Below are 144,179 nucleotides of genomic sequence, written 5' to 3'. Positions count from 1 at the left end.
AAAATGTGCTCTAAAAGAGTTCTTAAAGTTACTGAGTCTCTTCCTTACCTGTTGCCATGCATTAGTTGAACACCTGCCTATAAGCTTTGTTATAACCAGTGGCTTTCTCCAATTCTTTGGCTATATATAGTTCCCTACCAATGCCTATGGTGTTTCTTTTTCTAAACCTGTTAATGAGCCAGTCCTGGCCATAGAAATGATACCCTTCATGACAAAGAGGCTCAGCTTGACATTCAGTCTGAGGACAGAGTAGTCTCACTATTCCTCATCCAACTCGAAGCTGCTAGTCTAGGTCATAGAAAAGTGAGACGGCAGAAGTTGTTGCTCCTTGTTGAAGCAATGTAGACTATCTATCCAAGGTACCAGTGGGTTGATTCTGCAGAACTGATGGCATGGGCAAAGATGGAGGGAATAGGAAAGCTCCCCTTTGGCATTCTATGCCACTGCTTTAAATGAGGATCATACAGATAACATTTCAGAAGCTGAGTATCCCAGTTTTCAGCATATCAAAATTAGCAACAGCCAGACAATCTACATCCATCTCACTTACTGGCCACATGTCTTTGACCATGAACGTCTCTTTGAACCTCTGTTATTTCATCAGTAAGATGGTGGAAGTAATTCTACCTTCTCATATTGTTGTAGTAAAGAACAAATTAGATAGTGCATGCCAGACACTTAACATAGTAAATGCAAATGGAAAGTTTTCCATAGAGTATACGATTTAGTGTATATAAGGAAAGTATTAACATTTTATAAATAGGTGAAAGTGTGTGATGAGACTTACAGGGTTCCGAAAGTTTGTCTGTAGCTCAAGGCAAATTTTTCAGTCAAAAATTTTGACATTGGCCAGGCGCATTTGCTCAAGCCTGTAATCCCAGCACTTTGGGAGGCTGAGGTAGGTGGATCGCTTGAGGCCAGGAGTTTGAGACCAGCCTAGGCAACATGGTGAAACTCCGTCTCTACTAAAAATATAAAAAGTAGCCAGGTATGGTGGTGCGTGCCTGTCGTCCCAGCTACTCTGGAGGCTGAGGCATGAGAATCACTTGAATCCAGGAGGTGGAGGTTGCAGTGAGTCAAGATCATGCCACTGCACTCCAGCCTGGGTTACAGAGTGACACTCTATCTCAAAAAAAAATAAAAACAAATAAAAAATTTGACATTTATCCCAAGTTACAGGAACAGTCACCTACAAATTTTCCTCTAATCCTAAAGCTTAAAGACTCTATGGCAACCTATCTTATGCGGTAAAGAAAGAAAAGAAAGTCAGCACTATGTAGCTAGTTGATTTTGGGTGATCTTGTCAAGAATTTTCCAGTTTCATAGCTACGATTTTGGGTGATCTTGTCAAGAGCTTCCAGTTTCATAGCTAAGGAACTGTTTATTCGTGAGAGCTTCTAACTGAGGACTTGAACAACCTCTATTAAAAGCATTGTAGGGCAACCAAAAGAAGGTAGAATGGGTAGCTGAAAGGCCTGAGCCTTAGTTTTAGGCTTGTCAAAAACTTACTTTCTAAAAGTGGATTTACCTCTCTTAGCCTTAGAGTCCTCATGTGTGATATGAGGGCTGGGCCAGATCAATGATTTAAACAGAGCCCAACAGACTGTCCTGGGGAGAGTGAGTAGGGGGAGGGCTTCACCCACCTTCCTTGTTTCAACCTCTTACTACTGTAGAGAGGAACAAATGAGATCATGCATGCAAAACACCTAACAGAGTACACGGCGTTTATTACACAGACAAGCATTGTTTTATTCTGCTTTATATGTTGGGCGTCTGTGTAAAGTTTTGTCTGAAGGGAGATTTTTGCCACTAAAGCACATTTGAAAATCCACTGAGCTAGAAGAACTCTTTCTTTCAGCTTGAAACTTCTATGAGTCTGTTACTAAGCGCCCAGGAGATGGGCACATGGAACAGAAGATAACATGCATATAGAAATCGATGGAAGGGTTGACACATATTCTTCTATTCACAGGTAGGAGCAATCGTTACTTTCTCCTGGGAGCCTGGAAGCTGCCTTGCCCCCACACTTCCCCTGTGTACTCCTCTTCACTTCTCACTGTGAAAAGGCAAAATAAAATGGAGAAGGAAAAGTGGATGAGTGGAAGGTAAAAGGTAAAACGCCAGTGTAATCAAGACCAAAACTTGATTTTTGGAGGCTGGGAAACTGTACCTTGGGGGCTTTCCAGAAGTTTGTGCCTTCTAGGGGGAGACAGGAATTTGCCTTTCTGACAGACATACTGTTTATAATGGAAGGGGCTACTTTGATGAGACCTTTGAGTTAACCTTTTGATCTGTGGAGAAGCCTCAGTTCTACAAAGGAGATATTAAGCTCCCTGACTAGTAATGAAAATCAGGGGGCTTGGTAAAGCTGAGTCTCAGCAGAAGCCCAAGTGGATCACCACTTCTATAACAGCTGCGGATTCTAGATTGGTATCACCATTTCCATCCCCATCCCTCACCCCGGGGTCTTGGTAAGGGGCTTGCAAATGCCTGGTCAAGTCTCAAAGGTGATATGAGGGATTATGGAAAGCGGTATGCATGCCTTCCCAGAGTCCAGGGAAGACAGCCATTGTGCCCAAGGAACTTTGATGGTAAGGGTCATCAGCAGAGCATAGGGGTCAGAAGCAGAGAGAAGGGGCTGCCATGTTGACGGTTGCATGTTTAGCTCTCAAAGGTCTCAGAGAGCATGAACTGACTGCCTGCATGCCAGGAGTTGGAAAAGCTTTGGCAACAAAAGGAGGTGGCAGAGTGGACTTGTCACATGGCATGGTGAGTCAGTAACCCAGAAGCGTGCGGAAGGAACTGAGGGACAAGTGGAGGGGAGTTAATGCAGGTGGACTTGTGTGATACCACATTGAGCACAAAAGGAGAGCAATTGTATTTCCTAGTCACAGGTGGATATACAGTTATTATAGGAGATTAACTGAGGAAAGATTCAACCCCGGATGCAAAGCTCCAAAAGGGTCCAACAAAGAGATCTCCAAATGGACAATTTAACTAACTACTCTTGGGTTTAGTGCTCCATAGCACATTCTAGTCTTGGACAGAAGGAAAAGGTTCTAGAAGTGATATTTTGCTGGTTTAACTCCGTCCTGGTTTGACATTTTCTTTGTATTCCATCAATGGTTCTCTCACTTGAAAGCCAACCCAATGCCTCAAAATAAGTCTTTTTATTGATGGAGAAAGCAACTCTTTTTCTTGCTTCTCTTCTTTCTGCTCTTCTTTTTTGATCTTCAACCCCAACAATATCCTTCATAGACTCCAAAACAACAATTAGATAATTATTTGGACATCAGTAAGGGAAAGAGACATGTCATCTGTTGGCTTGGTTCAATATCTGACCCATACTAACCACTCCATAACTGGGAATTGTTATTTTTACTATTCTTGTTTATGTTATGGTTATTATTGTTGTTAATATCTGTCTTCCTCTAATCCAAATTCTAGATCAGTACTGTCCAGTGGAACTTTCTATGATGATGAGGATGTTCTACATCTGTATTCTCCCATGTGTAGTCACTAGCCACTCTGTATGCTCCATAGACAGCCAGTTGGCATGTGGCTATTGAGTTGTCAAAATGTGGCCAGTTCACCTAAGGAACTAAGTCTTTAATTTTATTTAATTTAAATGAATGGCTATTAAAATAGCTACAGGACATTGCAGGTCTAGGCCTATTTTTCTCAGGTGAGGGTTGGGGCATTCTTACTCCTTAAACCTGTGGTTATGGAACTGGCTTCAGGACAACCTGGAGGACTTGTCAAAACACAGATTCCTGGGCCTCAATCCTGGAGTTTCTGATTTCCTATGTCTAGGTGGTGGCCTAAGAATGTGCATTTTAACAAGGGGTACTATTATTAGTGGTCCTGGGACCAGACTTTGAGAGCCACTGCTTTAGATCTATCCATGTTTCCAAATTCCAGAGGCACATTATAATCACCTGAGGAAGTGATGCCCAAGATATTTCCCAGCAAAAAAAATTAAACCAGAATTTTTAGAGTTCCAGATTATTTCTTTGCACAGGCAAGAATTCAATAAAATTGTTAAATCAGAAGGCATGTTAAATTAGGTCAGTGCTTTTCAAACTGTAATGTGCTTATAAATCACCTGGGGATCTTGAGAAAAAACAGACAGTAATTTACTAGGTTTGCAAGGGTCCTAGGAATCAGCATTTCCAACGAGCTCCGAGGTTAGGCCAATGCTGCAGGTCTAAGGACCATGGTTTGAATAGCAAGACATTAGATGATCCCTGAGGTTGATTCTAATCTTTAAATTATATGATTCTAGAACTGGGCGGGATGTCTGCAGCCTGGCATGCTCACAATAGTCTAGTGCTGCGGGAGGAAAAAGTGCAGCGGAGTGATGAGAAATTTGGCACGTCCCAGGGAGAAGGAAAGACAAGTGGCCCACTCAGGGCAGCTGGGTCCTTGCCTGAGGCTGCCAACTGAGTTATGCAGGTGACCTCCTTTCTTGAAGGGTTGGGAGGAGCGGGGAGCAGATAGAATCAGGCACTCTGCTATCAATAACCTATAAAGCCCCATGTAGAGTTCAAAGTGTATTAACAGCTGTACTGATGGCCATCCATGGGAAGAGGGAGCTGGAGATCAGACGGCCCTACTGTTAAACAGGGCAGTTCCAGGCTCAGAACTGTGAAGCTGTCCAGTGTTAGGATCCTTTAAATTAAGAAAGAAAACCAAACATTGAAGGTTCTATTACATGATTGGATAATAACCAAGGGGCATTACAGTACTTGTAATGTCAAATATAAAGAAGGCTTAATGGTTCTTTTTCTCATTTCAGGTCAAAGGTGAGTTACAATTGAGTCTTCAGAGTTCAGCAGTTAGTGAAGTAAAGAGAAAAAGAGAATGTACCAGTCCACCACAGAAGACCCCAGGAAACCCACAGCAGCCTTTGGGTACTTCCTCAGGGGAGGGGGCAAGCATAAGAATAACAGGGAGTTTAAAATCCTGCTAAACTATTTCTTCGCAAAGCTGTATTTACTTTCTGAAGTGCCTGCTATCAGTGCCCTATAATCATAGAATCAAAAAGGAAGAAAAATGTTTATTTTCATGCAGTTGCTGCCTATTACCATGAATGGAAATATATTTAATACCGATGTTTTCCTGGTGGTCCATATAACTTTTATTTCTTCTACCGAAAGAAGAATAAAAATTAAGCCATCCAAAGCAAAGCACCTTTTCTGAATTTCAAGTAGACAGCTAGGCAGCACCAGAAGCTGTTATAAATGGGTACTCCACAGGAATTCAGATAAACCAAGATGGATTTCCTCAAACATGTTTGCTTACAAAACCCTTTAATTCTTAATTCTTTCTCTCCTTCTCTCTCCTTTACACACACACACACACACACACACACATGTACACACACACACACAGCATGTGCTCTGTTACCTATAGAGTTGATATTATAACAAACCAGGATGTCAAACACAGGGGAAAGTGCATACAAAGAGTGTTTTAAAGACAAAACTTCACCAGGGTCTTCAGCAATCTTGTTTTCTGCTGAATTTGAGATTTCAGAAGAGAACATTTCTCTCTTGTCTCCCATAAGAATGACTCTATTTGTTCTTTTTCAGGGTCCCCCTCAAGGGTCCTGTCCCAGAACAAAATGAAAAATGACGCTTTATTTTTCACAGTATCTTTTCTCAAGAAGTTCACGACGCTTTAGGAAACTGGTCTCATAAATCTTCAAGACACTCTTGAGAGGTAGAAAGCAATGGTTTCACCCCCATTATACAGGTGAGGAAACTGAGGTATAGCAGCAGAGGAAGAGTAACTTGCCAGGGCCTTTAATAACAGTCTGAAAAACAGCAGATTTTCTCTTTTCCAAGTCAGTTCCCCAAGTTTATGCCTGCATCCTATTTGCCAATAACCACAGGGATAAAGTACTAATTTCAAGAGATCCAGAAAATGCTTCCACTTTTAAAAAAATACATTAACTACAATGTGTTTATCTAAATACTAAGCTAATAATGTACATGGCCTTAAATAAATGCATGTGAAAGTCCATGTGTGCTTGCTGGCTGCATATGTATACTGAACATGATTTTAGGTTGTGGAACTTAACTTGAACACATTTTTAAATGTGTTTTGCAAAGACAAGAACCTTCTGAGATCTCCAGACTGAGCTGAATTCCCTCTTTGTCCGGGTCTCTCTTAATACCATGAGACAACAAACGGCATATGTTGGCATGTTCAGAGCCATCCAGGGATTGATTCGGGGCTTCAATGACTAATCAGTGGCTCTCTGTCCTTGCATTTGTACCCTTTACTCCAACTCAAACTCCGGCAGCATTCAAACGAACACTAGAGGGAGGGGCAAAGCTCACCGAGGAGCAGGGGCTCTCAGCAGTAATGCCATGTGCATGTTCGCCTTGATGCTGGATCTATAAATAGCAGGAAACTTAACACGGACTTGGACTCCTCATGATTAGGCTCAAAATGTGGTGGTTTTTATTTTATTTTTTTGAGAGAGTCTCACTCTGTCGCACAGGCTGGAGTGCGGGGGCACGATCTCGGCTCACTGCAACCTCCGCCTCCTTGGTTCAAGCAATTCTCCTGCCTCAGCCTCCCAAGTAGCTGGGATTACAGGTGCCTGCCCCCACGCTTGGCTAATTTTTTTGTATTTTTAGTAGAGACGGGGTTTCGCCATGTTGGCCAGGCTGGTCTGGAATTCCTGACCTCAGGTGATCCAACCGCCTTGGCTCCCAAAGTGCTGTGATTACAGGCGTGAGCCACTGCGCCCAGGTGATTATTTTAAACATTAAAGTAAATGATAAGCTTATGACATGCCACAAGTCAACCTGTTCAGGATCTTAAAGCAATGCAAACAATGACACTCTTCTTCCTGATGGGGTTGAGGGTGGCTTACTTGTCAGGAGACAGGTAGCTTAGGATGTTTTAGGCTAGGGACACTGCAGATCACTAGAAAGAATTTGAAGGCAGTCACTGGAAAAATAGAGGTGAATTTATCTGGTATAGATTTCATAGATGATTGAGCATTTAAAGACTCATCTCTTCTCTTAGATCCAGTGCTAAAACAGAAGATACCCACCTGTGATGGTTAATATTAAGTGTCAACTTGATAGGAATGAAGGATTCAAAGTATTGTTCCTGGGTGTGTCTGTGAGGGTGTTGCCTAAGAGATTAACATTTGAGTCAGTGGGCTGGGAGAGGCAGACCCACCTTCAATCTGAGTGGGCACCATCTAATCAGTTGCCAGCACTGCTAGAATAAAGCAGGCAGAAGAAGGTAGGTGAAGCCAACTTGCTGAGTCTTCTCACCTCCATCTTTCTCCCGTGCTGGATGCTTCCTGCCCTTGAACATCAGACTCCAAGTTCTTCAGCTTTTGGACTCTGGGACTTAACCAGTGGTTTGCAAGGGGCTCTCAGGCCTTCGGCCACAGACTGAAGCCTGCACTGTGGCCTACTCTACTTTTGAGGTTTTGGGACTCGGACTGGCTTCCTTGCTCCTCAGCTTGCTGATGGCCTATTGTGGGACTTCATCTTGAGATGGTGTGAGTCAATTCTCCTTAATAAACTTTCCCTAATATATACATCTATCCTGTTAGCTCTGTCCCTGTAGAGAACCCTTACTAATACACCACCCATCGACCGGTAAAATATTATTTAGTCCTTACGAATCTATTTTCCCCTTTGATCAGTTTTGGTTCTATCTAATCAATATCAACCTTACTTTTGCACAGTTCCTTATTCTTGGCCTATACAAAGCAGGAAGCTTGCCAGTCTCTTTTCCCTCTAAGTTTGGCAGTCCCTAACCAGAGGGTTAATATTGCTAGTGCTGAACTTCACTGCTTCATAAGGAATCCCACTCCAGCTTCAGCGGCTGGAATTCTTTTCTTATTTGGAGACAAAATATTCCTCCCTGCTCATTCCACTCATTTGCCCAGTTTAGTCCACTGAAGCTATAGAAATCTCTTCTAACTTCCAAGTATTTTAAAGCAGCAATAATCCCGCCCCACTTCCCATATCTCTTTTCAAATGTTTCAACTGTCATCCATTCACTTTTTCTTAAGTCAATTCTGCGGTATGTTAAGCATTAATATAAGAAAAATAAAGGGCAGCCTTTTAAAATTAAATATAGAGTTAACTCACCAACTTAGACTCACACACTATTCCTCAGGAAGATCACAGAAGAATAACATAGCTATTGGAAAAGGACATCTAAGCTCTTTATAGCTAAAGAAGATGAAAGGAGTATTTCCAGCAGGGTGGGGGCCGGAGGTGGCTCAGGCTTAAAAGGACATGAGGTAACTGAGACTGAATTTAAACAAAACTGGAGAATAAAACGACTGGGGGAAAAAAAAGATAATTATGTCTTACAACAATTACCCTGGCTATGAAGCAAAATTAGCATAGTCCTTTCTAATTTAAATGTGTTGAAAGTGGCTGAGCATGACAGCAGAAAATTACAAGGTTTAGGACATAGGCTTTGGTTAAAGTGATGGCAATTGGATTATCTTGGCATTTTCTGCTGATAGCAATGATTATAAACTTACCTATAAATATTAACTGTTTAATGCTAGGTGAGGTTTTATTTTGCCGGAAAGTACAGAGTCACTCTGTACTTGAAGTTGGTTTTGTGTATTTTTTTCTTATTTAGTTTAATTTTGGTTTGTATTATTACTCATAGGTTCGGTTACTTTTTAATACCAGATAATTGTTTCTTCCTTCTTTCCCTCCCTTCCTTCCTTTCTTCTTTCTGTCATTCCTTCCTCCCTCCCTCCTTCGTTTCTTTCCTTCCTTCCTTCCCTTTTTTTGTTTCTCTTTTCCATCATTGGATCGAAGGGGAAAATGAGGAAGTCTTATAGATGGGGTTTCTTACAAGAACTTTTTTCAGCTTCACTCACTTTCCCATAGAGGAGCTATTACTCCAATATGCCAATTTCCAATTCAACTATAGCTTCATTTCCAATCAAAAGTTTTCTAAGCTGCATAATCATCTTTAGTTCACTCTGCAACACGGTTTTCTCAACTGTTGGGTTCGTGTACCATTGATCCATTTAAATTATTTGGCGCTTTGCTGTGTTTCCTCATATCACTATTTTTATGTAAGAGAATTCATCTGCCAGTACTTTGCCTGTTATCCCCACCCCCCATCTAATCACCCAAAGTAAAATATACCTTTATTTAGTAAACATTATTTCATGATTTGAGGAGAAAAATCTACATTTTCCATGTAGACAAAGTCAACAAAGACTTACAATTAACAAAAAATTAAAAGTTAATGGTTAAATGAACTGTGTAGGCAACAAATAAGTTGCCACGAGATTTCACCCAGGGTTTCTAAATCCCGGCACTAGTAACATTTTGGTTCAGAGGATTTTTTTTGTGGTAGGGCTCTGTCCTATGCACTGTAAGACATTAGTAGCATGTCTGGTTAGAGACCCATTCGATGACAGTTGTGATAACCACACATCTCCAGACATTGCCAGGTATCCTGGGGGGCTGGGGGCATATTACTCCCAGTTGAAAACCACTGATTGAACCCAAGCAGAAAAGGTCTTTAACAGTGGGGGAAATAAATAATACACTATTACATACTATCCTTTTTTTTTTTTTTAAGTTCCAGGGTACCTGTGCAGGTTTGTTACGTAAGTAAACATGTGCCATGGTTGTTTGCTGCACCTATCAACCCATCACCTACGTATTGAGCCCAGCATGCACTAGCTATTTTTCCTGATGCTCTCCTTGCCCTGCTCCACAGGCCCTAGTGTGTGTTGTTGTGCTCCCTGTGTCCATGTGTTCTCATGGTTCAGCTCACACTTATGAGTGAGGACATATGGTATTTGGTTTTCTGTTCTTGCATTAGTTCGCTGAGAATAATGGCTTTCAACTTCATCCACGTCCCTGCAAAGGACATGATCTCATTGCTTCTTATGGCTGCATAATATTCCATGGTTATATGTATCACATTTTCTTTATCCAGTCTATCATTGATGGGCATTTGGGTTGATTCCATGTCTTTGCTATTGTGAACGGTATAACACACTATTCTTACTTGGATTAATTTATCTGCCACACATATCTAGTTATTGGCAATAGAAACTTACAGTGGTCTGAATGAACTAGAAGAATTGGTGGTGAGCTACTGGTAACAGAGACAGAAAATAGTAGTAGTTTAAATAAGAGAGAAGCTTATTTGTCTATTATTCTAGAGAAGTCTGGAAAGAGGCCCTTCCCTGTTGGTTGGGGGCTCTCTGGTACTGTCAGGGTCCTGTGACTCGTCTTTTTGTTTCATCATCCATAGAACTTGGCTTTCATATCCAGCTCCCGGGTATCTGTGGAGTGCCAGGTAGGTTGCTAAATCATCAAACTGGAAGCAAGAACCAGGACTGGCAGGGCAAAAAGGAGCAAAGGGAAGATTCCCAGAAGCTCCTCAACCAACTAGAAGCTAGAAGAAAGGCTAGGAAATGTATTTCCAGTGAACTACTGTGCAAGATTTCAATAGCAAAGAAAAAAGGGAGAACATATATTGTGTTTGCAACCAGCAGTCTCCCATTCACTTATTCTTCTTCTAATTCAGGCAACTACTTTTGAAATATTTACTATGTGCTAGACACTGCTAGGACTGGAGATAAGGATAGAATGAAGTTTGCTATCTGGGAGCATATAACCTACAGAGATGGGCAAGTATGACATGATTAATTAAGCAATTAATGCATAAATGGCAAGTTTTATGAATGGCGCAAAAACACAGAACATGCTTTAAGTCTCTTGGAGGCAAAATGAATTTTTCTATTTTTTCAATACCTATAAGTCAGGGGTCCCAAACCCCTGGGCCATTGATCAGTACCAAAGACCAATAGGAACCAGGCCGCGCAGCAGGAGGTGAGCAGCGTGCCAGCGGGCATTACCACCCGAGCTCCGCCTCCTGTCCGATCAGCAGCAGCGCATTGGATTCTCATAGAACCCTATTGTGAACTGCACATGCCAGGGATCTAGGCTGCCTGCTCCATCGACTGCCTGATGATCTAAGGTGGAAGAGTTTCATCCAGAAAACCTTTTCCCCTCCTCGTCCATGGAAAAATTGTCTTCCATGAAACCATTCCTGGTGCCAAAAAGGTTAGGGACGGCTGCTGTAAGTGGTTTGCTGTATAGTGTGTGTTCAGTAAATCTGTGGGGTTAGATGCACGGTTTGCTCTGGGACCCATCAGGCTGCTTCAAGCACTTACATAAATTAGTCTTCATATGAATTTCTGAAATCAAAATAATAGCATAGCTATGCCAGTCAAAGCCAGTCAGTTTCCACTGCCTTTTAGTTTTACAGATGATTACTTTAAGCTCAGATTGCAAACCAATACAATCTTAAGCAAAGTCTTGCAGAAATTCGACTCCCATATTAAGTGAATTCAACTCCATCGATATACAGATTAGCATTAGAAAGGCTAACTGCTTGAATACTTTTATATATTAAATTATTTCTCCAATAAATTAATGTAAATTTTACTCAACAACTTTCAGCAAAATTTGAGAGGTTCAAAAAACAAAACTGACCTCAATTCTTCCTTCAGATTCTTATTTTTGTAATCCTCTTTTTTTTTTTTTTTTCATTTATATCCGGCTTCCTCTGTAAATAAGCTCTGTAATGGGTGAACAATTTAGTCATTTTACAGGAATCTAGAAATCAATGCAACTGGGGAGTAAACAAATTCATTTCAACCATATTAACCTTAAATGTTACTCTGACTTGTGCAGTACCTACACTTACCCACACTCATACACAAACTCAGAGACACATAAATAAGACACTGTCAAAAATATCACCATTATTATCTGGCATCACCCAGTCAGTTCAGAAAACAATAACAATTGAAATATGTCTCTACTAGAAGACACCTTCCTTTTATTGCCTTAAAAGATATTTCTCTGTGGTTTTCTTTTGCTACAAAAGAGCAATGGGCAAACTCAGGAATTTTCTATTTCTTTTGTGAACCTCCTACCCAGCTCTCTTACAGACATTGTCCAAGTAAACTCCTATTCTGAGATTTTGAATTTCTACTGTTACTCAAATGCCATTAAGATAAAGGTCTTAAAGACCTCAAGTTTTGTAACATCATGGTTATATGTGCTTTAATTTCTGTATGTTAATTTGGCAAGGAACCTCATCCCCTTCCAAAAAAAATCAAAAACAGCCAAATGCATTTTTAGGTCTGAAAACTAAAGGTAACCGAAAGGACCATTATATCCACTACAATTTAGAGTTAGAAGTAAATTTGTCTTAGGGACATTAGCATTTATTCACATTTGACAACTCGTGAGAAAAAGCTACCTGAAGATATTTAGAAAATGTGGAGTCCATAGAAAATATACACTTAGTAATTAAGCAAGTATAACAATTGGAAGCACAACTCAAATTAATGAAATGAGAAATAATTTGTTGAAATTTGTCATGAAAGTTATGTATACCCATAAATGTGTAAAGCATTGAGATAGGCCAGGTGCGGTGGCTTATGCCTATAATCCCAGCACTTTGGGAGGCCAAGGCAGGCAGATCACCTGAGGACAGAAGTTCGAGACCAGACTGACCAACGTGGTGAAACCCCATCTCTACTAAGAATACAAATATTAGCCAGGCATGGTGGCAGGTGCCCGTAATCCCAGCTACTCAGGAGGTTGAGTCAGAAGAATCCCTTGAGCCTAGGAGGTGGAGGTTGCAGTGAGCTGAGATCGTGCCATTGCACTCCAACCTGGGCAACAAGAGCAAGATTTCATCTCAAAAAATAAATAAAATAAAATAAAATAAAATAAAGCATTGAGATATTAATGTCCTCTAAATCTAAAGTGCTTTTACCTGTACTACTTTGATAATTGAGATCCCTTCTTATGTTTATTGGCATGTTTCTGCATTATCTATATGGTCTCCTGGCATTATGTATTTTGTACTATTAGTGCCAACGTTTAAAAGGCCGCATTTAACGGGAATGTTTGTGCAATATTAACTCCTTCTGCATTTCCTAGGTCTAGCCTTTTGGACTGAAGCCCCATGGAGGTAAAACTTCAGGTTCAAACCCAGAGTGGAGTGGAGGAGGGAAACTCAATTCATGGGAGCCCGGTGAGAGTGGATTGTATTAGCTGGAATCAACATTTCTGAGGAAACACATTGTTTGGAGCTTGAGTCCGTTTATCGATGAAGAGATTTATGATTTGATATTTTTAAAAGCTTTGCTTTATTTCCTCCTTTGAAATCTCAGGATAGCTCTTCAACCCTCCATTTTTATTTCAAGGAACCTAATAATTTGTTTCCTTCCAATGCAATGTGAATATTTATGTATTTTGAAAGTACTGGAAATATAAGCATGTGATGTGATTTGAATTCATTTTTCAGGATATTAAACTAGATTTCACTTAATAATTGTTTGATTTCCTAACAGTTTTAGACTTACAGAATTAAGAACTACTGCATAAAGTTCCCATGCATTTCATTCCCAGTTTCCCTATTATTATCGTCTTATATGAATGACTATGTATATAAGTACATCTGTCATAGTCAATGAACCAACACTGAGACATTATTATTAACTAAAGTCTGTACTTTATTCAGGTTTCCCCAGTTTTTTCCTAATGTTCTTGTTGTGTTCTAGGGTTCCACTTACACTTAACCATCATTTTTCCACGGGCTCCTTTGAATTAGGCCAACTTCTCCGCTTCCCTTGCTTTTGATGACCCTGACAGTTTTTAGGAATACTGGTCAAATATTTTGTAGAATTATCCTCAGTTGGGATTTTTCTAATGTTTTGTTTTGGGTTCTTTTTCTCATCATTAAAGTGGGGTTGTGTGAATTTGGTAGGAAGAACACAGATGTAAATTGCCATCCTCATCATATTGTATCAAGGATATGTACTGTCAATATAACTTAGCACTGCTAATGTTAACCTTGTTCACAGGGCTACAGTTTGTCAAGCTTCTTCACTGTAAAGTTGCTGATTTTCCACCATGTTTATACTACACTTATGAAAGGAAGTTGCTATGCACACATACGCGTACGCTCCCCCTCCTGAGGGTGATGTATCTACATACATTCTTCTTCATGGGAGATTGGTCTATTCTCTCCTATTGGTTTATTTATATCAGTAGAGTCATGGGTATTTATCTTATGCTTTGAGTTCTAATCCAGTGTTACTTTATTTCATTTCACAAATTATTTCAGCTTTGGCTGTTGGTCTCTCTATCAGTTGGCTTCTGTGCCCCTTTCACGTGCCTCCATCAATGTGGGTTGTATTTCCTTTCTTTCTAGCACTACAGGCTGATCTTGTGTGTGCCCTAGTCCTTGAAATAGCCATTTCTCCAAGGAAACCTGATTCTTTTTATTGGAGAATGATATTAAAAACCAAGATCTGGGTGCTAGGTTCTAGAGGTTTAAAAATATTTCCTTGTTTATTACCACAGAATAAATGGTTAATGAAGCTTAACCATAGCACCTATTCTTAAAAGGAAATAATTATGATTAATGATTGCCCCATGTGTCTTATTCTAATATTTGTTCAAAGCAACTGTTTTATAAAACTGCAGTAAATTTTCTAGAGAAAAGACTTTGTTTTAGCTATCATTTTTATCTTAGTTTCCAAAATACCTTCACTTTCATAAAAACAGTGGGAGGAGGTGGAGCAGGAGTGAATTAAACATTGCAGGATTGAAGCAGAATAATGAAAACAGGTTCATATTAATAGCAAGACGAGGGTTTCCTCACAAGGTCCTTATTCAGCTTTTATGATAAACTCTTCAGAGGGTATGTTCTAGTGTCTCACATTGATTGCATTCTAAAATGGGAAAATAACTACATTTTAAGAGGCATATAGAAATGGTATGACATATTTATCCTAAGAACACACACATATTCATTTACAAACTGTGAATTATTATATTCAGCAAATATTGACGTACCTCCTCTGGATAATTTACAGTGTATGGGTATGTGTGTTTGTGTGTGTAAGCACACACCTATAGGCACACACACACAGTCTGAAGAATCACAAGTCCATGATTTTTGTTCCCCTTACTGTTCATTTTGTCACTGATTTTTATGCATGTGCTCATTTACGTTGCTTGGGGGGGATAGAGCTATACATAAAAACAGATTATCTTTTAGAGCACTCCAGGGTTAGTTTCATTTTCCCCTCTTCTTTTAATGAAGAAAACGATAGGAAACATAAACCGCCGCCCTTAAAGAAGAAAATGCATGAAATGAAACAAGTAAGCTTTCAAAACTACGCAAAACATGACAGGCAGACCTCCAGCCTGGTGGGAGGGCTGGGGGTAAAATATGCACGGTGCACATGCGCCCAGTATACCCTCAGCACTTAAAGAAAGATAAAAGTGGTCTTGAAAGTGAATGAAGTTGACTCTCAAAAAGTGGGTTATAGATGTTGAATATTTAATTCACTGATAAAAGAGACCTGATTTCCTGCACACGGCTGCCATAAATAAGGAAAAAAAAAAACACATCTTAAAAGAGAAGCAATGAGCAGAAACTGACCTTTCTGTGAGCAAGCAGATGAGAGAAGGTATTTGGCTAATCCCAGCTGTCTGTGATTGGCCAGACAGCACCGTGTTGAAAATGTCTCCATCTGGGCTAATCTGCTCTCAGTTGGATGAGCTGAGGCCTTCAGAGTTAACCTGACATTTAACAATAATTACCCTTTCGAATGACCCTGGCCCAATCGCCTGCTCTCTTAGAAATCTCTTTTTTTGTGCATGCTCCCAAACCCCTTGACTTTTGTGTTAGAGATAGGGGGAAAAAAAGATGAGATGATATCACTCGTGTGTGTAAACACACAGAAGTGTGTGGTTGTGTGTATGTGAGTATGTGCATACATACATGTATGTGTGTGTATATATATATATATATATATATATATATATATATATACACACACACACATATATACACATACTTGTATAACATAACATAGATAAGAACTGGGGATCTCCAACTGGTAATGAGCCTGATTTAATGGCTCCATTTTCCTGTCCCGAATTCTGCAGTTTATCAACCTCCTGTGGTGTTGGAAAAAAATATATAGAGGAATAACATCACCAATTAAAGAGGGACAGAATTTGTTTACTGGTTATTTTATGAAAGTCAAAGTTCCAGTCTGGCCTTGCTCAAGCACTTGAGTGTCCCTTATCAGACACCAGGAGAAATGGTGCATGAAAAGAGGTTCAGATAGAAAAACCAAGTTCAGAGGTCACGGAGGCTAACTGTAGATGAAATGTGGCCATTTCTTTTTACCTGAGGCTGGCTTCATCTTTTCTTAGAAAGGTCATTGTGATAAAACAAAAACACATCTTGGAAAGAAAATCCATTCTGGGGTTTTATTTACTTAAAAAAAATAATCAAAAGCTTTTCCCAGTTTAGACTGGCATTTTTCCAGAGCTGCTCTATCAAATGCCACCATAAGACATTGCAGTTTCTAACACTAATATTTAGTAAGGCACTTCCATGAGGCTGAAGTTTCGGTGTGAATAACCACCCCAAAGTTCAAGTACTTTAGCTTGGTCCAAAATATCAGGCTTAATTAGCTTAGCAAAGTGATCTGAAACTCCCACAAGCACCATTTCTCTTGAACTTTGTGGTATTTGCTAGGTTTTTGTCCACTTTAAAATGCCAAGAGAATAAATAATTTTGAATATTTCTTCCCATCTTTTCTATAACTAATACAGAAAAAATAACATAAGAATACATGTAGGCATAAAACACTTATGTAAAAGAAAGTGATGTTCTTGAAAATAAATGTGAAAATATTTTATGTTTCTCTATTTTCTCACCTGTCTTCCTAATTTACATTTTTAGAAAAATAAATTTTACATCATAGTTATATTTTCATATTTTATCATCATCTTTTTCAGTAGCCAATTAGAACCATGGATGCCAAGGAATGTGTGTGAATATGTGTACATGTACATATATATATACACATATATAGATGTAGGTACGTTTCTCCTGGGAACTAATTGCAGATTTCAAATCAATTATTGCTTCTCTTTTTGCTCTACACCAATTTGGTGTTTTCTCATGATCCAACTTTCTTGTTGGTCGATAAAAAATGTTGATGAGAAGTAATAAAATATTAAAATAAAACTTCATGAAAAAATTGTTTTTGTTATTCTAAAATTGAAATTTAGGAAAACTAACAGCACATACTTCTATTCTCTTTGCACAGACCCATTTGTTGTAGGGGTATGAATATATGCTTGTGTGTATGTCTTTAAAAATGTAATGTTTAATACACTAACATTTCCGCCGGGCGTGGTGACCCACACCTGTAATCCTAGCACTTTGGGAGGCCGAGGTGGGCAGATAGCCTGAGCTCAGCAGTTCAAGACCAGCCTGGGCAACATGGCGAAACCCCATGTCTACTAACAATTAGCCGGGCATGGTGGCAGGCACCTGTAATTCCAGCTACTCAGGAGGTGGAGACATGAGAATTGCTTGAACCCAGGAGGCAGAGGTTGCAGTGAGCCGAGATCGTGCCACTGCACTCCAGCCTCTGTCTCCAAAAATAAATAAATAATTAAATAAAAACATCAATATTTAATGTATTGTGTCGGCTTATTCTTTAATGTCCCTAACAGATTTATTTAACATTAAGCAAAAGAAAGTAACTGCTATGTGCCGGGCGCTGTAATATTTGCTAGGAATACAAAGGTAAACAGGACAAGCTTCATGAACCAACATTTTAGTGAGAATGAGAGTGTACATGCCTAAAGTTGATTATAAATGAGGGAGTAATTATTATGTAGTAAACGTATATTAGAAATATACAAAGATACTCTATAGATTAATTTAAATTGTTACCTAAGATATTCTTGTAAAAAGATATTATAATATTTCTTACATGATAACCCTCACCTTCGAGTTCTTATTTTACTAATGAGATATTTGTTTATTAAGCCCCTATCAGAAAACTATATCAGTATTCTGATTAGCCATAGTGATATGGTTAGATCTAATGAGGTCAACATCTCAATTCTGATCCCTAAGAGGCTAATTTTGAACATTCACTCCTATGTGGAATCATCCACCCTAAAAAAGTGTCACGGCATCTGTGCCTTATTGGCTATATGATCTATTCTTTTGATATTCTGAGAAAGCCACAGATGGATGTAGAGTATGTAGGGTGGAAGAATCATTTACCGGGTTTACCAGATATCTCCAGCCTTGTCTCTTGGGCACACAGCAATATTGCCCTTCCTGGCATTAGCTTAAAGGATTCATATGGTCAGTTTGAGCCAATGAGTTGTGAGTGAAACTGATTCATGGAAGTTCCATACTGGAGCTTTCAGTTGCCAATGCAAGACCCAACAGTGCCTGCTTTTCTCTCATTCACAGCAACTGACAATGTTTAAGATGGTGGGTGCTTCATCTACTGGGGTTCCTGATTGACTAAGATGAGCAGAGCCCAGCTGTAAGCCTGCTAAGTACATGCTGCTTACATAAGAAATATGCCTTCGTTATTTTAAGGTATGAGATTCTGGACTTGTTTCTTATGCAACATAACATGAAGCTGTTTTCTTCCTCAAACAGCAGTTTATACATTTGATTGACAGGAGTGAGATTGGAGGCAGCAGATCACTTAGGAGATTACTATGGATGCACAAGAGAAGAGTATAGAAGATAAAAAGCAGAAAAAAATACAGAGAAGAAGGCAGACTTGATAAATAATTATGGAAAGAACAAACACTACTTCTTTGTGGAGACTGAAAAAGAGAACAGGCTGGGTGCGGTGGCTCATGCCTGTAATTCCCCAGCACGTTGGGAGGCCGAGGCAGGCGAATCACGAGGTCAGGAGTTCGAGACCAACCTGGCCAACATAGTGAAACCCCTTCTCTACTAAAAATACAAAGATTAGCCAGGTATGGTGGTGAGTGCCTGTAATCCCAGCTGCTGGGGAGGCTGAGGCAAGAGAATCACTTCAACCCGTGAGGTGGAGGTTGCAGTGAGTCCAGATGGTGCCGCTCCAGCCTGGGCAACAGAGAGAGACTCTGTCTCAAAAAAATAAAAATAAAAAAAAGAGAGAGAGAGAGAAGACCTAGAGATGTTTTAGAAAAACCATAGCACAGAGAATTAGAGAATGATGGTTAGCAGGTATTGGCAAGTAAAGGAAAGTATGGCCTTAAAGAGTAAAATCCCTAGGTACAAATTAGAAATATGGAACAACCAGGACTATAGATATAGATTGGGTGTCTCATCATATAAATCAAATGTTACATAAATTGCCAAGACACAACAATAAAAGTTATAGAAAGTCAAAATGACACAATCAAGAATTTCCACCAAAGGACATAGAGAGGTAATTCTACCAGGTAATTGAACAATAGAACGGTGGTCTACTATGAAATTCTGATGAAAAATATAATGAGGCAGGGTATAGGCAATAGTGTGGTATATTACTGAGAAATCAGAGGGGGTGAGGACTGAGGAAAGGCCACTGGCTTTGGCAATCTTCCTTTTGATTTTTATCTGGTAAGAGTTTAAATCTATGCTAAGGAAGAGGAAGCCTTTGGTACATGTGGCGAATCTGAGGATAAAATTAAGATGGCAGCTTCAAAAGCAGACTGAGTGAATGATTAGAAGGCTTGATTTTTTTTCCCTCAATATAGTTGTTACTTAGAAATATTTGCAAACATAGGGGATAAAATAATGAAAAAAAGATACATAGAAGGTATGCACAATTTTGTAGGAATTGAGGAGAAAGAGAAGAGAGAGAGAGGAGAGTCTGGTCTAGTGCACACTTGCTTATTTCTTATACCTGCCAAACAAGCCCATGGGTTTATATTTGAGTCATTCTTTCCTTGAGATAATTCTCAGACCTTTCTGTCACTCTGCCTACCTGTTTTCCAGGGCTTGCACTGACTTATCAGAGGTGTTATTTCATAGCCCAAATCCTAGGCACAGCTGCTTCCCAATGACCTCATGGAGCTTCAGCAACAGCACAGCAACTGGGCAAGTGGAGGTTGCTGAGGGCCGAATGGGCCCCCTGAATTCATGTGTTGAAACTTAATTGGCATTGTGATCATATTAAGAGATGAGGCCTTTGAGAGGTGATTAAGTCATGAGGCTCTGGGATTAGTGACCTTATAAAACAGGTTAAAGGGAGCTCCCTAGGCCATTTTCACTCTTTCACCTGTCAGCATTTAAGGTTCTAGCTTGGAAGTAGAGAGTGACCCCTCACCAGACATGGAACCTCCTAGCACATAGATTTTGGACATCCCAGCCTTCAGAACTGTGAGAATTCAGTTTCTATTACTTACAAATTGCCCAGTGTGTGGTAATGTATTATAGGAGCAGAAATGGACTATGACAGCGGCTGCTATGGTTTGGCTGTGTCCCCACCCAAATCTCATCTTGAATTCCCACGTGTTGTGGAAGGGACCTGGTGGGAGGTAATTGAATAATGGGGCAGGTCTTTCCCATGCTATTCTCCTAATAGTGAATAAGTCTCACAAGATCTGATGGTTTTAAAAATGGGAGTGTTCCTGCACAAGCCCTCTCTCTCTTTGCTTCTTGCCATCCATGAAACATGTGACTTACTCCTCCTTGCCTTCTACCATGATTGTGAGGCCTCCCCAGCCATGTAGAACTGTAAGTCCACTAAACCTCTTTCTTTTGTAAATTGTGCCATCTTTCGTATGTCTTTATAAGCAGCATGAACATAGACTAATACAGTAAATTGGTACCAGTTGAGTGGGGTGTTGCTGAAAAAATACCTGAAAATGTGGAAGCAACTTTGGAACAGGGTAAAAGGCAGAGGTTGGAACTGTTTGGAGGGCTCAGAAGAAGACAGGAAAATGTAGGAACATTTGGAACTTCCTGAAGAGTTATTAAGTGGCTTTCATAAAAATACTGATAGTGATATGAACAATAAGGTCCAGGCTGAGGTGGTCTCAGATGAGATGAGGAGCTTATTGGAAACTGGAGCAAAGATGACTCTTGTTATGTTTTAGCAAAGACTGGCAGCATTTTGCCCCTGCCCTAGAGATTTGTGGAACTTTGAACTTGAGAGAGATGATTTAGGGTATCTGGCAGAAGAAATTTCTAAGCAGCAAAGCATTCAAGAGGTGACTTGGGTGCTGTTAAAGGCACTCAGTTTTAAAAGAGAGACAGAGCATAAAAGTTCAGAAAATGTACAGCCTGACAATGCAATAGAAAAAAGAAAATTCCATTTTCTGAGGAGAAATTCAAGCTGGTTGTAGGAATTTGCATAAGTCAAAAAGACCCCAATGTTAATCCCAATGACAATGGGGAAAATGTCTCCAGGGCATGTCAGAGGTCTTCATGGCAGTCCCTCCCATCACAGGCCTGGAGGCCCAAGAGGAAAAACTGGTTAAGTGGGTTGGGTCCAAGGTCCCTGTTCAATGTGCAGCCTAGAGACTTGGTATCTTGCATCCAAGCCACTCCAGCCATGACTAAAAGGGGGAAGGTACAGCTCAGACTGTGGCTTCAGTGGATGGAAGCCCTAAGCCTTGGCAGCTTCCATCTGTTAAGCCTATGAGTGCACAGAAGTCAAAAATTGGAGGTTTGGGAACCTCCGCCTAGATTTCAGAAGATGTACAGAAACACCTGATGTCCAGGCAGAAGTTTGTTGCAGGGGCAGGGCTCTCATGGAGAACCTCCTCTAGGGCAGTGGAGAAGGGAAATGTGGGGTCAGAGTCCCCACACAGTGTCCCTACTGGAGCACAGCCTAATGGAGCTGTGAGAAGAGGGCCACCGTTCTCCAGACACCAGAATGGTAGATCCACTGACAGCTTGCACCATGTGCCTGTAAAAGCCACAGGCACTCAATGTCAGCCCATGAAAGCACCTGGGAGGGAGGCTGTACCCTGCAAAGCCACAGGGTAGAGCTGCTCAAGACCATGAGAACCCCCCTCTTACATCAGCATGACCTGGATATGAGACATGGTGTCAAAGGAAATTATTCTGGAGCTTTAAGATTTGACTGCCCTGCTGGATTTCAGCCTTGTGTGGGGCCGGAAGTCCTTTTTTTGGCCAGTTTCTCCCATTTGGAATGCCTGTATTTATCCAATGCCTGTACCCCCATTGCGTCTAGGAAGTAACTAATTGCTTTTGATTTTTAGGCTTATAGGTGGAAGCAACTTGCCTTGTCTCCAATGAGACTTTGGACTGTGGACTTCTGAGTTAATGCTGAAATGAGTTAAGACTTTGGGGGACTGTTGAGAATGCATGATTGGTTTTGAAATGTGAGGACATGAGATTTGAAAGGGGCCAGAGGCATAATGACATGGTTTGGCTCTGTCCCCACCCAAATCTCATCTTGAATTTCCATATGTTGTGGGAGGGACCCAGTGGAAGGTAATTGAATCTTGGGGCAGGCCTTTCCTATGCTGTTCATGATAGTGAATAAGTCTCACAAGATCTGATGGTTTTTAAAATGGGAGTTTTCCTGCACAAGCTCTCTCTCTCTTTGCCTGCTGCCATCCATGAAACATATGACTTACTCCTCCTTGCCTTCCACCATGATTGTGAGGCCTCCCCAGCCATGTAGAACTGTAAGTCCATTAAACATCTTTCTTTTGTAAATTGCACAGTCTTGGGTATGCCTTTATCAGCAGTGTGAAAACGGACTAATACAGAGGCTTATGTTTATATTTCATTTTTTTTTTAGATGGAGTTTCACTCTTGTTGGTCAGGCTGGAGTGCAATGGCATGATCTCTGCTCACTGCAACCTCTGCCTCCCAGGTTCAAGCGATTCTCCTGCCTCAGCCTCCCGAGTAGCAAGGATTACAGGATGTTCCACCACCCCCAGCTAATTTTTTGTTTTTAGTAGAGACAGGGTTTCTCCACGTTGGTTAAGATGGCCTCGAACTCCTGACCTCAGGTGATCCGCCCACCTCAGCCTCCCAAAATGCTGGGATTGAAGGCATGAGCCACCATGCCCAACCTATATTGCATTCTTAGTAACAATTAGACTCTGTGGCATCGAAGTTAATCCTTCAAAGATTTTTTTTTTCCTTTCTGTTGAGAAGAAGAACAAAACAAGAAGTAGAAGCAGAAGCAGAAGCAGAAGCAGAAGAAGAAGAAGAAGAAGAAGAAGAAGAAGAAGAAGGCAAAAAGGAGGAGGAGGAGAAGGAGGAGGAGGAAGAGGAGGAAAACGTAAAGAAGCAGCAGCCGCAGCCCTATTTTACTTTCGCTTCAGGACAGGCCCCTAGGCCATTGTAAGCCCTCAATGAAATGACCATTACTTTTTTTGGAACTATTAACCAATTGCTATTCTCAGAATAAGGATAATCTTTCATAAAACGGTGCCTCAAAGTAGCTGTTTGTCATGCCCAGACCCTTCATTCTCTCAAAGTTTAACTCAAAAATCAATAATTTTAGTTGGGTTTGGGGTGCTAGCAGTCTTCACTGGGTATGTTGTGACATCTGAATAATTTCCAAATGAAAATAAAAACCACTAAGTTTGCCTTATTTTATGACACCTCAAATATACCACCCTGTTAGTAAAAAGAAAAATTAAATTGTATTTATTAACTTCAAAACAGTGTTTTTAAAAAAATAACATTTTAAATATTTTTCCTTTATACAATTCATCATGTTCATTGGAGAAATTTGGGAAAGCATTAAAAAATTGAAAGAAGGCTAAAAGTAACTTAGCTGCTGCCATTCGTTTTCCTATTTCTAAAAATGGTAATAAGTACTAATAGATAAATGATATTAACCAACGATCGGGCACAGTGGCTCACGCCTGTAATCCCAGCACTTTCGGAGGCTGAAACGGGTGAATCACCTGAGTTCAGGAGTTTGAGACCAGCCTGGGCAACATGGTGAAACCCCGTCTCTACTAAAAATACAAAAAATTAGCCGGGTGTGGTGGTGGGTGCTTGTAATCCCAGCTACTCAGGAGGCTGAGGCAGGAGAATTGCTTGAACCTGGGAGGCAGAGGTTGCAGTGAGCCGAGATCACGCCATTGCACTTAAGCCTGGGTGACAGAGTGAGACTTCATCTCAAAAAAAAAAAAAAAAAAAAAATTAAATAACTTAGGGAATTGACTAAAAGCCAAACTAGGTTTCCTATATGAATGATGCCACTGAGTTCCTCATCAATTGTATTCTGTAGGTTTTGCTATTTTCGATGTTTAGATTAGAAAAAAAATCCTTTATTTAGAGGAGTTACAGAATTTGTTTAAGGCTCAGCACTGCTGCTATTTTGGCTAAGTAATTCCGTGTTGTGGGGAGTGTCCTGTGCATTGTAAGAAATTTAGCAAGACCTCTAGCCCATTAAATGCCAGTGGCACTCCCACCTTAGTTGTGACCATCAAGAATGTCTTTAGACATTTTCAACTGTCCCCTGTGCAGCAAAATCAAGCCCCAGTTGTGAACCATTGGTTCTAAGTCACACTCCTGGTTAGTGATAGGGGCAGGAATCCAAGCCTATTCCATCTTTCTTGATAGTTGTGATCTTATTCCAAATACATTTTACATCTTGTCTTCTCCATTTCACTCGTGGTATAATTGGCTTAAACATTCTTCTTCTTCCTCTTTTTTTTTTTTTTTTGAGACAGGGTCTTGATCTGTCATTCAGGCTGGAGTGCAGTGGCACAATCACAGCTCACTGCAGTCTTGACCTCTAGGCTCAAGTGATCCTCCCATCTCAGCCTCCTGAGTAGCTGTGACCACGGGTGTGCAACACCACACCAGGCTAATTATTATTATTATTATTATTATTATTATTATTATTATTTGTAGAGATGGAGTCTCCATATGTTGTCCAGGCTGGTTTCAAACTCCTGGGCTCAAGTGATCAAGATGGTTAAAAATGTCCCTTGAGAAATAAAAGCACATGTGTTACCACTAATGTCATTAGTGTAATAAGTTTTAAGTACAATACAACAATTAACCCCAGCTATATTTAGCCTACTAATAATTACTGGGGATCCATGACCTTTGGATTCCCGTGGCCACTCTCAGTTTTCCAGGGAAAGCTCTGGCCAAGGAAATAATTTTTATTAATACTTGTGAAATGAGTCATCATCTTCTGAATTGTGTACCAATCCACTAGTATTGGTTCTTTTCACAGAACTTTGTTTCTTCCCCAAGACCTAGACACCGGCAGTTCCATCAAGGAGGTGATCATAATGGACGCTTAGTGTATTATGCACTTACTAGGATTAGAGTGCCAGGCTTTATGTAAGTTATCTCATTTAATCTACATGGAAAGCATTACTTGCATTTTGCAGGTGAGTACACTGAGATTTGCTAAGTATAAATTATTTATTCAAGTTCAGAAGTGAGAAAATGACAACACTGACATTTTTTACCAAACCTATACAGTTTCAACTTGCATCACATTAATGGACCTCAAAGATATTTCCTCTGACAAGAGCCTTAAAATTTGCAGATCCTGCAAAGATTGTTCTACTACCATCAGCTTTGATCACACCTGAGAAGTTGCTACAAATACAGATGCAAGACTCTGAGAGTAGGTTATAGCAATTCCCTTTACAAATCCTTCAGTGATTCTGAGGTATGCTTAAGACTGAGAACCACTGGTCTCCCAAAAAACTTCCTCCACTTCACCTCCCTCGACCTCAGTCAGTAATGTGCGCACTTGTGTTCATTTTGAGTAACGGCAGTGTTTTTGTCATTTTTTTCATGTGTGTGTCAAATGTAAGGTTTTCTTGCTTCTAACCTGACTTTAGAGAATATCTATTTTTAAGAATTTCTCCAATTTCCCCTTATTTCTTCTTTTTTAAAATAATGTTTTTATTTGAGATGTAACTTACATGACATATAATTTACCCACTTAAGGTGTACAACACCATGGTTTTTAAGATATTCACACAATTGTAAAATAATCAGTTTTAGTACATTTCTGTCACCTGCGAAGAAACCCTATAATTATTGGCACTCACTCCCTTGTTCATTGACTTCTGACGTCTTATACCTCTTTCTATATTTCTTCATATTGTTAGGCTTGATTTGTACAAGACTCTTACCTGACAGAGGCTGAAGAGAATGGTGTATTATGGTGTGCATAATACACTAAGCTTCCTTTATGATCACCTCCTTGATGGAACTGCAGGTGTCTAGGTCTTGGGGAAGAAACAAAGTTCTATGGAAAGGCTAATTCCATCTTTATCATACATTTCAAAACAGCTTTCCTAACCATTCATCACATTTGTTCAAACAGTACAGGTTTCGTCAAAAATGTCAGTGTTGCCATTTTCTCACTTCTGAATTTGAATAAATAATTTATACTTAGCAAACCTCAGAATTAATCCTAATTCTGATTCGTTTTTGATTCATTCGATGCTTACGTTGAAATTATAGTCATCGATTGTGGTGACTAGTTGTTTCCTTTACAAGTTTTCTTACATTGTTTCAGATACATCATATGAATAACACTGTCGAGCTTGTTTCACTCTAGTTGACTACCTTCCCCAAACTGCACTGAAGTTTCCAAAAAGAGATCTCTTCACACTATTTTGTTTTCCCCTTTCACAGTCAATTAGTAATGGCTGCCAATGTGGGGCAAGGCAGAAGAGTTGGAGCACTGCCCTTGAGAAAATGCCATGATGAGATATTGCCATAGAAGCATGTGTCATCAAAGGTCATAAGACAACTGAGGCGTCCGTATTTAGGCAAAAGCACAGGCTCAAAGATAAGAAAATTGCTTAGGCATACATATCTTTACCATGGCCTTTTAGCAACTGGGCTAATGAAAAGGAAATAAACAATAAAACCTGGAAATATTTGAGATTAGAAAATTAATCCGGCACAGTCCACAAAGTCAGTATTCATAGGTTAATTCCATCTTTATCATACATTTCAAAACGGCTTTCCTAATCATTCATCACAAACCATCTAGAAAGTTCTTTGACAGGTCAGAAGTGTGGCCTTCCTTTCAGAATAATTTAAGGTCTTACCTCACTCATGGGGGCTACTTGGAAAGCCCCAGTAGACCAATAAACACGTCTTTCTGCACAATGCCCTGCCACTGTCTATACCACAAAAACATGTGCATTAGTGACTCATCTCCACCATGCTATTTTCTCCATGGCATAATAAAAGTAGTTAATTAGATCACACTAGAATGCCTATCAGTAAACTGCAGAAGTACAAATGGCCCCTTTTAAAGCTATGGAGCAAATAAAAGGCTCCTTGTGAAATTCTTCTGAAATGAACATGAAAGTACTGGGAAGAAACTTACCTGCATTCTTTCTTTTTACCTGCACACCCCTCCCTGCTGCTTTGTTTTTTAAGTCACCCAGACTTTGTCTTTTCAGTAATGTCATAATCAGCAGGCTGAAAGCAAGGTTGCTGATACTTGTTCTTTATGTTGCTCTTTGTTTAGTATCTGATTCAATACATCTGTATAGACACCATTTCATCACCTTCTTAGTAACAGAGGTGAAAAAAATCGATGGCAATCAGATTACCTTGTTAACAGAAAGGCTAGAGGGTCAGTGTGTTAAGTTCACAGTGCATCACCTTTCATTTAAAACATTTCACTTTTTTTATTATTTATCTTTATTATTATTTATAGCACCGAGCCCAGAGCGTTTCCTAACACAGAGTGCGGCCTTGCATTTGTCTTCGGCAGAGCCAAGCGTTTCTGCCACATCACGGATAGGTCGGAGACCTCCGGTGCAGGCCGGATTAAAAGCCTGCAGACAGCCCACCGCTGCCATTTCTCACAAAGTGGTTTGGACCAGTCCCGAAGGACTCTGGTTGCAAGACCAATTTTGTGATCTGAGTTGTCACATGATATTGTATCTATTGTTGTGTTTGTTATTTACTGTTGGTCCTTATTAAGATCACTGTTATTGTCCACAGAAGCAATGTGCCCCAAGCTATGTAAGAGGTATTATAATGTGTCCAAACAACAAAAGCTCTCAATGGGGAACTTCCGGATGAAAGACATAGGACTGCACAGACCAAAACAATGGGGACGGATGCAGGGCAGTCATACACAGAGGGTTAGGCGATTACTGCAAGAGGAAGTGCTTTGAAGAACAGGTGGGTATGAGGAGGTTTTTGAAAGTGGAGAAGGATGTTATGTTATTGCAAACATGTTATTGTTTGAGCTTAGTGGATAATTCAACAACATTTAAAAAAATAGAAAGGCACGATTGGACCTAAAACTCTAAGACGAGCTGGAAGACACGGAAAGCACGTAGGAGAGACACCGGTTTCATTGCAGTTGGTTTCAATATCAAACGGTAAGGAAAGACTTGGCCAGTGCTTATCTTTGATTGTAATGCGTGGGTCAAATGTCAGTTCGCCTCTGCTCAATTAGTGGCCCTGCCAGTGTCCATGTGGGATCCTTGAGCTTCAGCTCAGGCCTCTGCATCATTGGAGTATTCTAGGACCCTCGAGAGGCCCCTAGAAACAGAAATATTAGCTGAGTTTCTGGAGATAAGGCCCTGGAATGAGCTGAGGTGGCCCTGTAGCTTGGTATAAGTGAGTTAATTTTTCTGGACTATTTCTGGGCTATGTTTTGGAAACAGGAATCGAACTTAGATGATGACCTGAGATCATGCCAAATATTCAGATTTCATACCAAATTCAGCAGGCCATGCCCACCACAGCCCCAGGTTGGCTGCCAGGTAGACGCACCAGTTGCTTTCAGAGAGCCATGAGATTTAGAAACTTCATTCCATTGACGCTTCATAATATTCTCAACAAAGTATGTACTAGGATCTCCTCTTCACACACAGAAATTGGAAAGCCAAATTATGTAAGTTGTAAGAGGCAGAATAAGGATTTGAGCTCAGGCTCATTTGATTTAGAGGCTCTGTTTGTTCCTCTCCATTGTTGTTTCTTAGACTGTGATCCCCAGACCACAGCACTGGCATTTCCTGGGATCTTGTTAGAAATGCCAATTCTTGCATGGAAGGCTTTGCACAAGTGAGTACAAACGGCTGGACCATCACTTCAGGGATCTATACTCTCCCCAGCAAGCTTTCTAGGTCATCACAGATCTACTGAATCAGAATCCTTGGGCATGGGATCCAACAATTTGTGTTTTCATAAGACCCTTGGCTTATTCTGGTACATACTAATTTACACACATTATCAGAGGCCAGCGCTGCATGTCCTATAGTCCTCAGAATCACTCTGGAATCCCGGTGTTTCGGCTAGCAGCACAGCACAGAGTGGGACACCTGGAACGATCTCAACACCAGGACTACTGTCCCTGTCTCCAATGCCACTAGGACAAGGTCAGAGCAATTTGGGTTCCTTAGGAGATGACATTTTGATGTCATGCATTTAGGCATAATTATTCATTATAAGATGCAACATCATAAAGCCATATGCAGATTAGGTTAAATGGCAGAGCAGTCTAAATAGACAACCAATGATGTTTATCTCAGAGCAATAAAAAACTCTTGTTTTACCAAAGAGCTATTGCCTGGACCTGCATTTTCAAATTTCTAAAGTGACTTTTGTACACTAAATTCTAAATTCCCTAGAGAATTCTTAATCAACATTTTTTAAATTTTAAAAATAAGTCATGCAACCATCGATTAGGACTCTTCAAAATTATCAGAGGTTACAAGGATACGTGAGTGGTCCTGGATTAGATCTTGGTCCAGGGAAGGACAGAACAACCACTTTGTACTTCTTTTATTAATTTGCAAATTGTCTTTGGCCTCTTCAGGACAAATCCTTGAGTTCTTTTGATAGAATCACTACTGTGATTCTATTATCTTTGATAATTTCCTTGCTTTTCACTGTATCTTTTTTTGTTTGTTTTATTGTGTCTTCTTGCACCTATAACTCTTTCCTTTTCTTCTCTATCTTTGCTACTTATTGTGATTTAGCTTTTAATAATGGTTTGAATTTTAATTTGAAGGAGATTATGCTGTAAAACATCTGTACTATAAGTAAATAAACACATACATATGTATACATTATAAACCAACAACTCTTTTTAGGTATCATTTTGGCAGCACATATTTAAAACATTTGTAGAATATTTATACCCTTTGGCAAAGCAGATACATTTCTGAGGGTCTATCCTGAAGAAATACCCATGAATTTGGATAGAAACTGTAAAACAAGACATTATGATTTTCAAAACCAAAAAAGTGATAAAAACAAAAACTATAGCCTACAATCCTAAACTTAGCAAAATGAAAAGAATTAACTGAGCACCATACAGCTGTTTAAATATGTAATTATGAAAACACTTTAGTATCTTGTAAAAGTACTTTCATATAATTAAATGTGAAAAAAGCATAATATGAAATTGTCGATACAGTATGATTACAATTATAAAATACATATGCCTATGATAAGAAAATATGAGGTAATAAACACAAATGAATAATAAGTGTGTTGGTAGGTTAATTGTATAATGAACAATTTTTCTTGATTTCTCTTAAAGTTTCTGTAACACTGTTATATTAACTTATAATTTTAATAAAATTATTTAAACCATTCCAATTGTTGCTAGTATCAGAATGGATGGGTGAAATATATTGATCATCTTCTTTTCATTATATTTATTCACTTTATTATGTATAATCCATGAAGATTATTTGGATTAAAGGAGAAATTAAAAAAAAAAACCCACTCAGAACTTTTAGAGGCATCTGGCTGCTCTTCCAGGTTTTCCAGGTATCTTGTTGCCAGTTCCCTTCCACAGTGTCGCTCCTTCTGAGCAGCTCAGACACTGAATGGTACTAACACTGCCTGCAACGTGTACCTTGCTTTGACTCCATTTGTGCAGGAGGACTTTGGGGAAAGCTGCCACTACTAAAGGCTTTAGCTTCTGTTCAGTTGTCTAATAAAACTGCATAGTAGAGACTGAATAAAATGGGACACAGCTGTACTGTCCACTGAGCATTATGAAATACATACAGGTAGATGTATACACATAGATAAGATCCAAAACTCAGTGATACAATCAATGTTTATATCCAGATTATCATTCTAGGCAACCAAATCTATGTCTCAAATCAAGATCATACTAATTATCTATATTCAATCAATGATATAAATCTTAATACTTAAATCCAGCATATCTTTTATTTTGCATCTCAAATGTGGATTGAACTAAACGTTAATAAAAGTATAACCACTAAATCTTGGAAATCTACAGCTGCCACTGTCCAATCAAGTGTCTCCAATTGCATCTACTGGTATGATGGAAAAATAATGCGTTCGTAGCAGGAAGATTTGAGTGTGAAGCCTATTTAGCTATACGTGTACAAAACCGGGTAGCCTTGGTCAAACCTCAACTACTCTATTTCTTCATGTTAAGAAAAAGATCATTAAGCCTCACCTATTTTGCATGTTCACTGGAGATCATAGTGGAAAATGTAAGAAGTCACTTTTCTTATTGAATTCAAGAATATAGAACTTTGTTTTGTCTACACTGCTCTTTTCCCCATTACTGTCATTCCCCATTACATTATTAAGGGTTTACATCCATCTTCATGTACTTGTTATAACTGCTTTCATTGATTGAGCAAAATGACAAAATCTCACCAGAGATTTTATTTGTGCTGCCACTGCCAAATCTTACTTATTTGTCCTATCTATAACTGCAGGCTTCATATATACCTCAGTCACAGAACTAACCTATCATCTTGTGCTGAAACAATCTGCTGATTTACCTCTCCATTACTTTACTTTTTAAGTTCCTTGAAGTTGAGGACATTTTTCCCACCTAGAGTATACAATTCCAGGACTCAGCATGGTTTCTAGATGATTTTAGGCACTTGTGGAATATTTGTGTGAAGTCTTTTGAGGAGACAGTTAATCAAATTGATTGGAATGAGAAGTGTTGGGTATAAATTAAAGATTGAAAAAGATGAGAGAAAACCTTAAATGATGGTTAAATTCACCAGACTTTATCCCAAAGCACTAAATGTTTATTGAGGATGAAGTGAGCGAAGTTTTAGGAAGATTAATCAGGGGGAAAGCAGTGGAAGTCCTGAAGGAGAAGGAAGCCAGGAGACTAGCATAAGTTAACAGGTGCCTCAACCACAGCTATGGATGAGGGAATAAAAATTCAAGAGGCGATGGATGAGAACTTACCAAAGATATATCAAAATACTACTGTGGTATTGCCTCCATCTTTAAATACTAGTCACTTCTTTTCAGATGCTGTGGTAGATTTCAAAGGCTAAAGCTACCTCGTTAACTTTTGTTGCACTAGATCTTGTCTAAGTTCTAGAGGTGCTGATGATCTAGATCATCAGGAGCTAGATACAAATGGGTTTATTCTTTAGTGAACTGCACTACTTAAGCAAGAATCTCGTATCAGTGATATGGTTGCTCCTCTCAATAGCCACATTTATCAGACTAGCGTGATATTGTTCTAAATGATGTCATTTTGATGAAATAAACTGGAAGGGCACTTTAGAATTTTTTAACTGAAAAATTATCTCAGCCGGGAGTGGTGGCTCATGCCTGTAATACCAGCACTTTGGGAGATCGAGGTGGGCAGATCACAAGGTCAAGAGATTGAGACGATCCTGGTCAACATGGTGAAACCCTGTCTCTACGAAAAGTACAAAAATTAGCTGGGTGTGGTGGTGGGTGCCTGTAGTACCAGCTACTCAGGAGGCTGAGGCAGGGGGATTGCTTGAACCTGGGAGGCGGAGGTTACAGTGAGCCGAGATCACGCCACTGCCCTCCAGCCTGGTGACAGAGCAAGACTCCGTCTCAAAAAAAAAAAAAAAGAATTATCTTAGGACAAAAATTCATCAACATTTGACACCTTCTTTAAATGTACTTAACAAATGTATTTTTAAAGTTTTATTTAGGAGAGAAAATTGTCAAATCCCAAAGGAAGAAACGAGATACAGGAGACAAAGGGGCCAATGACTGAGTGAATTCAACAAGGTTTTCATTTTTTATTCATTGATGTGTGTTTAAGCATCTTTCAGATTTAACTGAATTTCAGGTTGAATACATGTAACTATGAGGAACCTCTTCACCACAGAATCCCACGGCTGGAGTCATTTTAATTAATTAAGGGTTACAGACGTTAGTAACGAGTTTAGGCTGCAGAATGAAATTGTCTCATGAAGTGGCAAGTTCCTCCTGTGTTCTCACTTCCTTCATCTGGATTAGGGCAGGCGGAAGTGGAATCTTGTCAATAGATTTTTAAAAGCCTTGTCCCTAGGATGACTTCACACCTAAGTCTAATGACTCGTATAGAAAAGTAAGGAAAAATAAGTATTTATAACTAATATTATAAGTAAAAAAATATTCACATAGAAGCAAAAGTAATTCACTCCCATTTGGGAGGTTCTTGCAAGTTTCTGAAATGTGGCAAGTTTCCGAAAAGTTTAGAAAAGGAATCAGTAGAAATTTTTCCATCTCTACAAAGCTTACAGAATATGGAAGAAAATCCTGTTTCTTGTTGGATTTTTCTTAATACCTAATGTAAAATAATTTAAGGACAAAATAAGAAAAAGTTCTCCAAATAATTTCTCTCTCTCTCTCTCTCTCTCTCTCTCTCTCTCTCTACATATATATAGATATAGATATAGATACACATATACATATAGATAGATAGATAGATAGATATAGAGATAGATATAGTGTGTGTGTGTAGATATATTTAATCTCTTTGTGAAGTTCAGTACTACACTAATTAAAATCAAGAATAGTAAGAATACTATGACCCTGTCCTCCAGTAGTTTATAATCTTGCTAGTTACTTAAGATGTATACATAAGAAACACTTAAAAATAAAGGCATCATGTAATAAAGCAACAATATATAGAGTAGAAGGAAAGAGATATAAAAGAGATGAAAATGACCAAAATTAAATGATGCTTACTTAGTGGCAGATTCTGTGCTAGGCAATTTTAACTTAAAAATATTTTTAATTACAAAATAAAAAATAATTTTCTCACATTTCTTAAAATTGAGAAAACACATGAGAATAAAGGAAATGCAATCTGTGAATTCGCTATCGAGAGTTAAACATCAGCCAACATTAACATTGAACATGTGGCATTTCTTTCAGAATTTCTTGTGCTAGTGGCATATCACTACATATTAATTACATCATATAAACAATTCGATTGAATTTTTGCTTCACACATCATGAATACTTCTCCATGTCATGAAATTTTTTTCTGTAATATCATTTTTAATCTCAGAAATATCCCCCTTTATGGATGTGCCATTATTTATTTGATTAATCTACTAGGTACTCTTCTTATCTCCTTTAATTCCAGCAATTTTCCACTTTAAAAGTAACTTTCCCACTTCATGCATCTAAGTAGTTACTATAGTAGTGACAAAAAAATTATATTTTATCATAGCTATTATGTTTGATTCTAAGCTCCTTGTTTGATTCTAAGTTCCTAGAAAATGGTATCTATATGCTAGCCATCCTCTGGACTAATGTAATGTACAGAGTAGAATCAGTAGTATTGATGGCTGATCACCTAACTTCGAATTGAGTACAAACATATTTATCTTAGTTTGTGTATACACACAGGGAATAAAGGAGAAGGGGATTGCCTTAACTGATGTATTAACTTGCCAGTTGGGTAAGTAATAAGAAAAGTGGAGAATTAGAGTTAGACAAGTAAAAAATAATTTTAAATTAAATAAAATTTAAATTTAAATAAATGTATTAAAAATAAATTAAAATTATTAAAAAATAATTTTATTCTATAAGTTAAAGAGACAAATGGAGGAGAAAAAAGTAAATCGGTTCAAACACATGGAAATTAAAGACAGACTATTGTATTTGATGGGATTTTATAAAAGAAGGTTATGACATAATTAAAGCCAAGGAAAGAAAATAAATTGGGTAATAATATTTAAATAGAAATATTGTTATGAGTTATGTTAGAAGGAAGGTAAGAGAGAGTAACAGGAAACAGATTTACCTTCTTGCTTGGAAAAGAAATTCAGAAAAATTAGATAAAATAAGCAAAAACAATGTTTTTTACGCTATCGGATGTGAGACAATGAAGCACCGTAATTAGTAAGAGACAAGCAACAAAGAGGGTAAGTCCTGTGACTGCCTCACTTTACTTTCTTGAGAGAATTTCTTGGCTGTGGCACAGTGGGCATAAGCCAGGCCGACCATGGCCAACTTCCTGAGCTGAGACAGAGATGAACGTCCAGAGAGAGTAATTTGGCAAGAGCCGTAGAGAGCTGAAGCAAGAGGGAATGCCAGAGATCTACAGAGGACTCTTCTTCAGTGCATGTGTGTGAGGAAGCCACTCAAATCCAGGACAGGAACTACCAAAAAGGACCAGAAGAAACAGTACCCGGTGTTTGAATAGGATTGAGAAGAGTGTCTGTCCCTTATTGCCAGGTTGGAAAATTTCATAATTTAGAAATTGTTGGCCAGACGTGGTAGCTCACACCTGTAATCCCAGCACTTTGGGAGGCCCAGGAGGACGGATCATGAGGTCAGGAGATCGAGACCATCCTGGCTAACACAATGAAACCCCATCTCTACTAAAAATACAAAAAATTAGCCAGGCATGGTGGCAGGCGCCTGTAGTCCCAGCTACTCAGGAGGCTGAGGCAGGAGAATGGTGTGAACCCAGGAGGCGGAGCTTGCAGTGAGCTGAGATCAAGCCACTGCACTCCAGCCTGGGTGACAGAGCGAGACTCCGTCTCAAAAAAAAAAAAAAAAAGAAATTGTTGAATAGAGTATTTAAAGGGGGCATTAGTGGGGGATAATTGGCTCTAGACACTGCTCTAGCCTTGCCTGACTAATATTAAAAGCAAGACACCCACACACACACACACACACACACACACACACACAAAACAAAAAAAACTATTTCTGAGTAACTTAACTGCATCCCAAAATGGAGCTCAAGAATATTTATAGTGACACAAAATGACTCAACACCCAACAAGGTAAAATTCACAATGTCTGGCATCTAATCAAAAATTACCAGGAATGCAAAGAAGCAGAAAAACATAAACTATCATCATGAGAAAAAGCAATCAATTAAAACCAGCCAAAAACTAACACAGATTTTAGAATTGGCAGACATAGACATTAAAACAATTATACTGTATTCCATATGTTCAGATGGTAAGTAGAAACATGGAGATATAAAAATGAATCAAATCTAAATTCTAAGGAACAATTTTACAATGTCTAAGATAAAATATACACTGGGTGGGTATATTAGTCAGTGCAGTCTACTATAACAAATTACCATAGACTGGGAGACTTAAACAACAAACATTTGTTTCTCACAGTTCTAGAGACTGAGAATCTAGAGACTGAGAAGCCAAAAGATTTGGTATCTAGTGAAGGATCTCCCTGGTTTGCAGACATCTATCATCTTGCTGTATCCTCACATGGAAGAGAGAAGGAGCTAACCCTCTGGTCTTTTCTTATAAGGCCACTAATCCCATCCTGAGGACTCTACCTTTGTGACTTGAAACCTAATTACCTCCCAAAGGCCCTACCTTTAAATACCATCTTATTGGATTAGAAAGAACACATTAAAGGTTATGGTTTCAACATACAATTTTGAGGGGAAAGAAAAATATTCAGCCCATAGCAGTGGGATTGACAGCAGAATAGATATCGTAGAGAAAACAATTAATGGATTTTAAGATATAGCAATAGAAACACTCCAGAATTAACTCACAGGGGTAAGCACTAGTGTTTGTCAGGAGGCAGAAAAGCCATAGGCCACAGTCTTACGGTATATTCTGCAGGAAAGGCAGGGCATGGCAGAGTAAACAGTTTAAGATTGGCCAGCTTGAATAATTCTAGTAGGCTTTGGGAACTACGGGTTGCCCCAGGTTGTCTGGTACCTGACCCTGGGTTGATATAGGGTAGGAGAACTATTGGCCTGATGTGCGAGAGTTAGAGGAAGAAGGTGACTGTGGTATTGATTCTGGATTCTGTAGTTTGTATATAAAAGGCAGGCTCACTGACAGGTTGTTTCCCTTCTCTAGGAATCTGCTAGCCCTGGGTGGTACATTCTCTCCCCAGCCAGCAAGGACCCCTGAGGATGTCAAAACAACATAAAATATAGAAAATAAAAAACATGAATAATACAGTTGGTCCTCTGAAATTCTGACAACAGATTAAAGGAATACAAGTAGAAGTACAAAGAGTCCTTGTCGTTCAGCCCATAGCTAAGTTTCCCATTTTTACAGCATTATCCAGGAAAATAGAGCTGAAATTTTGGGGAGTCTCTAAAAATATTTTGATGGAGCTGTAAAACGTGTTAGAAATATGCTAAGATCAAGGTGACAGGCCCATCAGTTATGTTGTTGGAGGGTATGAACTCCTAATTTAATAAAGATTAGCGACATTTGTGTGCAATCCAAGGGAATGAATGGTAAATGGCTGGCGACGCAAGGCGGGAGTTCACAATGGAGGAGTGTAGTCGGAGAAGGCACTACTCCTCTCCTTAAGGGTCAAGAAATTGACTGATATAAGGCAAGTAACTTCTGGGGAAAGCAATAATCTATGTTATTTTTTAGAATGGCACAGATAGTAGTAACCTCTACCAGATTTCTCTTTAGGCATGGGAGTGTAGTGTGTATGCTTGGCAGAGAGCAAGCAGTATGCCAGGATCATAGACTGAGCAGACAGCAAGTTCAGAAACATAATAGAATGTCTAAGTTAAAGGAAGAAAAGCAGAACTCTCCTATGTCCAGTTGGTGCCTTTCAAGAGGCAGTTGACTGGTATCACAGAGGTGGAGATTTTACCGTTGAGGTGAAGTCATCTCTGGTGCAGGAAGTGAAGCCATCTCCATTGGTAGGGTTGTTGGTTGGGGCCGTGTAATCTGACATTACGGCATCTCTAGCAGTGAGCTTCTGGATCAGGGTGACGCCATCTGGAATGTAGAGCTTGAGATACCCTTTCTCAAGTGGATACCCACTCAGGTTGAGGTGAGTCTCAGCATTTTCTGTGCTTGGTTGAAACAATGGCTTATTTGGAGGATTTGGGCCTCCCAGTTGTAAACAAATTAAGGCACTCAGAACAGTTGTAATAAGACAAACAGTCAACAGAATGGGGTGCAGCTGCACTTCATATGGCTTTGGTTTTTGTTTATTGGTGGAAGTTTAATTTGAAATTGGTCTCATATCAGATGAGTGGCTATCTGGCCTATGGGACAATCTATAATTAATGGGTCCCAAGACAGCATGTACCTCAATGTGGCCTCTAGCCCTTATGGGATGGTGGTAAGAGTGAACACTTACAAAGCCAAGTTAAGGCTTGGGGCAGCATAGAGGTTCATTTGGTAATTGATCTATCAGACAGTAATTTGAAAAGGAGGTTGTGAGGAGACCATGATATCTCTCAGATAAATGGGCTGTGTGGGAAATATTAGGGACATGAAAGTTCTATTGAATGCTTCCTCCAAGAACCCAGCTTAAGTATTTTGAAAAATAAAATGTGTCTTGTTTATTATGAGTAATGTTTTTAACTCCAAAAAGGATAAAGTGTGCTGATAAGAACTTTTACTATGACCATAGTATATACGCAGACATGCTTTTGAGTTATATTTTGGGTATCCGTGAGGCAAGAAATTTCCAGATTTTTTACCTGAATGGGACTATTTCTACATAATGGCCCAATAGTTTCTAATCAATGTGAAGATGAGATCATTTGTTGGCCAGGGCATCCAGGGCTAAGATGACTGCCTGAAGCTTGGCCAAGTCTGTTCCTTGGGCCCTGTCCTTTACCAGGGATATCCTGGCTAAGGGATGAAAAACAGCAACGTGTCACTGAGCTCTACCATGTAGGATGGTCAGCAGTGCCATCCACACAGTCTACGAACTCCCATTACTGTTCACTTGGGGAATCCCAAGGGCTTCCAGGTAGCCAAGGGCTCTGTAAGAGCGGTGACCTGGACACTCTGGCATGTACCACAAGTCTGAGGATAGACAAAGCTACCCATTCCTGCAGGCAGAATATGCCAGGGGTCCTGAGTTTGGCTCCATCCTGTCTTAGGGAAGACTGTAGCTGTGCTGAGCTTGTGGAGTGCAGTTTTCATGACTAAAAGCATGGTGGGAAACTTGGAATACAGTCACAGGCTTGGAGACTGTGAGAGCCTCTGTTTTCAGGAAAGCCCAATAAGTAGGCAGCAACTGTTGTTTTAATGGAATACTGCATGAGGTCAAGAGGGGAAATTTTTTGTATCAGAAACTCTGGGGCAAGTAATGTTCCTAAGTAGGCCAGAGATGCCAGGAGGCATTAGAAAAGAGAGGAGAGGGGAGGAGGAGGGGGAAGAGGCAGAGGAGAGGAGAAGAAGGAGAGGAGAGGAGAGGACAGATCTGTAGCCAGTGTATTTTGAAGAACACATGTTTTAAGTTAAAATTTTTTTTCATTTAAAGATCATGATTTTTTTTTTATTATTCCTTAGAAATCTTCAAGGCCACAAAGATTTCTCTCTCTTTCTCTCTCCCTTTCTCAGATTGGAAAAAGAATACTGGCAAAACAAAGGACTTGCATCTAGACTGTATGAAGGGTTTTCAATCTTCATAAGAATGTAACTCATTAAAAATGTGCAAAAGAGTTTAACAAATACTTCAAAAAAGTATACAGATAGCAAATAAACGGATAAGTATATTTGATTAGTCATTAGGGAAATGACATTTAAATCACAATAAAATACCATTTAATACCTATTCAAATGTCTGAAATGAGGTGAGACAGGGAGAAGGTGGGGAAACTGACCATACAATATGTCTGTGAGTATGTAGAGGAACTGGAATTCTCATATATTCCTGGTGGGAATATAAAATGGTGCAATTACTTTGAAAAACAGTTTGGCATTCTCTTAAAAATTTAAATATTTACGTACCATGTGATACACCCATCCCACTTCTAGGTATTTACCCAAAAGAAATAAAGGAATATACTCATAAAAAGACTTGCACAAAAATGTTCATAGCAGCTTTATTTGTAACAGCCCAAACCTGGAAACAACCCAAATGCCTATTAATATGGGATTGCATTAATACATTTCTCTGTATCCATAAAATGGATTAGTACTGAGCAACAAAAAAATAAACTATTGACACATGCAAAAACATGGCTAAATCTCAAATTGTACCGGGTGAACAGAAAAAGAGCATACACGTCGAATGATTTTATTTATATACATTTCTGAAAAATTCAAATTAACTGATAGTGACAGAAAGCAAATCAGTGATTGCTTAAGGATTGGGGATAGGCAGGGGGTGAGGAGTGGGGAGAAAGTTCAAAGGAGTGCAAGTAAACCTTGGCGGTAATGGATAGATCTACTATCCTGATTGTGGTGATGATTTCATGGGTGTATATATGTGTCAAGATGTATCAAAATGTGCACTTTAAACTTCAGAAAAGCAGTTTTTCAAATGGCAATTTAGGAGAGATACATGGAACAATTATTATATTGAAGACATAATAAAATCCAAAGCCTGAAAATCAGACCTCCTCAATCAAAAGAGTGGACAGAGTATCACTTACGTTTTTGTTTTTGTTTCTTTTGAGATGGAGTCTTGCTCTGTCGCCCAGGCTGGAGTGCAGTGGCATGATCTCGGCTCACTGCAAGCTCCGCCTCCCGGGTTCTCCCCATTCTCCTGCCTCAGTCTCCCGAGTAGCTGGGACTACAGGCGCCCTCCACCACGCCTGGTTAATTTTTTTTTTTTTTTGTATTTTTAGTAGAGACGGGGTTTCACCATGTTAGCCAGGATGGTCTCCATCTCCTGACCTCGTGATCCGCCCGCCTAGGCCTCCCAAAGTGCTGGGATTACAGGCGTGAGCCATCCTCCCGGCCCACTTAAATATTTTTAAAGTCAGGAAGAAAATGTGTTGCTTTTGATAGATAGTAGGAAGATGGATTGACAGATGATAAATGATAGATGAATAGATGATAGATGATAGAGATAGATGGATAGTTGATAGGTAGGTAGATAGATTAATTGATAGGGATAGAGAGATTGATTGAAATATTGATAGACAGAAGATAGCTGATAGATGAATAGATGATAGATAAATGTTAGATAGATATAGACAGATATAGATAGATAGATGGATAGATAGATAGGGATAGACAGATTGATAGATTGATTGATAGATTGATGGGATAGATAGATAGATAGACAGGAAACTGCATAGTTAAAACAAATGAGATGTCCTTCTTCTCAGCTATTTAGTTGTCACAATAAACTCCATAATATAGGAGGATCCTCATTTTACAGCGTAGGAAAAGCCAGGTAGAGGGGGTCAATGCCTGGGGCCGCAAAGATCCAGGAAGTCAATGTCTGAGCCCCTTTGCATTATGTCTCCTGTCTGTGATACAGCTGGAAAGGGCTGGAAGGCTGAGAAGAAATCCCTCCTCTCCCATCCCTTATGGCCAGAGCTTTGTCACTCTCAGAAGACACTTAACAGCAGGCTCATATTTCTCATTTAACCCCTGTACAGATTTAACCATGGCTACCCAGGATCGTAACATGAATTTGTTGAAAGTTCCGAATGTTCTCAGCATATGATACAGCAACTCTGCAGGGAGATTTTAGTTCATTTTGTGGCACTTCGGCTGCTCTAACAAGATATACAATAGCACTGAACTACTCATCGGATGATTTCCAGGAACAAAGCACTTTGCGGATCTATTAGGAAGCCACAGGGTCAATGCCTAATGCTTCTTCTGCACTCCAGGATTTGAACCTTGCAGTTTTCCATTTTGGCCAGGCTCTAAGTGAAAGAGTAAGGCTTTTAGTTTGGGAAATAAGTACAAAGAAACAGTTATAAAATTTCATAATGGGAGATAGTGTTTCTCTTATTAAGCCCCCACAACTTTTACCACTGAACATCACTCTTGGCTTCGAAGAGCAAGACTAAAAAAAATTTGGTGTTTCTTTTTTAAAGTTAAAGATTAAACGAAGAAAAAAAAAGTTGCAGAACGGAAGGAAAGCCTCCAATTGCACTGTGTAATACTAATGTCTCCCTAGGAAAAGAAAGAGCAAAAGTTTGAGTTAATTGCATTAGTTTGGTGTGTCGGAATAGTTAGCTAACTCTAAAAAATTGTCAGGCTGCTCAAGAATTTTTGTTCCTTAGTTTTTCTACCTGTGCCTGCCCCACCCCAGTGAGACCCTGGGACCTTATGCATGCCTAAAGTAATAGAGAAAGGGGGAGTCTAATATGGAATTCTGGAGGATTTGTGTGTGCAACAATGAAAAATTAGTATTATATTTATATATATATATTTTTTTTGAGATGGAATCTTGCTCTGTTGCCCAGGCTGGAGTGCAGTGGCACGACCTTGGCTCACTGCAACCTCTGCCTCCTGAGTTCAAGCAATTCTCCTGCCTCAGCCTCCTGAGTAGCTGGGATTACAGACACATGCCACCACACCTGGCAAATTTTTGTATATTTTAGTAGAGAGGCTGTTTCACCATGTTGGTTAGGCTGGTCTCAAACTCCTGACCTTGTGATCTGCCCACCTTGGCCTCCCAAAGTGTTGGGATTACAGGTGTGAGCCACTGCACCTGGCCTGTATTTGATATTTTACAAGTAGGATAGCACTTACATTATCAAAAAGCTGAAAATACCACAAATTTGACTCTGACACTCCTACTATTCTTAAATTATCAAGTTAAACATCAGACAGAGAAAAATATTACCATCCATTTATAAGAGAGTTTTGAAGACATCTAACATTCTACGAGTTGTACAGAGGTGGGGACCAGGAGGATGTTTTCACTTATAAATGGATTATGTACCCATCCAATTCACATTTTGATTAGTAAATCTTTCTACAGTAACTGAGGTACTTTTGTCTTATCAATCAGGCTTCAAATTCATTGTCCACTTCAGGTTGTACCATCATGAGGAACTTTCTCAGGGACTCTAGTAAGTTCTGTGATTATATCATGAAAATCTATAAATATAGCCCATATATCCTTGACTCCAGTTAAAAAAAAAAAAGAGGAGGAGCTACCATTATCTATGATTTTATCTAAATCCTCTGGAATATTTATGTGTTCATTATCTTGTACCATTACTATAGTCCCTAGGGTTCAAAAACATGCACTTGGTTATAAATGATTAAACTAATATGGTATGTTCTATAATTCAGGATTTCATTTAATTCTCACAATAACTGTGTGTGGTAAGTACTATTATTGCTTTTTTTTTAACAGCTAAATCTGAGGCATTGACAAGATAAGTAAATTTAATCAAAGCTAGTTGAAGCTAGAATTATGGTATGAATTCAGAAATTATTATTTTAATAGCCTCCATGCTTAATCACTGCACTGTGTTTCAGAGATAGTCATTCTCTCCTGGTTTATAAGATTTACAAAAAGGTTGTACATTGATCTTATATATCATCATGAAAAAAACTTTACTGTAAATAATTAAAACTGATTCCAGACTTGGTTCCACCCTAAATGTATTAATTTTTAGGCATGAATCTATCTTGTTTTTTAAAAAATCCATATACATAATATAATAAATTATTATTACCATGTGATTTTATTTAGAACTGTCATAAATGTTAATTATAATAATTTATTTAAAAAATAAAATAAATTTTAATTGATTTCTGATGAACACTGTAGGAGAGACTTTATGCTACTTTGACCTTCCTTGGGCTTTAAATTCCAAACTTTAAACAGAGCAAATTTAAATATAACTCTGTAGTTGAAACTAACAGACGCAGAAAAAAAAAAGAAAATGTCATTGGATATAGTAACTTTGTTGACAAAGATGTTGCTATATCAATAAAAAAGACTGTCTTTGTCTCCAGGCCTCACCTTTGCTTGTTACACAATGATATCCTACCACTGGCGGGAAGACTAAAAACCAGCAATGATGTGTGTGGTTCAACAGCTCCTAAAGCTGTTTACTTGAAGTAACAATACTTTCCACTGTGCATTGTAAGTGAAGAACTGAAATGAATGTACTACCAGTGCACTTAATTGGAAGATTTAGTCAGGCAGGCAAGAAAATCCCCTAACCAGAAATAGCGACATGTGGGCTAGTAGTGTTCTAGCCACTAGTAATTGCTTAATGGTACAGAGAATCCTGGTGAAAAGCCCATGAGATATTCTTACTATTAGTGTAAACTGAATTCAAAGCTTTGGTTTGCTTGCTTAGGTATTATGTGCACTTATGAGATTAGATTAATAATAACCCAAACGGGTTCTGTTATGGCAAGTACAATCTTAATGTCTCATGGCTTTAACCATATTATTTCAGCAAGTCCTAGGTCTTAAATGAACCTCATTATTACAATCTAAGTGAGTTTGAACGAATTCAATCTCATACCAGAAAAATGTCTAAACCTCCCCTTCCAAGTCCCCCATTTTTCTATGGTTCTATAACCTTAACCCCATATTTAGAACTTTGAGGGATCTTGTAATCTATACTTCACTGTAAAGACCTTGACTCACTCAATTTTCAGTACATTCACAGCTCTCTTCATTCATATAGACTCTTTTCTATCTTTGTCCACAGGTATTGACTTGTGGTAAGCCCAGTCATCTTTCTCTGGACGGAGATTAGAAGTCTGCTGCCAGGCATCTGGGGTGCCAGACCTGGGCTCCCTCTAGTTTCTTCAATTGCAATGGTCATATTTATTTTCCTTGGATGCTGAAAATGTTTAAGAGACTCACCTGCCTCTTACACCAAATTGTAACTCAACTTATCTGAATAATTGGTGACTTCACATTTGTCATTAAATGCTTTCTTAACTTCTCTTACCCTTCTCATTTATCCCTATTTGTTAAGATCATCTTGCAGCACTAACACTTAGGAGTCCCATTAGTTCTTTTCCTTCATGCCCTGTGCTTTAGGACCAATCCAGCCAATCACAGATCCCACCTCCTGTTATTTTAATTTGCAATTTAAAAAATTCTGAGTAAAACTGAGAATCTAAATATATTTATTGGCCATTTGTATCTACTTCTTTGTAAATTGCTAGTTTTCTTTTTTATTGATTTGTTTGAGCTTTTATTAGTTAAAATAATAGAACTTTGTGAAAAGATGAATTATTTTTTCCCTGGATTGACTCTCCTTAGACTTCTAAACATTACAGTGTGTACTTGTTATCCAGAATATTTTTAGTCACATATATCTAACATTTTCTAGTATGTGAATTTTGTGTTTATTAGGAAGATCTACTCACAGCTCTCACTGTCTTTTTATGCCTACGGTGTTCACTTCACTTCAAGCCCATGCCACTGTATGCCTATATAACTACTCATTTCTGGAATGGCCCTGCAAACTCGTATCTCTTCTCCTCTTTGCGCATGGTTGCCAGTCCAAACTGCCTTAAGACAAACAAACAAACAAACAAAAATCCAACTAATGATTTAATGCATTCAGGTTTCAAAGCATGTTCTTCCATTATTTTTATAATGCAGCTTTTCCTACCTGAATGTATACTCAAGAGATTCAGAATGTCCCAAGTGGAGGAGGTTTCTTTGGGAAGCCAAAGGTAGTGTATGGACTGTAACTGGGGGCCTGTGATTGAATTGCCTCTTTCAGTTCCACCATATGGCCACCACCATCTCATAATTTCCCTTCTCAGAAAAGGTACAGCTTCATTAGGATGGCAATATATACATAAGGTGTCATTAAAGAGCCTATACAAGTCACAGCTAAAAATATGTATGAGAAAAAATAAAGTTCAAAATGATTGCCCAACAAGCATGAACTGTTCAAATAAGTTATATTGCATCACTGAATCATATGTGTTATGCTTTCAAAGATAATGTATTGCCATAAAGAAATGCTCATGACACAATGTCTCAAAAATGATATAATTGTAGTAGTCATATTAGTTCTGAGCCTTCATTGAATGCTATTTACCTAATTTCCTTTTTTAAATGTTCACTGCAAAAGCAAGATATAAAACTGTTCAAACTGGGAATTTTTTGACTTGTCTGCATTTTTTCTAAGTTTAGTAAATGAGCCCTATATTAGTTTATTAGTCAGAAAATATTATTTCAAGAAGCTAAATATTAATTCAAGTCCAAACACAATGAGGCATTTCATTTATATCTTGTCATAGAAATCTCTTAAGTGCCCTTAAAGGATCATTAAACACACCTTTTATTATTGTTTGTACACTTCACTGGAATATACATACCCCTTACTGAAATGTAAGTTTCTTGGGGGAAGAGCCATGTTTATGTTTTAATACGCTGCTCGACACAATAGGCCTTCACAGAACATCCATCGACACAAATTATCTCTGTTCATCCGGATAGGAAAAGCCTGTTTTCCAAATTTTCTACAATCACATAGGGAGCAAGAAAAAAACATTTTAAAAGTAATTTTGCTTGTTTCTAGTGAAAAATATCAAGAGGAAAACAGTCAAATAAGCAAAATGTGCCCAGAAACTGAGTCCTCTTATTAACAATGTGGATATTAATTTATAGTATAAAATAATACATATGCATAACTTAAAAACTCAGAATATCCAAAGTAAAAAGTAACATCCTTTTTTTATAACAACCCCCACCAAACTCTAAATGCAACTAGCATACATAATTTCTTATGATTTATTCCAGAGGCCCTAAACATTCATGAATGTATTAGATTATGCAAAACACATGGAGATATAGATATATTTGTTTATATTATTTATAATAGTGGAAATAAATATATATGAAAAATTTGTGTATATATGAAAAAATGTGTGTATATATCTAAATATATACATAATGAAAAATATTACATACACATCAGAAAACAATCCTGTTGCACTTGATTTTTTTTAATTTAACATATCTAGCAAACTTTCTTTTCAGAAAAGCACATCATTGTGCACTTTATTTTTTTATTTAATGTATCTAGCAATCTTTCTATTCAGTGGACTTTATTATAACACCCCTTTATCGACAGATACTTTGGTTATTGCCAAAATTATGTTTAATGCTTTTGTAAAATATATATATATATATAATTTATGTGTGTCTTATATATATAAAGTTGATATGAATATAATATATATAACACATATATAAATTATATATGAAAGTTAAATATATGTATATGTATATATATGCATAGCTGTGTGTTTCTGTTTGTGTAACTTACAGCACTCCTAGTAAAGTACTCTTTTTAAATATGGGGATGCATCAGTAAATTGCTACCCAGAAAGTTTATAGGAAGTGGCAGCCTGGCTCCACCCACTTCAGCACTGGGGAGAAACCAACCTTAGCATTCGTTTCATCAGAGAGATAAAAAATGGTAACCTGCTGTTATTTTAATTTGCAATTTAAAAAATTCTGAGTAAAACTGAGAATCTAAATAGATTTATTGGCCATTTGTATCTACTTCTTTGTAAGTTGCTAGTTTTCTATCTTTTTTATTGATTTGTTTGAGCTTTTATTAGTTAAAATAATAGACCTTTGTGAAAAGATGAATTATTTTTTCCCTGGATTGACTCTCCTTAGACTTCTAAACATTACAGTGTGTACTTGTTATCCAGAATATTTTTAGTCACATATATCTAACATTTTCTAGTATGTGAATTTTGTGTTTATTAGGAAGATCTACTCACCCCTGATGATTAAAACAACCCATGATTTGTTTTCTAAACTGTTTATAGATTGACTGATTGATCTGGATTTTTGTTTTGTTTTGTTTTTCCATGTAATCAGTTACTTTCCTTTCTCCCCTCCTATGTCCCCTTCTAGGAGCCACACTTGAGAAATGAATTTTCTGTAGCCTGAGGATTTGATGCAACCTCAGTGACTGAAACTAGTATCTGCCCTTTCCTCTTGTTAAATGTCTAATGTCAAGATTGGCTTCTCAGGAACCTACTTGACTCTAGTAGGAGGTATAGTGTGGGCCCCTGGAAACTTTGTACCATCGATAGCATTGATTGTTTACTTTCCTCTTCATTTTCACTTCTATTAACTCAAGTGGCAAAAGACTTTTGGCTTCTCCCCTGATTGTGCAAAAGGCTGGGAGGAACTGCATGTGGGTCTGTCTACACTACACGCCTCTCTGCCCACCTCAGCTGACCCTAAGGCTTTGCAGCATCTCCTGGCTCGGCGCTTCCTACAATATCTCCTGCCATCTTTGCTTGGTGATGTGGATGATTGGAAGCTTCTGGCCACCAGCCCTTTCCACAGTTTGAGTACTGCTGATGTAGTTTTGTTATTGCTTGTTTGTTTTCATTATTCTCTTGTAGGGATGTCAGGGGGTGGGAGTGGGAAGCATTTGAGATCTGGCTTTACTCCTCTATCTTCAATAACAGGAAGTTCAAACTATTGTAATCATTTTTAAATCATCCACTGCCATGGGAAAATGGCTAAAATAAATAGCCCACAGCAATCACTTCTATAAAGAAAATTGTGTCTCTTGAGAAAAGATATTAAAATCCAAGGAAAATTTCAAAAGGAAATTTCAATGTTATTAATTGGTCCATATTAATATAGATCTATTTCTTATTCAAATCTTCTTTGGAAGTAACAATCCTTATCAAATTCTTCAAAGAATATCTAAACCTGAAAGTATATAATATTAATTCTTTTTGTTCCTGCTTTCCATCATCACAGAATCTGGCAGAAACAACATAAAAAAGTTATGAACCAAGAATACTAACATAGCAATGGAATACATGAATTTTTTTCCCATGGCAATTCCACAGCTGTTCTGTGGGGATCAAATACCTCTACCATTAAACAATACAGGAAATTAATAATTTCAAGCACAACTTAGATCACTGCTTTACTTATGAGTTTTCAGGCCCAAATCAGATTTTAAGTGTATGTGAGCAGGTTTTAAATAAATGTTAAACAATTGTATTGCTCTAGGAATAATTTGACAACATTGAATATGTAAGCATTAACATTTTTGTATTAAAGTCAGATTCAAATGATCATCATTGGAAGTCTATTCTTTACCTATTTTTCAAAATTCTTGATTTCTCTTCCCATTTAGAACAGTTGCATTTTCACAAAGCTGTTTGATGTGGTTTTTTTTTTTTTTTTTTTTTTTACAGATAGATAAATCTGAGTTCAGTGTTTAGTTTCTGACTCTATATAAGCTTCATGTTTCTCACTTATACAAGGCTGTGGAAGATGCCCTCCGGGACAAATTTTCTTCTGTACCTTCAAAGATGAAAGACTTCTACCAAAGGGATAAAATTTGCCTCAAGCTTTCAAAAATGTGATATCCAAGTTCATTACTTGTGCTCCATTCCAGTCAACTGGAGTCAAATCCACATAGCAGAATCACCACCCGAGACCTTGTCTGCCATTTAGAAAATAACTTCCCAAACCACAGGGGGTTAATTTGGAGCCCACCTCTCTATACATGGATTTGTTTTTCTCTCTGAAGAGTCCAAGCCAGTGAAAACCAGGGCAATATCTTGTCGGACACTGATATTTCTGCTGTCAAAAAAACAAGAACAAAACTAAAAATGGATAACTTTTTTGTTGTTGTTGTTCCTAAACCTCCCATACAAGGTCCCAAACTACTGCCCTGGGCCTATGGGTTCCTCGCAAGCTACCAGATTGTGCAATGTACTATCACAGAATGTCGTATTAGAGCCCTGTTCCAGTCGCGTCCAATAAGTAATCTGGCATGAAGAAAAGTTAACTGAATTAGTGGCCAGTTGGGACACTTTGTGACCTACTCTTTAGGAACCAAGTCCTCTGAACTTTTCCATTCCACTTTGCCTTCATACTTCAATAGGGACCGAATCTCCATTAACAATTGAACGGCGACAATAAGTGCCATCAGGAAAAGGAAATTCAATTTTCGTGGGGGATGACAGCCTTACCTTTTCGCGCTTAATTGGCCGTATTGTCTCCAAAAGTTAATTGGTTACTTAGTCCAGGTAGTTAGTAAAATGTTTAGCTGCGTCAAAAAGCCCAGGCTCCCACTGTTAATGGGGCATGAAATGGAATGTTTGATACTGCAAATAAAATCAGTGATATTCAAGGATGTTATGGTAGGTAATGCGTTGAAACTACCATTTAATGGGTCCTGGAAGATTAGGGTAGTGTCAGCCGGAACCGCCCGGTCTCTTTTCTGACATTGTTAGTTGCCTCTTCATTTACTTAACGGCTGTCTGCACTGATTACATAGGCATAAAACTCCCTACAAAAAAACAACAGAGACACGCTCTATTAGCAGTCCAATTAGAACTATTTGCATATTACAGTTCATTTCTGCTTAAGTGAATCCCTAATACAACTTTAGGAAAAAAAAATTCTATTGTGTCATTTGAAAGAAAGAGAAAAGAAAAGCCTTAAAGGTGATCTCTCCTTCTTTCTTTTTCTCACTTCATTTCTCTCTCTCACTCTCCCTCATTTCAAATATTATCTACTTTGAGTTGAAAGAGAGAAAATAACAACTTTGAACTTGAGACGATGTTGTTGAGATGTGTGAAGACTAGAGCATTCTTAGGATAACAGTCCTTCTGCAAACATCCAGACCAGTGTCACACGCTACTGCTATGCTTCACTTAGAGAAAGTGTCTACTTCTGAGATATGTTTATAGTTTGTTTTAGATCCACATTGCTCTGAATTTTCCAGCAAAGATGCTAATCTCTGTAACAATGTCCCAGGCAGGGCAGAGTCCTTTTTGTGGTGTCCCTTACCTGCACAATTGCAGACAGCAGAAAATGCGGTTCTGCATCTGTCTCTGTGCCACTAAAGGTTCTGACTATGTACACGTGGGGCATTGTCAACTGTGCATAGTATCAACACACATGAAATCAATTCCTTTTCACATAGGTAAGGACAGTGACAAGTAGGGTTAAAAGCAAAACTGGAGACTTCACTTTACCAGACATTTCTCTGATTTTCCAAATCTTAGTCCTTAGAAATGTCATCATTTGATGGCTACTTATAAAGGCATTAGGGACACTTTATTTGCATTATTATTAATATTAATAATGATGATCATATAGAAATCAGAGGGCTTTTTATTGAGGTTGGAAAGGAATCTTTCCCTAGCATAGGCCCTGATAAATACTACTGAATTCAAAGCAGCACACTTTCTTAAACTGATGCTTGAAGTGTGTAGAGAGTGTTTTAAGATAGCAAGCACAGTTTGCCATGAATGTTTTCAAGATGCTCCATGGACATTGACATTATTCCCCAATCTCACTGAGTCCTGTGAGTTTATGGGAGACTGGGAGATTACTGGAATAATTATTAAATGGAAAAGGAGAGTGTTGGAAAGGAGAAATGGATCAACTGCACTGAGTCTCTGGTAGATCCTGCAGGTGACAGGAAGAGGACGATGATGGCGCACTGGATACCACTGAGAGTTTCAGTGGATGGTCGGGCAGGAGGGTAGCCTGGACTGTAGGAGAATGAGGATGCCAGTATAGGATGTTTCAAAGCACCTGGCATCTCATGGCAGTCACTACTGCTGACTGCAGTGGTTATAATGATGGTTTTTCAATCTAATGTTGAACATTTTATTTGGGATGCACACATAACTCCTTCAATTAAAAACAGTACAGAAAGCACGAGATGGGAAATCACCCTCCAACACATCTGGACTGGACAGCAGAAGAGTAAGAAGCGTGAGAGGGAAAGGAGTTTGTTATTTTGGGGATTATCGTGATATCAGCAACTCATGTTGCTGGCAAGTTTCCCTTTAGACAAAGCCCTGGCTCCCACCGCGAGCTTACAGCCATGCCCTTGAATTTTCTCAGGCCTGGGACCAGTGAAAACCCTCATGTCTGATGAATGATCCTCTTGCCCTGAACGGACTCTAAGATGAGATATGCCAATGGGGATGCATTAGAGCCATTTGATTGGTCCTCGGAGTAGTTACCTAGAAGAGCCATACGACACCTTTGATGTTCACACACTTACACTGATACCCACAGAGTTTTTCCAACACTCACGTCACCCACTTTTCTTTTGTCCTGCAAACCTAGTTTCACAGGTCAGCCCACCCTCTACGATTCTCTGAATTTGCCAGTCACTGGAGGAGTTCAGGTGCTGACCATGACAAATGGGAGAGGAAAGATGGGGATTATTAAAAGTGACAAATAAACTATTCAAGAAACATGAGCAATTCCTAACTGGCCCTTTTTCTTGTTCATCTCTAAGCCACCATTTTAAGTGTAACAAGTACACAATTGTAAGGAAAAAGCAGAGAGGAAAGACAGCAACAACAATAGCAGCCACCCAACCCCAAAGCGGTGTAAACAAACCAAACAAAAAAGCCTATCAGAGGGGAAGGCAAAATCCTCGATCTGTCATTTTCAATTCTGTTCACCACGGGAGCAGAGGCGCAGTGTGAAACGCGCTGGCTCTGCCTGCCATAGGTATTGTTTGGACGCCCCGGTGGGTCCTCTATGCCCTGCCTCCTGCTTTCCTCCAGCTCTCATTAACACTACCTCCAGATGAGCACCGTCAGAGGCAGAGGCGGACACGCCGGCCCATTGCCTGGGTGCAGCGGCCCTGCCAGGGGTGGCAAGCCAGTGAGTGCCAGGGAGAGTGAGCCAGACAGCTTCGAGACACATACTTTTGCCCCTGAAAGCAGTCGTTGCACCCCGCCAGGAAAACAGCTCTCTGGAAAAGCACTGCCTGCTAGTAAAATGGACTAAATCAGTAAACAGTGATTAAGGCGCTGGCTCCGCGACTGCTGTTGCCACCTCAGACACATGGCTTCTCCTCCCTGCACACACGCACACACAGGAAAGAAAAAAAAAAAAAAGAAGGAAAGAAAAACCAAGCAATAGAGCCAAAGTTGAGATCCAGAGGGAGCTGGCTGAAGAGTTAAGGAGAGAGAACAATTCATGTTCCTTGAAGGGGAGATGCTGTTTTCCCGAGAAAATGAAATGAATATTTTTGGATATTCATTTCTCTCACTTTTTTTTTGGACTTTCAGTGAGAATTGCCTTTCTAAATAAAACATCAAGCAATGAATGTAAGCAGTAAGTTGTTCAATTCAACATCTACTCCTTATTTGTCTGATTCAGTAATGTGCAGAATATAATCTAAATCCTTCCAGTAGGTGGGATAAACAGAAGCAGCATAACGTGTCTTGATGTGTGCTGTTTAGCAGAAACATGTCACTTCATCAAATTGCTTTCCTGAGTCAGAAGAATAAATCCCACATGCACAAGTATACATACATATGTACCCTTGGATCTTCCTATGTATAGATATAGACAGATTTCATATGTAAATACAATTACATAATTTCATGCTTTTAATGTTTTTATAATGCTATAACCATAATAATTTAAAATATGTTGTAGCTTTCACCATGAAAATGTGTTTACATGGAGAGTACTCATTGTGGACTCATTGTGGCTGTGCTTTGAACCCAGCAGAGAAGGCTGACCGGAACTCTAGAATACAGGAGTATAATTCAAAAAGACTCAGACAAACTTGGAGAAATGGTCAGAAACAAGAGAATGAGGTCTTCTGAGTGCAGGGTCACACATCAGGGAAGGAAAAAAACCAATGAACTCCACAGATGGGGATCTAGGGCTGGCAGCAACTCCCAGGCTGACTGTGAATCAGAAGTATGGACTGTGTGGGCTAGCGGACTCCTGAGCAGCACCCTGTCAGGCCCCGGGACAAAACTACATGTAGCCTTAGCCCACCCAGCTCGGTCCTGGTTCAAAATGGAATGATTCAAAGTGAATGAAGAGGAGTCCAAGCAGGACATTTTAATCAAAAGGAAAAAACACCAACCCTCAAAGACTTAATGTCCACACATACATAGATGGTAGTCCTCAGAGGAACTCCCCAAATATTGTATGGATTATTTCCCAAACATCTCTAAAAACAGCAGCTAGTAAAAAACAACTCAATTTATCCTTGGAGAAACTCAAAATCCGTGCCCCTGCCAAATCTCCTGTTGAAATGTAATCCCCTCTGTTGGAGGTGGGGCCTGAGGGAAGTGTTTGGATCATGGGGGCAGGTCTCTCATGAATGGCTTAAGGAGCCAGCCTCTTGATGAGGAGTGAGTTCACGGGAGATCTGGTTGTTTAAAAGTGTGTGACATATGCCCCCTTCACTCATGCTCCTGGTCTGGCCATGTGGGATGTCTGTTCCTCGCTTCCCTCCTGCCATGGCTGTTAAGTTTCCTGAGGCTTCACCAGAAACCAAGAGGATTCCAGCACCATGCTTCCTGTATAGCCTGGAGAACTGTGAGCCAATTAAATATCTTTCCTTTATAAATTACACAGCTTCAGGTATTTCTTTATAGCAATGAAGAATGGCCTAACACAGGGGCACAGGGCATCTTCACCAAGTGTGGTCCCTGCAGCAATGCTACAGAGTGTTCATAGATGACACTGGGTGCTGGAAACTAGACATGGCAAAGGGAAGAGGAAATAAAGACTTGGGGGAAAAGCCCAAGATGAAGAAGAAAGAGAAAAGGAAGAGTGTAAGTGTAGTTATGGATATACAACCATACTCAGGGGTCACGTGGGCAGTGGGGACAGAAATTAATCCATGGACCCTCATTTTTTTTCAAATGCAGAATGTAATAATAGTAGTAGAAATGACAGTAATAAATAATATTCACAGAGGTATCAAAAACTCTGATGGCCATTAAGAATCTCCGCTTTGGTCACCTCCCACACAGGGGATTACATTTCAACAGGAGATTTCGTGGGGGCACAGATTTTGACAGTTTCTCCAACGATAAATTGAGTTGTTTTTCACTAGCTGCTGTTTTTAGGAAACTGAGCCCTGGAAAGGTGTTTAACTTATTTGCCAGCTCACTATCTCCAGGGATTTTGACTAGCATTTAATTGTTTCCCTCTTAACAACGAATGTATTAAGAAAATTCTGTAAACGTAGGCAAATCACTAACCCATTATAAGGTTTATTATTTCTCAGTCTAAATTGTGTTTGCATTTGTTATGGGAGTGGTGGTAAGAGCATTCAAAATTATTGAAGTGTCTTGAGGTGGTGATTCTGGTTAATGTTTGACAGTGGTCATCGTGATGAGCCTTTGTGTGAGTGTGTCTGGGCAGGACTGGCTACTTAATTTGCAGGGCCCAGTGAAAAATTAAAATGTGGGACTTCGACAAGGACCCAGACACCCCCTACCCAAGGGCTGAACTCTAACACAGGGAGAGCAGCCCACTCCCTACAGATTGCAACCTCCCTTTCAGGATGTGCTAGGTATCTGAATTGGCACCTGCCAATTTGCATTCTGAGTGCACCCTAATGCTGCAGGAATGAGGCAGGGCTGGTATCCACCTTGCCCTGCCCCAAGACAGCACAGCACACATACCTATCCTGACCGTCCCCAAGCCTGCACCTAGGACTTGCAGGTGGCCAAGAACTATACTGAACAGAAACTTGCTCTGGTTGTGCCTCATATAGAACAGTAACCTTTCTAGGGAATTTTAAAAAGTATTTTCAAATTCAATTAAGATAAACCTTGCAAGATTGTCCCAAACAAATGCTATTTTGAAAATTATCCCCCTTATGAGGCCATGAACAATTTCCAACAACACAGAATAATTCATGGCTGCCCTTTTAATTTTTATTTGTTTATTTATTGTTTTTTAGAAATGTGGTCTCACTATGTTGACCAACCTGGAATGCTGTGGCTATTTACAGACACAATCATAGAACTTACAGCCTCAAAAATCTTGTGCTCAGTGGATCATCCTGCCTCAGCCTCCCTAGTAGCTGGTGCTACTGTGCCAAGCTAATTCATGGCTCTCTTTTTTATCCAAATCTGGGAACCAGTTTATAGTCTCATCACTGAGAGTCGTCACTTTCCCTTACATCCAATTATAGTATGTAGCTAGCTATCTGTTATTTTATATATTATATAGTATTAGATATATATAAATAAGCATGTATATGTGTATTTTTTTTCAGTTAGAGAAGTGAGTTTATGTCAATGCTAAGTTCTAATTTCCAACAAACTCCCTTTCAAGGAAGTGGCATTTTCATTAGCCTTTATATTCACAGACAAACCCAATACACAGCTATTATTAGGGAAAATGTGTCCCATTATGAATCTGTTTGAGAAATGACAAATAATATTGAAACTATCCTAATGTGGTAATTTGATGGAATAAAATAGTTTCAAACACCTCTTTACTCCCATTTAATTTCACCTTTACTCATGGGTAATCACTGATGTAACTCATTGTTCATAAGCTTTTCTAAAAATTGAGGAATCATTTTGCTATGAGACGTTCATTTGGAGATCTAGAAAGTCATCTCAAATTTAGAGGAGACTTCTTTCATACATATCTTTACACTAATTTTGTTTACAGCCAAGAAGGATCGTGTCAGTCCTGCAACTTGTCAGTGGAATTAAATTTCAGGTAACTCTTGCTTTTTTGCCAGCCTTCTTCCTCTCTCATCAGATGGGTATGATCAGAAGTGGGGGTTGGGGCAGTACTTTAAACTCTGCCATATAATCTGCACGGGTCCCCAACCCTAGTAAAAGTGTGGTGTTGGCTATATAGACATAGTTTTAAACAAGGTTTCTTCCAATGATTGCTACCTTAATCCCCTTCTATATAAGCATTGGAGCTGCCGCTGCTCTTCAACCCCAGGAAAGTACTTGCGGTGTTAAGAGAGTCAAAGTCACCTATACAGAATTTAAAGGACACCAAGTCACTTACTAAGCTTTCTAATTCCCCTTTCACCATCTCCCTCAAGTATCAGACATCAGTCAGGAGAACTGTGATTATCCCTTCCCTAAACTCCTCCTTACCCTAAAAATCAATCTTACACATCTGCCAAGGTGATGGCCATTTAAATTAGCCTATCTGATCACCAAAATTAAACCAATCTAGGCTCCTCCTTTACATTAAGAAGTCAGCTTCAAAAAAAAAATGCCTGATCACTGTCAATGTCATTAAGTAGGCAGCATGTTATAGTGGGAAGGGCATGGACATTAAAATGATTCAAATTTTGATTCTGCTTTTATTAGCTTTGTGAACTCAGAGAGGTAGCTTGATCTCCCGGAGCCTGAGTCTTTAACCAAATGTAGACCTCAGAGTCTTTAACCAAATGTAGTCTTTAACCAAACGTCACCATAAATGGGACAACCTATGGGTCCCTGCCTTGTGGATAGCAAGGTTACCTATAAGTTTTATTATTACTTATTGATATATATGTAACATAAAATGAAATAATCTTTTCATTTTTTTGTGTGCAATCAAGGTCTTAAGGAACTGCGGAAGAAGGCATATATATATATATATATACACACAAACACACACACACGTGTATATACATATATAAACATACGTACACATAATATATATGTGTATATATAAGCTTTCTATATATATATATCTATATACATATAAGTTTTCTCTCTCTCTCTCTCTGTCTCTCTCTCTCTATATATATATATATATCTCCAGGCTGGCATTTAGTAGTGTGATCTCGGCTCACTGCAACCTGCACCTCCAGGGTTCAAGTGATTCTCCTGCCTTAGCCTCCCTAGTAACTGGGATTACAGGTGCCCACCACCACACCTGGCTAATTTTTGTATTTTTAATAGAGATGGAGTTTCACCATGTTGGCCAGGCTGGTCTCGAACTCCTGACCTCAAGTGATCCTCCCACTTTGGCCTCCAAAGTGCTGGGATTACAGGCATGAGCCACCAAGCCCGGCCAAACATATTATATTTTCATAACTTTAATGTAGAAAAGGCGATTCACAGAAAGAGAAAGGTAAGTTCCAAGTGTGCCTCCCTGTTTAAGTTGTGGATACTTGGGATGTAATCCAAAGGGCTCTTACAGCCTGGGGAAGACAGACAGTAAATGAACATGGAAATAGGAAAGAAAAATTGGCTTACCTTTCAATTGGTCTAACGCTAGTTTCATTCACACTCCCACGTTCTCCCACTACACAGGTTGCTATAGGGGGATACATTGTTCCTGAATGTGCAAAGTTAGTGCTTCTTTGCACATACTGAATTAGCTCCAAAAGGGAAAAGTGACCAGAAATGATTTCATTTTCTCTATGCATCTCTGTTAATAAGAAGGTGTAATTCCTTAGAGAAAACACTGGGGAAAGAGAGCTCTGCTGGTGTGTTTGTGGCCCCCAATCAGGATAACAATTGGAAACCGAAGCAGATAGTCTTAGAGTGAAATGCAAATCAAACACATGAATATACCCACATATATTCCCATACTATTTTCATCATTGATTAACCAGCCACATGACCTTTTCAGTAAGAGAAATAATTGGCAGTTTTAACAGACGAAAAATTGATCCCATTACTCAGGATAGAATTTTCCACCTTTTTCAAAAGAGATGCTTATTAAAGAGGTCAGGTTTTTTTCCCCCTCAGGATCATGCATATGTAAGTAAGCATAGCTATTATGTGCCATCTATGAGAATGGACGGGTGAGCCATAAACACAAACATTCACATACAGCCAGGTCTCCAGCGTTCCTGTTCACCAATTACAGTAATGCTGATGACATATCTAGTTTAATGCATATGGCATTAAAGTAGTCCCCCCTCTTCTAGGAAAATCTAATTACACCAAACCCAAGCACTCAATCAAACCTGTTATTCTGTGGCTAAACAGCCTGGCGTTAATGCAATTTGAGGAGATACAGGCCGTGACTAGAGACGTCATGTATTAACAATATCTAATGGGAGCTCCTGTAGGTAAATGAATATGCTAACAAGCAAGATCACTGCTAAATCTAATATCTTTAAGCTGTTTAATTCCAAACAGTCCCTTAATAAATCAATTGACCGGGAGAGCTGATGCCCCTATCAATTATTCAAGAGGGCAAATAAATATTTCAGACGATTTGATAGGCAGGCTGGTGCTGGTCTTATAGAAAGCTTTGCATTTCATTAGCCTCTTGCTAAAAGTTTTATAATGAGCAGAACACAGGTGGCATCCCCACTGCAGAAATGGAAAAGGGGGAAATAAGCGATTGGAGATCAAGACTTCCTTCATCTCTGCATTATTCCATTATCCAAACTTTTCTTTTGTAATGTGAAAATTGGAGTCAAGTCCCCCAAAGAATTATCATTCTCTGCAATCACAAAGGAAATTAAAATGATCAAAAGTATGTCATATTGCAAGAGTCTTAATTGTAATTCCTATTGGAAATGCAATTATCAGATACCAATATCATGAATATAATTTATGCGGTTCCACATCCAAATAGCCCTTCACCAAATATTTAATATTATCAATTCCATTTTCCAGAAGAAAAAACTGAGTTCCCCTAGTCATTTAGAAAGTGCTCACTAGGTCACCTGTGTTTGAAAGCAGGCACTTTTTTTATTCTTTAGAGACCATTATTCATATTGAAAGCATACATTCCTGTTTAACATGATATCTGTCTTATGAATAATCCACATTTAGGTTGTGATCCTTTGTACCAAGAAATAAAAGAAACGGAAAAGCATGAAAGTGATTGACATCATTTTTCTTAATGTGCATGTGAATGTTTGTGTGTTTCACATGGACTTAGTAGAGAAAGATTCAAGAGGCAAAAATGAACGCAACTAAGTCACTTATCCCGGGAATCGTGGACACAAACAGTAACACTATTGCTTCTTGTTTCATACTGTGGAGGTGGTGACCCACAGGCTATTGGAAATGCTTGAAAACTACTGATGCCTTCAATAAGCATTTCCATATTATCTGTGAAAGAAAAGTATTTGTCTATTTTTTTCTTAAGCTCAGGTATTGATCAAACAACCACTTTATCAAATTTTGAGATTGCAGGCTGTGAAACAAAAACAGCGTGTCATCTCTTAACAGCATTTTACAGTTTACAAATGTAAAATCTCTCTTAAATTACTGTAAGCATTATTGTTATGAGAAGTACCGTAGAAGATAAAAATAATTTAGATTATCTGAAAAATAAAACTTAATTTTCAGAATGTTTGAATGTAAAAGCAGTTGACAACTATTTTTCTAAATAAAAAGATCCATATAAAAATCAGTGAATGAGTATTTTCTGTGCAGGCAGTTATACTCTACAAAATACTCAATGAGCTATGAAAAAGAGGTCTCAGCTACAGAAAATCATAATTTAAATGTTAGGTTTGTTCATTTTCAGCTTCATGAATCAATAGAGTAAATCCTTTATATTATTCTGTATGTAAAATCTGGTCATGTTTAAAATCAGATTTTGGGACTTCTACTCATCAGAAGTACCTTTTCATGGAGCCATTTAATTAAGTGTTTATTTCTTTAATAGTCTCAACCCCACAGAAACCATCAAGAATTTAAACAAGATGACAGATGTAACATATCTGGCAATGTCCTCCTCGTCCCCTGCCTCAAATACCTAGTGATTACAGCAATTTATTGTTAAACTTATTTTACCTGAGAAAAAAGAAATTCATATTGAATCAGAAATTTAAAATATATACCTTAAAGATGGAAGGCATGTTAAATTGGACTTAAGAAGGGGACAAGAGCCAGAAATCTATCAGGAGAGAACTTTTATGGAAGGTAGAATTATGTCCTGGGGTGCTCCAAAGAGAGATAGCAGAAAGGGTACTCTATGGGATGACACTTCGGATGCCATATCTGGAGGGTCTAGGCCACCAAGCCCTTTACAACTCTAAACTTTCTGAAGGGATCAGGAAACAGTACGGTAACACCCAGGCTGGAAATAAAGCTTTCATACTTAAAAGGTATTTTCTCTTCATCACTGAGGAAGGCCTCTGTAATTAGATGCATAAACTAGTGCATATGAACAAGAAACACACACAATTGGACAAAGACAAGAAAGATACCTATCTCCACAACTTTGGGAAACAGAGCAAACAGATCAATATATTAAAATAAGCACAGTTGGCCAGGTGCAGTGGCTCACGCCTGTAATCCCAGCACTTTGGGAGGCTGAGGCCAGTTGATCACCTGAGGTCAGGCATGTGAGACCAGCCGGGGCAACATGGTGAAACCCTGTCTCTACTAAAATGCAAAAATAACCCGGGGCGTGGTGGCGCACGCCTGTAGTCCCAGCTACTCAGGAGGCTGAGGCAGGAGAATTGCTTGAACTGAGGAGGCGGAGGTTTCAGTGACCCGAGATCACACCACTGCACTCCAGCCTGGGCGACTGAGAGAGACTCTGTCTCATAAATAAATACATAAATAAATACCACAGTTAAAACCCTAAAAGAGATGTAAGAAGCTAGGCAGTCCACTACAAAGGCAATTAAAGAGTTCAGAAATAAAATTATGATTATAAAAATAGTATTGATTATAATACTGATAAAAATAGTAATAAAATTTCAATCCCGTGAATGAATAGTGCAGGAAGCACAACTGAAGAATGCATTTAGTGAGCTGGAAGACTATCTAACATTTGTAGACTCCTGTCTGAATATTCAACGAGAAATTTATCTTACATTCATTCCTGCCAAAGACCGGCTAAAGACAGAAAATATTTCAGCGTGGTGGATGGAGGCACAAATTAGTCATCTCTCCTCCCCTCTAAGAACCCAAAGTTTTATCTTCAGATTAAAGTAAATCATCAAACCACAACTACCAGGGCAATAAAATCTTAATTTTTCAAAGCAATGTCTTCTTTGAGTTGAGATTTAACATTATATTCTCAGCCTTCATAGGAAGGTATTACAAGACCTTTCGAAGAATGTTCTGTATTTTCAGAAGGTCAGAGTTGAAGACATTGCCCATCATATCACTTAATGTCCCATAGATGAAGATCTATATGACACTGTTTGTGCTAGAAGTTTAGTACCAGAAAAATTATTTTTTCCCAGGAGATTTCCTTTATATGATATAAAATCTATATTTCAATGTGTATCCCTTTTGCTTTGTTTGCCAGGAAGCCCCTAGCTAAATATATTAATTAATTAAATGATTCCAGATATGTGAAACATATATTTGTATATTCTTTATGCTGTTTTAAACCTGTCTTATTTTTTACATTTGACCTTAGGCTTTTATAGAAATAGGCAATTAAAATAAATAAAATTGACAGTTTAAACTGCCTAAAGTGTTTTATAAGCATCTGAGTTTATGTAATAAATAAATAATAAAACATAAATTGAGTAGGGTCCCACAGTTCATCTAGGAGAATGGCCTCTAAATAATGTTTGGAAACCTAAAGCACATTAGATTGAGTTCTGGCTTACTAAAATCAAAACAACAGCTTCTAAACTCCAATTACCATCAAAACTAGCCAAATCTTACCTTCAAACTTAACAACTCTTGAAGACTTTTCCCTCTTTCCTCTAACACATACAACACTTTAACTTCCTTCTCATCTAAAGTAGATGACATCATATCCTCCTTCTCAGAACAGTAAGCTTCACAAATAAATGTTATCTTTGCCCCACTGCCAATCCTGCAAATCCACATACATCTTCCATCCCTAGTCTTTCAAGAATTGAGTTTGAAAGAATGGGGATCTGGCAGGGGATGTGGAATTAAATTGAATTTTTATTTTATTGTATTTTATACTAGTGATGCATAACAGAAAAGAGAACTTGAACAACACTATAAACAAATTAGATTTAACAGACAAATATAGAACACTCTACCCAACAAGAGCAGAATACATATTTTTCTCAAGTACATATGGAATAGTCCCCAGTGTAGAGCATATCTTAGGCTACAAAACAAGTGTTAATCAATTTTAAAAGACTGAAATTATACAACATTTTTTTAATCACTATGGAATGAAGCTAAAAATAACAGAAGGAGAACTGGAAAATTCACACATATGTGATGAGAGAGAGCATTTCCCCATGATAACGGGAAGAACAAGGGATGGATAAGGATGAAAACGTAGGTAGATTTACATGATCGGCAGTAGGGAAGAGGACAGTTATTGAAAGTGAAGTATAGAAGTCTCCAGCTATTGTTGTAGAACTATTTCTCCTTACAGTTCTACCAATGTTTGCCTGATAGATGTTGGGGCTCTGTTATTTGGTGCATATATATTTACAATTGGTGTCTTCATATTACCTTATCATTTTATCAGTATATGATTTTCTTCTTTGTCTCTTAGAATAGTTTCTGACTTAAAATCTATTTTATCTGATAGTATCGCCCCCTCGGCTCTCCTCTGGTTACTATTTATGTGAAGTGTGTTTTTTCATTCTTCCAATTTTATCCTATTTATCCCTTTAGGTCTAAAGTGAGTATTTTGTAGGCAGCATAGAGTTGGATAACGGTTTGTTTAATTGTGTTGTTATCCATTTTACCTATCTCTGCCTTTTGATTGGATAGTTTAACCCATTTATATTTAAGGTAATTCCTAATAATGGAAGATTTTTGCCTTTTCGTTATTTGCCATAATTTCCTCCATTACTGGCTTATTTTGTGTTCCGTTGAAATTTTGTGTGTGTAATGACATGTTTTGCTTCTCTTCTCATTTTCTTTTGCATATAGACTATAGATATTTCATTTGCAGTTACCCTGGGGATTATATATAACATCTTAAAATTATTACACTCTCATTTCAACTAATGCCAAATTAACTATTATTGCAAGTAGTAACTCTACAACTTTACTCTTTCTGCTCTCTTTTATGTTTCTGATGTCACAAAGTATATCTTTATGCATTATGTGACCAATAACATTGATTTATAATAATTAACATATTTGTCTTTTAAATCTTATAGTAAATACAAAGTACAATTACAAATGAAAATTACTATAACAGTGGCTCCTTTTTCTGTTTCTCCACACGTTATATTTACATTTATTGGAGATCACTCTATGTTCATGAAGCTTTGAGTTACTGTGTAGCTTTTTAAAATTTCAACCTTAAAGACTCCCTTTGGCATTTCTTGTAGGGCAGGTCTAGTAGCAGTAAACTCTCACAGATTTAGCATATTATGGAATATCTTGATTTCTCCCCAAATCTTGAAGGACAGATTTTCTGGATCTGGTATGTGGAGGAGTCACATCTCTCTTGCTGCTTTCAAGATTCTTTGTCTTTTACAAGTTTGATTATAATGTATCTCTATGTGGGCTTATGAAGTTTAGCTACTTGGAGTTTATTGAAATCCTTAGATTTGTAGATTCATTAATTTTATAAAGTTTGAGAAATATTCAGCCATTATTTCTTCAAATAATCTTTTTTTTTGTTCTTTTATTTCTCTCTTCCCCTTCTCAGAATCCCAAAATGCACATGTTGATCAGCTTGTGGGTGTCTTACAAGTCCATTAAGTTCTGTTTACTTTTCTTGATTTCTTTGTCTTTCTGCTCCTAAGACACAATAATTTTAGTTTTTCTCTTTTCAGACTCACAAGTTCTTTCTCTTCCTGTTCAAATCTGCTATTGTACTTCTGTAGTAAATTTTTAAATTTCAACTATTGAAATGTTCAGCTCCAGATTTTTTGTTTCTTTAAAACAATATGTTCTATCTTTTTGTTGACATTCTCATTTTGTTCATATTCCCTTTTTTAAATTTATTTTATTACCCTTGCCCATGCCTTCCTTTAACTCTTTGAACATATTGTAGACAATTGTTTTAAACATTTGTCTAGTAATTTCAGTGTCTGGACTTCCTAGAAGATGATTTCTGTCAGTTAATTTTGCTTCTTGGAATGGGCCAAGTTTTTGTATTTCTTTGTATATCTTATGAATTTTGTTGTTGAAAATTAGAAATTTGATTATTATACTGTGGTAACTCTATGACAAAATCTCCTTCTCCTCAGGATTTTCCCTGCTTTGTTTATTTGTTTTTAATGGTTGAAAGCTATAATGGTCTATTTGTTTTGAGAATTTTCCAAATTATTTTTGCAAAGGGTATTCCTTGTGGCATGTGATGATGGAAGTCTCTGCTCTTTTGGCTTGTGTTCAGCTTATATTTTGATAAAATTTTCTTCAATTTCAGGAGCTTTCCCAGTCTTTGCAAACTGGTTCTGTTCTGGAAGAGCCAACACTTTAACAAAGGCCTATTCTGAGCCTAGACATCAGCCTGAGGTGAAAGAGTAAGGTTTTCACAGGATTTTTTTGAGCATGCATCTACCTGAACAGGTCCTTGGCCTTCTAAACGTCCCTGTAAATGTGGCTGCTTCTGAATGTCCTAATTTTCCAAAGAGCCTCAGCCTGGTTTCTTCTCCAGAGTTTAGTTGGTCTATTGTATGTTCTACCTATAAACTCTTGGCCCAGGTGGCTGCAGGTCTGTAGTCACCTTGCACATTTTATGAGCAGTATCTGCCACTTTTCCACCTGAGTTGTGAATTAGACAAAACAAAGATGAGCACTTTGTGTCAATCCTTCGTGCATTTACCAGGCAGGTTAAAAGAGATGGGCACAGTAATTTTCAGATAAGGTCTGCTCTGCTTCCTCTAATTGAAGGGAAGGAACTGGAAACCAGGCTGCTGCTATCTCAAACTGAAGACCACTGTCATGCCCGGGAGAGGCAGGAGGAGGGTGATTTCGAATGCCACAAAATTTTTCTATTCTTTTAAGATGGGTTTTTCTTGATTGAGTGTTCACTTATTTGCTATAAACATTTTATTGTTTTCCAGAGCTCTGAAAATGTTGGTTTAGTTTCCGCATTTTTTAAAAATAATTCTTTTTGAAGAATAAAAGTTTGGCAAGCCTTAGTCTACCATTTTGTTCTTTATATGCATTTTCAGATTGCCAGATTGCTGAAAATCTTAGAAATATTGGTGGAATAGCCAACACATTAAATCAAATAAAACAAAAACAAGTTATAATAGTTTGAAAGGGTGTTCAGATTTGAAAATGAAATCAATAGATTTTACTCAGGCTCAGTCTAAGCAATTTGAGACTGACAGGCTTTCCTGTTGATGTGCCTCCACGTTTTTATTAAAGGGAATGTCTATATTTCTGTAATAAAAGATATTAGGGATAAAACAGACATGAGCAACTAAGGGTACATGAAGTTGATGGGAAGGTAAAGGCTTACTCATTTTTGTTTTTTAAATGATTTCTAAGACTGTATGCAGCAACTTTTGCTTAGAGATTGTTTTCAGTAGATATTAGAGGCAGATTATGTGAAAGATAGCTGAAAGTTATCCATTTCAGGAAGTTAGATTTATCTTCAGAAAAGACAAGGTGAACTTAATGCCAGCTGATGTCACAGCAGAAGTTAGAGGTAATATCAGTATCCACTAATGGTGCTGGTTATCAACATGTCATGGCAATAAGAGAAAGTTCCTAGTACATCTAAATACACTACAATAAACAGACAGCTGTTTGATGCCATAGCCCAATCTGAGAGTCTTTAAATTATGCTGCAGATCCAGTGCTCAATCTCTCCCCACTTCCTCCTGGAATATTTCTGTCTCTTTTTTCTCTCTCTCTGACCTATGACTGGCTAGTTTATATTTAATAGAAGCCCACCTGCAGCTTTATCCCATTGACCTTTACAGGCCTTCATGTTTAGGATGGTGTTCATCTGCCTTTCCCTTGAGTCTTCTCCAAGGCTGAGGGTAAATATGATATATTCCATGGTGGGCAGATGTAAAGGAGGAATAAAATAATCTGTAACAAATGCTTAACACAGATCTGATACATAATTAATAGTGATTGTTACTAATGTTCTCCTTCCTCTTTTCTAATGTTCTAGTTTATCTCTCTTCCTACCAAAAACTGGTACTCAGAGCTGTACAAGATATTTCCAGTTTTGCCTAATCACTTTGTAGTCCAGTGGGAGTATTTCAGATATAATCCTTTGTTGAGTCCTGAAAAAATGGTACCATTTGTATAATTTCATCTGTCTGAAGACTTAAATTTTTACTTTTAATTTAACTCATAAGGCATTTTTCTCTTTTACCTATAGAAAAAATGATAGATAGACATATAGATATACTTACTATTGCTAAACCATATTTTTCCCAACCTATTTTTCAGAATTTGGATTTCAAAAATCCAACTACAAGGCCTTACACTTTGAAATTTCCTCTTCTTAGACTTCATTCATTTTGGATATCAATTCAGCTATTGAATTTTTAATATCATTTAACTTCATGCATCGGCAAACTCAATGTGTTCTTTATCTTCCTATGTTATCGATAAAAATATTAACAGAGATAACTGTGTCTAGAGAGTCCTGTGGCATGCCAAAAATACTCCCCCAGCTAGAATCTGCCATTTAACATGTATTTACACAACATCGTGACATGGGAACAAAAGCTACATTTGAGACATTGTATAGTTCAGTTTACAAACATTAACTCTTTCAAGCATTACAGAGATCTTGAAAATTGAATATCATCATCCCTATTTGTCTCCTAAGGAAACTGAGTCACAGAGAGGTCCACAAATGTTCCCATGATCACTCAGATATCTCCCTTTTCTCTAACCCAGTGGGATTTGTTGCTAGGACCAAAATATCACTAAGCATCACATGATAAATAAAACAACCAAATGAGGATGCCCTTAAGAGAATCACTTTCCATTTCTTACTCTCCACATGTTCAGTCTGGCATCATATTTTGAAAATTATAAAAAATTCAAAGCAGTTTAATAGAATATTCTAACATCAAAGTATAAATAATATCCTCATCTAATTAGAAGTACCTATTGCCATGTGTTCAGTTTTTCACCATTTACCAAGATGACTTTCTGAGATTGTGTGATTTGCACAGTGGGTTTTGGAAACACCATCAAAGTTATTGGGTTTCCTCATTGATACATCAATGTAGGTGCATCGGAAGCATACCACACTCCATTCAACTTAAAACCCAATGACAATTTTACACATAATAGGGTGAGAGGTCTCATACAGATATTATTTTTATCAATATTTAGTATTTTAGAAATAATTTCTAAATGATATTTGAGGGAGTCCGGGAAGGAGATGTGAGAAATTTAATATATTTTAACTCATGTCTTAGTTCAGACATTGAGCCTCTTAGGAGATGAGTTAGTTATTTATCTACACATGCTTTTCTTCTCTTTTCATTAATTTAATTTAATTCCATTTATATGTAACCTGAGAGTACCATTCCCCTGCAGTATGCCCACTCCATTTGTACACTGAATTGAAGTCATCATGCCTGCTTTAATGGCTGTGAAGGACTTAGAAATTAATAGCTCTCTCTTGAATTAGTAAATTATATTTTTCCAAAGAGAGAAAAGTGCCTCATAAAAATAAGTGACTAGAGTCACTTTTATTTTATTTTTATAACAAGTCTTTTTATGCTGTCGTTTTAAACCCCCTTTAACAATAACATCTTACATTTATATCATACTTTATACTTTTCAAAGCACTAGCATGCACATTATCCTATTTTTATTTCCACAACAACCTTCAGACTGAAGTAGAGAAGACGTCAGAGAAGGCCCTTGCTATAAACTGAAGAAGCAACACATTAAATGACTATTCATAAGTGAGTTCATGGGCCAACGCTAGGCCTCCTGGCTGCTAGTACCGGAATACTCAGTGTTACTCTAGGCAGATAGAAAAAGGGCTAATGGAGAAAGAGTTTCTTTTGCTTTTTACCAGATAATTTATTTTTTATTCATGCCAGAATCTACAAGTCTACAAAGTCTAAGTTTCCCCAAATATATGATTATTCAATTCACCCACAAGTCTTTTTTCCATTTTTTCAAAAATACAATAATATTATTATTAGCTATAGTCACCATGTTGCACAATAGCTCTCTTGAACTTATTCCTTCTGTGTAATGAAAAAGTTGTATCTTTTGATTAATATCTCTTTAACAAGAAAGACTTTCTTGCTGGGATGTTTATACACTGATTAAAAATAACAATAATATGCTGCCAAATGTAGAGGGTTCAGAATAATAAAATAAGAATTGGAGGTAAATTTGTAAAAACATTTTTGGCTGAACTGAAGAAAATAATGTATACTTCACATTTTAAAATCTTTGTATGCATGCACACATACAAATATATATATATTTCTTAATAGTATGAATAATGAAACAATCTTCCAATTTGAATAAGTAAGTCTAATTCAAAAAGTTAATTTTTTCAGACTCTATGTTTTTAATTTTTTAGTTTTATTAGAAAAAGAGCAGAAAACCCTAATCTGTCTTATTGTTATCAGAAAACTTTTTAAAAATGTATCCCTCCATTTTCAATAAATACTATATTTGCTGATTATGTTGAACACCATATGCCATATATAGTTCTTAACATATATATGCTACTTCAAAATAGCATACTTCATTTATATAGAGAGTTCACAAAATCTCACATACACATAAATGAACTCCCAGTGATACTGCTGAGTTCTGTCATACAGAAACATATTTTGATGTTTTTGAGCACTTATTATGTCCCAGACACCAACCTAAGTAATCGGGTTAAAAGGACAAATAGTACACAGACTGCCCAGTCTCTGACCTTGGGAGGGAAACAATTTAACCACTAACAAAAACATAATATAGTATAAGGCAATATATAAAATGCAGTGTGAGTACAAATAAGAAAATTATCAATTCCTCCTGAATGATTTGGAAGACGTTGCAGAGGAGGGACTATTGAGTTTGAACTTGAGTAGGAGACTAACTGGAAGCTCTGGGAGCAGGCAATGTAGGTGTTTGAAAGAGCTGAGCAAAGGCAGAGATGCTGGAGCCCAAAAAGGAGGGTGAGAGAGGACTTGGGGTTGGTGTGTTCTTGAGCTGGGGAATAATGGATCTGAAAGAAGAGTCGAGAAAATGCTAGGGTTTTGCAATGTTTGTTAGAAAGTTATCAAACAAGAAAAAAAAAAGCACCAAAGTTAAATTAAAATAGCAAAGTATTACCAATATGTTTTAAGACATTTCATTTGTATAAAGAATAGAAACTAACTTAAATTGACATAAATCTCATGACCTTTCTTCAAACACACACACGCATACACACATATATCCAGGTCACAAATTTTTCCTATGGACCAAGAGCGTAAAGCTGTCAGGAAAACTCACAAACATCGAGGGAGAAAGCCTGGGAGGCTCTCAGGAACTGGGAGATTCCTGTTCCTTTCTCTCTTAGCAGCCTTTCGGATCTCTGTTTTTGAATTTATCTCCATCTGCCTTGTTCACTTTCTTCACAGATTGTCTCTTTGACCACAGCAGATGATGAGTGCTCCACATTCCTGAGTTTGAACGTCCTCTCCATTTGAGTTCTGTGCAATCCAATTTTGTGATGAGACAATGTGACAGAACCAGGCTGGAACTGCCGAATAAAATAGTGACACAAGGCAGGGCCATCGTACCAGGTTGTCTTCTGAAAGCTCTTTAAGGGGCCTTAATGGGCCCAGCATGTGCTAGATTCTGTTGGTTAAGGGCACAGATGTTAAATCTAAATTGTCTATGTTCAAATCCCAGCTTCAAGTTGTTTGTTACGTGGTCTTGGGCCATTTACTTAACCAGACATTAAATACCACATCACCACCACTTTGCTTGGATAAGACCACCGAGGCACAGAGAAACTCAACCAGTTCAGTGCATACATGAGTCAGAGCATGGGTTTGCAGTCTGACCCTTGAACACAGGCTCTTAATTGCTAAGCTATTTTAATTGTAAGGAAACACATTTAGATACTTTATTTTCTTTGCTAAGACATTTAAAAATATTTCTTTGCTATGCAACAGGGACTTCTGCTCAGGCCAGAAATTATTAATGATAGAGCAGTGAAGAGAGAAAAAAAAGAGTTGGAAAAGAAAGTACTTTGTGTTTATTTACCTACGAAAATATAATTTCTTTGAAAGGAAATGGTATAATAAAATTTTAGTGCATCACTTTACATTTATTTAAAACATTTTTTCCAATATATATATTTGTTGTTCCAGATGGATCTTTCTGTGAAAAATAACCTTTAATATATTTTGGTAAACAATTTGGATAGCAAATTCTTCCTAATTCTTTTACTCTCCTCAACTCCAGAAGACTAGCTCATTGTCAAATTCTGGATCACTCTGAAAATATCTAGGCTGGTTTTATAATATTATTTATCTTTATTGCTGAAAACACAGCAGGTGAAGAAAAATGAAGACAATTTTGTAAATAATGGATGCAGAGATGACTTATTGTTTTTCTGCAATGAGAAATAAGCACAGTTTATTATGTGACCTTTTTTCAAGTGCCTGTCAAGAACTCAGAAATAATAAAGCCTTACTTGCAAAGAGTGACTGATTAAAAAGAGATACACACTTAAAATGTTGTATCTTTTTATTAAGAGCTAATCTTTTATTTGTGTGTTCATAGAATTAATGATATTTATAATCCTCCCCTCAGAAAACCCGTGGCTGCCCCCCATATAATGCACACACTCACCTGCACTTGCTGATTACATTTTTAGATATATTTCAGTTTAAAATGTATTAAAAAAAGATGTTTTATAACATATGCATGTGTTTTCTCCTTTATAGAAGGTCGTTTTGGATTTTGATCATTCTTCCTCTTGCTGGCTTTGAAGGGAGAAAGATCTTTTGACTTGTAAGGATCTGCAGTGTGCAGCTCCAGGCTTTTATTTCTATGAATAAGTGAGATGTTACCAGCTTCTTTTCTAATATTGATTCTAGAATTTCACCTAATTGGAACATTTTGGAACTATAGGTATATAACTCAACACCTTAGAATGTCCATGAATATCATACGATATCACTGGAGTGCAGCTTCAGTAGTGCAGCATTAAACAAATTGGCATATTGAAAAGATTTTGTTTCTTTTGCCTTCACGGTGTTCTAAATTTTTAAGATTATTCACAAAGAAGACAAGATGATTTTTGTTTGAAAGGCATAAACATTTAACACGTTTCCTTTGTGAAGCCAAGTTTTTATTAAGAATTTAAATGAAAGCTCTTTTTACATGAGTTCTTATTTAAGAGCAGAAATGCCCTCTGAAATAAAAACAAAATTAATAAAATTAATGAAAACACAAAAAATGTAACTCAAGTCACAATAGAAAAGTTTGCTTATTATAGCACATGGAAGGGGACTAGATAAAAAATTTAGAACTGACTTTATAGAATACACTATTTAAAGAGTGTCTTTTCTGGTCTGTACTCTGCCCTGTAATTAGCAAGATGTTGAATTATCATCCCACACAAGAAAGAATGTATTTGGGTTCAGTGAATCAAATGATTGCTTGGTCAAACATACACACACACTCACACACACACACACTCTCTCTCACAAGTAACACACTTAAGTAATAGTACATTTTTTAGTTTCTCGAAACATCAGAAAGGAAAGAATGATTTCCTTTAAATTTCACAAACAATAATGTTATAAATTTTTAATTTTACTAGTAAAGCTCACAATATTAAAGAAGAAAAATTAGGAAAATATGAGTTATACTTTAATAAACTATATTCTATCCCAAGTGTAGTTCTGTTTTGCTTTCATATTTTGATGCAATTGTTTGTCTTTAGGTTTTGAAAAGTTTTCTTAGAAATTGCATTTTTTAAAATTTGCTTAATACTAGGGCTATAGCTCTGAGTGAACAGAAAAAAAAAAAAGAAAAAAGAAAAAAATCCAACTAATGAAACCATCTGGGTATAAGCTGTTAAATTATTTTTTTAAACAATGTATGTTCCATAGCTCTTTTCCCTCCTTAAAGTTAGCAGGGTTTGAAAACCTTACTCGGTTTCTTCGATAAGAGGTAAATTGCCTTATATTCACTCAGAAGAAAGCTTACCTTGCACTTTATTCATAAACTGACTTGAAATGTGAAAGAAATAATTCTTCTAGGACATCCTGGCAGCAACTAAAAAACAAGACGAAATCTTCTTGTGTGCTCATGTATATTCCCAATTTTATGCACAGTGCTGAGTTGTTTTTTATTGCTTCCAGAGGAAATAAGCAAAACGTGTGTGTGTGTGTGTGCCTGCACACACGTGAGAGAGAGAAACAGAAAACGTGTATAAATGTGCATATACATGTCTTGTGTTCACTTGGCATACTGGTAACTTACTTGGTTAGTCTGATGACTGACATGGTAGGAAAGTCATCTCGAACACAACCAGAGAACAAAGGAATTTACCCAAGCAACCTGATGATCAGGGACACAAAGGCTTATCTCTTCTCCAGTCATCTAGTCACAGAGTAGATGGCTTTGTGATACATTTTTAGACCTGATATTTTAGGATATTACAGGTTCAAAGATTGAAAAAAATGTCGAGTTTGCTTTTGTAAGTCTCCTACGGCAAAACAACAATGGAGTCTATCAACAACATTCCTCTTGAGCATTTTCCCCGGCACTGTTGGAGTGAGGTAAAATCAGAATTCACTAAAAATTTGTTGTCAATACGTACTGTTCCTTTCTCTATTTCCTTCACTCATTTGTTTCTCTACACCAGTCTTGAGATACACATACATACACACAAACACAATGTGACACCATAGAAATATGGGTAATTCATAGCCGTACAAGTTGTTTCTAAGTCTTTGCTTAATTTGCCCTTTAAAATTAAACTATGATGGGTGAAATAGATGTACAATTGCATTTATATCATTACTCTTCTGTGCATTCAGCCCACAATAAGAACTGATTTTTAAAATAAAGAACTTATAATTTAGAAACTTACAAGTTTGATGTTAGTGCTAACGAAATGTGTCCTGTGCCTTTAATATGTAAATCTATTGAAATCCAGTCCTTGACATTGTGAGGGTCTCCATGCTTATTACTTTATGACATTTCCAGAATGAAGGTGCAGGAGGGGGCTCACATTAATTTGCTTTATGTTTGACTAGAGAGGCTTCCCATAACTATTAGAACCCACTTCGGGCTCACTTCATTTTAGAGTTGTTGTCAGTCATTTGAGAGTGATATGCCCTGTGGCTGGGAAGAATAAACACATCATATATTAGGTAAAGCTTTGATGTATGGGGGTTGCTGAATGCCAACACCTCGTTCTGTGGATAGGAAAAATCAGAATGTGGGAATGAGATTAGGATAGAAAGGAATATGACAGACAGGGGCCCAGCCAGCCTTCCTGGAACTTTCCAGCTCAGAATAAACTGAATGGGCAAAACCAGTATTTGTTTTGTTTTTGCTTTGGTGTGTTTTATGGTGGTTGTTCTGAAGAGCAGAATGAGATTCCAGAACATAATATTTGTTGTTTTTTTTTTGCCATTATCAAACTTTGAAATTAAACAAAACATTTAAGAGCTGATATTATACACTGGTCCAGAACATTTCAATCTCAACCACTTGTAACAACCGGCCAGAAACTAAGGGTCAGCATGTGAATCCCCATATTTTGTCTTCTTATACTCCCAAATGCTCCATTTTTACACATGTTAAAAAGTAGACTTTTAAAACTCAATAAAAATTTGGTTTTAGAGCATGGGAAAATAATAGTCTGTCCCAGAATCTACAAATATTTTTTTCACTTCTTTGGGTTACAGAATGAATTTATGACTGACTAGTATATTTTCAAGTTGGGAAGTCAATGAATTAAAGCATTATTTAGTGGAAAGCTTGAAATTTCCAAAAAATCCAGTTTTACCCAGAGGAATGTGTTTTATTTTTGCACGTGCTCAGCATCAATTTGCTCTACCTTATCTGAACTTCATCTTGAAGCAACTGCATGTTAGTCTGATTTGAACACAGGCGTTTCCACTCATGATGCAGCTGGTTTTCATGCTAGGCTACATGGTTCTTACTGAGAACTAATTATTTCGTATAGCTTTTATACTGTTCAGAGTCTTGAGAATCTCACTGAATGATGATTGGCATATATTACTACCTCACAGATTATATTAAACAGGCATATCTCACATTCTAATTGTATTGCCACTCTTTAGCCCTTGCACTGGGTCCTGCACATTCAGGAATGGTCTCCTCTCCTATTCTGTCATCTTGGTTAAAGAAAAAAAACATGTTGCCCTCTTTTTTACTGAGGGAATAAACCAAGAAAGTTCTATTTGTTAAAAGGAAGAATCTTATTTAGAAAAATTATACATTACAGATAAAAATACCAGTTTTCTCTCCCCAAGGCCACACATTTGAGCATTTGGAAGCAAACTGGCCACCCCGGAGGTCCATCCCTCTTCTCTGTTGTTTGCCTTAAACAATCTAACAGCATGAGGACAATAGAGCAAGTTAAATGTAATGAAAGTGGCTTTACTATATGTATGTATATAAGAAAAGAAATATACATGTATATATTTCAAGCAAGGGGATACATATTTCTATTCATTTTAAGTAACCCCAAAATCACAGTGAGCCACAATGATGAATGTATTTTGGCAGTTACAATAAATAAAGAGTAAAACAGTTTCTGTCCTAGAAAAAAGAAAAAAAATGATAGTAGAGAACCCATATTTGCATTTAATTTCTAATTTTCTTGCAAGTGGACCAAGTCTAATGATTTCTTATCAGAAGCCTCGAATCTTGATGCATCATGATTAATAAACAAATAAATATTACTCTTAATTTCCTTCTATGGATCTCTCCAAGTTGGTTAGTTAGGGTTATCTTGAACTACCTGAAAGGGATAAGATTAGACTACATACCTTAAAATATATAATATGTATATACTTATTTTTATAGCATTTATAACAATGGTCAACATTTGCCTATTGTTTAGGTTACATAATATGCACTTACGTATTGATAGCATTTATAACAATGGTTAACATTTACCTGTTGTTTAGATTATGCCAATCATGCTGCTTTGCTAAGGACTTTTGCTGCATTTCATAGCCTTAAGAACCTAGATGTAGTCACTTTTGGCAATATCCAGCTAGTCATTTAGTTTTGGAAAATTAGAAAAATAAAATAAAGATGTCCATGAATCGCTCTCCATACTGACATATTCTTATCAACATTGCCAATAAGGTTTTATCAGCCTCAGGCATGAGGCAGATCTATCTTATTAGTGTGAAAACTAATGAAAGATCATCCTGACAATGATAATTAATTGCAGTTGTTGACAAGGACTCAGTTCCTTTACACTCCTCTGCTGTTGCTCTTTCTCGGTCTTTCAGCTCTCTTCTCTCAATTAGACATATGAAAAGTGCGGCCCTCCCCTTGGAGAAAGAAGCTTTTAGATTAATCATATTATCTTAAGGTTCCAAATCTCCATGCCTGCGTGACCTTTCTTCCGTTAGAATCCATTATCTTAAACTATCACAATAATCCTGGCTTTAGGGAGGGAGAGAGGGAAAAGGAATCAAACCTAATAGATGGCAAATAAGATTAATCTATGATCTAAGTGCCGATTACACTTGGCCCTGCCCTTGAACACCCAGGTGTAACCTTGAAATTCACATCCGCTAAGACACAGCAATTGGATTGAGTGTCCCTCAAGGCCTTAAGGGCAGCTGGCCAAACTTTACCCATTACTCCCCAGCGAGATCGTGGGCTGTCTCAACCTCCAACTCTTTTTACTTGTGGAATTTGGCAGCTGTGCTTTTTCATGTTTGTTTTGGGATAGTTCACATTTTTTAGATAAAATACTTATTTTGGGTCCTTGATTTTTGTTTGTCAGAAGCACCAGGCCATGGAGGGAATGAACTTTTACCTGGACCTCACAAGAGGAAAACAAATGGTCCAGCTCCTCAGAATCTGATAGCTCCACCAAAATAAATTCAGTCTTTGCTTCTTTCAAAACACTGACATACTGATCCTTAAAGCTACATATGTTTAAGAACAACCAAGGGGAGAAAAAAAATTCCCCCTTGTAACATTTGTCTTCTGAACTTTGAGCTGATTATTTTTCTTCCACATGGCCTGAGGTCTTAGAAAGGACACCCTTTTGGTAAGATGGAACATGACATCGGGAAGTCCCAGCTACTGGTGACACAGACAGGAAAAAGGATTATGTAGAGAAAACAATTTCAGCCAAAGAGAAGTATCACTGGGTCAGATAGAGAGAAGGGAAGTAAAATAAAAATGTATTCTCATTAAAAGTTGGCCCTGTCTGCAGAAATTCAAAGTTGACCAGATAGAATGTTCTCTCATTATGCTTCTGTGTTGTTCAGACCTCTAAATGTATTGTAACCCTGGAAGATGGAATAAAATTAAGTCCAAAATAAGAGTAAGAAAGAAAGTTAGGTCTAAACAAGAAAAAAAATTAGTAGACTTTAAAAATATTAGAGGTAAAACTTGGTGGGTAGAAAATATGACCATGTATCCCAAAAAAGATAGCTAAATAAAAAATGCCAGGGACACAATTTAGGGAACTCACTCATGCCATTCTTATCAGTGTTACACGTATCTTGGGAGTGTCTCTCTGGCATACTCCCAGGCACAAGTTCTATCTAAAAACAGAACGACTCTTGCAGTGTTCACTTTGTGAAGGTTTTCTCAACTGTTCTCTTAACAAAAATTAGCACATATTTGTTTTTAGTTCATACTGAGATTTGTAGGACGAGGACCTCAGACCCACAGTTCCTGAGCAATTATTCTGTAATTTTTCTTGTCACTTTATAATTTAATTCCTAAAGTATTAGAAATAAATTCAATCTTACAGTAATCTCTATTTCCTTTTTTTTCTTTTAAAAGTAAGTCATTAGCTTTTTTTCTTAATAAGTGTAATGAAGGGGGTATAGAAACACCATTTTTCAGAGACCATCCTTTGGAAACTTAATTTCGAAGCTCATTTGTCAAGAAGACATGGCTGGTGACAAGTTCCTGGGTGGCACAAACTGCATGATCTAGAACTTGTCGTTTAACATGTCCGAATCTTGATTTGCACAAATGTAAAAAGGAATATGGAAATAAGTCTATGTCAATCCAGGGCTGAAGATTCAATAATTATATGTATAAAAGTGTCTGACAATAGCTGGCTGATTGGGTTGAATCCTAGCTCTGTTGCTTTTTAACTATGTGACCTTGGGTAAATTGCTCAACCATGTTGTACTTTAATTTCCTTATTTTGAGAGTAGGAATTAACAGTATTTACCTTATAGTGTTTTGTTGGGGTTTAAATGAGTTAAAAGAGCTAAATTGCTTAGAAGATATTTAAGAAGTACTGTATAACTGTTTGCCGTTATTGTTATCCTTGTTGTCACTATTAGAGTCTCAGTGAAAGATACTCTTTCTTTTTTTTTTTTTTTTTTTTTTGGCGGTGAACTCAAGAACACTGGAAAACAACAATACCACTGGTTTCTTAGATTTTTGCAAGGATCACAGCTGAAAAAACATCAAAGAAATGAAGGATTCCGGAAGCTCTGGTAAAAACACAAAGGATTCTTCCAGGCTTCTTTTCTCTTGTGAGTTAGGACAGTGCCATTTTGACGGAGTGTGGGAGCCGTTGTCAGCTGTCCTGGGAGGGTTAACTCACACCTAGGCGGGAGCCTAATGCCATTAAGTCAGGGAGAGTAATGAAATTTCATTTAATTTGTCAGGAAGAAAGTGCTAATGTTAAAAGGCATTTAATAAAAAAAGGGAGCGATTGTTTGAAAGGGAGTCCTTAAGTAATTACTTCAAGCGTCTTATGCCTACTCACCAGAATATTTACATTAGTGTCTTACAGTGCCAGTGTGTAATCAAATTAGTGCAGCATTGACAGTCCCTGTTTTTTTTTTCTTTTAAGGAAGTGTGATTTTATTAATAATCTTCCTTTTAAAAAGAGAGAAAAAATAACTTGATGTAATCAAATCAAACGTTAGCATATTTTTGTTTTTGAAAATTTCTTACTAAGAGAATCGCTGGGTTAATGTTGCAGGTGAGTGCACGTGTTGGTAAGAAGCGCTGACTCCAGGGCAGAGTGGCCGTGCTCCTTCCTCATCCCCACTTACAAAAATGCCACCTTTTATCTACTCAGACCTGACATGGAGATTCAGGTCAGCAGCCAGACCGTCAGCATATTGCAGTGGATACCCCTGCCTAGTCCGGGTTCTCTTTTCAACTTGTCTGCGAGGCAAGGAGGGATACAGATGTGGGAGTGAGGGGAAGTCCGCAGGAACCCGGGTGAGGCAGGCTCATCCCTCATCACTCTGTGCGCACGGAGCAGCTCAGGCTCTCGCCGGCAACAGCAAGAGGAGTTAACTAATGTGCTGGGAGTGGGGGACGGCCCATGGGACCACGACTGAATGCATTTGTACTTTTACAGTCAGGTCACACTGAGGAAAATGATTCTTAAACATTTCTTTGGAAGTAACTGCTGCTGTTTTCCAGATTAATTTATGAACATCGGAATGAATGAGTCTGCGCACTGATATCATGCAAATGTTTTCCTTTTATCAGGTCTGTCTTCTAAGGGATATGGGCAAGAGCATAGGCTGCTGATTGGAGACACAATGAATAAGATATAGAAAAGGAAGTATAGACTTACCTCATACAGGGGATTTGAATATTAAGAGAGGTCAGGTTATCCAAAAAGTGTGTAAACTATAAAGTGTTACTAATTCTAGCTACTATTATAACTATGGCTGGAGAGATCTTACTAAATTTCAAAACTGATTGTATCACTCTCCTTCTTATTATCATTCAGTGGTTTTCCATAGCTTCAGTGAATGCGTGAACTTTGCAGTAAACCATGCATCGCCTCTGCTGATTTCCAGAAGTCACATCCTTCAAGAATCTACTGTTTTTCAAAATATCAGGTCTTCAGAATAGAAGAATTCTCTTATCTCTAGACCTTTGCATGTGTTTTTCCCTCTGTCTAGAGCTGAGTTGCCCAGTGCTTTAGCCACTAGGCTCGTGTGGCTATTTAAATTTAAATTTGAAAAAAAAATTAAAATGAACGAACATAATTTAGTTCCTCTCATGCATTAGGTACGTTTCAAGCCCTCCATAGCTGTATGTGGCTGTGGCCACCATATCGGGAAGTGCAGCTGTAGGCCATTCATTTATAGCAGGGGGTTTCATTAAACACCTCAGGTTTATAGCCACCTTTTCTACCTTCTGACTTCATCTTTAATTTTTCAGCTTAGCTATCACTTCCACAAGGAAGTCTTTTCTACCTCCATCTCATTCCTTCAATGAGAGTTGGGATGTCATTTTTTAATATCCCACCCTATAAAAATTGCCTATATGTTTATCTGAATTTTCTGATCTAAGATGAGGCCGATTTTCTGATCAGCTCATGAGGTCAGGGTCTTGTCTTCTGAATTGATCAGCATTATATTGTGCACTTGGAAAGCAAATAATAGTGAAACCATAATGGAGTGTTTATTAGGTGCTATTGTAAGCACTTTATATGTATGATCTTACTTAATACATAAGTAGGTACTATTTATCTCCTTTAGTACATAACTGGCTGCTATTGTTATCGCAATATTGCAAACAAAGAATCTGAAGCACAGAGAGGTTAAACCACTTACAGACACCCAGAGGGAGAGGGAAGGGTGGGGCTAGGCAGCTGGGGCCAACTTAGGCTCTGAACCTCCATGTCTTTGGCGTTCAAACAACTTTTGTTGAACAAATGTAGGCGTACGTATGAATAGGCAATAAAGCAGACAGTAGTCACTCTTTCCTAACATCACTGTTTTATTAATTGTACTGATTTTCCCACCAGTCTGACTGTAAAAAGTATCGTTTTCTTTTAATAAGTGTTTTACGCTTTCTCCTTCAGTCCTCAACTGTAGGGTGAATAAAGAAGGCGTATTATACTGCCTCTACAAGTAAGAAACCTGATGTGTAGAGAGGGTAAGCAAGATAAAAGGCTAGTGGGCTGATACTATAAAGTCAAAGTAAGACACAGGCTTGGCAACTATTCAAGTGACATGATGCATATGGGCAATGAATCCAAGTCATCAACTTTGATTTTCTTTGGCATTAATGTCTTAGTTTTCTCACTGCTCAAGTCGTATTAATTAGCAATATCATTTCTTTCTTCATAACTGCGTGTGTTGCTAATGTTATTTGTTAGAACGAAATAGCTAGACATTGTTTTCAACAAATTAAGATGTCTATAAATAGGTCCCCAATCAGACATTAAGCCTCATGACTATTGTATCAGTACAGCTATTAATAAATCAATAATGTGGTTTTTGCCTATAGACTATTTTTAGTGTTTCAGATTGAATGTTGATCCCAAAAAAAGAGACTTTTTTAAGGCAAATTCATTTAATACAAAATTTTGGTTTAAGTGAGATTCTCATTACAGCTGAAGCTTAAGACTGTATCTTTCTGCAGGGTCCAAATACATTAGTAAATATGAAAATGGAGGGTTAATTGAATCTCTGTGGGACTATATTCCATTTTCTTGGAAAATCAAAGCATCAGCATGGATGAGTTGGTGTTCTGGATTTTGTATACTCAAAGTAATAGCTACCTAATGCTTTGAGGACTTAACATCGAGCAAGTGATAGTCTATGAACTTTACCTATACTGACCCCTGTATTCTTGGCAAGAAATCTATAAGGTTATTGTCTTTTTTATGCAGATGAGAAAGCTGAGGCATAGTGCTATAATAATTTCCCCAAATCATACTGCCAGGGAGTGACAGACTGTGATTTGAACTTATGTAATCTAATTTCAGAGCCCATTTTCTTAACCACTATTCTCTATTGCCTCCTGATCAACAGGTCCAAACACACATGCAAAATTTATACAGGGTTTTAGAATAGTTTTTCTTAAAAAGTGAGAATTATAAAGAACTTTCTGTGTTTTATTGGAGGGCGCCATCCTAAAGGAAAGTTCCCTTTGGATTGTCAATGCAGTTTTAAAAAGCGAAAAACTGCTAAATAGAAAACTACAAGAAGGGATTCCTGGTATAATTGAGCTCTTCAATATGTTTGAGGAATTTAGTTAGTTAGATAAAGAAGACTATTAAGGAACAACTATTTTATAATCTATCTTTTACTTTTATTTTCTTACTTTTCAATATAATAGCACTTTTGTCCAATGGTAGCAAAAAGCTTTCAGTTGGTTTTTAGATAATTTTTCTAAGTCGGTGACACTTAATAGTGCATATTGGCCAGATGCGGTGGCTCACGCCTATAATCCCAGTACTTTGGGAGGCTGAGGCAGGCAGATCACGAGGTCAGGAGATCGAGACTATCCTGGCTAACACAGTGAAACTCCGTCTGTACTAAAAATGCAAAAAATTAGCTGGGCGTGGTGGCGGGCGCCTGTAGTCCCAGCTACTCGGGAGGCTGAGGCAGGAGAATCGCTTGAACCCAGGAGGCAGAGGTTGCAGTGAGCTGAGATCACACCACTGCACTCCAGCCTGGGCAAAGGAGCGAGACTCTGTCTCAAAAAAAAAAAAAAGAAAAGAAATGCATAAATGTATATTGGTCTTTAAATAACCTTGTCTGGCTACTATCTAATATTGATCCATATAAACCTAAATGTATCTTCTCTTTTCCCAAACCCAAAGGATAGAAAAAGTAAAAATAAGGTAGCTTAAAAATACATTCACATTTCTTTATTGGCAACCGCTTCAGTCAAAACCCAGGTATAATTTTTCTCCTAATCACAAAGTGTCACTAATGACATTTTACAAATATATTGACTGTATTTTCTTGAGAGCTGTTTATAAAGTGGATACAATGGTTCATCCTGGTATTTGGCCACCTTTGTTACTTAGCAGGATTGACTGGAGATTGGATCTGCCCAGGTCTCCTGTAATCTGTCCTTTAGATGAGAGGGAATCGGAAAACCCGGACGCTACCAAAAATGTGAATTCAAGTGAAAAGAAAACATGTCCTAGCTTTTGAAGACCCTGAAGTAGTTGAAAAAAGATGATGGGTGTTTTTGACTCTAAAGCTCATTCTAAGGCAGGGAAGAAAAAAAAAACAGCAGATCTCTTTGCTTTTTCCAAAGAACGCTTTTGAGAAATGTGGCATTCCACAGAAGAACACAAAACAGCTAAAGCTTTTAGATGGAATTAAAATAATTGCTGACATTATTTAGAGCTAAACTACAGGCAAAGAAAACATTGAATGACCCAAAATCATGTATGTGGCATTAAAAATATATATATATTGAAATGGGGAAAACAGATTCAGAAGAAATGATTTGTAAGGATGTGGTTAAAACTATTTATATCCTGGGTTCTATTTGTTTTACAGCTAGTGCTGCACGGACAGCATGAAAGGTTATCTTTGACAAGGTTTTAGCTATTATTTTCTTCCAGTGAAATGGTATTTCTTGAGAAAAAAAGGTCTTTGGAACAAAATAACAATAAATCCTGATTTAGATACATAAACCTGCCATTGATATCACATAATATCAGTGTTCTTTCTCACTCGATACAGGCGTTTTAAAGATAAATGGTAAAACTGAACTGGAAATCCATCTGGCCGGCTGCCTGCTCTAATGAATAACCCCACTTTGGCTCGTGCAATGTAAGCAGAAAGTTCTCTCCCGGCCTCTTTCGTCTGTCATGAATCTACAAGACAGCCGACATAATATCTGGGCGACAACAGTGCGCTAACAGTGCAGTGACTTCCATTTTCTTTGCTTTCTATTGATTTTCACTTAATAACTGGCGAAATACTAAACGTCCGCCCTGAGTACCTAATAAATCCTGCCTGAGCTTTTTATTGAGGAGAATTTAATAAAAACAACCATTGCGGCTGAGGGATTTTTCTTTTGGACAGAACATAGGGGTAGGGGACAGCGAGGTTGGGGCAAGAGGTAGCCATTTGATTTTTTTTTTTTTTTTCTTTTCCAAACAGGACTTCTTCCCTTTGGAATGCAAGTGCGGTGGCAGTGTCAAGGATGCCTGTGTGTTTGCAGCAGGTTCCTTCCAGAAGCAGCTGCAAGTGCCACCTCCAGGCCATCTGGCCAATGTGAGGAAAGGAGGCTGCAAGGGCTTGGCAAAAACAACTTTCTGTTCCTCTGGTATCCCCTGATAACTGATTTCAAGTTATGGCCAAGGACTGCCTTATCGCCGTCAGTGGCTGTCAAAAATTTATAAGTATATTCATTTCCCTATTCAACTTAATTGGTATTTTGGGTATGACACTAGAAAAGCAAGTTAGACTTGCCTGTTGGAGTCCAAGGATACCTCCAACAAAATTCTAGACAATAAAAGAAAGGGTAAGTGTCTGAGGGGAGGGGGCACTTACAAATTATTCCATTTAATGCTAATTCGAGGCTTCCAGATTCATTTTGGGAAAATCAAAGAGCAAGAGCTGTATGCATGGCTTTTTAAAACACAAAGAAAATTGGGAAGCATGGGCTTCCCAATTTTCCTGCGCATAAACTTCTAGAACAATTTCTATTGTTGATACTTTAAAAAAAATCTTTTTCTTTTCTGTGATGTGGTCTTTTAAACTCATACCACAACTTATGGCTCCCTCTACTTCCTATATTTTAATTGATCTTGAGGTTATTTTCAAGTCACTGGGCTTAATGAACAAATATTTTAGAATTTCTTCCTTTATATACACTCATTTCTGTCTCAATAAAATGTCTAATCAGGAATTCACTTGTGTAGAAAATAAAAAATAGAAGTACATACCCTTCAAGTGAAGTTAGTTGTTTCTGTGATTTTATAAAATCCATGGACCTCAAGTTTGAGTATCATTGTTATAAAAAACACAGCCATTCAAGCCATGCATGGCACAATTACTCATTAACTGGGCAGCTTTTCCTTCAGAACACGGGAATATGGGGACAGAGGCCATGTGATAATGTTGCAGGCTCCATGTCATGGACCAGTATGGAAATCCTAGCTTTTCCTCCTCTGAAATTGGGTTACTTTGTCCATGAAATGGGGATATTCTTGCCGAACTAGCATGATTGACATCATCTCACCAAAATCTCAACAAACGTATGGGTACCCAACAAATGCTGTTGATTTATTTCATTGGGGTACTTCAGTAATGAGAAGTAGTTAATCAACCGGGTTAGGGTTTGAAATTGGCCAAATCTCAGAAATCACCCTGATGCGACTTAACTCTTCTCTGCCTCAGTTCCCTTATCTCTAAAATGGAACTAATATCAATGTTTTTGAAACTATGAAAAGAATTAATGCACATTAAGTCCTTAAGAGATTTCCTGATGTAAACTGTGGACCTGGGGTGACAATGGTGTGTCAGTGTAGGCTTATCAATTATAACAAGGGGGAGGGGGCTGGGTGGAGCAGGGGTGGTGGGGCAGCTGTGGGGGGGCAGGAGCTGTATGAGAAATCTCTGTCCCTTCTACTCAATTTTGTTGTGAACCTAAAACTGTTCTAAAAGAAATTAAGTCTATTTTGAAAAGTTTCCCTGCACATACAAATACTCCAAAAATATTGGCTCTTATGATTTACAAATAGTGCTCGAAAATAACTGAAAGCAGTCTGTGAATCTTTACAAAGAAGAACTTGACTGTTACGTCATTCTGATGATGGAGCTTTCATGTAATTTAGATAGCAATGCCTTTTTGTTAACCTCAATTTTTCTTTTTGAGTATTATATCCTTTCTGTCCCCAATTCTTGCTGAAGGGGGAAATGGAAGTAAAAACCTTTAATGTTTTCCATTTTTTCGATCATTTGGTTTCTTCTCTTTTTCAGAGCAGTTTCTTGTGAAACCTTATCTGTTCTTCCCTGGACAAAACGTGTTGTTTTCATTGTGTTAGATAGCCTAACACTGGAGAAAATTCAGCAGATCACAGTGCACATCCCCAAGTTGCAATGTGGGGACGGACAGTTCAGACGTGGAACTCCCAGGTATTTGCCGGACTGGTCCGTGTAAGACCTCTCACCGGTTCGCATAAAGGTGTATTGCTATTCAGATAATGTCTTCCCCTGCTCAACAAAAGGTTGTTGTACCGAGCTGTGATTGTGACAAATGATTTACTATTAGGAACATTCTGTAATTATTGTTCGGTGGGACCGCAGACCGATACATCATTAACATGATAGACGGCCTTTGATACCAGCAAAAATAACTAAATTAATAAAAATGGCTTCATTCCAATCCCTGTCAGAAAGCCAATACTCAGAACAATCAAGCAGCAGTGATACCTGAGAAGGCCATAGTTTATATCCCCCAACAAATCAGGTTTCATACAGAAGCAATAAAATATTTGTATATATAATCTCTGTAATATGGATCTGTATAATATAAGAGATTTTATGGAGATCAGCTCTAAACAAAAATATAGGATATGTAAATATTTTCTTCCAAATGATTTAGATGTAAATTTATGCTTTTATGCAATTGGATTGCAGTTTTAGAATATTAGAATTTGCCTTTGACATCTTTTCTTTCAAGATGTCTTAAGCACTGAGAAACATTTTAATGTAGATTCTACAGGCTAAAGTTTCGTTTTTCCTTTCTCTTATTTTCTTCTCTTTTTCCTTTCTCCCTTCCTTCCATCCTTTCTTTCCTTCTTTCTTCTTTCTTTCAATCCTTTCCTCCTTTCTTTCTTTTCATCAACAAATCCCTAATTTATGCTTTAAATCCTTAGCCTCACATTTCTGACATTTCTACACAGAATGAGAGGAAAGAAAGATCTATTTCTGAGTACTCTGTTGAAATAGACTTATAGAAACAAAATGCAGACTACGGGCATCGATACAAAACCTTTGAGGTCCACCTAAGTAGAAATCACAATTACATTTCTAGGTTTTTTTTGCACTTTAGTACTGAAAACAAATTTCAATTAAAAAATGGACAATTATAATAAGGGGGACCTGCATAGAAATCTAAGACTAGGAGCTCTCAAGAAATCAGAGAAAGTATAACAGAAAGCAACTGTTTTCTATTATTTTCTTCCTTACTTATTTTCTCTCTTTCAGTGTATTTTTGTCTGCAATCTCATATCCAAAACTCTTGGGATGAGATGTGTCCTGTAATTCAGAACCGTTATGATTTTGGAAGACATCTTGGCCACAAAGCCAAATACTATCTGCCATCATCAGGGAACCTAGGGTGGCATCCATTAATATGTATGCAACAACACATATGAATACACACCAACTGGGATAAATAAAGACTGCATCGTCCACATAGGTGTGGGTCACATTTTGCTACAAATGAAATCAACTTAGGTCAAAAATAAATGTTGTGTAGAGACTTTTAGATTAAGGAATTGCAACTGAACTGTTCAAACCAACTCTAAGAATCCTGTTAATTTAAATATAATCTAAATTCATCTTGTGTGATTCCATTCACTTTGAATACTTTTTTAAAGACTTTATTCTTTTAGAGCAGTTTTAGTCTTACAGTAGAATTGAGAGGAAGGAACAAAGATTCCCCATATACCCCCTTTTTTTTTTTTTGAGACAGGGTCTCACTCTGTCACCCAGTCTGGAGTGCACTGGCATGATCTCAGCTTACTCTAACCTCCACATCCCAGGTTCAAGTGATTCTCCTGCCTCAGCCGCCTGAGTAGCTGGGATTACAGGTGTGAACCACCACACCCAGCTAATTTTTGTATTTTTAGTAGAGACAGGGTTTCACCATGTTGGCCAGGCTGGTCTCAAACTCCTGACTTCAGGTGATCTATCCTTCTCGGCCTCCCAAAGTGCTGGGATGACAGGCATGAGCCACCATGCCGGGCCTCATATACCCTCACATTCTCACATGCAGTGACTTCCTTCCATCTTCCACCAGACAGGTGCCTTTGTTACAACTGACGAACCTACAGTGACACATCATCACCACCCAAAGTCCACAGTTTACGTTAGTGTTCATTCTTGGCGTACTTTCTGTGGATATTCCATTTCATTATACATTTGTCCTTTTGCACATTGTGACGGGGTTGTTCCACTCTTTTTTCTTTTTTTTTTTTTAATAAGAGACAGGGGTCTTGCCATGTTGCTCAAGCTAGTCTGGAACCCCTGGGTTCAAGCCATCCTCCTGCCTCAGCCTCCCAAAGTGTGGGGATTACAGGTGTGAGCCACCATGCCTGGCTTTTTCCACTCTTTGTAGGAGCTTGAAAATAATAGAAATCACCACTTAATGGATACTCAATAAATACAAGTTATTGGTTGAGTAACTGGTATTGTAACATAGCAGCCTTTTAGAAATGTGCTCCTGTGACTTCATACTTCTACAGAAGTTGCAAGGATCTAAACGCTTCAAACTCTGATAAACTTTATTCACTGACAAATTTATTCTCAGAAATGTTCATACCTTTGTGGAAAAGGTATAAAAATAGTCTGTAATTGTCTACATAGTAGATATTTTATTAAGTAAAGACATTGTTTTCAAAGCCAGATTTCTATCTAAGATGATTTTGAAAAATATCGCTGCTCAGTTCTTCCAATGCCATTGGCATAAGTGAAATCACTGTCAGCGGCTGGCTATAAAGGGAAGAGTTGTACAGAATTGTAGCTCAGAGATGCTGAGATGATATCAAATGTCATTTTGATTCTGAAACTAAAGAAGGGAAGAGTATTGTGCAAGGTGAGGGGAGGCATGCAGGTAAGGGATCCAGTGCAACCTTTCCTGGGTAGTCAGCGAGAGAATCATGCAATTGTTGTTATGGCTAAAGCTTGATTGAGACCTATTTTAAAACTCGTCTTTTCTGCTTTGGCCTTCTCTTAAAGGAAGACAAATGCCCTTGAAAAGGAGTCTTAAAAGTATGATTCACGGACTTGGGAAGAATTACAGGATGCAGACAGCCTAGAGTGGTGCCTCCTGCCCCCAAAGGAGTTCACATTTCCTTCCTCTTAATCTGAGTGAACCATTAAAAAGTTAGTCAGTTCCCTGGAGGCTCTTTCTGAGGAATCTCCTAAAAGGAAATACCCTGCACTGGAAAGGTAATTTACCTAGACAGGATTTAAAAAACTAAGTTCCAGTTCAGAGATAACCAGCGACTTTATATGGGCTGGTGTATTCCTCCTTTTAAGGATTCTCCCCTGAAGTTAGTTAACAAATCAAAAAGGTAGGCAGAACAACATCAAGAAAGAACACACTACCCTTGCACATTTTATTTATTTATTTTTATATGCAATTAAGTCCTCAAACGGATAGTTTCACTGCTGTTGTAATATCAAACTGTAAATATGCAATACATTGATTTTTTTTTTCCTGAAAATAGGCTCGTATTCAAACCAGAAACATTTTGTGTTCTATTCTGAGAATGTTTTTAATTATTTTAGCTAGTGGGAAAACTCTTTTCTTTGGGATAGGGATGTGGGAGGGGAACAAAAATCTGTGTTCTGGACCTTAGGGAGTGCTGTGGTAATTCAGTTTCTGAGGTCTTCAGGAAGCCGGGCTTAGGAGTTGATTCCCTTTTATGGCTAAATAACTCTTATGAATTTGTCTTTTCAAAGTCCACTGGAAACTGGAAAGAGGAGCATGATTACAGAAAGCTGCAGCTGTGAATATTTGCAGAGCAGCTTAGTTTCCCATCTCTATCAATTCTCTCTCCCCTGCCCCCACCTCCAGCAACTAATATCTTAGCATCTTATGGAGTAATATGATAGAACTGTCAAGAATGAATGAGGACTTTGGGCCGTATTAATTCCCATCAACAAACTAATGTCTAATGTTTTGTAGGCTACAGATAAGAAGTTGACCACTGCATTACATTTGTCAATAATTTTTGCATTTTCTAGGGTTAGGTTCATGGAAGGAATTTTTTCCTGATGGTGGTGAGAACGCTGTCAAGATTTTGTTGCTCAAATAAGATCAGAACATGCATTTGTTGTTTGCACACTTTTTCCTGGAAGAAAATGGAGGGGAACTATAAACAAGCAGAAAGGTGGAAAAATGCAAATGCTGGAGTTGGAGGTGGCTTATATAGGGAAGTCTCTGTATATTGAAACAAATCAGGGAGACTGGGCCAGGCCAGGCAAGAGAGGACAGCACATTCTCATCTTTTACTTCTTCTGAAATTGGAAGTACAAGATTCTGAAATTCTGGTAGATTAAACGAGAACGACAAGCATCTTTTTGCCTCAAGAAATTTAATGTTTTGTAGCCATAGGGCAGGATTCCGATACCATACTGTATTATCACAAGCTAAAGTCAAAAAAGAAAGAAGTTTTGAGAATGCCTGGATTTGTATGTTTTCAATACATAATACAACTCTTTCTGTGTGAAATGAAAGGCAGATCGTGGGAAAATGTATGATTCTATTTATAGTCAAATTTAAATTATCTGATTATAAGGCAAAATTAGGACAGACTTTAAACCTGCCCTTTTAGTGTCTAATTTGCCACAAAAAATAGTAAAACTACTCACATTTGATAAGCAATCTGTCTTGTTATTTCTTATCCTATGAACTATGAAAAAGAACTAAGAAAAATTCCCCTCTTTTTTTTTTCTTTTCATAAAACTCAATCCAGGGCCTGCATATTATATTCACATTTTTTCTTGTGTGCTTCCTTTTGTATGTTTTGGCCACACTGGCGGAATTTTCTATGATAAGAGGACCACCAATCCAGTATGCATGGTGTGGGGTTGGCCCGTTGAGTGGGCCCCACTGGGCCTCCGGGGAAGAGGGCCAGGAATTCACAGGGCTTGATTACCACCGGGGCTTTTTCTGCTTTTAAGTTAACTATGTTCTTCCTGGTAAATCAACGCCTCGACTTCGGAGATTGAACATCAGCTCTGTGATTGAGCAGAAACTCTGAAAAGAAGACTTGCCAGCAATGCCTACCTGACCTTTCTCCAAACTTGTTATAAGGAAAATAAGAAGGTGTCCAGGAGAAAGGGAGTCGTTGGATGTGGAACTACTAGGGGGACTTAAATGTTTTTAAACCAGCTTCCACGGTGACATATGTAAACAGAAGTCAAAGTATCTTCATGCATACAAGATAAACATTTATCATTTAGCTTTTCATTTTGTGTCCATAACACTTGCATGTGCCTGCCATGAGTATTTTCTTTCTAAAAAGCATAAAATTAAATTTACCAGGATGCGTCCAATTGTGATTTCTCTATTTACTTCCTATGATCTAACACAATCTGGTAAATATTTATGGGACACATGTGCCATTAAAGTGGCTGGGTTATATGTTGGTGACATGAAGATAGAGTCGTTAATACTTGAGATTGGTCAAATGGCTCTGTTAGTATTCAAATTTTCTGTTCTTAACATGGTTGTTAGCATTTTCTTTTTGATAGGTTTGGTTTTATTATTGTGACCAATTTTTTATCTCTCCTTGTATCTATGGCCTATGATGTGTGATTTTCACATGTGACTTAAGGAGATAAGTATATGAGCTTATCCCCTGACTTAGGGTTACCCATATGACTTGCTGTGGCCAAAAGAATAAGGTAGAAATGAGAGCATGCCCTAAGAGGCATTGCATGGTATTGCTTTCTTTCTTATGCTTATGCTTAGCCATGAGAACATACCTGGGCAGCACTGTTTGTCCCAAGGGGAAGATGAAGAACATAGAGAACAGAATCAGCTGAGCCATCCCAGCCAAGCTTAGCTATGATCAACTATGTCCTAACTGATCTCCGGATGCATGAGTGATCATAAACCCTAGCTGTCTAAAGCCACTACCTTTTGGAATGGTTTGTTATATAGCAGTCACAATAAGATTTATTCTTTCATTCATTTATTAATTTTCAAACATCAGTTGGACACTTCCTAAGCCCCAAGTTCCGTGGCAGAGGCCTGAGATACAAAGTGCAAATTTCCAGGGAAAACAGAAAAATGGAGCAGTCAATAAAATAGATGCGCAAAGTGCTGAGATAAAAGTGTGCCTTGGGTGCTATGGTGAATCCTTAATAGGATGGTATAAGAGGCATTCTGGAAGAGGGATAATGCCACGTGAAATTTTAAAGAGTGAATAGGGATTAGGAAGGCACTAACATTGGATTTTGAAGAGAAAAAGAGTAGAAGGGCATTCTTCGCAGAGAAAGCACAATCACATTTGCAAATATCCTCGTGCTGAGAAGCAGCCTGGTGCTTTGAGGCCGCAGCAAGGCGCCTGACACAAGCAGGAACCATGCTTTGCATTTTTTTTTAACTCAACATGGTACTTAACATAGCCAAGTCAAGTATGGTCAAGGGATGGCTTGGCAGTACTATTGGGCACTGTCTTAAGTAGAAACTAGAGACAATGTCTAAGAAAAGTCACCTTAGGGATACCCAGCATCCTATGTGAATTCAGACCTAACTGCTTGAGAATGTCAAACTAAGGCAGGAAGTCTTTTGATTATTTGTGGTGTTTTTCTCTTCACTTCCTGCTTTGATCCTATAGCACAGGAACTAAAGTATTCTAAGGGAAACTACTTCCTTGGTATTTTTGGCGTGCCTCTTACCAGGAAATTGGTGGGAGTGTCAGGGGTACCCTTTTCAAGAGATTTCCATTTAAACTATGGGTGGGGGTGGGGGTGCATCCACTTCCTAACCATTTAAGGCTTTAGTCATTTGTGGTTTGCACATTTTCACCATCATAAAACTTCGTTGAGAAACAGTTAGGAAGTCCTTAAAGGTCCTATCATCACTTTATCTTAGCTGCCAAGTTATAACTCTGCCATCTATATGAAACTATGCTTTAAATAGAGAGATCTGAAACATAAGCATGTTCCAGTTGGAAAGAGGCTCTGAGGTAGATCACCTGGCAGTTTTCCCCTCATTTACCAAGTTGGAAGGAAATGCTCTGAGGAAAAAAATATATATATTGGTTCAAGGTCCCATTAATTAAGGACAAAAATGGAACCATACCCCTGGTTCCCAAGCTGGGGGTGCTTAGCACTACCCAGCTCATGGATTCTTGACTTTTTATGCAGCACACATTAAACCTGAATCATGGACAAAACTTAAACAGAGAAAAAAACAAAGTGTTTCAAATGTCTTAGAGCAAGAAACAACAAATCAAAAGAGAAAATGGCAATTGGAATCTTTAAGAACTGAAGGAATTTGCTTTTCAGGTATCAGGCTAATTTAGAATGATAAAACAATTAGTAAATTTGACATGTAGGTGTATCAAGTAGGGAAAGATACGGAAGGGGAAGAAGAGGAAAGAAGACACTACATCTTTAAATTGAATTGAATGTTCTGTGACTTTAAGTGAAAGCTCTTCTGTTGTTGGGCAAATAAATTTAAACCACTTAACATGGCAGAGAAGGTCAGGCAAGCTTATTATAGTGATCATAGCGTTACAGCTATTGCGATTGACCGCTGCTCTCTGGAATCACCAATAATCAGAGACCGCAAGCTGTGTTTGCAGAGAAAGGTCATCATTCATTTTTTTCAAAGCATTAATATCTTTTGTTTGTTTGGCTCAACATGAAACAGGAATCGATAGAGGTAATTCACAGAGCAATTAGCCCCTCATCTGTCAAACGGCATCTGGGTGTATTTAACAAAAAGACCTTTGGAAAGGTTTAAAAAGGAAGAAAGTGCCTGTACGGTCAACAATTTATATTTTTCTACATGACATGTTGTGTATGTATCTGTAAAAAGGGGGGCTTTGGGAGTAAGAAAATATACATAAAGCAGCTATAAATCTACACTTCAGTGTTATGATGTTGCAATGTAGAGATAGACCCTAAAAAGCTCAGATTACATCCTCATCCTGTTCCCAGGAAGACAGCAAGCAAGTGGCATTTGGGGTCTCTGTATCATGTTTGAACACAGCCGTGGTACATAGATTTCTCTGAAAAAAAGACTTCCAGGAAAAAACTTCTTGTGGACACTGTAACAAATTGGAGAGGGTCAAGCATCAGAAACAAATATTCCCTTTTGGCTTCAAAGCCTGTGATTTTTGTGCTGGGCTAGACTGCTTCCGAGACAGGTCACAGCCTTCCTGTGCTACCCATCAGCCGGCTTGGGAAGAAGTCATTGACGGAGACATCTTTCTCACTGCTCACCAGTGGCCACAACAGTCTTGTGTCAGCCCTCTGTCTACATCTAATTTGCCAATATTGGAATGAAAAGCAAAATGCAAAATTAAGTTAAAAGACTTGTTGTACTCTCAAAAATGAATTGTGATCTCGATCTGTTTTTCTTTACTGAATTTCAAGTGTGTGTACTATGGAATGAATGCAATACATATCAAAGACGTGGACTTTAAAAAAAAATCAGCTTAGGGACTTGTCTACACGTTTACACGAATGCTGTTACTCTCAGCAGGACCAGATGTATTTTTGAAATGTATTTTCTTTTCAATTCTGGCTTTTTTTTTCCTTGGGTTTTTTTTTTTTTTAACTTTTCTTTCCTTCCCCCCAACCCCCAACCCAGCCTTCTGCCTTCCCTTTTATTTGGGTCTTCTCCCAGGCCATAAAATGATGGCTAAAAAAGAAGTCATGAGATATAAAAGAAAGTGACAAAAGTTTTCCTTACCTTGTGACTTGTTTTTGGTTTTGAATTTAATTTTTTTTTTCTTAATATCAGAGCATTCCAACAGGTTCCTTATCCATCTCTAGGGCTCTTTCTGGATAACTGTGTCTTACCTGAAAATTATGTAATATAGTTAATTTAAAAAGCAAGCAGGCCAGGCACAGTGGCTCATAGCCTGTAATCCCAGCACTTTGGGAGGCTGAGGTCACCTGAGGTAGATCACCTGAGGTCAGGAGTTCAAAACCAGCCTGGCCAACATGGCGAAACCCCGTCTCCACTAAAAATACAAAAATTAGCCAGGCATGGTGGCACATGCCTGTAGTCACAGCTTCTTGGGAGGCTGAGGCAGGAGAATCACTTGAACCTAGGAGGCAGAGGCTGCAGTGAGCAGAGATCATGCTACTGCACTCCAGCCTGGGCAACAGAGAGAGACTCTGTCTCAAAAACAAGAACAAAAACAAAAACAGAAAAACAACAACCACAAAAAACCAAGCAGCTACAATTAACTTTGAGTAGAGTCACACTGTGAAGAAAATATCAAAGCGAAAGACTGAAAGAAAAATCCTCAAGTAATGTTGTGTTAGAGTGGAGGGATTATGGAGGTTACTTTCGTTTCATTCAATTTCCCTATTTTCAAAATTTTCTTTTTTTTTTTTTTTTTTTTTTTTGAGACGGACTTTCGCTGTTGTTGCCCAGGCTGGAGTGTAATGGCATGATCTCGGCTCATCACAACCTCCACTTCCCTGGTTCAAGGGATCCTCCTGCCTCAGCCTCCCTAGTAGCTGGGATTATAGGCATGCGCCACCACGCCTGGCTAATTTTGTATTTTTACTAGAGATGGGGTTTCTCCATGTTGGTCAGGCTGGTCTGGAACTCCTGACCTCAGGTGATCCGCCCACCTTGGCCTACCAAAGTGCTGGGATTAGAGGCATGAGCCACCGTGCCCGGCCTTAAAATTTTCTTTAATAAACATATTGCTTTTTAATTGGAAAAAATAAAACATTACTTAAAATTAATGCATTAACACAAATAAGACAATCATGTTTTTGTACATGCATTATATTTTATACTGACCCCAGATGACCACATTTTTACTTTTTATAAACACTGACAAACACTCTACAGAATTCTGTAGACATAGAATTTTTCTGAGCAAAATTAAAATCAGTTCTTAGAGTCTCACGAAATTGTACAGAGGATGTAAAACTGAAGTTGAGTAGAATAGCAAGAAGTATTATAGCTCATGGTAAATCTAATTTTCTGAAATTATGACATTCTGTTATAAGAGAATTTCATTGTCAAATATATGGGTTCATCTTATTTTTCTGAAGTTGGAATTTAATCCTGGAGACATTTTGACACAGTATTTTCTTCCTTCCAACTTTTTTTTTCTGTTTATGTTAGCTGTGTTAGAAGTTTCCATACATTCACTACACGGCTTCCTTTAATTAGATGGATTCTCTGTAACCCACAAAAACTGGCTAATAATTGTTTTCCAGACTTCCAGTTACTAAAGCAGTCAGCAGTTGCCTGGGCTCTATTTTGCTTTCATGAAAATGTTACAATGTACTTCAACAACAGTCCAAATCATCCCACCTTCCAAGTGGTTATTCATAAGCAGGGGTCATTATTTCCTTGTTAGACTGTCTTAGGGGTGGGTCTGGTTTCCATGGGCTCTGCACATTCTTCTGATTTGTAAATCAAACCTGAGTTACAAAGATGGACTGCCACCTCCTCCGGGCTCTGCTTAGTGTCACAGGGGTACAGTTCATCAGACAAACACCTCATAAGCATCAGTTCTGGCTGCCTTCCAGGGAAAACCATGTCATGCCATTGAATAACACTTAGGACCCAATCTTTCATCCTCCTCCTCCATAACTAAATAAATTGGGTAAAGGTCTTGCCCTGTCTCAAGATAACAAGAAGTTTAAAGAACTTACTAGTGTTTCATGTTGCAGACACTGTGCTTTAGAGGAGTGAACTAAAACAAGATGGCGGCTTCCCTGAAGTTCAAAGGCAGTTCTGATAGCAAATGAATACTGACAATCCTTCGTGTTTCCCTCATGGGCACAAATAATCCTGCTGAAAACAGGAAGGGGATTTGGATTGAGAGCTGAAAGAAAATGAGCATAGACTTTTCTATTGCTATCCTACTCAGAACCTCATTACATAGAGCAGGGGTCAGCAAACTTTTTCTGTAAAAGACCAGAGGGTAAATATTCTATCCTTTGTGGGCTATACCACTTTCTTCACATCCACTCAACTCCGCTGTTCTAGTGTGACAAAGGAGCCATTGACAATCTGTAAACAAAAATAAGTGTTGATCGGGCTCTAAGAAAACTTTGAAATATGAATTTCATATAATTTTCATGTGTCACAAAATAATATTCTTAGGATTTTTTTTCTTTAACCAAACATTTCCAAGTGTAAAATTCATTCATGTCTCACAGGTGATACCAAAGCAACCATGGGCTGAATTTGCTTCTCCGGTCCCAGTTTGCTCACTCTTGCTCTAGAATTCAGAAGTTCCAGTCCACACATGTGAATCAGATTTTACAGAACCAAGGGCCCTTCTTGGCTCTCTCTGTGTAGTGACAGCTGCTGTTACCATGTAACTATCATCTCACGTGAATAAAGGTGTTTTTCTTTCATTTGAATCTTATCTTTTGTTATTGGAGAAAAGGCTCATTAAACTTTTTAAACTCATTGAATTTAGCAGAGAGTCTTAATTATGTGTGACTCAGGCATTAGGGGAGAATGTGCATAACCGGACCAAATTAAACTGCACAAAATCATGTCTTTCTATTTTAAAAATAGATATTTTGTTTTCAGGTAAAATCCAAGATAGTCTAAAAAGGCAATAGAACTTTAAATGACTGTTTATTCAGTCAATGACTATACAAATAATTGGTAAATGATTTTGAAAACTATTTGGTGACAAAAGAAAACGTTCCCTTTCTAATGCAAGTTGGAATAAATCAGAGTACAAACTGTACATTTATGTGTGTATATATTTTATATAATAGAAAGATATGAATTAAAATGTTAACAACATTTATGGAGATGGTGGAATTAATTCTTTGTGCTTTTTTCCTACTTTTCAAATATTTTGCAATATGGTTACTGCTTGTATTTAGGAAAAAAGAACAACTAATGTTAAAAGAATATCTTTTGCTCCCAATTTTTAAAAGTGTTTTCATGAAGAGACCTATGCCTCTGTAGCAATCTTGGACAAGGGATCATGAAATAATCTGCATGATTCATTGACCACTGGAAGGCTTTGTGATAGCATTGAAGATAACCTTCTGTGAGCTCATAAAAATAATTACCTGAAAGTTGTACAAATTCAGCATTTTTATGACATGCAAATAAAGAAAAGGAAGGAAGAACGTGAGATGACACAAAGTAAGATCTCATAAAAGGGATAGCAATAACTATATGTAAAAAAGAAATAATGGATGTTACTAAGTTCTGTAAAATTTTGGCAGGTCAATAGAATTAAATGAGAAAGAGCTAACAAACCTCCCTCCTTTGCTATTCAAATGATGAACAAAGCACCAATTACTCTCTGGCATGAAAATCTTATTTATATTTATGACCAAAGGTGTTTTTTAAAAGCTTGCCTTCATCATCATTTGTAAGTTTCTTAAAAAATTGGCTGAAGCCAAACAATGAAACTTTCATTCATGAGAACAATGTAACAACAAAAAAAATTCTTCCATGCATTGTTTAGTGGATTTCTTATTTCAAAATTTTTTAAAAAGCAGATCTCAACCCACAGCCTAACCCATAATTCCTACCTATGTATTTATTCCTAGTATATTCTAGACACCACCAGGAAGGGATACATAGGATAGTTTATGTTTTTCTTAATTTAAAGAAAAAGATCTTGAAAGAAGCTATGAGAAAAAAATGCTATATTAAAGATATATTGCTAAGTGTCTAGTTTTAAAAGATCAAATATCAAAATATATTTATTTATGTGGTTCACCACTTCAAGATAAGCAAGTGTATGAGAATAAAAGAGCTAGTGGCTTCTCAGAAGTAAAATAATGACATTTTAGGCATTTGATACCTTTTGGCCTGAAAGCTTCAGACTTGGTCATTAGATGTGGCATGTCAATAATTTTAGAATGAGGATACTAATAGAAATACAACTGAGAGAGGTGTGATTGGGTATATCTTCCCTTCTCTCTCTTTCCCTGCTTCTATTCCATAGAAACCTAGTTTCCTAGTAATCTACTTGACTGACGGACTTGCAAGGGAGAAGAAATTATAGCTGCAGGACCCGTCCACTTTGCTTCACCTTATCAAATGTACTCACCAATTTATGTTCTTAGCACTTTTGCACAGTTTGACAAGAATCAGGACCATTCCATGGCTTTTTGAGCACTCCTGTCTCTTGGGATGGTGACCTTCTATCTTGACAATTCAGATCTAGTCACCAGTACCACCCACAGGCCACTGACAGATTTTCAGCCTGCTCCAGGTGAATGAAGAGGGAATGTGATTGCAGACTTTGGTTTTTACTCCTCTACATTCTGATTCAAAAATGTACTTTAACATTCAAAACTCATCTGCAAAAGATTCAACTCCCCATCATTAGCTGCTGATTAAAAGCTTATAATAAATGAAGGAGATGGATGCCATGTGTGGATGATATGCCCCTGTCCCTTCTAGTTGGGGACATACCAATGGACTCACTAAATTTATGAAGCTATGTATGAGCGCTAAGTGAGTTCTACAGAAAGCATTCTTAAAAATTGAAGACTTCATAATTTGGCAGAGAGAGTAATGGGAGACTTTGTAGAGGAACTAAAATGTGAGTCAGACCTTAAGGATGAGTAAATTTGGATGGGTACACAGAAGGAGAGGCAAGAGAACCTAATGACCTGTGTTGATGACTACTATTACATTGTATCTGAGGGCCTCTGTGGCTTCTGCCAATGCTGTCCCATTCTGTTCTCATTAGATGAGGAAGCTGAAACTCAAAGAATATACAGTTTTCCAAAGATTGCACAGCTAAGAAATATGGAAAGATGGACTCAAGCTCAGATTTGCCTGATTCTGAAGCTTACATTCTTTTCGGTGCACTGAACTGTATCAGAATGTTTTTTAGAATGCAGACTGACATGAGCAAGAGTGAGGCAGTGTGAATAAACATAAGCTTCAGGATAACAGAGCTTCCTTCCTGGAAACAATGGTTGGGATGAAGCAGCAAAAAAAAATTTTTTTTCTAGGAAGAATTTCAAGATGAGATTCCACCTGCTTAACAAGCATTTGTCAAACCTGAAATTATTTTCTGATTGCAAAAGTATTCCATGTTAATTGTAGAAAATTAGAAAACTATAGAATCACCAGCTAAAATCAACCAGAACTAGCCATTGTTAATGTTCTAGTGTATCATCTTCCAATCTTTTCATAATTTTTCTCCAAATATATACACATTTATGTATATATTAGCTTTATAAAATTAAAATTTTGCTTTCTTTGTATTTTGATGTCTGAATTAGTAATATATCACAACCATACTCCATTTCTTCTATATTCTTTGGAAACATTTTAAATAAATATAGAATATTGCATCCTATAAGTTACCATAGTTTATTAAACTTCTATTATTGAATGTTGACGTTATTTCTAGTTTTTCTTAATTATAAATAATGTCTATTTTATCTTATAAATCATTTATCTCTGATTTTTCCTGAAAAAACAATTTTTTAAACAAAATTTCAGCTTGGCTTATTTCCCATTATATAGGAAATTTAAATCAAAATTTAAATTGTATGTTATCCTACGAACTGAAGCTCAGGTCAGACTCCTGAGGGGATAAACCAACATCCTAGCAGAGGTTTGACTCAATTATCGTCATGACTTTAGGAAGTTAAACTCTTCCATATCAGAGAGAGGAGTGGAGGCAGAGAGGTTGAAGGAGAGATTGAGGAAGAGGGGACAGAATAAGAAAGAGAGAAACACTGGTTTTCTTCCCTCAGGAATCGATTACCCGTTCTCCAGGTAGGCAAATTTTATTTTATTTTATTTTATTAAAAAGATCAGACTCCATGGTGGTCCTGAGGGGAGGTAGAAAAGACTCTTTAGACTGTGTCCAAGTGGCTGTTTTCTTTTTTACAGCCTAGTAACATCATAATGATGGATTTCTCCATTTGGGAGCATCACGCAGTGAAGGAAACCACCTGGGCTTAAATCCCAGTTACTCAGTTTCACAGCTCTGTGGCTTTAGACAAGGCCTTTAATTTCTCTCAATCTCAGCATCCACAGGGTAAAAGGAGATAGGAATGCCAACTAAAAATCTTTGGATCCTGACAATTAAATCAGATTACACAGCATCAGCCAATCGCAAACAACTAGCTCTTTCCCCCTCCCTTTCTTCCACGCTTCTGCTCACTGAGAGCAATAATTTTTTTTCTTTTCTTTAGATTTCTTCATTGTAAAAAGCAGAGTTCATTCACTCCAAAAAATTTTAAATCTCTTGGCACTGAGAATTCAAAGCATTGTCCACGCCCTTACAGAAATCACAGTCCAGTGAAAACTACAGAAAAGCTAACATGAATTACAAGATCAAGAGAGAGAGACGTTGGTACAAAGTCATGTGTTCCCAAATAAAGGAGGGCCGAATTTATTGGAGAAAGGGGATCAGGGAAGTAACCCTTGATGAGGTCTTACAAGATGAGCACTTGCTCACCAAGCAGGGGAAGGAAAGTGAGCATTCTTGGCATGGGGTAACTCTTACCCTGTGGTAATGAGGAGAGGGTTAGTGGTCAGCAGAAGGGCCTTTAACAGAAGCTAGAAGTTGTCAAGAAATGCCACTTCCTCTGCAGAACCCTTTCTGGTTCCTTATACAGGAAACCCTCTACCGCCTTAGCACTTTAATTGTACCACATCTGTGGATGTCTTTGACATTTACTACTTCCTGCTTTGCATTGGAGATATTTTTGTACATATTTTACTTTCATTATACCACTAGAGAAACAAGAGACTGTTTTATCCTTTAATCCTGGTATTACCTGTAGTACCTTCAACTTTATATATATATATATATATATATATATATATATTTATTTATTTATTTATAATACGATTTATTCATTTTAAAGGTTCCCAAAGTGTCCCCATTTAGGGGGTCACATTAGACACTTTGTCCCTCAGCCTTTGGGTTTAACACCCTTCAATCAGTGGACTGTAGTTGATTTCAAGTCAAATCTGCCAAGAAGACTGTTAATATTCACCTCATGATCTTGGTTATTATGGGTAGTAATATAAGCGATACTATATTACAATAATATCATTTACAACGGCTTACATTTATTGAACATTTACCATGGCCAGGCACTTTGTAAACACTTTGTCAATACTAACTGAATTAACACTCAAAGTAATTCAATGACATGGTTACTATTAGCATTCTCATTTAATAGATGATAAATTGGAGGAGAGAGAAGTTAAATATTTGTTACTTGCCCGCAGATCACACCTGGTAAGTGAGGGACCCTGAATTCAGACCAAAAACGATGTTGCTGTGGAATCTAGGCATGTATTCTTTATTCCATTTCATTAATCCTTGAAACGACCCAATCAGGAAGACATTATTGCTCCCATTTTATAAACAAAGTGCAGAGAGTTTAAGTGACTTGCCCAAGTCCACACATTGAAAATTGGAAGAACTAGGCCGGGTGCGGTGGCTCACGCCTGTAATTCCAGCACTTTGGGAAGCCGAGGCAGGTAGATCACCTGAGGTCAGGAGTTCAAGACCAGCCTGGCCAACATGGCAAAACCCCATCTCTACTAAAAAAATACCAAAAATTAGCCAGGCATAGTGGTGGGTGCCTGTAATCCCAGCTACTCAGGAGGCTGAGACAGGAGAATCACTTGAACCTGGGAGGCGGAGGTTGCAGTAAGCCGAGATCACGCCATTACACTGCAGCCTGGGCAACAAGAGAGAAACTCCATCTCAAAAATAATAATAATAATAAAATAAGAAAAGAAAAGAAAATTGGTAGAACTAGGATTTAGAGCTCAATCTGTCCAACTCTAAAGCCCAAGTATAGGACTCTAGGCTCCCTATTCCTGTTTAAGTTTTAAAAACCTGCTGGTTATAAGTGTATGGTATCTTCTATGTACCTATGGGCATTATCAGGCGATAGTTTTCTAGGATGAGGGAGAAGTAAATAAGGTGGTATCCAAACACTAGTATTTTATTCATTGAGACCAACTGAAGCAGGATTTGATGACTGTATGAGTGAATTAATTTCAGGTTATTTGAGATATTAGGAACATTTCTTACTGATCCACTGCTCTGCCGTGAAAACCATAGCAATTTACCATATTTAGTTATGGTCCATTCTTGAGGCTATGGTTTAGGGACAGAAGGGGTCAAGAATACAGGTAAAATAATGAGAAGGAAATGTTCTAAAGGACTACAGATCTAGCGTGCCGTAGGTAAGAGCAGGATCTTCTTTTGGAATACTGAATTGATATAAGTCAAAGACTAGGAAAACCAAATATGCCTTCATGTTCAGAATCAAGGTTGGTGTGGGTGCCAGAGACCACAGGCCAAGGCAATTAGACCCCTCCTTGGGTTTGGTAGGAAGTGGAGATGTAAGTAGCTCCTGGTTATGACCTCAGGGTTTGTGTTCAATAGGAAATATGTGATAAATGAGTGTCAACAAATTGACACCAGTGAATTCATTGCTTAGAGACACCTAAGTGGACAGCTTCTTGTTTGGTTATGATGGTGATCATGTTTATACTCCACCAAATATCTTGGAGTTTTGAAAATGGCCTGGTGAATTTGCTGACCACAGCAAACTTCTGCTAATTACCCTGAAGTATCTATCTCATGTTTATCTTTCCTTCAATTAAATCATCATACATCACTTAACGTCAGGGATATATTCTGAGAAGCATATCGTTGGCTATTTTGTCGATGTGTGAACATCATAGAACGTCCTTACACAAATGTAGATGGCATAGCTGACTACACACCTAGGCTGTATGGTATGGCCTTTTCTCCTAGGCTATAAACATGTACAGCACCGTATGCAATTGTAACACAATGGTAAGTATTTGTGTATCTAAACATATCTAAACACAGAAAAGGTACAGTAAAAATCTAATCTTATAATCTTATATGACCACTGTTGTTTATGCAATCCATTGTTGACTGAAATGATGTTATGCAGCCCATGACTGTATATGATAAAATTGTCAAGTTATCATTTTATTCCCTGAGGTACCAAAAAAGACTTAGCAGAATGCATAATGCAAGGTATGATTCCTTATCTATTTTGAGGATGAAACCAGTGATGTGTGTTTATTTATAGGTTGTTCTTACAATTGTCCCTCTTAAATGAAACCTGACAATTGGAAGGACCTGCAAGAAATGACAATGAGTGCTCCTAAATAAATAAGGTTGTATGGAAGCAAGGGACTTTCTTCCCAAGTACATAACTGAAATTGACAAAGCAGTCACACTTTGCTTTGTAACCATCAACAACTAGTTATACAGCAAATAATCCCTTAACAACCTAATTATATATTCCTGTTGCTTATATTAAATTATTGAACAGTTCAGAAGGCAGTTATTTTGGTTAGATTGGCAGGTAGGGTAGTTAAACTCTTAAACCTGTAACTGGTTTATTGAGTAAGTTAAAATTGGATATGAAACAAAACAGGTTCGATTTTGTTGATTGTGATTTTATTTCATTTTCCATTCCTGACCTTCAACCATGTTATGTCGGAATCCCGTTTCACATTAAAAAAAAAAATACCTTGGCACTATCCTACAGCTTTCCAGTCCCTCACAGATATAAAACTAAATTTAGCCTATTTTTAAATTAACGTCTCGTATTGGTTTTAAATTTCTTCTACTCCTTTCCACCAATGGCTTCTAGAAAAGACTAGACCCTAGCTGCTTGGGTTAGAAAAGGGAGAAAAGAGTTTTCCTCTACCATCTCATTCTTCTCCCTGTTCTTGGTCAAGCTCTTCTGGCGCTCCTGGTCTGACTGAGACCAGGAAGAATTGAAAGCACATTTGGCTTCCCCTGTCCTTGAATGACCTTCTAGTGTTGAAGGGAGGATGTCAAGCACAAGGGAGAAAGAAGAAGGATTTATCTAAATTGCTGGGTCAGGTTGGGGCAGAGTCTTTGGCTTCACTGATTCTCTTCAGCAACTATCACTCATGATGTAGGCTTTCTCCCTGAGTTGGTGGAGCTTAACCACCTACACCTTTTTCTGAAGATCTGCACATTCCTTTGACATCTCCAGAAGTTTTTATCCCCCTCCGGATTAGCCTAGCAGCCTTCTGACCCATTTAATCTCCCTACTTTCTCAGGTGGAAACATAAGAACCACCGAGTCCTCTTTGCACACTCTGAGGGCCAAGGAAACCACTGGAGGGTAAAGAGAAAAGATTCCTCCATCATCTTCCCAGGTACATTTCACACCACAGCCCCAGCAGCCCCACCCTCATAGGGCAATCTGACTGGCTTCCCAGTAGACTTCTTATGTCTGATGTCCTCTTTTGACCAATCTTGGGCACAGTCTTAATGGACACTTCACTTAGAAACTCAAATAAGCACATGTCAAGTCTTGCAAAACTCCCCCTCATCACGATCCTCTTCTCTGTCATGGCAACACTGAAATGTGCTGCAGCTTCTTGGCTCCAGCATGCATCTAGAGGGAGAGCAAGAAGTCAGTTTCCCTTTGTCAAAGGGGCCCCCAAGCTCTACATGTTATTTTCTTGAAGTCCTCATTCTGGCCCTCCGTTAACTTTGGAATGAACAGGAATTAGTCTCTTCCCATGAACATGCATTCCTCAAAGAGCTGAGAGAGTTTCTTCACCATGATACCCTCTGTTGGTAGACAAGAAATAAGATATGAAGCTGAGAATGGGTGATCAATGGCCACCGATCTCCATTCACATCACTTGGGGAAGATGACTGGGCCCGCCTGTAGGTGCCTCATTGGTGTCTTGAGACAGACTATAAGGTTCCAGTGATTCTTCCTTTTTGTAGGTTCTCATTGTTGATTTCAGGGAAATCTGAAAAGTTAAGACCCACTATGTATATACAGGAGCTAACCAGGATGTGTTTTGTTTGCAGGGGCCAAATGGATACTATATGACTCCCACTTCTCCTTTCCACTGCATCATCTGTCATCTGAAAAGGGAATACGTTTAGAATCAACAGAATGTTGGTGCCAGAAGGGAGTTGCCAACAATCCTCTATCAATTAGTAGTAGAAGTGGAACACTTTTCCTCCTTGTTTTAGCCTGAGTTCTTTCCAGTTGCAGTCATGCCTTTAACCACAATATCCATTTGTGATCTTGGATTTGTCTTGTTTCTAATATTTGAGGGACAGAGGCGGGGAAAGAAGCAAATGAGGTTACCAGAGCTGGTTTTGTTTTCAAGGGTCAAATGGGTACCGTGTCACTTCTACTTCTTCTGCCCACTCCATCCCTACTTCCGGAAGACCAAGTGTATTTTCTCCTTCTTCCCCTCAAGTGTCCTCTAGAGTTTTCCACACTGCTTCTTAATACACATAGCTCTGCTTCTTGCTCCTTACTGGAAATAGGCTCAGTGCTGACGGGATCTGACCTATTGGTGGGTGGAGGGGAATGAAAGGTCAAAACTGCATTTGACCCTTTGTTCCACAGACTTACTTCATAGCCGAGCAGTCACATTTTGATTTAAACTTCTTTTTTTCTAGGCTCTAGATCGGTTCCTTACCTTGGAGCATGCCCCCTTTACTGATCTCATACATTTTTATTTTATTTGATGCTTCATGTTATGCTTGGATTATAGAACTTCCATTCGGTAAAGGTTCTGTAACAAATTGTTCTTTTGTACAACTGCCAGATATCTCAGACTAAAAACATATTGGGGGGAGAAAGCCAGATAAAAAATTAAATGAAGGCAAAATTAGAGGCCTGCTAATAAAATCAGATTTTCTTGACACTTTTAGTCAATGCAAAAATAATTGTGGGAATATAAAAGGTTTTTTATGGTCAATTATTCTTGTCTTAGTAAGTATCTATAATCATAATCCCTCAGAATAGGTAATAATCCTCTGCAGAGGGAAGTGAGACTTCCCCACAGAACCATAAGGAAAGTAAAACGTTATCATATGCATGCATAAAATATATTAATATTGAAATGTGCTGGCTGTAAGGTCAGGTGGGGAAATAGCTTTTTTTTCCGCCCTGAAAAAAAAATATATATATATATATATATATATAAACTATCTGACTTTATTGGGCTGCTGACATCCAATTGATCTGCATTATTCTTAGCTGGCAAGAGCCTATATACCTAAATGCCTCAGATAATAGGTATTACAGTATTAGGTAAAAAGCCTCCATGCAGTCTATAGCAAATATCAAAAAGGTAGAAAGTGTAAAATAAGGGAGATTAAGATGACACCAGAAAGCGTTGAATGAGGTGTCATTTTGCATTTAGAAAGACAACCAGGAAAGTTAAGACAGAAGAAAAAAAATGCCCCTTTCTCACTAGCTGCCCTTAAAGGTTTACAAATGATCTGTTAACAGAAATGAGTTTCTCTTGGGCTTCAGACACCATTTATTACTCTGGGAGAGAGACAAAAAAGGAGATGGAAAAGACTGGCAAATTATGCTTATTTGAAGGCAAAATGCTTCCCATCAGCAACATGATGAAAATGTACCAAAGGTGTCAGCCAGATGTTGACATGTTAATATTTTTCATGAGGTCTTTCACTGAGGAATGAGTACAAAGAACTTTTTGGGTGTTCTTTAGAATATGAATTGAAATGCATTGCTATGCTAGCTGCCTTGCCTGGGAAATCACGATCGTATTTGATGATGAAGAGGAAGAGGAAGTGTGTCCTAAATAGGGGGCTTGAACCTCGATTCCCTGGCTGCCTCCCAGATGTCTTGTGCTACGAATGGGCTCATCTGATCTCTCCTAGTCAATTTCATTCTGGAAAGTAGCCAGTGGGCCTAGTTCACGACCCAGTGATGTCATTATAATTCATTCTCCCTCACCACAAAGACTTCGGAACTTTCCAATTTACAATGGGTCTTTTTAATAAAGAAGAGAGTCATGTACAGAATTTTTAAGTGTTTCTAATGATTTATCTTTTTTTTTCTTGTTATAGCCTCAAAAAGGCCTATCTTCTTTGTATGAATGGACTATCAAAATCATTTAAAGAATTTTATATCTTTGTTAAAGTACACGATGTGTTTTATGGGCTGAAAGGGGATAACTGAAGCTTATTATAAGAGAACATTGTGTCCGAACAGAGAAACTTTACATTTTATGCATAAAGAATAGAGGATCTAAAATTTCATATGACTTAGGCCATGCTTCATCATGAACACTTACAAAGTAATTCTAAGTAGGAAATATGCCATTTTTAGGGATGTATTCTGTGTTTTGAGACTGGATTTATAAGATGAGGGAGGGGCTGGAGGCTGAGAGAGACATATGTAAGTCATTTCAGAGCACAGGCTGTATCATCCATGTGTTCTCTCAACACCTCTCATGGGCTGTAAGGAAATATTCACTGATGAAGATTACATATGAATTGAACTCAGCATTGGAGAGTTAGGGCCGTCTCCCAGAACCTCACCTCCTTGCACTTGGCTTACCCTCCTTGCTAAAATAAACTTTGCTGGATGACGTCACTTATCCTTGGCATGGATCTTTAAAATCCTGGGTAGTACAAGCCTAGTGGATGATCAATGCATTTGTGGCCTGCACTGTAATTTAACTTGCTCTGTCTGACAGGAGATGTGGAATAGCTAAAGAGAGGCTTTACTTGTAATCTTCTTATCGCCTTATCCTGGAGTGTTTGTGAAGAGCAAGGCCTTCCCTACACTAACTCCCAGCTGAGGGTTAAGGCTAAGAAAGAGAAATTGCCCTGTTATGTGTCTGATGGTGTGACCTGACAAAGCCCTCTCTGGATACCTTGTGAACCCTGGCCTTTCATGGCCAAACGCACCTTGCCTCTCCTGAACCACTTGTTTGTGTTCTGTGAGCTGATTAACAGAAATAACTTGCTATAATTATGATGTGCTGGGAGAGAAAAAAAATTGTACTCTTTTCTTACCGTTTCTTTTTTTTTTTTAATTTTCTTTCTCGTTTTTTTTTTTTTTTTTTTGAGACAGAATCTTGCTCTGTCACCCAGGCTGGAGTGCAGCAGTGTGATCTTGGCTCACTGCAGCCTCTGCTTCCCAGGTTCAAGTGATTCTCATGCCTCAGCTTCCTGAGTAGCTGGGACTGCAGGTGTGCACCACCACACCCAGCGATCCTGTTTCTTTTCTAAAGCATAGAATTCTAAATTAGATCATCATCCTTAGACCACTACTAGCAAGAGACCGTGAGTGAGCAGAGGGAGGTGGCCAGACCAGCGCAGGCTGGACAGGAGACAGGGAACACCTTACCATGGAAATGGTATAGAAACGGACAAGACTGACAGAAAGAGTGGGGGGGTGGAGGAATATAAAAAAGGAAAAAAAAAAAAGAAAAGGAGGCAGAGTGAGAGAAGGAGAGAGAGGGAGAGAGAGGGAGAGAGAGGGAGAGAGAGGGAGAGAGAGGGTCTTAATGAGAAATACACACAAGTGGAGGAGCTCAGGAGAAAAGCAGCTCAGGGTGTGGCAAAATGAAGGAGGGTGGCATGCAGACAGAGGGCTTCCTGGAGAGGGGGACACTCACCTTTCCACAAGGCAGTTTTCCTGTTTTTACAGAAAGCTGAGCAAGAGTAGACAGCTTGTCTGTCTCAGGTGCTCCAGGGCCAGCTAATTCACACTTTTCCTGATGACTTTGAGGAACGTAAAACTCTTTAGTGTAAGCACTCTGCGAATCTGATCGAGGGAAACACTCTTGCCACTTTCCTTCCGGGGATCAGATTCTGGCTATGTTAGTGGGACAGTTAGTTACATAAGCTAGCAGTCACAACCAAGGAGAAAATGCCTTATCACGGCCATAAATAGGAAGAGCTGGGAAGATCCAGAGGGGACATGTGACAAGCTTTATGGAGGAGATATACAGTGATGAGTATTGTGACGCACTAATTACAAGAAAGGAAATGATTTCTGTGACAAAATTAATAAGAGTTGCTGCTATTTTTTATAGGTCCCTTAATGGGCATATGCCTTCTGTAAATATGTTTGGATGCATATGGATAGTAAATATATGTGTATGTGTGTAGGTATGAAAATATGTATGGTCCAATAAATGTCGAATGCTCACAGAATCCCTCAAGGTAAATAATATTATTATTATTCCAATTTTATAGCGGAGAATATTTCTAAAGCTTAGAGAGCTTGCAAAACGTATCCAAGAATACATGCCCACATATTTATAAAGTTTGATAATGATAGATTGGATTAAAAACTTGCAACTATTATCTACAGGTTACGTGATATATATGACCAGAATGAGAAAGAAGGAAAAAAAAGGTGTTAAGTGAAGGGAGATATGAATGGAAGATTTGTTGGAAACTAGCTCAGTAAACACTTCATATGCTGTTTATAGAAAACTATATTGTATCTTATAACAGCTAGAGAAATAGGGGAGGTTTCTGGCCGGGAAGTAATATGATTAGATCTATATTTGTGAAAAGTAAGAGGTAATTGATTAGTGAAGGGATGATAATTCAGATAGGACGTTGATGGTAACAGGCCAAGCAAAGCATGGTATGCACTGAATAACCCATAGCAACAAATGTGGTGGCTATGAAAAACAAATATGGGGATAGTATTTTTTATAAAAATACAATTAACCAACTACTTTCTATGTATAAGGGTATTTAAGTTTTCCTTTTTATTTCTACACTATGCCTTATTTTTCAGGAAAACAAAGATTAGATTGGGCATTTTTAAGATGATTATTCTGTATCTTCTTCCAAGTTTCAAGGACAGCAAATCTTTTTCTCACCACTTATCTACAGAAATTTACAGGCACAACAGAGAATGTTTGAACATAAAGTTATACTGAGGCTTAGACACAATTTATTTCATGCTCCATATAAATTTATTTCACCAAATTGAGAGCCTTAGAAAGGAAAAGGCCATGTACTTTTGTCCCTCCCATTACCAGGAGCTTTCCAAGAGCTAACGTCTGCTATATCCATCTTTTGGCTTTGACGGTAGATGTTTTAAGCTGGCAGGAGGATTAAGAACAAACTTAATAAAAAAGCACTTAAGAATATGCCTTTAGAGTTAAGCAAATATTGGGCTGAGGCCTGATTTTGCCACTAATTACGTAACTTCGGACAATTTACCTGACTTTCTAAATCTGGGGGTTCCTATTCGGAAAATGTGGATAAATGTGGTTCCTACCATATCAGGTTGTAGTGGAGTTAAATTAGATTCATACAAGCCTCTTTCTGCAGTACCTGACAAGCAATACGTGTTGAATACTTGCATCCAGTAACATGTACACACTGAACACTGAATGTACACAAAACACACCAATGAGAGAATGGAAGGTAAAAAAGTGGAGACGATAGAAATGAAAAATTATTTCAAGATTGACCATGAGGACGTGCAGAGAGAAGCAGTAACTAAAAGGGAGACATCAATGCAAGGCTTTATTTTTTAAGATGGGGAAAATGAAGAAACTTTTTATGCTGATGGAAATGATTAAATAAAGAGGGAGAAATTGTAGAGGTAGGACAGAAGAGTGATAATCAGAAGAGAAGCTCTTGCTACTAGGAGAATAATTTGTCTTTCGTAGGCATAGACACAGCCCCCACACTCACCCACACTTCATAATAGGAGAGGAGAAGAAAAGCATGAGTGAAGACAGGCATAAATTGCACTCGCTTGTTGGTAGGTGAGAGAATGCCCAGAAAACGAGAATGTTTCCTCAATGAAGTGTGAGGTGAGGCCATCAACTAAGAGTCAGGATGAACAGAGGTAGGAAGTTGTTTGTTTTTTTTTTTTTGAGACTAAGTCTTCCTCTGTCTCCCAGAGTGGAGTGCAGTGGAGCGATTTCAGCTTACTGTAAGCTCTGCCTCCCTGGTTCAAGCCATTCTCCTGCCTCAGCCTCACGAGTAGCTGGGATTACAGGCGCCCACCAAAACTAAGCCACATCCAGCTTAGTTTTTGTATTTTTAGTAAAGAGGGAGTTTCATCATTTTGGCCATGCTGGTCTTGAACTCCTGACCTCAAGTGATCCGCCTGCCTCAGCCTCCCAAAGTACTGGGATTACAGGCACGAGCCACCACACCCAGCAAGGTAGGAGTTTTAAGGAGAAAGGAAAGAAATGAAGTAATCATTCAGAGAAGAGGAAGAGCCAGATACATGCAGAGAAGGCCTGAGCAGTGCCCAGTGCCTGGCTGAATTTCGTGATTGTGTACTTAACTGGCAGCCATTCAAGCTATGTGTGAAATTTCCTCCAGGAAAATCTCCTTAAAGGGGTTGAAAGAAAGAAAAAGGGGCTTCCTGGTTGGTTTACCTAGAACGGAGATTCTACTACCTGACTGAGAGAATAGGAGACAGGAGAGAGGGAAACAGTGATATTTGCAAGGAGACGATCACACTTGAAGGCCATGGAATGCAAGATAAAATAAAACAAGAAGAGTTGATAGATCAATAGTGCAAGATCACTGAAACAGAGGTCTTAGGGATATGGGAAAATTATAGTGCTGGAGGTTGCTGAGCAAAGTCAACTGGAAAAACACAATTTGTGTTTGGAGAGCAAGATTTTTGAATTTGAGATTTAGGAGGTGGAACAGGACCTGCTGATACTGAGGCTTAGGGTGTGACCCTGGGATTAGCCAACCGTGACAAATTAGAGGAAAAGGTGAACTGGCGATTAAGAGATCAAGAAACTAAGAACCTTTGGAGCTAGATGGGTTCATTCTCATGGATATAAAAATTGCCAGGAATACTAAGTAGCACATATAAGGTGTTTACTATGCATCAGTGTTCTAAGAGTTTTATCTGTACTCTTTGATTCCTAGCATTTAAGGCTGCTACTCCTAGTATCATCTCTACTTTATAGCAAAGAGAGCTTAAATAATTTTCCCATGGCAACACAATTAGCAATGATAGAGGTGGGCTGAAACAGAGGTTCCAGAACCTGGTCTTGTATTGACCACACTGAATTTTCTAGAATTATAATGATAGTAGGGATGTGGAAAGTGAAATTATAATCCAGGTTCCAAAATTTTTAGTGAATTAGGGTGCAAGGTCAGGATATCTGTAGGAAAAAAAAAAAAAAAAAAAAGGAGAGGGTGAAGAGTCAGTTCCGGAAATTTTAGAAGAGCCTGGAGGGATGATGGTAAAAAGAAGAGTGACCACAATTCTGCCACTGAAGAATTTGAAAATGAGAAAAAAAAAAATCTTTTTTTTTTTTAAGAGAATGCAGAGGGGACAGTGTCCTCAAGATCCGTTCTGTTTCTACAAAACCTGACTTAATTGGGTGGATGGAAACTGCAGGACATTAGCATTTTTTTCAATCTCTCCCCATGAGCTTAATGTGCATGCTCATTTGGGAATAACTGAAGAAAGTGAAGGAAAGAAGAGAATTTTCTGAAAAACAGAAGATAAAGAATTTTCTGGTCATAAAATGAGAATTCCAGTATGCTAAGTGGAGATGTTTGAGAAAGAAGGAAAGGCAGTCATTAATGTTATTGGTGCCATTGGTATGTGTATCTTTGAATAACTTCCTTTTCCATTCCTTGATTTTATTTTTACTTGACAACAATGGTTCAGTCTGATTGCATTATTCTTTTATTGTGAGCATCTAAAACTATATTTGGTAGGAAAGGAATGGGATGTAAATATTTTAAAAAGTAATAAGAAGATTAGGAAATATAGCTTATTGTTAACTGGTGTCAAGAGGGTGAGTTTTAATCTATTTAGGCAGTGGCTTGGGCCGAGTTTACAATGTCATATGCCGGCACCTTTCTTTGAGTTTTCCTCTCTCAGATGCTTATTGTCCCATATAACTATAAAAACTGACTTTACTTAAACAAAGATTTAGAGAAAAAAATGAAGGAAGAAGAAAAAGAAGGAAGGAAAGGAAGGATGGATGGAAGGAAGGGGGGAGGGAAGGAGGGAAGGAGGAAGGAAGGAAGGAAGGAAGGAAGGAAGGAAGGAAGGGGGAAAAGTGAAAAGATAGTAATCAAAAGAAGAAATTGAGCAAATCCTTACATGGCAATACCAAATGGAATGAATTGAATGGCAAGCACAGGCATAGGAAGAAGGATAGTCCAAGATTACTCATTGGCCTAATAGGAAGAAATAAGAAGTAAAATCAAGCTGTTTTCTGAAACTTGAGTGTGTAGATATAATCAAATGATGATATCTTTTTATATGTAGTATCTGAACATTGATGATCCTTAAAGAAATAGTTGGAATTAAAATCCTTTTCAAAAAGCTATTAAGAAATACTTTTATTGTCTCAATTATGAAATGCCAGTTCATAAACTTATTTCTGATTATTTTTGAGGAATTAATTGTATTGTAAGAATAGGGAAATTATAACATCTTGGAAATAGTCACTTACTACAGATGCCTGAGTTTGTTGGCCAAATATAAATTCTACATCTGGGTTCAAAACCTCAGTTGCACAAAAATAGCATGATTTGACTTCTAAGTAGTGTATGTGTCAGCTGGATAACTATATAAGTAAGCAAAAGGGACTTGGCCAAATAAAGATGACCCAGAGGAAGGAGGAGTATAATCCTGCCTATCTGTGGGCTCTTCCAGTCTCACTTGTAGAAGAGGGTTCTATTCAGAACTTTGGGGGTCATTGATGAGCTTGGGCACACAGAAGATAACCATTGTAAATTTTTTTCTTGGTTAGAAGACAACTTAAATAAATATAATAATAATCTTCAAAATGTTGGTTGTCTGTTGTATGCCATCCTAAAAAGGATTGTTAACAATTATTTTGAGAAGGGCAACTTTTAGCTGTCTGTTTGGAAGAAGGTTCAAATAACTGGAACTTTCCAAAGATAAAATGGACCATTATAGCAGACAATGCATTCCCTTTAACAGGAAATACTTATCTTAACTGTAGGTAATCACTTAGACCCACAGACAAAGAGATCTGGGTATCAGCTGGGAAGAAAAAAATAACAGCTGGTAATTGCTGAGTACTTACTAAATGCCAGGCACTGCTATCTGTACCATCTCATCTATCCCAATAATCAGTCATCCTTTGAGGTTGATTATATTCTTTGTATCTTATGGATATAAACTATAAAGCCAAGAAAATCGCTAATAAATGACACAGACAGGATTGAACTCCAAACTTTTAATAACCATCCTATACTGCTTCTTAAGGAAGTAACAGTGGAAGACTTCCAAGGTCAGATTAAACTCTAATGATCATTGATTTTGGAAGTCACACTTCAAGGGTTTAGAGTAGTGGTCTGGAATTAGACCAGGGTTCAAATCTGGACTGAGTTTACAATGTCATGTGCCAACACTTTTCTTTTGACTTTTCCTCTCTCAGATGCTAACTACAAAAACTGACTTTATTTAAACCAAGATTTATAGAAAAAAAAATGAAGGAGGAAGAAAGGAAGGGGAAAAAGAAACACAGTAATCAGTAGAAGAAACTGAACAAATCCTTACATGGCAAGAACAAATGGAATGAACTGAATGGCAAGTACAGGCATAGGAAGAAGGATAGTTCAAGATTATTCATGATTATTCATTATTCCTAGTTATTAATGACTAACCTTGAGTGATATACTTGAACTCTCTGAAGTTTATTGTCTTCATCTGTAAACTTGAGGTCACAATGTTTCATTCACAGGACTGTAAGAATTAAATAAGATAATGCATACAGCTTTTAAGCACAATGCCTGGCACTAGTTATAACCTTGACAAATCGTAGCTATTTTTAAGTGTTCCAAGACATAAGATATTATTAGAATGGTATTTTGCACTACATGTTGCAATCCTAAATTTTAGCATTAGAATATTTTTAAAAATTTTATTGGGTTTAGACGAGGTTTAAATCCTCTGTGAGAATAACCATTTGATTTCATCCTTCAACTTTTTCTTCAGAAAAATACCAACTAAAAACAAGTGACAATTTTGGAAAAAAATGATAATATGTATAAAAAATATTTAGTATCAAGAGTGAATGAAGACAACTAACTAAAATAGGCAAAGAACAGGTAGTTCACAGAAAAAGAGACACTAATAGTGAATAGATAGGAAATCATGCTCAAACACGTTTTTATTTCTTTCCCAACCCACTGGAAAAATTATTATCATTATCATCATAATTGTAATATCTAACTCCCTCTTTTATTTCTCCTTGGCCTCATATCTTCCTGCAATTACCACTGGGTTTCTCTTTTCCCATTACAGCAAACTCCTCAAAAGATTTACTCATACTCTTTCACTTCTTAACCTCTCTCTTGCTTTTGAATCAATTCAAATGCAGTATTCTCTCTGCCTTTTTCTCAGGGTAAAAGAAAAAGTATGTTTCTTCCAGAGTTGCTGACTGCCATTTTGAAATCATGGATAGAGCTGATTCTACAGAAATCTGAGCAGAAAGGTAAGAGGAAAACTAAGTGCTTAATAACATCATTGGAGAATTCAGTCTGGCTAACTTTGAAGCCTACCCACTTCTAGACATTTCTGTGATCATTTAACCAGTTTGAATTGGGCTTTGTGTTTCCGAGAACACACATGGATGACTAAGTTACCCCCTCTGACAGGGTCTATGGATGAAAATAAATTCCTGTAGAGGAAGAAAACATCTGGCAGCCCCTAAGGAGAAAATTTCTAGAGACAAATGTATTTTGGCATCCCAGAATACCAGTTAGTATTCAGTCCACATAATTCCTGCAGATTTGTATTTAAAGAGCACAGGATAATTCCCATATGAGCCAAGACAACTCACTGAGAGATTCAACCAAGATCGGAAAAGGTTTGTGAAAAGTTGAGTGATAGGCTTCCAAAACCATCAGGAAATGTTTTGAATTAAAATACATGATTTATTTGCTCTAGAATTCAGACTAAAGCAATTTTAAGTCCAAGTTGTTAATTTATAATTGATTTATCAAAAAGTTCTTGCCTTCTCCTTTTTCTCCTGGTTAATTTAGCCAGTATTTAGCCATGACTTGTGTGAGGTGCTGGAGACACAATTATGAATAATTGTCCTTATGCATTATTGCACAATATAATCGGAAGACAAACACAACAAATATGACTTTTATTTATTTTAAGTGAGGTGAATTAATTTTGGGAGATTGATTTGCAAAACCCTAATTAAAGTTCTTTAACCTTCTTCAGAAGAAGACACTGTAAGCCAAATTAATTAAGACAGTTGGCTTCTTTAAGTTACTTATGAATTATTTTTCTCTTGGCTCTTGTTGACCTGGAGATCCAAAGGGAGAGAGATAGAGGTGAGGGAATGGTGACATAAGGCAGCCTCTATGGGGACCAAACAGAGCTGGGGAAACGGGACTACAGGAGGGGATGAGCAGAAACAGAGTCTGGTGAATCTGCAGGGTCAGAGCCGAGATCTGAGACCACTCCACCTTAAGGTGGTTTAAAAAGACTTGTATTCAGGACATGAAAAGTAATCAGCAGAAGCCTGGATAATAAATTCTGTCAGAAACCTTGCCACAGTGCCCATCCTAGGCCGTAACCTCGCCTGTGGGTTGACTGAAGCCATTTTCTCTGCATGCTGCCCCCTGTGTTGTGATAAATAATTTTTACTCAGCATTTCTATATAATTTTTCTTTAGGTACTCTTTCTACACAAATGATGCTTTACATTTCTCAAATAATGCTTATATAATTGTACATTTTAGAAATATAAGTTATTGTTCTAGTTTGTAGTCATCACTCATGAACATCCATTCTCACAAAAAAATATGTTCATGGTAGTTCTGAAGTGGAAGAACAATCATGACAATTTAACAGATACTAAAAGGAGGGACATCTGAGAAGCAGAGATTTGCTTTCAGAGGAAGACATATTGAACTCTGTTTTAAATATTTTCTTGAATTTCTCATCACCGAAAATTTTCTTAGTGTGTCTTACAATGATGATTAAGTTACTTGAATTTAATTCGGTTCTTTCATGATAACTGAATGCTCTTATTTACCATAATCTGTAAATTCTTAAAGCCTATACTAAACCTTTGGGCCCAACACAGAATAAAACAAATGGTCATAGCACATAAGGTTATCAATACATTTGAGTATATTTATGTTTGGCAGAGTCTGACATCCTGACTTTATGTTTATAGATACTGATGTTTATGTTAACATACTGTATACACAGTAAGTGTATGTGTATTTGGAGAGAGCTTCATTACATTTATTGTACCAAAGAAGATTGATTATGTGGAAAAGACAACTTCCTATCTCTTATTTTCTACCATTTCAAAGAAGAAAATTGTTGTCATCATTATGTTCACTATTATCTTCCAATAAACTCACTGGTGGCCACTCTACTGGTTTTTGAGCTGTGATGAAATTTTAAAAATAAAACAACACCAACAAGCAAAAGTTATAGTCCTTACATTCAAGGAAGGACTCTTGTTAGACAGAAGCTCTTAATATGCATGTATTGCATACAGAAAAGAACAACTAACCACACAGTCTTTGAAATGCCACAGGAGTGAATGAGACCATGTCAGAAGAGGAAGAAGGTCATCTGAGCTGGGCATGTGCGTGTATTTGTGAGAAACAATCTGACAGAGGGAAGAATCTTAAAGTTGTCTTTAGAGGATTGGTAGACTTTGGACTATGGAAAGATGGGGTGTGGGAAATAAATATATAGGAAGGAAGAAAGGAAGGAAAGGAAGGAAGGAAGGAAGGAAGGAAAGGAAGGACCAAGGAAAGAAGGAAGGAAGGAAGGAAAGAAGGAAAATAAAGAAAGGAAGGAAGGACCAAGGAAAGAAGCAAGGATGGAAGGAAGGAAGGAAGGGAGGAAGGAGGGAAGGAAGGAAGGAAGGAAGGAAGGAAGGAGAATACTAGAGCCTTTCTCTTGGGATATAGAAGGAAATGAACACTTTAATTTCCAATGAAATATCTCACCAGTTGAACAACAACACAAAAATCTTACTTTTCTTTAATGCCATCAGAATCTGTGGACACAAAGAAATTCAAAAGAACTATACTTCAGAAAGACAAGCCTTTTCTAAGTAAGTAAAAAATACAGGACACATTCAAAGCCAGTGGTCAGTTGCGAAAAGTTGGGGACAGGTGGGCTGATGAGCAAAGCTGTCAGAAAAGAACAGTCTGTGCTTAGACTAGAAGAAACAAGCCAGACATTCTGATGAATTCATGGGATGCCTTGGCAGTGGATCTGCGGGAGCCCCAAAGGCAAAGAGAATCCTCTCAGCGAAGCCACTTAAAGGGGAATTTAGATGATTACGCAGAGGCTGGGAGTAGAGGGAGGAAGATTTCACAGCCTCACAGTCCCAGGGTTGTCAGAATCTCTGTGTCCTGATATCTCACTGGGATCACACCATCACACAGCTTCACTGTCTGTGGTTTCATAGGCCTCTGGGCCTCAAGGAAATGGTAAACATAGACTGCTTTCTTTGTTTTCTTAAACTTTTAAAAGTCAAAAGTTATTCAAAAGATTGGTTAAAGAAAAAAATCATAAAGTATTATGGGGCTTATAATATGCATAAGTAAATGGTGTAATAAAATAGCACAAAAGGTGGGAGAAAATGTAAATGAAATTATACTATTATAAGGTTATTTCATTGGATACAGAATAGTATTAAGCTAAGTCAAGAAAGACTGTGATAAATTGAAATGTACACTACACTGTAATCTCTAGAGCAACCACCAAAGTAATAATGCAAAGAGATATAGTTAAAAAGGCAGTAGATGAGATAGAATGGAATATTGAAAATTACTCTATCGACCTCAAAAGGAAACAAGAGGAAAAAAGAAAACACAACAGAAAAATAGAACAAAGAAGAAACCAGTAGCAAAATATTATACTTACATATGTATAGGTAAGTAAATTAAATGTAAATGGGTGAAACAGATTCCATGTAAAAATTTGAGGATTTTCAGAATGAATGTTTTTTAAAGACTCAGAGATATATCCTTTGTAAGAGAGACGCACTTTCAATATAAAACAACATGTAGATTGAAAAAAAATTTTAATGGGAAAAAATATACCATGGAGCCTGTAATCCAAGCATTTTTGGGAGGCCAAGGCAGACAGATCACTTGATGTCAGGAGTTTGAGACCAACTTGGCCAACACGGTGAAACCCTGTCTCTACTAAAAACATAAAAATTAGCCAGGTGTGTTGGTGGGTGCCTGTAATCTCAGCTACTCAGGAGGCTGAGGCAGGAGAATCATTTGAACCCGGGAGGCAGAGATTGCAGTGAGCCAAGATTGTGCCACTACACTCCAGCCTGGGTGACAGAGCATGTTGGCCAGGCTGATCTCGAACTCCTGACATCAGGTGATCTGGCTGCCTTGGCTTCCCAAAGTGCTGGGATTACAGGCGTAAGCCACTGCATCTGGCCTCTTAACAAATTTTAACTACACAATACGTTATGATTATCTATTATGGATAGTCACATGCTGTACATTAGTTTCCCAGAACTTATTTATCTTTATACTAATGTTTGTACCCTTTTACTAACATCTCGCTTTTCCCTATTCCCCAGCTCCAACCACCTTTCTACTCTCTGTTATTATAAATTTAACTTTTTTTAGATTCCTCACATAAAAAAGGTCATGCAGTATTTGTTTTCTGTGTCTGGCGTATATCACTTAGCATAACGTTCTCCAGATTCATCTGAGTTGTCATAATGGAAGATTTTTTTTCCTTTTTAAGGCTGAATAATATTTTACTGTGTGTGTGTGTGTGTGTGTGTGTGTGTGTGTGTGTATCATATTATTTATGTGGCATGTGTTTGTGTTTGTCTGCTGATACCAAGTTATTCCTTGGTATCAGCAGAAGATTGGTTCTAGAACTCCCTGAAGATACCAAAATCCACAAATGCACAAGTCCTTTACATAAAATGATGTAGGTATTTGGATATAAACCTATGCACATTCTCATATATACTATATCATCTTTACATTACTCATAATACCTAATACAATGTAAATGCTATGCAAATAATAGTCCTACTGCATTTTTATTTGTATTATTTTTATTGCCATATTATTTTATTATTTTGATCTGTTGTTGATTGAATTTGTAGATGCAGAACCTGAGGATACCATGAGCTAATTGTGTATACTTATTATGTATTCTTATCTATTCATCTGTTCATGGGCACTTACGTTGTTTCCATATCTTACCTATTGTAAATAATGCGACTATAGGAATGTGGATACCTCTTTGAAGTAGTAGTTTTATTTCCATTAGATATACACCCAGAAGTAGAATTGCTGGATTATATGGTCATTCCATTTTTAATATTTTGAGGTACCAATTTTGTTTATGGTGAGGGCTCTCTTCTTCGTTCTTAGATGACTAGTTTCTTGCTGTGTCCTCACATGGACTTTTCTCCAGCATGTGTGTGTGTATATGGGGGATAGATGGGAGGTTAAAGAGCTCTCTAGTTTCTCTTCTTATAATCCTATGGGGTCAGGGCCCACCTTTCTGACCTCATTTAACTTAGGGGGTGCCATCTCTAAAGATAGTCACCCTAGGGATTAGGGCTTCAATGTGTAAACTTTGGGGAGGATACAAATATTCAGTTAATATAATAACACCTCTCTACATTAAAATGTTAAATATAAAATTAAAATCTCTCTCTCTCTCTCTCTCTCTCTCTCTCTATATATATATATATATATATATATATATATATATATCTCGTTCCTCCTATCCTGAAAACCAACCAACCAACCAACTAAACAAAAATCCTCTCAGCAGGCCCATATGACTTTAATGGTGAGCACTTTGAAATATTTAAAAGAGAGTAAATACCAATATCACATAATATCTTTCATACAATAGGAAAGAAAAAAAACACACTAATTTGATATGTGAGTTTAACATAACCCTAACTCCAGAATATTAGGAAATAAAATAAACCAATATATAAAAATGATAATATATTATGTCCACACATGATTTGTCCCAGGAATGCAAGGTTGGTTCAACATTCATAAATTAAATTCACCACATTAATGAAATAAAAGTGAAAACAACATGATTATCATAAGAGAGACAGAAAACATTATTTGACAAAAACCAAATTTTTGCCCATTTATGATAAAAACTCTCAGAAAAATAGGAGTATTCTCAATCAAGATACTACAAAATAATCAAGATAGCTACAAAAAAATTTCACTTAGTGTTTAGTGTTTCCATCTAAGATCAGAAACAAGATAAGAAAATTTTTATTTCATCACTTTTATTTTATTTTTTCTAAAAATTCACCTGTAACAAAAAAATAAATGGCATATAGATTTTTTTAAAAAGTAAAGCTATCATTATTCACAAAAAACAAGCGTTTTCCATAAGGAATCCTAAGGAAACTATCCTCTCCCCCAACAAACAATATGTATAATTAATTAGAGAAAGAATATACAAGGTCAGTATATAAAATTATAATATACAAGGTCAGTATATAAAAATTAATTATTTTTCTATATAACAGTAACAAATAATTGGGAAGTAAAATGTTAAGATGCTGCTACGTATAATAGTTTCAAAAGAAACCAAAATATTTAGGAGTAAATTTGACAAAAGATGCACAATATCTGTATAAGTGAAAACTATAAAATATTGCAGAGAATTAAAAAAGATGTAAATAAACTTAATGATAAATCTACTGATATAACTAAATAAAGATAGAGACATATCTCATGTCAACAGATAGGATGATGCAATATTTTTAACATGACAGATTTCTTCCAACTTAAAGTATACATGCAATGCAATGTGAATTAATGTCCCACAGAATTCAAAAATAACTGTTATCAAGCTAATTCTAAAATTTCTATTAAAATGCAAAGCCAAAATATTTTAAAAATGAAGAAAATTTTGTCCAATTTTATAACTTAATCTCAAGACTTAGTATACTGATATAACAAAAATTAAAACAACCCGGCATTGTGACCCACATCTGTAATCCCAGTACTCTGGGAGGCCAAGGCTGGTGGATCAATTGAGCCCGAGAATTTGAGACCAGCCTGGGCAACATGACAAACCCTCATCTCTATAAAAAATACAAAACTTAGCCAGGAGTGGTGGCATGTGCCTGTACTTGGCAGGTTGAGGAGGGAGGATCATCTGAGCCAATATGGTTGAGGTTGCAGTGAGTCCTGATCATGACATTGCACTCCAGCCTGGGCAACAGAGTGAGATCCTGTCTCAGCAAAAAAAAAAAAAAAAAAAACAAAAAAAAAAAAACATGTAGGTCAATGGAACAGATTAGACAATCCAGAACAGAGAATATAGATCCACATTTATACAATCAGCTAATTTACTACCAACTTGCGAAGATCATTTAAAGTAGAAAAGGATACTCTATACAACAAAATGTGCTAGAGCAATTGCACATACACTGAAAAATAAATAAATCTTGTTCAAAACCTCACATGAAACATAAAAATTATTATAATTTAGGATGGATAACGGGCCTAAATAGAAATGTTACAACTTTAAAACGTCTAGAAAACAAAATAGGAAAGGATGTTTGTGACCTTGATGTAGGCAAGCATTTCTTAGATAAGAAACAACATTATTAACAACTAAAATGTATATATAAATTGGAGTTCATTAATTAGACTTCATTAAAACCAAAAATGTGTGTGCTTCAAAAAAAATCTTAAAAAAAACTAAATTAAAGGGCAAGCTAGAAACAGCGAGAATATATTCACTTCACACTTCACAGATGAAAGCATATATGTAGCTAATATTTATGTAAAAATATCTCAAACTCATTAACCATCAGGGAAACGGAAATTAAAATCATAATGAGATATCACTTCACCAGAATGGCTAAAATTAAAAAGCTTGACAACATCAAGAGTTGGTGAAGATGAGGAACAACTGGAGCTCTCATACATTGCTGGTAGGGGTGTAAAATGGTACATTTGGAAACCTTGAAAACTGTTTAACAAAGTGAATTAAACATATATACACTTCGTGAACAAATTTTCCTAGATAACTTAAGAAAACAAAATCATATATATATGGATGTTCATAGTAGCTTTTTTTAGAGTAGCCAAACTTGGGAGGTGGGAGACCTAATTAATGCCCATCAAAAAGAGAATTGATAAATTGTAGTTATTCATAAAATGACATACTATCCACAATAAAAAATAATGAATTACTATTATAGGAACATATAAAAATCATATGCATTATGCTCAGTGAAGGATACTAAACAAAGGAATATATAGAGTATGATATGTTCATTAGAAACTCAAGAAGTAAAATTAAGCTATGGTGACAAATATCTACTGATTATCTCTGAGTGGTGGAGGAAATTGACTAGGATGGGTCCCAGGGAACTTCTGTGGGGATGAATATATTCTGTGTCGTGACTGGAGTGGTGGATACACAGATAGAAACACTTGTTAAAAATTATGTAAGTCTACATTTAAAGAATGTACATTTTATTGCATGTAAATCATTCCTCAAGTTGGTTTTTTTTTTAATTAGAGGCAAAGTTACTTTTTGTTTTTTTTCCAGATCTTTCTTCTCTTTTTCACCTCCCACTTGCCCTTCCATACATACAACCTCCCCTGCTACCTCCATCCTGCATTTTGCAGGTGTGATGGTTAATACTGAGTGTCAATTTGATTGGATTAAAAGATGCAAATTATTGATCCTAGGTGTGTCTGTAAGAGTGTTGCCAAAGGAGATTAACATTTGAGTCAATGGGCTGAGAAAGGCAGACCCACTCTTCATCTGTGTGGGTACAATCTAATCAGCTGCCAGCTCAGCCTGAATAAAAAGGAGGCAGAAGAATGTTAAAAGACTAGACTGGTTTAGCCTCCCAGCCTACATCTTTCTCCTGTGCTGGGTGCTTCCTGCCCTCGAACATCAGACTCAAAGTTCTTCAGCTTTGGGACTCAGACTGGCTTCCTTGCTCCTCAACTTTCAGATGGCCTATTGTGGGATCTTATGCTCGTGTGAGTTAACACTACTTAATAAACTCCCACACACACACACACACACACACACACACACATATATATGTATATGGGAGTTTAAAGTAGAAAAGGATACTCTATACATAAATACGTACATAAGGATACTCTATACACATATATACACACATACATATATGGGAGTTTATTATATATGTATGTGTATATACACACACATATATGTATGTATATGTGTATATATGGGAGGTTATTTAGTATGTGTGTGTATATATGTATATATCTATATCTATCTATCTATCCTATTAGTTCTGTCCCTCTAGAGAACCCTAACACTGGTGGTATATTTGTTTCAATTCATGAACCTACATTAACACATCACTATTACCCAAAGTCCACAGTTGAAATTAGGGCTCACTCTTGGTTAGGTACATTCTATGGGTTTTGACAAATGTACAATGACATGCATCCACCACTTTAGTATCATACTGACTAATTTTATCACTCTAAAAATCCACTGTGCTAGGCTTATTCATCTAGCCCTCCTCCCAGCCTCTAGCAACCACTGATCCTTCTACTGTCTCCATAGTTTCGCCTTTTCCACAATGTCGTGAACTTGGAATTGTACAGTCTGTACCCCTTTCACATTGACTTTTTTCACTTAGTAATATGCACTTAAGCTTCCTCCATGTCTTTCCATCCCTTGATAGTTCATTTCTTTTAGCACTGAATAGTATTCCATTGTTTAGATGTGCCAAGATTTATTTATCCATCCACCTCTTGAAGGACATTTTCAAGTTCTGGTAATTATGAATAAAGCTGTTATAAACATCTCTGTGCAAGTTTTTTTCTTTGACATAAGTTTTCCATTCATTTGAGTAAATATGAAGGATTACAATTGCTGAATCATATGGTAACAGTATGTTTAGTTTTGTAGGAAACCGTAAAAGTGTCTTCCAAAGGAGCTGTACAATTTTGCATTTCCACCAGAAATAAAGGCAGGTTTTTGTTGCTCTACATCCTCACTAGCGTTTGGTGTTATCAGTGTTTTAGATTTTGGTCCTTCTAATAGGTGTGTTGACCAGATGTTTTTAACTTTCATTTCCTTTCATTTTTACATCATCAAAATGTACTTTAAATTAGAAAACATTTTCTAGTTATTGTAACAACTCATGAAATCACTAAATAGTACCAATATGGTTTGGCTGTGTCCCCACCCAAGTCTCATCTTGAATTCCCACCTGCTGTGGGAGGGACCAGGTGGGAGGTAATTGAATCATGGGGGCAAGTCTTTCCCTTGCTGTTCTCATGATTGTGAGTAAGTCTCATGAGATCTGATGGTTTGAAAAAGAGGAATTCCCCTGCACAAGCTCTCTCTTTGCCTGCTGCCATCCATGTAAGATGTGACTTGCTCTTCCTTGCCTTCTGACACGATTTTGAGGCTTCCCCAGCCACACAGAACTGTAAGTCCAATTAAACCGTTTTCTTTTGTAAATTGCCCAGTCTCAGGTAAGTTTTTATCAGCAGCATGAGAAGTAACTAATACAGTAAATTGGTACCAGTAGAGTGGGACGTTACTGAAAAGATATCCGAAAATGTGAAAGCGACTTTGGAACTGGGTAAAAAGCAGAGGTTGGAACAGTTTGCAGGGCTCAGAAGAAGAGAGGAAAATGTGGGAAAGTTTGGAACTTCCTAGAGATTTGTTGAATGGCTTTGACATTCCATGGGTTTTGACAAAACATTTTGACAGAAATGCTGATAGTGATATGAACAATAAGGTCCAGGCTGAGGTGGTCTCAGATGAGATGAGGAACTTGTTGGAAACTGGAGGAAAGGTGACTCTTGTTACATTTTAGCAAAGAGACTGGTGGCATTTTGCCTCTGCCCTAGAGACTTGTGGAACTCTGAACTAGAGAGAGATGATTTAGGGTATCTGATGGAAGACATTTCTAAGCAGCAAAGCATTCAAGAGCAGACTTGGGTGCTGTTAAAAGCATTCAGTTTTAAAAGGGAAACAGAACATAAAAGTTCAGAAAAGTTGCAGCCCGACAAGGCAATAGAAAAGAAAATCCCATTTTCTGAGAAGAAATACAAGCCGGCTGCAGAAATCTGCAAAAGTAATGAGGATCCCAATGCTAATCCCAAAGACAATGGGGAAAATGTCTTCAGGTCATATCAGAGGTCTTCATGGCAGCTTCTCTCATACAGGCGCAAAGATCTAGGAGGAAAAAGTGGTTTCATGGGCCGGGCCCAGTGTCCCTGTACTGTGTGCAGCCTAGGGACTTGGTGCCCTGCATCCCAGCTGCTCCAGCCATGGCTGAAAGGGCCAAAATAGAGCTCGGGCCATGGCTTGAGGGTTCAAGCCTCAAGCCTTAGCAGCTTCCATGTTGTGTTGAGCCAGTGAGTGCACAGAAGTGAAGACTTGAGGTTTGGGAACCTCTGCCTAGATTTCAGAAGATGTATGGAAATTCCTGGATGTCCAGACAGAAGTTTGCTGCAGGGCAGGACTTTCATGGAGAACATCTGCTAGGGCAGTGTGGAAGGGAAATGTGGGGTTGGAGCCCCCACGCAGAGTTCCTACTGGGGCACTGCCTAGTGGAGCCATGGGAAGAGGGCCACTGTCCTCCAGACCCCAGAATGCTAGATCCACTGACAGCTTGCATTGTGTGCCTGGAAAAGCTGCAGACACTGTGAAAGCAGCTGGAAGGGAGGCTGTGCCCTCAAAGCCACAGGGACCGAGCTGTCTAAGACAATGGGAACCCATCTCTTGCATCAGCATGACCTGGATGTGAGACGTGGAGTCAAAGGAGATAATTTGGGAGCTTTAAGATTTGACTGCCCCGCTGGATTTCAGACTTGTGTGGGGCCAGTAGTGCCTTTGTTTTGGCCAATTTATCCCATTGGGAATGGCTGTATTTACCCAATGCCTGTACCCCCACTGTATCCATAAAACAACTAACCTCCTTTTAATTTTACAGGTCATAGGGGGAAGCGACTTGCCTTGTCTCCATTGAGACTTTGCCCTGTGGACTTCTGAGTTAATGCTAAAATGAGTTAAGACTTTGGGGGACTGTTTGCTGGGAAGGCATGATTGGTTTTGAAATGTGAGGATGTGAGATTTGGGAGGCAACAGGGGAGGAATGATATGGTTTGGCTCTGTCCCCACCCAAATCTCATCTTGCATTCCCACCTGTTGTAGGAGGGACCAGGTGTGAGGTAACTGAATCATGGGGGCAAGTCTTTCCCTTGCTGTTCTCATGATAGTGAATAAGTCTCATGAGATATGATGGTTTTAAAAAGAGGAATTCCCCTGCACAAGGTCTCTCTCATTCCCTGCTGCCATCCATGTAAGACATGACTTGCTCTTCCTGGCCTTCCACCATGATTGTGAGGCTTCCTCAGCCACATGGAACTGTAAGTCCAATTAAACCTCTTTTTTTTTTTTTTTTTTTTTTTTTTTTTTTTTTTTTTTGTAAATTGCCCAGTCTTGGGTTTGCCTTTGTCAGCAGCATGCAAATGGACGAATACAAGTACCATATATAATCATTTCCAAATACATGCATCTTTGAGATTTACCTTTTCTACATTTTGAAATTAAATACAATCTCCCTTCTAATGATCTCTTCCCAAATCTTTTTTTCCTTCTTCAATCTCAAAGAACCCAGGTTTTCCTCATCTCATCTCTGTAACTCAGTTTTTCAACCTTCAGTCTTTTCTTCTCTTGATATTGCCTTCAATTTCCCAAGCAAAGCAATTTATCCTTGTTCTGTCTACTCAAAATGTGCAAATCCCCATCTCACTTGAAGTCATCAAAAGCCATGACAGTCTCGTTCTGACTCATCGTTAATTATACCCATAAGTGGACAAGTTTTGTTAAACTTGAAGCTTCAACAATTTGGGGAGTCTTCTTAAAAAATAATATAACATCAGATATGAAGTAAAATATTTATTTTTAATGAGAAAATAAGACACAACAAACTGTATACTTATAAAGTTAAATGCCACAAAAAACACAAACAAAAATTACCATAACAAATTTCAAGTTAGGAGTCTGTCATCTCTAGAACACTTTAGTGCCTCTTCATATGACAATTTTACATCTCTTTCTATGGAGAAGCTTAAAAAATAATTTAGTTTTTCTTTTCAATGTGGTGAAAAATAGTGTTTTTACATTATTGAATATTTAAAATATATTTTTAAACTCCCCAACTTGCATGATTAGCAATTTCATATTAAAGTTTAGAATTATTGTCAAACTTAGGGAAATTTTTCTCATTTCTTTTCATTTATGAGCCATGAGATTACAGGGAATTTCAGTTTTTCTGGAGGAGTGAAATATTCTTTGACATCACTCATTAGCAAGGAGTTTGCCTCCAAGGGAAGTGAAGCATCATTCATAGCTTTTCCAACATGAATGTTTTATTTCAAATCCCCAAATATAGAAATTTTTCCAATGTATTGATGTGGTTCGCAACTTTTGGTTACTTATAAGAGCATACTTGAAGCCATTCCTGCCCTGAGATTGCTAACAATAAATTAACCAGGCATAGAAGTAACAGTGAACCATATGACTTTATCCCATAAAGCCAGACTAAACCAGACTAAATGAATTCCCGAGGAATCTTCTACGATATCTTCAAAATGCTGAGGATATTCCAGTGTGTTCTTTACATAAGAAAAAATGTGAAAAGGGCACAATCACAGAGGAAAGCAACAAAAGTCTTAACTCATTACATTTAACATATCTTTCGCAAAGTTTGCAAAATCAGATGCAAACACATGCTGGGGCCCCTCTCTGGGCTTTCTAAAGCTTAAACAAGCGAGAGGTCCTAAGGCTTAAGCTTTATCAGTTTCCCATGAATCAGCCTCTGATTTTTGCCTGTATCTATGTTTTCATCTACATTGTCATCTATACACATACTAAAAAATATCTATATTTTCATCCATATTTATGTTCCGTAAATCGTCTCCTAACCAGCACAGTGCCCTTACGCCTAAAATAATTTCTGACTTATGGTAAGCACAAGATAGGAGTTTTTAGAATTAGTTGGATTGGACTGAATTTAATTGACAACGTGTAAAAAATTTAATTGGGTTGGTTCTTATCCTTTTTATGCCTTATGGCAAAATGAAAAGAATGCAGCAGGCTTTAGCATTACTTACTATATTTTTTAAAACTTAGGAAATGTTATTTTACCTCCTTGAGATTCTGTTTCCTAACCTGCAAAATGGGGAAAATAATACTTTGCAAGAGTCTGCAAATTATCTTCCAATGTTCATTCTTGCCTTCTACTATAGAAAGAGAACCCCTGGTTTTAGCCGGGCACATGGCTGCCCAGAATAAAAGCTACAATGTCCAGACTCTCTTGCCATTAAATCAGATGAATGAGATGTAAATTGTCATGTAGTGACTTCCCAAACTTTCTGGAAAGAAAGATGACAGACGTCTTGCCTTCCTCTTCATCTTTTCCTCTATCTTGATGCTTAGAATGTGCATAAGATGCTAGAGCTCTACCCACCATCTTGGACTAGGAGGCAGAGGACCACAGCCTATGGGGAGTGGAATAAACAGATTAAAGCCTTCTAATCTGGCAAGACTTGGAGGAGCAAAGCTACCATGGCAATTCGGGGCTGCCCACCTCTACATATTAAATTAATCACTATTATTTTGAGCTTCTGTTACTTGTGCTGAATTTAATGCAAATGGCTGCATTGCAGGTTTTGTGAAGGTTCTATATGCAGGGGACCTAGCACAGTGTCTGGCATAGCATTGACGTCTATTATAGCAGCTGTTCAGCATTCTCTTATCTGGATATTTTTGCTTGCCCCATGAAGCAGCTCTCAAAAGTTACTACATTCCTAGTGCTAGCTAGTAAATAGTTTCATTCCTTAAGTTTCTAAAAATAAGCCTTCTCAATGTCATCTATGTATTAAATTCTGTAGCCTTATCTCCTTTACAAACTGTTAGGAGAAGAATCTATCAGGATGGGATTAATATTTTCCTGCTGTGTAGACTTTTAAGAATGTGCTGGTGTGTAATTTTTCCCGGCATATAATTTTCATCCCGCTTTCTATTTTTTCATCTTGCTGTTGTCAACTCTAACTTGGAAAACATCTTTAAATAGATATTTGGAGCAAAAAAAAAGGATCGTGCTTAAAAAAACGGTGGTATCTGTTTACACAGTTTACAAAGTGACCGAGCATTATCCTTTTAATAGAGGCCTGTGGAGCTGGATTGGTGAAAATTTATGCCCGAATCTCCATAAAACTGAACTAGTAGGGAAAATGGCATTATTCTTGTTTCCCAAAAAGTGACCTTAATTAATACTATTATTATTTTTTAATGGAAGAAACTATACACATTTTCATTTCCACCTTCCCAAATCCCCATTTTTCATGAAAGTTTTCCTTAGCTTCCGTGCAGTAGATCATTTCCTCTTGGACATCTTGTTTGGCTTCATTATCTTGCCAACTTCTTTGGGTCTTGACTTATAGCTCTTTTCCACTAAAGATGCAAAATGCAAATAGAGTCTAAGGCAGAAGACTGATTTTCCAGGAGCAAAGGAATGCTAAGGAAACTGAGTTCCCAGCCTTTCAGGAGTTAGTTCTTTCTTCAATTACAGCCCCTCCTCTCCCCTCCTAGGGAACCCTGGGCGATAGACTTGTTAGGGGAACACAAGGTAGCATCAGCTCAGGAAGGGCCCCAAAATTAATCTCGCCTGGTACATTAGGAAACACTTCGCTGACATTTGCTGTCCCTGTCAGCCCTAATAAAGAGATTTTTACCTGTATTTGCCTATTCAACACTTCGGCCCCTCAGCCAATTTTGGAAATTATTTTTGATTTATGGCTCTCTCTCAGGCGGGTGTCACCCTGCCTGTCAATTATGCCTTAATGCAAATGCTAAGTGAATGCTGGCTAGTAAAATTAATAAGGGAAACCTTTACTCAGAAACCCAGAAAGAGGCTTGTAAAGGGGATCATTCAACCAGGCAGCAACTCGGTGGCTGCCTGTGATATTTATAAGTGAGACAGAGGTATGTGGAGAGTTCAGTCACACACAGAAAGGAACAGCATTTTTCTCCCTTCAGTATTTAAGGCTTAGCCACTCTGGAGAACACAAAGACCTAATGATGAAATTCTTTTGGTTCCAGTCTCCTCAGATGGGATCTGAAAACGTTTTCCTCCAGTTTGTAAATATACACTGCTCAATTTCACAACACATCTAAGAAATGGAAACCATATAGTTCTTATTATTTTAAAGGTTTCCAACATAAATAAGTGTTCCTTGGTTTATGTAATTTTTACATATTTGATAGTAGATAAATTACTGCTAGTAAGTACATGGATGAATGAATGAATGAATTAATGAAGCAAGTCCACATAATCTTGGAGACCCTTATTTCTGGCTACATTTACAGCAACCTGGCCCATTCACCTTGTCCCTCTGTACACTTCAGCCTCCTGGCATTCACTGGGATCCTTACTTTTCCACTCCAGGTCCTTTGCACATTCTTCACTTTCTACCAGGAATGTTCTCTCTTGGCCTCTTTCCCTGAAGAGCTCAAACTCATCCTTCAGGCCTTAGTTCTAATTGTGCACCCCCAGAGAAATCTTCTCTTCAACCTATACGAGTTATCATTTGTAATCTCCTATTCTACCCTTTCCTTTTGCTTCGAGGAACTTATCACATTGCATCATTATCATTCATTTGTGAGATTACTGGCTCAGTACTTGTTGCCTAAACTAAGTTTAAGCAAGAGGACAGGCCCTCTGGTTCTTGTTTAGTTCCATCTGCACCCCTAGAATACAGCACAGTCCTGGCACATAATAAACTCTCGAAAGACACCTGTTAAAGAAATGCATGATGAATGAAGGATGACTCTTTTAGAAATTTAGGTTATTACATTCCTCACCCTAAGCTGGGTGCACCATGCTCTCCAATACATTAATTTTTTTTTCTTTCTCTCTCCTATGAAAATGCTTGAGAATACTCTCAACAGATGATTTGAATACTCCCTTGGGGTCAACGAAAGAAAGAATAAAAAGAGAGGTTTTAGTACATGGCTTAAGCCTGAAAGACAAGAAGGAAAAATAAAACTTTATCAATTCATTCATTGGATACTCATTTTAGTTACTGACCACCTACTATGTACAAAGGGTTGTTATAGGTACTGGGGATAACAGAGAACAAAATGAAATTTGTCTCTTCCCTGGTGGAAATAATCAATGGGTGCTGCTGAGTGCAGATTCTGAATTAATTTATTTCCTCAGGACCTGTGGTTTTCTCCTGGTCCTCCCAATTGCATTTTTAATTGGAAATGCATCCCCTAAAATTGAGAAAACTGTGATCTTGGGCTGGTCAGACTGAAACTAAGACAGTGATACTCATGTAGACAACTCAAACATCAGTGCTGGAGGGGAGTCGAAAGATCATTTTATTCCACCGCCTCACAGGAGAACTGAGGACCTTGTTTCCTAATGCTATTTCATCCACATGAGCTGCAAAAGAACTTCAGCTTATTAAGAACAACTACTGATAGGAATCTTGACGTTTCTTATAATGTCCTGGAGAATATATCATGTTATAATTTATAGTTTTTCGCATTAAATCAAATCATTGTAATTATTACTTCTCAGAGTGAATAAGTAGATCTGTAATGTATATGATTATTTGCAGAATGAATTTCAAACATGTAATTCTTATACGTTCTAATCAGAAGCATTTAGGATTCAATTTGTGAGTCTTTTTTTGTGACCTCATAAGACCCAGAACTCTCTTGCTGACCTTTGTTATAGAAAGAAAAAAGTCATGGGATTTGGTCTTGGACAGTTCTGGCATCAAATCTCTATTCCACTATTTTGTATTTCGTGACTCACAGATAATTCTACCGACACAGTGATGGGAAGGACACAGTATGGATAAGAGCATAGATTTTGGAATCAGATTTCTAGATTCTAGGCTTGCTCTACCACTTTTTACCTTTGTCATCATTCAAGTTGTTCAACAGCTCTGAGTTCTAACTTCCTCATCTGACAAAGGTGGTGATAATGATGTCTTCTCACAAGGTCATTAACACATGACATTTTAAAGCACTTAGAACACAGCCTGGAAAACCGTCAATATTCAATAAATGGTAGACCTGTAACTACCAGTCAGGGTTCTCGATTTCAAGTAACAGAAATTGATGTTAGTTAACTCTAGTGGAAAGGAGCTTACTGAAAAGGCATTTATTTGTCACAGATACAAGGGGAAGGGTGTCAAACTTGAGCTCAGAAAGGAACAAAAGAAGCCAGGCACAGCCAAGACACTGTCAGGGAAAGGGCCCCCTAGGGATTACCTCTACCAGTGGTGTCCTCAGAATACAGGATTTATGCCTCGGAGCTCTGAACACCTCACTCAGCAGCAGCTTCCCCCAATCATCTCTAACCATGTCAGCCAGCTGCCTGTCCTAAGATGTTTGGCATTTCCAGGCAGGAGTGTCTTTCTGGAGGGGCTTCAGTCACATGGCACATTCCAAGTGACAGGGACCTACAGCCATCTTTTATGAGCCACTCTCCCCCTCTCCCATAGTGGTGGTATTATCATTCTTCCATTTTGAAAATGGGAAAGCTGAGGCATAGAGAGATGATGTAGCTTGCTCAGCTATCAAATGGCAGAGCAGCCCATCAATAATTCAAATGCAGGACTAAGAACTCCAATACCATATTCTTTCCACTGCACTGTGCCCCCAAAGTTGTGATCTATGCTTTACATTTGATATTTTACTTACTTTCGTATTTGTCATGAGGCTAAGTATCCTCATTCAATGTAAGCAAATTAAATTGCAGCCTATTCAGCTTTCTCCCTAGGGCCATCCCCCAACCACAGACTAATCTGGATTTATATAGTTTTGCCTGTGGCCAATGCGTTTTTGAAGGGAAAGGAGTTTGGATATAGATGCAAATAAATAGATGTACAGATAGCCATTCATTTATTATAAATTGTAAGAGGAAGTCGGTGTGATCACTTCCTTCTCATTGGATAAGTGAGGTTCTAAAAATAGGTTTTCAACATTTGGAGAAAGTTTATTTGCCTGAATATGAGTACTAACATCTCTTCCCTCCCTAGAAAACAATTTTTAAGTTGGGCCCCTGCGAGTCAGCAAATTTCCATCTGGGGTCCATCTCTGTCACAATTACATCTTTTTATTCCAGAACAATTAGGATTGAGTGTAAAAACTGCACAATTAATAAGCAAAGATTTTGAATGACACAGAGTAGTAGAATGTTCTATTTTTGTATATTCCCGGAATCACAGATTTCATTTTGTGCTGAGCCTTATTTGTCTACAAAATCCAAAGCTCTGGAAAAACATACCTAAGGAGAGCAACTTCTCAGATTCTTGGCACTGTGAGACTACAAAAGCTCGGCATGTATGTGGTTGTTAGACCCCACGGAACGTGAAAAAGTAAGAGAGAATAAAACCTCCAATTTATGTAAAGTTTTAAATTAGACATCTCCTTTAGTTGTAAGATATATAACACAGCCAAAGCCTTAGAATATCTTGTTTTGTTGTTGAGTGTTGGTTCATGTTAGCCCTTTTAAATAGATAATTTATCTGTCCCCCCAGAAGCCTGGAGAGAGTATCATTTTCACTGTTTTATTTGAAAGGAAACTGGAAATCAGAAAAATTGAGTAGTAAATTCAATTCTAATGCTTATGTGGCCCAGTCTGGATTTGAATTTGTCTCTCTGATTCCAAGGTCTACGTGTCCATGTACACCATGCACACATGTACATACGGAGAAATAACAGGGCCATCTAGAATTCAAAGATGTTATCTCTCCCTACAAATTTGTGCAGTAGGGTAAGATCGAAGGAAATGAAAAAAAGAAAAGGGGAAGGATCAGATATTAATGGCAAATTAGTAAGAGGTTGGGGAAGGGAGGAATTGGGAGAAAACGACATTCCGTTGAATAGTGTATGTGAAGCTTATCACTCAGGGAATTTTCTCAATGTGAACATTTTAAACTATTTCTACACAGCCAGTGTTGCTTGTCAGCAGAGATATGAAAGGGATAAATATAACCCTTGGGGTTTCACAGCTTTGTACTTTGAAGAAATCAGCAATCCTTCTTCAGTTATCAAAACCCAGCATTTCTCATAGTGATGGATGCAGTATCCTTTGGAATTACTCAAGTGGAGGTAGCAAATGCTGGAATAAATTGGGGGTTTTTCAAAACTGAAAGCACAATTTCATGTGGTCCAACTCTTGCCCCTTATTTATCAGAGTACCTTCATCAGCACATTCACCTTGAATCACTTACCTTATTCTTCCCTCAGGTTGGCTGTATGCCCTCATTGGGTTGTTCTCTGTTGGAAGGGGCAGTTTCTAAACACACTCTTGTTGCGACTTCTACCCATTCATACTAGACATGATGTCCAGGCTACAGTAATGTTCTTCACTGATGGCTCTTCCAACTGTTCAGAACAACTTTCAGCATGAGTTGTTTTCTTAGCTCTCTATCTCTCCAGTACCAAAACCAGTTGATCTCCCACTCTTACAGGTTCAGTAATGTTCCCACTAGTAGACCAAGCATACCCCTGCTTCCTGGGACTATAAGATGTCCTAGGTTGGTGGCTGATATTATTTCAGCATTGATGTCAGTATCTCTCTGACCTTTTGTCTTACCTCCAAACATAGGAAAGAAAGGGTGGTGGTGGGCAAGACCTATGACACAGAAGAGGATTACAGATCATGTAGATTCCTATTCTTCAGCCAAGATTATTTCTGCCTGAAGGATGTTGTGGTCATTTGCTCTTGTTCTTGCCCTACTTAGAATATTGTTCCCCTAATACTTGGATGCCTCGGTCCGTCTTATCTCTTGGGTCCTAGGTCAAATATGACTTCCATAGAGAGGCACTTCCTGATCATCAAATTGAAAGTAGCCTCTGGCTCTCCAGGTCTACTCATCAATACCACCCTTCTTTATGTTCTTAGGGGTCTCATCACAATTTAGAATCATATTGTTTATTTGCTTTGTCTCCATCTCACTATAGATAAGCTTCCTGAGAAGAATAAATGTAATAAATGTATCTGTTTTTCAATGTTGAAGTATATTCAATTTGTTGAATAAGTAATATTGAATTAGTTCCCTAAATGGTTCTTGTGACCTTTCTTGTTTTTATATCTATTTTCTCACACATGAAAAATAAACATGATTATTATGTAATCACAGAATACATGGAACCATGACTTAGGGTCACAATTTTGAATAGCTGGTGTTGTATTATTTTGCAAATGTCATGATGTTAAAATGATAGCATTGGGCGGTACCTTCCCTAACAAAAAGTCATGGGTCTTGTTCTTTTATTACATTTTCCTACAGAATTACCTCACTTCTTTCTCAGTTGATTGACATGATGATTTTATTTATTCTTGACGTTCCTTTAAGAGGTTAACCTTGAGATAAGAGGGATCCTGTTTGCTGTTGCCCCCTACTTCTGTGCTTAGTGTGGGGCCTGGAATCTCTCCATATACTTCCGCATGCATGAGTGGATGTTGAAGAGAAGAACCCTAACATTTAGCCCATACCCTACTCCCAACTGGGTTTCTATCTTCAGCCAGGGCCCTTGCCTCAGTATTCTGTATCCTCATTTCATCCAAACCAGGCATTGATTGACCTTCTACCATGAACTTTGGAGAAGCCCTGTGCGTGGATGGATCTCCAGGACCTATAGCCCAAACGCCATGCTTTCGCCTGTACCTTCAGGAACTCTCCAGCCAGACTCTGGAAGATCACAAGCTCCATTCCCTTTCTTGGACATCCACATGTTGGCTGTTGCTGTGTCTCCCTAAAGCAGACAGCATGCCTGGTGAGGAGATTACTGCTGCTCTCTGCTGGACTCCATGCCACCAGCTCTTCTGCCTGATAAGATAATTCTGGACCGCAGTAGTTATGAGTAGTACTTCTTCTAAGGAAAGGCAATGTGAAGTTCCTGGCAAGTGCCAGCCACAGTGCTGTTCTGAAGAAATTCTCATTGGAACACCTTCAGTTACAAATTAAGAGATATAACTTTGTAATAGTGATACCTATAGATTGAGATAGGAAAATAAAACCATTTGAAATTCTCATCCCATTTTTTTTTAGACAGAGTTTCACTCTTGTTGCCCAGGCTGGAATGCAATGGCACGATGTTGGCTCACTGCAACCTCCACCTTCTGAGTTCAAGTGATTCTCCTGCCTCAGCCTCCCGAGTAGCTAGGATTACAGGCGTGTGTCACCACGCCTGGCTAATTTTTGTATTTTTTTTTAGTAAAGACAGGGTTTCACCATCTTGGCCAGGCTGGTCTCGAACACTTGACCTCATGATCCACCCACCTCGGCCTCCCAAAGTGCTGGCATTACAGGCATGAGCCACTGCACCCAGCCCTCTAAACTTTTTGATTGAGCCCCATCAGTAAGTGTTTTCTAAATATTACCTACATGTCTTTACTTGTAAGTTATATATAGGGATATTATAAAACATACCTAATATACATTTTAAAACTATGAAATCAAAATAAATTTTAAAAATTCGTCTAGCAAAATATCATCTTCCATGCTTCTGCACATGCCTTCCTCCGTAGCTCCACTTCTAGAGGGACAATCACACAGGAAGTTCAAGATGCATTTGTTCTGCTGCTCTTTGAAACCACTGTTTACACTTGTGTCACACTACAGTTCCTGATGTAGTGGAGAGGTGGTGACCCCAACCTATTTGTGGTGTGAGATTACAGAAGCATTTAGAGAAGCTGACAAGTTCAGGATACACAGCTTTAACACAGCAAAATGAAGTAAGTTTTGATGTTGTTTTTATTCAACAAATAGGGGGCAAACAAAATCTGGCTGAAAAAAAAAACAGAGTGAAAATGTGTGTCTTCATGATCTGTGAGACAGTTATCTGAAAGATTGCAGAAAACCATGGGGATATATACACATATAGGGCATGGCTTCCTGGTCATGAATAAGCAAGGCACGTTTCATTGGCAGCATGTGTTCAATAAAACCTTTGTGCACAGGCCAAAATTCAGCCTGCCAGTGATTTGCATGGATTGTGTCAGCCAATGTTATTAGCTAATTGTGTAGTTAACCTAGTGCAAGAATTTTATTGCAACAGTATATTTGGTACTTATATATCAGGAAGTTTTTGATACTCAGCCCCGCAAGCCTTTTGAACAGAGGAACTGGGTTTTTAAAAGCGTGTTTACAGTTAACTGGAATTATCACTGCCCTGTAAATTCAGTGTGGGGGAGCAGTCCATCAGCTTCGTTTTTAATTAGTTGTGGCAATTAGTTGGTATTTCCTTTTTTCTCCCAGGAAGAAATCATGAACAAAGATCCAATCTTTCATTCCAGTTCAGAAATGTGTCATTTTGCTCTTTGACCAAAATGCCTCCCAGCTGCCCTCTCCTGTCCTAAGCTCAAACAGATCTCAAACGGTTATGTTCAGTGATAGGAAGACATTCCTAGTCTGACATTCTGGTATTGGTGTTAGGCTAAATGCTCAGGATGGCATGAAATAGCCACTGAGAAATGAAAATGCCCCAGTGACAACACAAAGAAATATTCTATTATCTGAGGTAGCAACTGCAAAGGAATAAAATACTAGATCCACAAAATGTGTGCTTCATCAGGCTGCATGTGTTTGCCATTGCCCTCTGTGGTATGATCACAAAGGCAGGATTTCATTTCCCCCTAAATACTGTGCATATGATAATGGCTTTCAAAATTTCACAGCACGAGCCTATGATGGTCCAAGGCCAATAAGTTACTGTTGATAATTCAAGAGAGCTTGAGTTTAGCAAAAGTGACTAAAGAATTTTGAGTTGTACATAGCTCAGATGAGGCCACAAGTTTGACTGTGGCCTTCTACTATCTATATTTGTCCCACAAGACTGCAAAACTGAACCAGCTATTTTTTTAACAATTCAACTTTAGAAGGATATTTTCTGGTCAGACTTGACGTTCAAGGTGGTTCTGAAGCAGAATATATTTATGGAAATTGGTAAGTCATAACATTTTTGGCCTTCCTGCCATCTCAGGGTAAGGTTAAATAAATGCATTTGTTTTTCCCTCCTCAAGATGTATATTTAAAATCATGTAGAATATTTGTGGTCTATTTGAGAAAAATAAGCAATACCAGAACCTTATTTTGCCTAAGAAACAAAAGAAAAAAGAAAAGAAAAAATCCTATCATCAAGTAAGCTTAGAACTTAGCCAGGACAATTAGAAACTGACTTAGAAATATGTGAATCATTTCAACATCGCTTAAACATATAGAGGCGCTGAACATCGGAGTGACTGAAATAAATATCTTTACTCCTACATTTCTGTATTAATGTATAGAACAACATAACAATATATAAATAACATTAACTTATCATTGTAAGAATGTGGATTATGTTAGCATTTAAAATGTAAGAAATAAACCTAAATAGATTTATATCAACATATTATCATTGCAGAAATGTGTAAAGATAGAAAATTATAAAGACAATGAGTTACTCTTTATCCCACTACCTGCAGATAACCCTATTAGCTTTTCTCATACAAACTATAAAGACTTGTTTCCTAATATGTTTCTCACTATTGCAACATAAGCCCCTGAACATACTTCATTTTAATTGCTGCATGATATAGCATTACATGGATACACTGTAATTTATTTAATCAATACATGTATCTTTGTTATTTGATTTCATTAATTATGTTACAAGGAAAAGAATTTTAAATAACATCTCTTCTATCTATAATTTAAATATTCCATATGATAGACACCTAAAATTGTAATTATTTGGCCAAAGTGTACGGGGATTTTTAAGGTTTTTCATTAACAATGCTAAATTGTTTTCAACAACAAAATAATTTCGAGTGTAAGAAATAATTATTTGAGGAGGAGAGACTATAAAATATTCAAAATATTTGACCAATGGTTGTACTCACTAAAACTTTGACTAATAAAAACATGGAAAGTATGAGGAGAAAAAGAAAAAAAATGAAGAAAGCTGAAAGCATTTGAATTTCTAAACATTTACATTTATCAACTCAGTTTACAGTGAGTCTCTCTGTTTAAGATCCAGCATATTTGCTGACAAGTTAAAATAGCCAATCAAGAAACAAAGTCAAATGCTTTGTTAATGTTAGTTGATCACTCATTTTTAGTAAAAATACTTGGTTCTTGATCTTTATAAAATTGTGAATATGAGACTGTGATGAAAGCTATAGATTTTCTTTGAACAAGCACAAACACAGTATTTTACATCTGTTATCAGGGATCCACAGATCCCAAAGATGCTTATTCCATAGTCCCTTTAGTTGTTAGAGAATTTGGGTTAAGAAAACCTAAAAATAATTATTAGCTCATTTTCAAAACACTGTGAAAGAGAAACAAATGATGGCAACCTTTAAATGCCATATCCGAAGAGCTTACTACTTAGCATTCACAGAATCAAATGGCATTAGTGAGAAAACAAATTACAGAGATGTTTAGTCATGTGGGTCTACACATTTTGTAGGACACAGATTCCTTTGAGAGCTTGATGAAAGCAAGGGATATTTTTCCCAGAAGAAAATGTTTGCAGACACAATCAGCCACCATTTTGACATAGCATATCTGGGTTTAGGTGGTGAATTCAAGGATATTCTTAATCTTTTTCTCAGTGTCCACAGATTCCAGGCTCAGAACCATTGAACTCCAATCCCACCACAAACTAAATTTTACAGATGAAAAAGATAATGCAAAGGGTAGTTAAAAGATGTATTTCGGGCCAGGGTTGGTAGCTCATGCCTGTAATCCCAGCGCTTTGGGACAAGGAGGGTTGCTTGAGCTCAGGAGTTCAAAACCAGTCTAGGCAACATAGTGAGATCTCATCTCTAAAAAATAAAAAATAAAAATTTTAAGAACCAAAGTTAATAGTTTTTTTAAAAAGTATATCTACTCATAATAGGAGTTGCCAGTTACATTGGCATTATAATCCATATTTTCTTATCTTCCATTTAGTACCATTTCAGACCTATTTTACAGATCAGAAACTAAAATTCAAAGAGGGCAAATTGCTTACCATAATCATGTATTATGTGATAAACAGAGAACAAGAAAATGACATTTCCAGACTCTCGATATTATAGGTGTCTCCCTTCTCCCCACAAAAAAGAAAATACTTTTGTATTCAGGAATATCAACTTCAGGACTAGATCAGTTAACTACAGGTGATCAAGTTATTTATCTCAATTAAATAATGCGTTTTCACTGAGGTACTTTGTAATCAATTATAGAAGTTTCATCTTTAAGAGTTAAACAGATGTATTTATATACCTGGGTAATTCACTATGCAGATACTAACTTCTCAGGATGCTTATCCAATTAGCATTGGCAAATGTTTTCATTGAGAGCTTTCCTTTCCTCACAGTAAATTTTGACCCTTGCAGTTATGAAGTTGATAGTAATCAGCTGGTTTAATTTTGTTTATTTATTTATTTATTTTTAATAATAGAGAGGGGATCTCACTGTGTTGCCCAGGCTGGTCTCAAAATCCTGGGCTTAAATGATCCTTGCACCTCAGCCTCCCAGACTGCTGGGATTACAGGCATGAGCTTCCGTGTCTGGCCACAGCTGGTTTAATTTTTGAGTGTACAATGTCTACAACCAAGAAAGTTCTTTAAGTAAATCAAATACTGCTCCTTGAAATCCCCTCAGACCCACTAATTTGAAAAACATATGATGAGGAAATGTAAAAATGTCCTTGTTTTGATACAATCTTTTACATAATGTTAGTTTCCAATTTGGTGACCTGGTAGTCCTATACCACCAGTAGTCAGGATGTGCACCTTGCTGAAGATAATATATCAATAGGTATGTGGACAAACAGATCCACAAGCCATCACTTCTCATCAGCTGCTGGCTGTTTGATCACATCCTTGTTATCGGAACCATTGGAGGCAAGTGAATCAAAGGGTAACTGGCCACTGGGTTGTTGTTTCCTAGGCCTATTAGAAAACTAAATGTTGGCACTTATTAAATGAGTATTCTCTTGCATGTTCACTGCTGTGCAAATTTCTTATTTATAATCCCTGATTTTATTTTTCAAGAGAAGGCTGAATTCCAGCCTAGTGAGTCAGTACACAGAGAATCCATCACAACTGAGAACTATGTCAGGGGCATCCAGGGTTGAGAAGTCGGGGCACAGAGCACGGTGATCATCCCCAGCTGAGCCTGAGTTTTGTTTTCTTTGCACACATTCTACTCTTCTGCCAGATATATTTAAGGATTTTATTTTCATAAATGGCCGCTTTCTACTACTTATACTATGAAAACTGTGACTGTCCATACACCAAAGATAGCTTTTGTGTCCATTTCAGAACTAACATGAAATAGAGTGGAGAACGGTTTCTGAGAACTGTATCAGTAGTCAGCTATAGAAGGAGCAGAAGGGAGAAAATATTTGAGAACAAGGAATAAATTCTTAATTCCTCTCAGAATCTGTTCTTCTTGATATAAATTACCTGACCTGGCCATAGGTGTGTTTCATCAACATTATGCTTCTTTCTACAGAGATTATGGGTACAAACCATCCAATCCTACCTAGAATTGACCTCAATTAGGTGGGTAGATAATCAGACCACTCAGTAAGAGGGACACCATTTTGATCTAATATCGTGCTTAACTGGATTGTGTGATCTTTGGTGAACTTTTTGTGGTATATAGAAAGGGAAGAAAGACGATAATCTTACAGCTTGTCAGACATCCAGTTATCTAAGCTTATACAGAAAATGGAATGGGCAAAATCCAGTAGTCAAACCATCCAAGCTTTGAATCCTCCTGTAAATTTTTTATCCCCATCTAGCTTAAACTAACTCAATTGTTAAATGGAGATAGTGAGATTTTTCTGTTGGATTTTTGTGAGGCTTCAATGAGAAAACACATGGGGCCTGGCGCATAGTAGGTACTAAATAAATGACAGCTATTCCCAGCAATAGAATGAATGAGATTATAATTTTTTTAAGTTCGTATAAATTTCTGATATATGGCAGCCTGAAAAATGGAAAAATTGAGATAGCATACGTAAGTTCCAACAGACTTGATTCCCAAGAGAAATTTGAAGTCTTCCAAAGATCTGAGAGTTTTTCCCATTACTATTTATACCCATCAGCCTCCACTGAATATTGCAAGTTGGGGGATTAATGTGTAATTCCAGGGAAATCTCTAAAATGATGATGTTTAAAAAATTAGTTCTAAGAAGTACTCTCCACTCTATTTCAAGTAAGTTTTGAAGTGGATACAAAAGTTACTTTTGGTGTATGGACAATCAGAATTTTCATAACATGGATGACAGAAAATGGCCATTTAAGAAAATAGACCTTCCACATATGTATATCTAACAGAAAAGTAGAAAGTATACAAAGAAAAATTTGTAACATATCATCCCATTTCACTAGTTACTGCTGGTAACAATTTATTTTGGAGTAATCAGAAGACAATGCCACCTAATTTCTCTATTACAGAAGATAAGTTAATTACTTCATTTAATTTATTTCCAAAGAAAATTTTCTCCTTATTTTTCAACTAAAAATACTAATATATATATTTTTGAGAGAATATTTTCCATTTCAATAACAGCCTAGAGTGATTTAAGCCAGAACTCAAACACAATGATTCATTTGAGCTTAGCAACTTTCCATACAATAATACTTGATATACATATTTTAGTTGTTCTGATACTACTGTGTGAACACGTATATATTTCCAAATTCTAATATAATAACTATAAAACATGATTCAGGCCATATGCTTGAATGGTTAAGCAGCTGCTTAATCCATTTCTTTAAAAAATACATACATAAAATAATTGGGGCATAGGTTTGTGGAGGCCTGTATACACTTCATTAAAAAAAATTAAAATAGCCAGGGGACCCCTGAAAGAAGGACTTTGTAATACCCCCAAGTGATCCAGGTCACCTTAGTATTTGCCCTCTCCAGCCTTGGGCTGGAAACCCTGGGCAATAAAGCTGGCTCCCAGTATGATTTTAGAGCTTGTATGCCCAATTAACTGAATTTCTCCACCTGTTGGTGAGGTTGCTGGTCTAGGCATCATGAATATGCACAGTTCTCATGAAGCAGAGAACAGAAACAATGAACTGAGTAATTCAACAAAATCGAGTGGCAACCTTGTCTCCCCTACCACCCATTCTAATTTATCAGTTCACTTATGTAAAGCCTGTCAAACAGTTGAGTCTAATCCAAACTTGGAATTGCAGAAATCACTTCTATGCAAACA

General features: G+C 37.8%; 2 long non-coding RNA genes across 6 annotated transcripts; one reads left to right on the top strand and one right to left on the bottom strand.

Moving 5' to 3' along the window:
- Positions 1-39,871: 39,871 nt before the first annotated feature.
- On the bottom strand, positions 39,872-114,626 carry LINC00924 (long intergenic non-protein coding RNA 924). 2 transcript variants are annotated; one of them, NR_027132.1, is made up of 7 exons: positions 114,540-114,626; positions 95,783-95,924; positions 93,846-93,955; positions 49,719-50,038; positions 49,240-49,326; positions 46,068-46,211; positions 39,872-41,665 (listed from the first exon to the last, which is right to left on the bottom strand). It is a non-coding gene; the product is annotated as a long intergenic non-protein coding RNA 924 (long non-coding RNA). The 2 variants fall into 2 exon arrangements; NR_027133.1 differs by lacking the exon at positions 49,240-49,326.
- Positions 53,936-84,132, top strand: LOC105370993 (uncharacterized). 4 transcript variants are annotated; one of them, NR_188325.1, is made up of 4 exons: positions 53,936-54,069; positions 56,170-56,220; positions 82,910-82,999; positions 83,333-84,132. It is a non-coding gene; the product is annotated as an uncharacterized LOC105370993 (long non-coding RNA). The 4 variants fall into 4 exon arrangements; NR_188327.1 differs by lacking the exons at positions 53,936-54,069; positions 56,170-56,220 and adding exons at positions 77,029-77,263; positions 77,841-77,935; NR_188328.1 differs by lacking the exons at positions 53,936-54,069; positions 56,170-56,220 and adding exons at positions 77,029-77,263; positions 77,841-77,974.
- Positions 114,627-144,179: the final 29,553 nt, after the last annotated feature.

This window comes from Homo sapiens, chromosome 15 (genome assembly GCF_000001405.40).
Source record: "Homo sapiens chromosome 15, GRCh38.p14 Primary Assembly".
Classification (NCBI taxonomy): domain Eukaryota; kingdom Metazoa; phylum Chordata; class Mammalia; order Primates; family Hominidae; genus Homo; species Homo sapiens.
This window is presented reverse-complemented; position numbering and strand designations above follow the sequence as displayed.